This window comes from Mesoplodon densirostris, chromosome 4 (genome assembly GCF_025265405.1).
Source record: "Mesoplodon densirostris isolate mMesDen1 chromosome 4, mMesDen1 primary haplotype, whole genome shotgun sequence".
Taxonomy (NCBI): Eukaryota; Metazoa; Chordata; class Mammalia; order Artiodactyla; family Ziphiidae; genus Mesoplodon; species Mesoplodon densirostris.
Window position 1 is genome coordinate 158,435,748 of NC_082664.1, and position 144,179 is coordinate 158,579,926.

The window sequence follows — 144,179 nt, forward strand, 5'->3', positions numbered from 1 at the left end:
AATGACACAAGTCTGACCAAGTTCTTAATTTTCTCTGTGTGAGTTAAAAATGCCACAGCACATAAAATCATGTGAAATTTGGACATAATGTCTAATACATAATTTAATATTTTTTTTCATTAGAAATCAATTTTACATTTTAAATTTCCCTTTTACTCTAAGGAAATACTATTCTCTGGCTTCCCTGGAATAGCCTGCTGGTTCTGGCCATGGATGAAATCTTGAAACTCCAATTAAAATTCAGTCACTGAATTATGAGATTGGAGGAAAAGTCCAACATTTGCTCCTGTTTCCAGTGGCAAATTCCATCTTTAATTGTCCTGACCTTTTCTTGACTTGTGACTCAATATTCAAGTCATACACCATATTTTTAAAATGTAAATTTCTGTAGTCATCCTATTTTAAACTATGTTTATAATGAACCAAGTATGAGTTTTAAAAATCTGTACTGTGTGGAGAAAGCCACTATCATGTTTTGACAAGAAAGTAATGAAACAATTTAACTGTTCATTATATGCCACAGCACATAAAATCATGTGAAATTTGGACATAATGTCTAATACATAATTTAATATATATCATCTCCAATTCCATGCTTCATCCTGTTTGTTATGAATTGATAACGCTTGTATTTAAACGGGCTTCTTTTTAGAAACTCTGTTGGAATCATGAATCACAATTGAGTATTTTTCTTATCAGAGCATCAGAGTAGTTGATTGTCAATATTCTCAATCTCCAGTCCAACTTCAGACAAGAGTCATGTGACAAGAAGTACTATTAAAAAAAGCATATTTAACTATCTGCTTCCAAACAAGGGCAGAGCCAAATTACCACAAAGATGGTTATCTGTTCTTTACACTTTTTGTGAAAAAAGAAAAAAATTTGTTAGTGTTTTGAACTAATAGTTAACATAGTTTTGAAAGATTTTTACACCAACCAATGTAATATTTTCTTGAAAATTAAGCATGTTGCTCAGTTTAGTTCTCAATAAACAAAAGGAAATAAAAAATCTGTTTCATCTGAACAATTATTTTCAATAGTAAAATCTACCAGCCTCTCCATATTGAAGCATCTTTTTGTTCCCCTCCTTTTTTTTCTGCCAGGCTTTTCCCCTCTGGCATCCACTCGAAGTCTATCTATGTTTCTAGCATTGTCCAGAACCTAAGAGTCTTCCCCAAATATCCTCCCTTTGAATAAATGCCTCCAACCACACACTGAAGAACTATTTCACATTGTATTACCTCAAGTACTTGGGAATCAAATGCAAGCCTCATAGCCCCTCTTAGTTTTGTCTATGGGACTAGAACTAGAAGGTGCTGGAGAAAGTTGTGGTGTTCTCACACAACTCACTGTACATATTAGAGTCAAAATCCATATAGATTGGTTCTTGAGCTTTACTCCACTTGCAGCTCAGGAATACACCAGTAAAAACTCTGGTGTTCATAATAGTCATAAATTTACATATGGCAGGAAATTCCCAGATGCTGTTTTACAAAGGAAGCACAATTAGAGTACATTCCTTACATCATGGGCAAAACTGTTTACTTAGGATTAGTTGTTGAAAACAAAGCATTTTTTGATCTTGTGTAAAATAAGTGTGTTGCCTTAGAAGGATGTTGTGTTAAGCACGATACAGATGGCAGGGAATGAGGGCAACTACAGAGCTCAAAACACTGCAGACATTTGCACTCGTGGATAATGTCTCTGATTTGACTGGCCACATTGCTTTTATTTATGTTTGCTCTCTTGAAATAATTTGATTTTTAGTTTTTAGATTTTCCTTAAGTTTTTAGTTTTAGATTTTCCTTTAGTTTTTCCTTTAGATTTTCCTTTAGATTTTAGTTTTAGTTTCCTTTAGATTTTAGTTTTAGATTTTTAGATTTTCCTTTAGTTTTTAGATTTTCCTTAAAATTTTAAGGAAGATTTTCCTTCCACTAAATTGAGACAGATTTGGAGGAAGGAACCATACCCAGTTAACCTGTGGCTCCTTAGCTGCTAATACAGGATCTGGTAGCCAGTAGGTACTCAATACTTGGTGATTCCAGGAATAAAATGCATTTTAAATAAACTAAAATTTTTTTTTTCTAAAAGCATGATAAAATGTTCCAAAAATCTTTTAAATGTCACATTTTTTAGTAAAGCATGCTGTACAAAATGTATGCATGATGTGTGAATTCCATTTGTTTATTTGTAAGCATCAGAGTTTTGAAAAGCTTATTTCTAGATCTTCATGAAGTCTTCAGTCAGACTTTGTTTGGCACACACTTGGTGTCTGCATTTGGATGTGGCCATAAAATAGTCGTGCACAACCTCCACCAGCGCTGCCATCAGCTAATTGCCGCTTCAATCAGCCACCTGTCCCCCCAGAAGCTGAGCCAGCACAAATGGATGCTGGCAAATAAAACATGAAATTTCCTGAAGAGCCACAACAAGCAGGAGACATGTCCCTAGACCCAAATCATGTGGGTCTCATCAAAGCATAGCGTAGAATCATGAAACAGTAATAACAATGCAATATTAGCTCTGAAATCTAAATACAGTCCATTGTCTGTCAAGTAGACACACAATTTAAAAGGTAACATTTACTATTGTTAAATAAATATCAAGCATTAACAAAGTAAAAATAGCAGATTGAAACTCAAATAACAATTTTTAAACAAAAATTCCTTGGAAACATTAAGCTTACGTTAAATGGATGAATAAATGCAAACATGCATGAGATGTGAGGAAAAAAAATGAATCCATCATATGAGCATTTAATATATGTCCAGAATGTAGAATATAATGCCCTTAATTCCAAAGTAGTATTATAGCATTAATGCTTTCTAAAAAACAAGCAAATCTGTTACCTTGTACGAATTATTTGGATGATATTAGAATAAGTTTTATCCTGATGGCAGGAAGAAACATCTTAGATTTCACAACCACTTATAATCATGACTCAAAATCTTAATGTTATCCTAAAGCCACAATGGTTTGAATGGCCAATTATCCACGTGTAGAATTTCTCTTTATCCTTCTCACCAGCTCAAACTTCAGCATCCCAAAAGAGTACTTCACAGAATGGAATGCCCTAAATGAGATATTCTGCCTATGTTTTAGGGGTCACTTAATGGCTTTGCAAAAAGTACTTTTGACTCTGAACTATTTTTGCCTTATGTGCTGATCTTAGAATTTACCTTTTTAAAATGGGAAACACCTGTGTTTTCAAAAAATCTCAAAATTTTCACTGGTGAAAGTCATAAGATTCTAAAGTCAATTATTTTGACTAGTTTAATTTTTAAATTTGTATTTATTTCATTTAATTTGTTTTATTAAAAATGGGCAAATATAATGTGTTTCTGGTAGTAAAATGGATGATCAGTAATATTCTTTTAATTTAATTTTGACAAACACACATTACAACTTCTGAGTTTCTTCCTCTGTAATTGCAGAATTATGGCTCCCTTCATATAGTGATTTTATAGTGTTTAACCTTATACAGCAAACAGTATCTCTCATGAGTTGCATATTCTTTAGTTGCTTTGCGTAGAAATGGGACTAAAAACACCTATGTCACTGGATGTAGAGAGACAAATTTTAAAAAGGTAAAACAGCTGACTGTTTAAAAAAGAATTCAATTTCTCACTCCCTTACTTTTTTTAGTTGAAGGATGTATGTTGGGAATCAGTGCAGATGAAGTCTTTCTAGAATAGCATCATATGAAAAAACAAAAAGCAAAAAAAAATGAGCTTCCCTAATATTAATGAACATCAGTAGAGTGCTTATTATTTTAACCAGTCATTGTTCAGAATGGTTTATCTTAAATGCCTTTTTAGTCTTCAGAGCCTCCTTATGAGATAGATATTAACACTGTCCCATTTTACAGAAGAGACAAACGAGGGTCGAAGAGAAAATACGGGCCTGAAGCCGCAGAACTGGATTCGAACCACGGGGCCTGGAGGCAGGGCTGTGGATGCAGCATCTCCTCATCTCGATACTGACTGGACGTCCAAGATAAGGAAAGTATCCCTGTTTCAAAATGTTGAGGAAAATCATAAGAATCGGAATCAGCGTTTCCTTCTCGAGAGTTCACCATTCCGTTGTGGCTCCTTTTGTACTAATCCAGGCAACATTGCTTTCCAGTTAGTATCATGCCGTGGATTCTGAAAGATCAAAGCATTTCAGAAATTCTGAAGCCCCATAGCAATGTAATCTCCTGGGAGAGGGATGGCCAGGGACAGCCTGAAAATTCAAGCAACCCCGCTGGGAAAAAATGAGAAATGATTACACTGGGCACAGGGGAAATGCCTTTGGCCGAAGTATTTCGTGTATACACAAAGGACAGATTACACCGCCTATTGCTCCGTCCAAAGCAGCACTCGCTGAGACACTCAGCTTCTCCACTTAGATGAGATGAAGAGCTGAGTGAACTCAGCTGGAAGCGAGGCCATTGGTTCCAGATGGTGTAGACAGTCCAGTCCTGGCGCTCCTGAGGCAGTGGCAGCGCACAGGGTTTACTCCAGGAGAAGCAGTAGGTGTTTGCCAGGGCGACCTTTACTTCTTTGGTGTATGAACAAAAAGCACATCAATTTCAGGAACTATCTCGGCTAACAAAGCAGAGCACAGACATGGGGTGATTATCTGCGCAATCAAGCTGAAAAAGTATGCCTTTGACTCAAAGACGGGTTATTTTGAGCCCTGTCTTTAATAATCTGTTCAATTGCTTTGCTAACTTATTTCACTTCTCCTCTGTAGAGAAAGTATTAAGAAGTTATTTGCTTACTTGAGGGGTGTGTGTGTGTGTGTGTCTGTTTAATGGTAGATGCGTCCCTATACTGAGTCTGGGTGCACTGTGAACATCAGGATGAACTCTTGTGCCCCGGCCCTCTGGGCTGTAAGTCCTCAGAGACAGAGCCACAGGCCGGAAGCAGGACTGCCATGCTGCCCCCCATGTGGTGTTGCTGCTGCCACCTGTGTGACGACCTCTTGTGGTCACCAAGCACATGGTTACAACCACTGTGTGTGGGTTTGTTTTTTTTAGCTGTTTGTTTGCATTTTTATTTTTTCAGCTTTATTGGGGTAGAAGTGACAAAATTGTAATATATTTATAGTGTACATCATAGTGATTTGATATATGTATACATGAAGGGATACCCACCATCCGGTTAATTAACACATCCATCACTTCATATATTTATCCCTTATTTTGTTGAGAACATTTAAGTTCTACTATCAGCAAATTTTAATTTTACTGTACAGTGTTATCTACAATGGTCCCCTGTTATACAGTAGATCTGTTTTGTAACACTGTTTTTTAATTGAAGTATAGTTGATGTACGGTAATATTATATAAGTTGCAGGTATACAATATAGTGATTCACAATTTTTAAATGTTATACTACATTTATATTTATTATAAAATATTGGCTATATTCCCCATGTTATACTATATATCCTTGTAGCTTATTTTATATCTAATAGCTTATACCTCTTAATTCCTCCACCCCTATATTGCCCTTCCCTCTCCCCACTGGTAACCACTAGTTTGTTCTTTATATCTATGAGTCTGCTTCTTTTTTGTTATATTCACTAGTTTGTTGTATTTTTTAGATTCCACATATAAATGATATCATACAGTATTTGTCTTTCTCTGTCTGACATATTTCACTTAGCATAATGCCCTCCAAGTCCATCCATGTTGTTGCAAATCGCAAAATTTCATTCTTTTTTATGGCTGAGTAATATTCCATTGTCTCTCTCTCTCTCTCTCTCTCTCTCTCTCTCTCTCTCTCTGTGTGTGTGTGTGTGTGTGTGTGTAGCTTCTTTATCCATTCATCTGTTGATAGACACTTAGGTTGCTTCCATATCTTGGCTAATGTAAATAATGTTGCTGTGAACATTGGGGTGCATGTATCTCTTTGAATTAGTATTTTGGGGTTTTGGTTTTTGTTTTTAAAAAATATATTTCTTAGGAAATGGAAGGAATACTTCATGCACTGATGGAGGTGTATTTCTTGCTATGAGGGGAGTTTAAACAGTGACTAGAAGAGCTTCAGTGAAGAGAAGTAAACATCTGCTTGGAGGGATGAAAAACTGACTTCCCTAGTCTGTTCTGATTCCTAGATCTCTGTTTCTGTACTTTCTGTTGGCAATATGCCTATTAGTGCTACAATTTTTAGACGCCAGAGCAATAGTTTGGAGATTGATCATATTACAGCAGGTAGGATAAAAGGCCATGTAGCCATACCTGGACTGGAAAATTTATTTGAAATTAATCACAGAACTTTTAAGGTAAGCAGACTATTTAGGAAAATAAATAACATGATATTACTGATTGTAAATGGATGTTGTCTGTGCATATACACAAAATAGTTCTTGCTAATGGCTTCGGGGTCATTTCAGTCAATTCCTAAGGTTTGCCAGATCATAATTCAATTTCTATTTAGTGTTCATTTTGACATATTTACTGGCTGTGTGAATTTAGACAAGTTATTTAATATCCATGATCTGTCTCCTTGAGAATGGACTGGGGAGACTGGCACCTGCTGCAGAAAGATCTTGAAGGTTCCAAGTTTTATCTATGTCCACATTCCCCAGCACAGTACCTCTGGAATACATGTAGTCAATAAAGCTCTATCCCTGTGAGTATGATTGTCTTCAAATCCATTATTATCTGCTCCTAGCTGATCACTGTAAAAATGAGGGAGTATCTCAAGATATTCTGCCTTGGATTATGGCTCAATGTATTTTAGTAGAATAGTACTTCTCAATTCAAAATAATTTACTTTGCCTGATTTGTTTCATTTTATTTTCCAATACTTAAACTCTTTTGCTTTTCAAATTTTATATTTGCAGGTATTTCTTTGTCCTCTCCATTAGTGAACAGAACACAATCTATTTTGAGAGAATGCTATTTATGGATAAAACATTGAGACTAATACATTTTTCCCCTTTTTAAATGAAAAATTATTCATATCTTTTTGGCTGTGTACAACTCCTTATGCAACATTTCTGCTTATTGTTGAAGATAAAAGTTTCAGCTACAATTATTTCTTTATAATTCACTTTCTTCTTGGCCAAATACCAAATTTGTTAGATTATGATGACTTTTTCTGTATATAATACTAATTGCCAGCTATTAAGATCCTAGTTATGATGAGGTAAATTGCTATTCAATACTCATCTTTTTTTTTCAGTTTCTCCCGTGAAGTATGATATTTACTATTTTCATTATGCAGGTAGAAATTTATTTTTAAGGATATAATCATTTATTTCCTTTGATCCACTTCTTAATAGGCATCGGTAGCCTCAGGGTATTTTTTTCTCATTCTATTTCCCTCAAAACGTGTTGTGTCTATTAAATCTGCTTCTCAGTATCTCCCAGATTCTCAGTTCTACAAATTCCCTCTTACTGAGCAAAAGATCAAATCTTTCTTTCCTGTGTGATGACTTAAATTCAGCAATGGGGACTTCTCTGGCGGTCCAGTGGTTAAGACTTCGCCTTCCAATGCAGGGGGTGCGTGTTCGATCCCTGGTTGGGGAGCTAAGATTCCACATGCCTCAGGGCCAAAAATCCAAAACATAAAACAGAAGTAATATTGTACCAAATTCAATAAAGACTTTAAAAAGTGGTCCACATCAAAAAAAAATCTTAAATAAATAAATTCAGCAATGAATTTTTACCATAGTTTTCTTTGTTTATAATATATTCACGGTGCTATAAAATAAAGAAATAGGAAAGAGAATTTCTTGCAAAACCATTAAGTTAAAATACAAAGTAATAATCAGTCCTTACCAACAAATCAGTGATGAAAGGGGAGCACCTCTTCTTTTTCATAACTGTGGAGACTGGAGAATTGGACTCCCAGTTAATTGTATGTCTCCTGTCAAGTCCTTCCCTTTAAACTGATGCTTTACAGGTGACTACTGAACTCTTCCCTGGACATCACAAATCTAAATTAACCTGAAGTACAACAGAGGTTTTAGGAGTTATGTCATGAGTCTGGAGGAGAATTTGAAAATATCTCTATTTCAGGAAGCCTTATCTTAATTATTTTCTTATCAGTGTAAGCATAACGTTTTCAAACAATGAACGAGAAGCCTAAAACTTAAATACATATCAGCTGGCTGCTCCTGTCCATCTAGTTCCCTCCACAAAATTCTAGACACCCGTCCCATCCCCCACCCCGGACATTGAGATTTCTCTAAGTAGCATTTTGCTTTCCCATAATGCCATTTACTAATTCTACCACCATAAACCTACCATAAAATGATCCAAATTGCTCTTTTATACAATGAAATACTGCATTACATGGACTGGCTAAACTCATGGGTTAGAAAATGGAAACAATGCAATTCACCATTTGGCTCATTGGTGAAATACAAAATAGGCAAATATCCATAACTCCCAAAGCAAAACAAAACAAACAAAAAAAGAAAATACTTGCAAATGCAGGTTTATTAACTTCTTCAGGGAAGGTCATGGTAATGCTACTACAATGGATGGAAGTAATACAGGCAATTATCCCATCCTATCAGAAGAAAAAAAAGTTAAGCAAGTTGTCTAACTGAATTGACTGGTTAGATGACTAAGTAATTATTACTGTTGTATTTAGACAGACCCATAGGAATAGTTAGGAATTCCTAACATTCCATTTAGACTGAAGAGACTGAATAATGTTTCTTCCCTTTCCTGTGGTTAGTGCGTTGAAAGCCAAGTAAAATATTAAACTGAAAATTCTCTTTAATCCACATCCTTTACACTACATGATTCAAATGAAATGACCTCTTCGCAGATCTGGTCTCTCAAGTTAAAATAAAGGCAATGAGGGCTTCCCTGGTGGCGCAGTGGTTGAGAGTCCGCCTGCCGATGCAGGGGACGTGGGTTCGTGCCCTGGTCCAGGAAGATCCCACATGCCACGGAGCGGCTAGGCCCGCAAGCCATGGCCTCTGAGCCTGCGCGTCTGGAGCCAGTGCTCCGCAACGGGAGAGGCCACAACAGTGAGAGGCCTGCGTACCGCAAAATAAATAAATTAAATAAATAAATTAATTAATTTAATTAAATAAAGGCAATGAGATACCTATTCTGTTCTGTGTCTTTCAGTTGAATAGAAGGTAAGCCAGGGAAGGGGGACCCAATGGCAGATTCCAGAGAACTGGGACAAGTGAGTACTCATCAACGATTGTCTGTTAATAAACCACCTGTGATCATTGTTTACAGGTTTAGTCTAATTCCACAAATGTAGAATGAAAAAAAATTCAGAAATGCACTTTAATTTTTAACTCATGTTATCAGAAGAAGCAAAAGTACATACTTAGAAAATATCAGCAGTACCATAAGATTGATTTAATTTTAGTGCTTATGGCCCTTTTTTAGTATTAAGTTAGCATAATATGTTAAATTTGTTTATTTAAAAAAACTAGTAAGAAGACAAGCCACAAACTGGGAGAAAATATTTGCAAAAGCCACATCTGATAAAGTACTTTTACCCAAAATATAAAAAGAACTCTTAAAACTCAACAGTAAGAAAAAAAAAAAGGATTAAAAGTGGGCAAAAGAACTGAGTAGTCACCTCAACAAGGAAGATATACAGATGGCAAATAAGCACTTGAAAAGATGCTCCACATCATATATCATCAAGGAACTGAAAATTAAAACAACAAAGAGATAACACTACATAACTATTAGAATGGCCAAAATCCAAAATACTGACAAACAGCAAATGCTGGCAAAGGTGTGGAGCAAAAAGAACTCAAATTCATTGCCGGTGGGAATGCAATATTGTGTGGCTACTCTCAAGACTAGTGGGGTGGCTGGATCATATAGTAATTCTATTTATAATTTCTGAGAACTACCCTATTGTTTTCCATAATGGTTGCACCATATTTACATTCCTGCCAATAATACAAGGGTTCCAATTTCACCGCATTCTCACTAACACTTGTTTTATGTCTTGTTTTTTTAAATAATAACCATCCTAATGCGTTTGAGTTACTCAGTTTTTTTTTTTTTTTTTTTTTTTTTGCCATACGCGGACCTCTCACTGTTGTGGCCTCTCCCGTTGCAGAGCACAGGCTCCAGACGCGCAGGCTCAGTGGCCATGGCTCACGGGCCTAGCGGCTCCGTGGCATGTGGAATCTTCCCGGACTGGGGCACGAACCCATGTCCCCTGCATTGGCAGGCAGACTCTCAACCACTGCGCCACCAGGGAAGCCCAAGTTACTCAGTATTTTAAAGCAAATCCCAAACATCAGATCTTTCATAACCATCCTTGTCTTCTAAAGAGATTTTTCTCTTTTCAACATGTTATTTCCAGATATTCAAAATCTAATTCATCCATACCGTTAATACTTTGTAAAACTACCCAATTGGATGTGAAAACGTTTATAATAGCTATAATATTTTAAATAAATGTCTACATCTTTTAAAAATGGTACACACAATACATTCTGCTGAGTATAGAAGCTGGAACCAATGAAATTATGAACAAATTTTTCTTCTCATGGCAGTTTAAGCAGTTCTGAGTCTCATGACAATTTTGAAGAGGATGAGAATAGGAATGTTTGGTGATAATTGAAACAGATCATGTCTCATTGTTTTTGGTTTCATGTCAGTTTCGACAATGAGGGGATGCCAAGGCCTGAGGTTCTCTGGTCATAGGGAAATCCAGTGTGCACTCCTGTCCTGAAGGATTTTAGGGCTGACATGATTTCCTTGAGAATTTTCAATTCCAAATTGCCATTTTACAAATGCGTATTTCTATTATATGTCCTTGTGTGAGTTTTCTTCCTATTTGGTAGAAAATTGAGATAACATTTAAATATTTTAATCTAAAATTATTGTATATATATTTTTTTCATTCTGGAAGCAGGAAGAAGAAAGAAGGAAAGCAGTAAGGGAGAAGGTAACTTTCTTTCACAATTCCAGTAGAGCCTTGTAATTCAAGATTTGTGAAAACAACTGTAATTTTAAAAAGTTTCAAGGTCATGAAAGACAAAGAAAGTCTAAGAAATATTTCACACAGAAAGAGACTAAAGAGATAGGGCAATTTAATGCAGCATGTCATCTGAATTGGATCTTCTACATTCCCAGGGGATATTGGAACAGTTGGCAAAACTTGGATGGGTCTCTAGATTAGGTGGTGATAACGTGTAATGTTAATTTCCTGATTTTGATGTATTTTGGTTATGTAGAAGAATGTCCTTGTTTGTAAGAAATACCCACTAAAGTGTTTAAGTGGGATGGGACATTATGTTGGCAACTTATTTCCAAATGATTCAGGGGGAAAAAAAGAGATTCTTTGCTGTAGCCTTGCAAATAACTTTACATTTAAAATTATTTCCAAGCCACAAATTATCTAGACAAAAAAAGATAAACTAAAGTTATTTTATTAGATAAACAAAAGAAAAATTTACAAAAACAGTGGAAATTTTTGTTTATCAAAACTTTTAATTAAAAAAGGGAAGGTGATTTATGTCATTCCAAGGCAACTAACCTGAAGTGGTATTATTACATATCTTGACTTTGTATTTTAAAAAGTCTGGAGATGTCTAGGTCAGAGCTGTCTGATAAAGGAAAGACATTTATTAGGTATTTATTCCATGTTGAAAGATGATAAAAAGATTGACTATTCTGTTAGAAGTTACTTAACAGAAATCTTGATATAATATCTGTGTAATTCTTGTTCCTTAAGAACATCTTGTATTAAAGCTTTAACATGCAAAGCTCAAATGAACCTTGGAAGAGAGATACCAAAAAGAATATTAATACATTTAGAAGTGTTGTGAGCATCAGAGGAATGCTACAGTCTGTCGTAGATAATAGGAAAAAAAACTGTGGTGCTTAAAATAGGTGATTCAGATTATAGTAAGTTAGCAATTTTCCATAGCTTGGGGTAAGCGTGATAAAACCTTTCAAGACAAATGCACGTTTTCATTCTTACTTACCACCAAATACTATTTCACAGTCACTATTAGACAGCAAAAATTATTTGATGAAGACGTTGCTTAGCCCATCAGAAATGTGTTACTCAATTTTCTAAAGCTATTAGTGCTTTGAGAGAATAAATCCCTTGAGCCTTTTCCAGCTTCTCCCATGTTGGTGTATTTATGTCATGTTTTGAATTACTTTGAAGCTATTCAGATGTTTTAGTTGCTTATAAATTTGCTTTCCTGAACATTAGTTTCTGTGCCGTTCATTGTGACGGATGTGAGTTTTTTGAGGATAATTTAAAACGTGGGATTACTTATTGATTATTCTAATGGTCATTTGCACTCATGATTCTATGATAATTCTTTGTACACAGAACCCTTTTGCATTTTACTTGCAAGTTTTTTTTTAAGCATATTTATTTATTTTCAGAATGAAACAGTTGGAGGAGAAAAAAGGAAACCCGAAGAGCAGATGCTTTGAGTGATTTCAGAGACCTGTCTGGAATGAAGGGTCTTAACAAAGACAACCTCTGTATGTCTGCTTCATTCTTCTCTCTGCAGCTGGCTTCCCCTGTCTCACTTAAGGCTGCCAAAAGCTTCCAGCATGGTAAGGATACAACCTTGAGAAAGAAATTGCATTGGTCTCTTAGCCCAGTTCTAAAGTCCTTGGGAATGAGCTGTGATTAGCCTAGTCTAAGTCAGTTCAGTGCAGCCAAAATACAAGACCATTACACGTGCTGGGAGTCACCCATGTGACCACGTGGGTTTTCAGAGGGGTCAGTTCTCAGTAAAAGGATTGGGGGAGGGGAGTGGGCAAGTAATCCAGCAATTGCTTGTTATAATTATGATGAAAAACAACATTAATAATTATGGAAACACATCTGATTAACTAAAACACCAATTTAATAGCATACCCAAAGCTTTATTTGTATTAAAAGTAGATTCCTATCAGGACAGAACATCTCCAATTCCACATTTCTTCAAAGTCAAAGTTAATTTCAATGCTTATTTGAGTATATATATGGTACCCCCTCAAAAATCTGCAAGAGACCAAATGTTGGATTTGATGACCCGGAAATTCATACCACAAAGCACAGTCAATTTTGTCTTTCCATTCCTCTCCATCCCAAGAGAAAGCAACATCTGGATTGAACTTTTGTGTGTATATATATATAGTTATATATAGTGTTATATATATATATATATATATATATATATATATAGGCTTGGAATATAATAAATGTCAGAACTGGTCTGGATTTGACAAGCAGAGCTAGAGATCTGAGTTTCCTAAAATTACAGCATGTACCTTCCTGACAGTCTTTGTAATTCATTCCAGAGTTCAGCTGCCCCCTCGTGAAGTAAGCCTGGCATGATTTCTAAAAAGACCCTTGTACAAGGATGACTTGCTCAATTGTGAGTGAGGTTTTTGAAGTACATACCATGCTTTCAACAGGAAAATACATTTAAAGTATTTATAGGGACAACTCTTCTCCACTGTATTAGAAAGCAGATTCAGAGCAGAATGGGTCTCATGCAATAGCACCTAAGCAGGTGTCACACTGGTACTAATACTTCTGTGATGTTTCTGTCGGTGCTGTTTCTACACAGAAAAGTTACATGCCTTTACTGGGTGTGCTTGCCATCACGAATGGATACAACTTCCAAAATCAGCACCTGTTTCCTCTCTCCTCATGGACTTTGAAATCCTACTAAGTCTTCTGCTAATTTCCTTTCTTTTTTTTATACTCAGTGAAGTGGGGAAGTAAGGTGATAACAAAATAACAAAATAAATGAGAAAAAAGAACGTTCTTTAAAATAATGCTACCTATTTTTGCTAAAATCAGTACTCTACATATATTCTCATTTATATATTTTTTATTTCAAATTGGAGCAAATATTTCAGTACATTAGAATTTAAGTTAGAATTTTTTAACTTTAGTACAGTATTAAGAAACAATATTGGATTTCTGGAAGTGTCAAACTATTTTCAGGTTTGACTAAAAACCTATTAATTAAGAGGAAATGAAAAAAAGTGTCATAATATAGTACCTTGAGTTGTTGAAATAGATTTGCAGATCCCCCAATTCATAAAATCACAGAGTCATCCATCCAGATCCTTTGACTTTTAGCCTTGCATTTGAGCTGTGTATTCAAAGCAAGAGCTGTTTTTGGAAGGTTCTTCATGGAAGACCTTTCTATTACTGAACCTGGCAAAACTCTGGGCTTCCCAAGCATCAGCAGAGCATCCCTTCCGTGTGTAGATTGTATGATTTCTACTCCAGGATAAATGTATCTTTTCAAGTCTGAAGTGAAGATAATAGCTTGTTACCATACCCATATCCATAGACAAACTTTCTGAAACTAAGGGGACTCTGGTTAAACTTTAATTTCTATGATTATATTATTGTAGGCCCTATATTCCATTTTTATATGCCCCTAATTTTATTTCAAATATATATTAAGGACCTTAAATGGGAACAATTTTAAAACGAGGTTGTCAACGGTCAAATTAAGTCAGCATCATGAATGCATTAGGACTTTCAAGACATTTTCAGACAGCTGAGTAGGTTCCAGATCAACAGTAAAATTAAATAAGACGTGTATGAGAAAATGTGGATTGGACAGTGAGCTGTGATAAGCTCCAGAAGTCTCTGGCTGTCCACCACAGCTTCCGTCTTCTTAGGCAGGAGGAGGTGGACGAGGCTCGGTGACTTCCCAGCCATGGGAGGTGAGGGCACCTTGCAGTGTAGTAACTGTCTCAGGACTCCACTTCTAGAGTGAGTCAGCCTGACCCAGCCACAGTTCTAAATGAATCCACTTGGAGAACTTGGGCAGGTTGCACGGCCTCCCTGCCTCTAATGTGGAAACAGTAATTGTACTGACCACCCAGTGTCATTTCGAAGATATAATGAAGTAATGCTTGGAAATCACAGTGTTAGACATGTAATGCATGTGAAATAAATGTTCACTGTTGTAATTATTCTGAAAGTTCCATTCTCATCTCCTCGGCTGGCTGGTTCAGAGCTCCTCAGAGATAGGCCAGAAGCATTACACCATCAGGCTAACACCCCGGGTCAAAATAGGATGCACTTTCCTATAAAATGACCTTACATTGTCAAAGCAGCCCTGAAAAACATCAGGACTCAGCTTCCACCAGATGAATTCAGGGAGTTCCCTGTATTCTTCCCCCAGATTTTCGACTTAGTCAAGAGTAAAGAAAGGTCAAGGGATAAATGCGTGGGTCATTCTTCCAATCTCAGAAAAAAAAAACCAAGCTCAGACAGCAAGAGTAAGGCCCTACTGCTTTTGAAAACAGTCACATCCCGGAAGGTAGATTGCGCTAAAATAATTAAGGTCAGATGCCGTAAGTTTCTTAGTCCTTGTAGTGAGTGACTTGACTTAAAAAAAAGTATCTGCTCCTTCTCCTTTTGTCTTTCCACAGCCTTTCTGAGCCTACCTGAAAAGAAAAGATTTTGGGTCTTGGTTGGGAGATGATCCTTCCCTCAACGCAGGACCTGATAGATAATCCTTAGATATGTCAGATCTGCTCCAACTTTGTCAGGTCATGTGCAAAATAAATAGGTTTTCTCTGTAAGGCCTGATGTGGAAGCTGAGGGGGAAGGGAGGATTAGGGAGGGTGTGTAAACTTGCCTTTTGTTCCCTCCTTGGTGATATGTGAACTTGGCTTTGGAAGATAGACTTCCCAGGGCTATGCAGGAAATTCATACTCTGTAGGTGCCCACAGCTCCATGCCATCTTGAATTCCTCCATTTGAAATGCATGCTGCAAGTCTCAGAGGTGAAGTGCATTTCATCTTTTGATCCAGATATTTCAGTTCACTGAAACCCTGCCACCTGCAGAGAGAGAACATCTCACCAAATCCTCATTGGAGCTCCAGTACATACAGGCTCGTGTCTCCCTGTTAAAATAAGCAAATTCTTATCAGTCAGCATCTGTTTCCCTTTTTTTTTTTTTTCCAAGAGCCTGTTTACCAGATTTTTCATTGAGAGACTTCCCCATGGAGTATAATTCACTTCGTTTTTGCTCATTCATAAGATTTTTTTTATATATCTCCCAGCTGCAACTATTTTAGGCACATTTCTGAAGACATAATTGAATGTGAGTCGTTTGAGTGAAGCAGAGCTGCAGTGCAAAACAGGCAGTCTGAGCTCTTTTGAAATACAGTAAATGGACACAATACGTAATTGTTGGTATAAGTACGTGATTCATTTGGTGAAGAAGTTTCTCAATAACGTCTTCTCCACGTCTATTCAAAAATGAAGTGGATTGTTTTTTAATATGCAAATGTCTGGAAAAGACTGTTTAGTTTCTTTTTTTCCTCCAGAAGTTGCCAGTGCAAGGAGAATAATTTAGACAAAGTAAACTCATCACTTTCATACGACACAAAATCAAATCTCTATTGCCAGGCGTTCCCATGGCAACTGCCTTCCTAAGCAAACTTTTCTACAAAATATACAGCTGTTATTTTATCTCGTTGCTAAGTTCCCTTGACAAAACCACACTATAATAACCACTCACATATATGTGGTTAAAGGGGATAAAGCTCCCATGGGCCTCACATAGCTTATCTTTTAAATGATAACTTAGGAATTCGACCTTCCATCTTCAGCACCATATGGGTCTTTTTTATTTCTTTGCCTTGAAACTCTGCCATATTAGGAAAAATCCATACGAATCTTTAATATATCTTACTGTTAGTTGTGTGTGTAGAATTTTTTCTTTGTTTTTTTTTCATTATCTAACAGTGGAAAAGTATGTTAAATTTCCAAATTTTCATTAAATGAGATGATGATGTGTTCTAACATTTTATATCTACACAGTAAATATGTTTCTATCACTATTTATTCTCATTTTTTAAGCATTAGCATGACTGAACTAGTCTTTGGGTACCAATTATTCTGCCTGTCTCTAGAGAGGAACCAGTAAGAAAATTGAACTCATTTTATCAAACTGCCAGGAGACGGGACAGACTACCTATTACATGTCCAACCATAACATATTTTAGCACCAGCACAAGCTGTAAATAAGCCAGAAGAAAAATAGGCCCAAGCCCTAAAGGAAAGTCAGATTGCCATGAAATATTCAGTGAGATTCCCTTCTCTCACTAGTGAGGCAGCCCAGGATAGCAGGGGAGGCATGTTCCATATCTCGTAGGAGGAAAAGGTCAATGAATGACGTCCCCTTGACAGTAGAGCACGGGGCAGTGACACTATTAGCCTGCTGCATTTCTCATTACTTTCCTTAGAAGTAATGATCTTTTTTTTCAGCTTAATTTCACTTCATTTGACAAGAAAACTGGTTGTTGATGCTCCTTAAGATTATGCTATAGCTTTCAGAAAGATTCATTTTTGGCAGTGTTAGAACATAATATTTTATTTGCAAATGAGAGCCAAAAATAGCTTATAGTTTTTTCATAGAAGTAAAATGCAAGGAAAATCCTGGTTGTAATTCCTTATCCAGGTCAAAGTTGGGCATCGAAGCCACTACTTTCACTCTGGAAATGGACAGAGTGGCATTTTCCCTCCACAGTCTGTCTCTGGATCCACACCTCTATGCATAAATTAACAGGGACCCTAGTAACTTCATTTTTCTGGAAATACACACACACACACATAAGCTTTGTCATCTCACATGGATTAAGGTGAAATCATGGTTTATATGGAGGACAAGCCTACCTTCAAATTCACATGTGGATCAGTATTCTTTCAGTTCTTATTACTTATTTATTTTAAGAAAACATGTAACTTTTTTTCTTTTTTTAAAATTTTTATTTTATATTGGAGTATAGTTGATTAACAATGTTGTATTAGTTTCAGGTGTACAGCAAAGTAATTCAGTTATACATATACATGTATCTATTCTTATTCAAATTCTTTTCCCATTTAGGTTATTACAGAGTATTGATCAGAGTTCCCTGTGCTATACAATAAGTCCTTGTTGGTTATCTATTTTAAATATTACAGTGTGTACATGTCAATATAATAATAACATTTGTATAATTTATATACTATTGTTATATAATATTTATACACTGATAATATATTATATACATACTGTAATATTCTCCCATGCACTTCAGTGACATTGGAGCCTTGACAGGAGGAAGCCCTCATCCTGATGAGGCTCAGAACCCTATGAAGAAGTGGAAGAACACACCTGAGACAGGTCAGAGGTGAAAAGATTTCCCGGCAGAATCAATTTTATTAACAAAGATCTTTCCACATGTCCAGAGCAAACAGTTAACGAATTCCAAGGAAAAATACCTACATACAGTGAAATTAGAGGTATCCCAAGATGACCAAGAATATAAATATGTACACCCAGGTGACTTTGCTGCTGCAGAGAAATCTGGCCAGTAGGGCGGGTCTCTGATGTATCTGTAAGGGCTGGACAGTCCACCCTGCCGCCCACCTGCTTTGAGGCAACCACAACCTATAGTAGTATTACTATGTATAAATACAATATATCCTCCATATTATAAATACATATTATAAATATGTAATACATATCCTTAATATGTATATATACTTATATCCCATTCATGTACTGACTTGTATATAAGGTTATTTATATATGCCTTATACATACATAGCTAGAAACCTAGCTGATTTGCTTTGTTTTGTTTTTCCATTCACCAGAGGAAGCAGCCTTTTATTAATGAGTTATCTCCAGAAACCCAAAAGACCATCTACCTACTTCCAGTCACTTCCTTGCCCTCCAGGACCTTATGCTGCTCCACATGAGGAAGAGATTTAAACTGCCTCTTGGTTTTCTAAATCCTCAGTCTTCCTTTCCGTGTGTAGTCCAACTCAGAAATTCAGTAGCAGTACCATTCTTGTTGTGATTTTCCAGCAATGCCTGCTGCAGCTACTTAGGAACAATTATGGGTGAAGGGGTGTGTGAGGAGATATACATATATATATAAACATACTATATGTATATATGTAATTCTCATGGCTTGATCAGTTACAAGAGTCTCTGCTATACTGCAATAACAAATAACCCCCAACACATTAGTGAATTAAAATGATGAAGGTTATCTTTTTTCCTTTCTGACCCAAATTCTCTACAAGTCCAGACAGAAATTTGTTTATGACAAAATCTGAACCTCACCTTTGACCCACTTGCTTTTCTCTACCGTCAACATGCAAATTGATAGCCAAGTCGGCTTGCGTCTAAATGCTTTGTTATCCTTAACTCTATTAACTTCTTTCTATCCCCTACCACTGTTACTGTCATAGGCCAACTTGACTTCTGCACCCCGTCTCTGATAGTAATGCCCACTTCTGATCTTCCCACAGCTCTTCCTGCAATCCACTCCCATAGTGCAACCCACTCCCATAGTCCCCTTAGTAAATTCCCAGTGAATTTAAGTGTCTTCAGATACTGTCTGTGATACTGTATCACAAGTTCTGCCAATTCTCAGCCCTGCTCACTGCTCTAGTTTTCTTTTTTTTTTTTTTTTTTTCTTTTTTTGCGGTATGCGGGCCTCTCACTGTTGTGGCCTCTCCCGTTGCGGAGCACAGGCTCCAGATGCGCAGGCCCAGCGGCCATGGCTCACGGGCCCAGCCGCTCCGCGGCATATGGGATCCTCCCAGACCGGGGCACGAACCCGTATCCCCTGCATCGGCAGGCGGACTCTCAACCACTGCGCCACCAGGGAGGCCCTAGTTTTCTTTTTCACTCATCTCCATCCCACTCCAGCAGACACTGAATTATTTTCTGTTTGTCTAAAGTATTTTGTTCACCTTTTCAGCCACGGGCCCCCATTCTTACTGTTCTTTCATCTGTTATATTATTTGCTGCTCATTAATATGACTAACTCCTAACCTTTTAGCTCTTATCTGAGATGTCACTTCCTCCAGAAATCCTGTACTAACTCTCTGAAATCTCAGCCTTATTACAGCATTTATAAGATGGGATTGTGAGAGCCTGTCTTGTTTGCCACCAGATTCCTCTGCCTGGCACAGTGCCCTCATCTCAGTAGACAGATACTCAGTGATGTTCATTGCCCTTGACAGACTGGGCTATCCTAACCCCAACTCAGGTAATGTGTGGTGCAGTAGAAGCTAGTCGTTTGCCTTAACGAAACCCCAGTCCTAGTGAGCAAATCCACTGTGATGCCTGTCAGGTTCTGCAGGAAACTGCTAGAGAAATATTCTGGAATTGTATCTATCCATCTCCATTAATTCCAGAATGCAACCTCTTCCTCACTGTAGAAATTAGAAGTTTCCATATTTAAGAGAGTTAGGATATTTCAGAGTATTTCATAACTCTGTTTCTGACCACAGTTTTACTATTATCAATGTAGTCTAGAATTTATCAATTTAGCCTGTAATTTGACCGTTTATTTCCCAAATGCTACATCACACAATTTCCAAAAGTATAAATTGGCTCAGGGTTTTCTCAAGTGCTTGTGTGCCCTCCACTATACTCAATAACAATGCAATCTTTCATTCATTCATTCATTCATATATTCATCCAGTATTCAGTACGAACTATGGGAAATACAAATGAGAATAATCCAGGGCCCTTGCCTAAAATTACAACTTAGTTGAGAAGGTGTTATCAGCAAATATAATGCAAAGAGAAAGACACTCTCATAAAGTGATGAGCGCAGTTCTGGAGAATGCCACAGGAGAGACTTCGAAAACACTCGTGGAAGATGAGACCTAAACCGGGTGTGATAGTTAAGTCAGATCTCAATAGACACAGAGAGAAGATGGCACTTCGAGGATGAGGGAGCAAAAGCAAAGTGGTACCAAATGTCGGGAATATTCAGGAAGAAGAGTGGAGTCCAGTGTGGCAGAATATAGGATGCGCGAGGTTATGGCAGAAGACAATGCAGAAATGAAAGGCCATTTCCAAATTGTAGAATGACACAAACACCAGTATCGTGTGTGCAGTGGGGATCCATTGACGGTTTTTGAGGCCTGGAAAGTCCTGAAATATTTAAGAACATAAATGCAGTAGGAAAGGTGATCAGAGTACCTGAGTTGGGGGCCAAGGCTATGGAAGTTAGTGAGGTCAAAATGATGCCTATGGGAGGGCCCTGGAACTGATGAGAAGGAGGTTTCTATTAGAATGGGTTTGAAACCCACAGCGGTTTGTTACTTGTGTTTTCTTGGCTGGAACAGAGATCGAGGGAGTCACAAATGTAAAAATATTTCTAGTTTTGATATTTCTCAACAGCCCTTCCTAGAGATAGTGTACACTCACAATGAGAGCATAGCACCTGAAATAAAATGAAATATCAGACTATGTTTCACCTAATGTCTTTCACAGACCATTGGTGATATGCACACCACCCCTTTAGAAAGAGTTTACTGTTGTTTCCTTGTACTGCAATTCACATTTTATGCTTAGGAGCTTTATATGTGTGTATATGCTGTTTCCCCCAAATAAATGATCTATTGCCAAAGGAAGATAAATGTCCTGATTGGGAATGATCACTTGGAAACTTGATGCCACAGCATAAGTTTCAAGGGGTATATTAATGAGTTCAGAATTGGGAATTTTGAGCTTTGTCATATAGGCAAGAGAAACATATGGAGATAGGAGAGAGTTGAATATTTGGGTCTGGAATCATGGAATGAATATGGTTGAGAAAAAAGGTCACCAGTTTTAATAATTGTATATATTACCTAACATGAAGTCTTATACATAGGTCATCATTAAATGTTTGACTGCTAATAACATCAGTAAAATCTTGTGGTTCTCTAAGTCAATTTTAAGCATTGATGTTTTATTGATTCAGAGAAACTTCATGTAAAATCTCTGTTCAATGCCACAGTACTCAAGATGTAGACATTCACAACCTCAGAATAGTACCCTCGAGAGAAATTTGCCAAGAACTAATAATTGAGATGTTATACAGTCAGCCAACTGTGACCTTTTTTAGACAGTAGGACCATGAGCTATGTTTCCTATTTCAGGACCTGCAATAAAGATTTTTTCACTATTGTAATAGGAAATAATTCTGTTCACTACCTAGCATGTCAAGAGGAAATTTATGTTTGAAAAATATTTCACATTCTGTGTATTTTAAAGAACATCTAGATTCTCATTTAAGGCATTGGAAATGTGCAGTGTAATAAAAAATAATAAATTCATATTAACCCTACTGTTACTTTTTTCCTAAGGGAAATTTAATAAATGTAAAAGGGATAATGGGGAACCATTCATGCTCCTCCTAACATTAATTAAATTAGACGAAGATCAAATTAATGAGATATAAATATATTATAAGTATATTCATGTATAAATATATTCATGTATGCTTAAAATACTTTTTTTAATATGATGAATGCAGGAAATCATTTAGATGCAGTTGGTTATGGATACAGAGAAAAAGTTTCTCAAGGCAATGTAGAAAATGAGAAAATGAGATGGACATTTGAAACAAATTGAAGAACTTATTGACAATCTAGTTTCTAAAAATAATTTAGTGATAAAAGTAGTGATATTTTTATAGAAAATGTATTTTCTATATTTCTCTTCCGTCTATTTATCTTCCATCTATCTATCTATTATCTACCTATCTATCATCTATCTATCTAGCTAGCTAGCTAGCTATCTGTCATCTATCTATCTATCTATCATCTATCATCTATCTATCTATCTATATCTATCTATCATCTATCATCTATCTATCTATCTATCATCTATCTATCATCTATCTATCTATCATCTACCTATCATCTATTTATCTATCATCTATCTATCTATCTATCTATCTATCTATCTATCTATCATCTATCTATCAAGACTTGCATACAGAAAAACCAAACCCTTGACAACCACCTCATAGATACATATCCAAGGACATTCAAGCATTTATTTTCCTCTCTGTTTCCCAATTCACACTCTTCACTATTTAGAAGTAGGAAAACTAATACCTGGATCCCTCAGCTGTTACCTTCACCTGTTGCGTGATGCTAGTCAGGCCTCTCCTTCCCGTCATATATAAGGTTAAATTCAACCTCATGCGTTGAGGGGTGGAGAACACCTTGAATATATGTTAAAATGAATTCTAGACAGATGTTTAAATGTGATTTAGTCTTCATTGTATTTGCTCCTACTGTTCTTCTTTTATTTTTTTGAATTTAATTCTCATGGCATACATTTAAAGTAGATGGCCAGTACAGTCAGGTTTGACAATGAGGATGCATAGAGAGTATCACTGTTATAAAATAAAGTAAAAAAAAAAAAAGCAATAGATTCTCATTAACAAATGGTTCCTCCATGGGCAAGTAGAAGACTAACAAAAGGTCCATAGCAGTCCTTGTCATAATAATTAATTAAACAGATAAAATAAATATACTGGTTGAAATAAACACTTTCAGAATATTAAAACAAATATCAAAAGAAAGAGTGCATGAGCAGGCAGAAAGGTAGGTGCCTGGAGTCATCCCTCATCCTCCACAGCCAAATACTTGCAAGCCCTGCAAAGAGCCTGCACACCCCTTTCCTCTGCTGCTTAGTTCAGAACGTCACTCTTCCTCTTTGCCTTTAATCGAACCATTTCGTCAACCTTCTAACTAGACGATGAATGTCTTTTGTTCCCATTACTTTAAAAAAAAATGACTCACCACTATTTAAAACACTTAAACAGACCCCCTTCCTCCGGGATGGAACCCATCCCCTCTGGGTGGCTCATGAGGATTTTCATCATCTGATTCCTGGAATTCCTGCCACTCTAGTTGGAGACCATATTCTCCATCCTTACTGAACTAATTACTTCTCACTGAGTCTATCTTCATCTCACATCCCTATTTCCTCCCACTTAATGTTTACTCTCCTTCTTTTTCCAGGTAACTCCAAGGTTAAGACTCAGTTCATGAGTCACACATTCAAAAAGGGAGTTTGCGCTGTCTGTTCATTTGAACACCTCTTTTAATGGGCTTATGTGCACGTATATGAAAGTTTATCCATATCAGCATTACAGTCTACAACTGACAAATCACGGTGTTAGAATCAGGTGGGTTTCAGATGCAGACAAGAAGATGGAGTTTTGTGGTTTTATGATGACTGTTGTTCAAAGTTGATTCATGGTCTATTTTTTAAGCCTCTGGTTTCACCTCACAATTATGTTATAGATTTAGAAATACTTTGTTGTGATGTTTTCACTGTTATACATGATTGTAATTTAGTACCAAGAAAGAAATTATTTTTCTTTGAAGGACTATATCTGAACAAAATCTAGATGAGCATTTGTTTCAGTATAACAAGGCTAAATTGAATTTTTTGTCTTCTTTTTCTTTCCTTCGTCTCATTAATTTGACTGCACATCAGTGGGGAGTGTGTTTAAACAATCTTAAATAGATAAATTAGTTATTTGGATTAATTTGGGAAAAATAAAGGAAAGATTACACAAATGATGAAAAGAAGGCGATCAAAGCAGTAGATGTCCAAGAGTACATAAACAAAAGAAAACAAAGAAAGTTGGTGAAATAATCAGCAGGGTTCTGCAAGAAATAGGGAAAAATCTAAAATAACTAGGAAAAAACACAGAGACATATATTTGATATGAAGAAAAAATCTGAAATAAAAGCAAGCTATATGCAATGAAAAAACTTAGAAAATGGAAAACATTTTTAATGTAACAGTGACAAAATTCTGTTCTCTCTCACAGGATAATATATAAAATATTTAGAAGATATTTTCTTAGTAATAGAGAGTGGGAAGTAGAACAGAATTTCGTTTTGGCTTATTTTTAGTGAAAGTTTGAGTAAGATGTGACAAATTTCTTCTCTTAATTGTTTTCCAGGATATCTAGTGTTCATGGTCAGGGATAAATGACAATTTATTGTTAACTTTAAGTGTTCTGTAATTTATGTTTTTCCAGAATATCTAAGTATCTCTTAATGTTCCCATATATGAGTTGTATATGACCCCATTTAACACCCATGATCACATATATTTATGAAAGTGTTATTAACTGATAAATCTCTAGAGACAAGAAGAAAATAGGACACAAATTGAGTGCTTAATTAATATATTTTTATTGAGTGAATTTTATTTTATGGTCATACTCATTTAATCTTTGACATTAACAGTAGTAAAGGCAACTCCCAGAAAAATAAAGTAACAAAACCACACTTCTTTTTACTTCTTTACTGAAAAGAAATAAGATGGTCAGGTAATTTTATTTCTGTAGTGATGAAACAAAAACACTACTCTAAGCATGCCCAGAAGATTTTCCTGTCATGAGTCACATCAGTGACAAGGCATTGTACCTTTAAGAAATTGATTAGTACCAATCACTTCAGAAAGACAGTCTGTTCTTCGTAAGGGCATGTTGAACTGGACAGTGGTTTTACTGTTGCCCTGGGTTGCCCACACTTGCCACACGTGTCTTCAAGGGATGCTTTAGTTAAATCTTAAAGCACATATTCTGTTCTTCTGTGAGAGAGTTATTATATGTTTATTTATTTATGTAATTTTTGCTCACTCTAACTTAGATTTCATTTTTTTGCTTTGGATGCACGTAACAGATATAACTCACACTAACCCAAGTACAAAGTGGGTTTAATGTAAGAATGCCTGAAGACCGAGAAATTCAGTCTGATTCAGGTATCTCTCAACAGAGACAAATCCAACTCCTGAGCTACATTTCCAGTTTCAGTCTTGAAAAACTTAGCTAATAAATCATGTGGTCCAGTTCACCTTTCTACCCATGGTCATAGCGTTCTGGCTGGTCTGCTTGTTGGATGTCCACTCCTAGGGCAATCCACTGAACCAAGGGTGAGTTCATTCCTGATGCATAAACTATGGCTAGAAAACAAGAACGGGTGCTGCACAAGCAGGTTGGCCTTAGAGAAGAATGTGAGAAGAACACTTCACTGTCATGTATATTGAATACTAGAGGTGGCGTGGCTAGTACTTGTTGAGTACTTGTTGATGAGATATACCCATTTTATTCACTCATCTATTCCACAAATATTTGTTGAGTTCTGCTCTCAGCAGGTATTGGATTAAAAGCAGGCAAGCCACCTACTTTCCTCACTCCTACAGTGTTGAGTAGAGGCAGATATTAATCAACTAAAATATGATCAAGATAATTGCAGATGGTGATAAGATGTATAAGGAAATAAACAATCCTATTATGAAGCAGGGTCAGCAAACTTTTTCTTTAAAGGGCCAGGTAGCAAAGATTCTAGGCATTGCAAGACATATTCTCACTGTGTCTGCTACTCCCCTTGGTCATTGCAGGGTGAAAGCAGCCATAGGCAATATTAAAAAGTGAGTGTGGCTGCATTCCAATAAAATTTTGTTTACGAAAACAGGCAGTGAGTGCAATTTAGCCTGAGGGCCATAATGTGCTGACCCTATGTTATAGAGAATAACAGAGTGATGGTGGCTCTAGATAGTATAAAAAGAGACCTCTCTGAAGCAGTAATATTTGAGCTACTTTACAAAAGGTGAGAAGGAACCAGTTATAGGTAGGACTGCAGGAATTGCTTACCAGAAGGAGTGACATGGTAAAGGCCTTGGAGGGAAAGAACTTGGAACATTTAATGAAGAGAGAGGAGGCTGGGATGACTGGAGTTTAATGAGAAACTGAGAAAACATTATAATTAAGTTTTGAGAGGTAGACAGATGTCAGCTTATGTAGCTCATCAGACTGGAGACAAACCTGAATAATCTGTGAGAATCAGAACCAGGTCAGCCAGAACTAATGGGCGGTCTTCCTGGGGCATTGATATGTATCAGTCTGTATGTATCCCCCTTTCTGTCCCTTCATAGGATTCTAATTCCTTGGAAAAGAATTGGATTGTCGTTTAGTATACATGTTGAGTCACAGTCTACAAGACTGCACAGAATGGAGGAAAGGATATTTCCCAAAGTGAAACTGAAGGGAGCATATATGGTGGGCTTGCAAGAACACAAATGCATTCCCACTGCTGCTCTTTAGAGAGTGCCCAGAATGGCAAAGAAAACTTTGGTTTTCATTATACTTATTTAATATTTATTTAACCCTTATTGATGAGCAGATGCAGCCAGAGTGATGATGCACTGAACCATTCTTTGTTGTTGAATGACTTTCTTTATCCCTGAGAATATTCTTTGCTCTGAAATATACGTTGCTTGAAATTATAGCCATTTTAGCTGTCTTTGAGTCAGTAGTACCTTCGTCATGAATAATTTTTGTATTCCTGTAAATATTTTTGAGCTGTGTCCCAAGATGCAGTTTCATTTCTTGGTCATAGTTCAATCTTTTGGAATCTCACTTTTGATCCTTGTTAGGTAGGACCAGTGTAGCATTTTCTTTCTAGGTCAAATTTTCTCCCACTCCTTGAGGGAAAACCCTCATGATTATTCTACCCAAAGCCTTGTGAATGATAAGATTTTCCACTTTGGTTTTGGGGAATAGGAAATATTTCTGACTCTGTGTGTTTTCAGAGATTGCTTTTTCTAAACCTCGCAGGTGGTTCTTTCCCCAACCGAGTCCTTCCCTCACCACATGCACTGATGATCAATACTCAGTGGAAGTTCAGGATGGACCCTCTGCAAAGCACCAGAGTTCTCTCTCTGTCCACCTGTCCTCTGGTGCTCAGTCCTGTGTACTTGAGCTGCCTTGGCCTCTCCAGGTTTTGTTTCCTTAACTCAGGCTGTAGGTTGCATCCTGCTGCCTTCCCACCTCTGAGCTTCAGTCTGGAAACTGTCTCTAAGCAATAAAGGACAGCAATCCCAGAGCTTACCTCATCTTCTTCCTTTCTCTTTAGGATAGCTCTACCGTGATGCCTCCTGCCCTGTTCTTAAAAACTGTTGCTTCTCATGTTTTGCCTATTTTTAAAATTGTTTCAAGAGGGAGGGTCAATCTAGTCCCTGTTACTCCACCTTGGCTGGAAGTGGAAGTCCTCAGTTGCTATGATTTTGTTTCCTCTATACCCCCAGGCACTTTCATTTGTACACATCAGTTCCTAGGTGATCACATCATGACTTTTAATGAATCTTGTAATCTGAGAAGTTTGAAGTTTCCTAGAACTCTCCAAAGGTGCTGTGAGACCAGCATTTAGAGTCCAAGAGGGAATGAATGAATAATGATGTTATTTATTGATATGTTTGCAAAAAAATCACTTCTAGGTTAAGCGAACTTTTCATTTTAATAAAGAATTGAAGATCTTAAAATTGCAGATATCAGGGCTTCCCTGGTGTCGCAGTGGTTGGGAGCCCGCCTGCCGATGCAGGGGACACGGGTTTGTGCCCCGGTCCGGGAGGATCCCACATGCCATGGAGTGGCTGGGCCCGTGAGCCATGGCCACTGGGCCTGCACATCCAGAGCCTGTGCTCCACAGCAGGAGAGACCACAAGCAGTGAGAGGCCCGCGTACTGCAAAAAAAAAAAAAAAAAAAAAAAAAAAAAAAATGCAGATGTCAGTAATTATTTCTATAATACCTGCTTGAATAATTTATTTAATAACATTTCTTTTGGGTCTTTTATACCAGTTTGTATAGATGACAATTTTGTCTTAAAATAAGAACTCCCTGGGCCACTGTTTGAAAATGGATGGCATGTCTATTATATGCTTTATCGTAAGATAATCCAAATTGATAGTGCAGGGGAATATAAAGATGTACGTTTTGTAAGAGTCAACTCAGTGTCTCGAAATTCCTTCCTCTCCAGTCCTCTTACTGCTAGCATGAGGTGGATGAATGCCTTCTCCATGGAAGAACAGAGGTCATTTCTCATGGTCAATCTCAAAAAAAAGTATTTGAAATCGCTGAATACATTTTAGAGTATTAGAACTAGAAGGTATATCAGCTAATCTAGCTGGATCATTGATTATGATATATTTTACCTAGTAAGCTTATAAACCACAATGCAGATTTTAATAATTAAGCAAGAAAGAAATTATTCAATATATCATCAAATGTAACATTCCATCATGCATCTATATAAATTATTGAATAGCTCCAGGAATGGAATTTTAAATTATATTCAAGGATACCATATTGGTATCCTTATAGGAAATAAAAGTGTTTAAGACAAATAAAAAAATTTAAATTTTTGTGCTTTCATTTTGTAGGCAATACACCATTTTTTAAGAAAGTGTTGATGTGATACTGATCAAGGAGCTCTATTTTAATGATTTTTACTGGTGTTGAACACATTTAATAATTTCACCTTTTTTTTTTTTTTTTTTTTTTTGCTGTACACGGGCCTCTCACTGTTGTGGCCTCTCCCGTTGTGGAGCACAGGCTCCGGACGTGCAGGCTCAGCGGCCATGGCTCACGGGCCCAGCCGCTCCGCGGCATGTGGGATCTTCCCGGACCGGGGCATGAACCTGTGTCCCCTGCATCGGCAGGAGGACTCTCAACCACTGCGCCACCAGGGAAGCCCTCACCTTATATATATATATATATATATATATATATATATTAGAACATTAAAATAAAATTACCTTGTTATTTTGAAATACTTTATAACTTTTATATGTTATACCAGATGTTTAAATATATATTATATATACTGTTTATTTCTCAAATGTTATTATATATTCATCTCAATTTTCAAATTAAATAAATGCATTTCATTTATGCATTTATCTTATGCAACTTACAGATGCATCCAAAATATTAATTAATCGCATGGATTTTTGTCTATGTATCAGTTAGCTATTGCCATAAAATGTAATTTAAGAAACCATCCCTAAATTTAACTGCTTACAACAGTCATGCATGGTTATAGCCAAGGCTCAGAAGACACGCCAGGCTTGGCCAGGTGGAGCTGCTAGTCTTGACAGGGCTCTATCACGCATCTGGTACTTAGCTGCGATGGGCTGGTCAAGACTGGGCTGGACTGCAGTGTTCTAGCTCCCTGCCAAGTGTCTCTCATTTTTCTTCTGGAGTCAGTAAGCTAGTCTCATGATAGTCTTTGCAGGGCAGTGACAGAAATGCAAGAGAACGAGCTTGACTGTTTCTCCTTAGCCTGTCATTCTCTCCCTGCTGTTCCCTCTTTCCCCTCCCGTTCCCCTTCCCCCTCCTCCCCCCGCTTCTCTTTCTTCTTCTTCTTTTTCTCTCTCTTTGTCTTTCTGTCTGTGTCTCTCTTTCTCGATAAAATGACATTTTATTTTTCTGTTAAGTTGACAAATTCAAGTAAAGATGATAGCTTTGGGCCTAAGCATTTAAGTAACATTTTAATAATAATTTTTAAAACTCTCCCTTCAAAGACTTTCTGAAGTAACACAAATTTATTGTATTATTTATCAAGGGTCGTTTGGCTCCACTCCACCCATTGCTTCGAAAATAATGACTTAAATGAATCTTGCTCTGTACCCATGAGCCAGTCAAATTCTGAAGGCGCATCAAAATGTCTAGCTTGAGCTGCCGGTAAAACTGTGCTTCATATGGCTGTGCTGACCTTTGCCCACCCAAGTGATAATTTGCTGTCGTTATTTTTATTTTATTTCTGATGGATGCTAACTACAGACAACATATATGATACCAAGTTGCTCTTTTTGAAATTGCTTTCATTTTTCAAAAACCTAATTGGCATCACAGGCATGTTTTCTTCCCAAACTCCTTCTCCACAGTTCCAAGTATATACGGTCCTACTCATTAGTTCAGGAGTCTCTATTTGCCACTTAAATTTCATACATTAAATTTTTAAAAAGCACTGATCATTGTATTTTTTTTGCTATTTTAGATTTTTCAGGTAATTTAAGAAGACATACATATATGGTTACATTAAAAAAAAGATTCCTCATTTTAAAAAATTACTAACTAATAAACTTTCACCTGACTAGAGAAATTAATAAGAATTTTGTATTGATAGGCTGATTTTCTTCTACCATTTAATTTTCCTAAAGGGTTGAAGATAATCATTTGCCTGGCAAAAATTAATACAAAGTAGTTTTGCTATAAAACTGCTAAACATAAGGATAACTCCTTTCATAGAAACGTCTTCAGAAACACATAATAATTTTCTTTCACTTCAGAAGATATTGTGTTGGTGATATTTCAGTGAGGTCACTTAATACTCACTGGCTTTGCATTCCCAGTATCCCCCCTTCCCCCAACCAATAACAAAAGCAAAGTTGAGTGATTAAGTGGTTACTTTTAAGGTATTTCAATCTACTTTGAGCACCAGTGCTCAGATTCTAATTAATCCGATCAGGCAGAAATAGAGTAAAGGATACTTTTAACATATAGTCATCTCATTAGACCTTTCGTAGAGCTCATACTGATAGACATGTGCTATATTGAACCTGAACAAAAGTTCCTTAATTCATTGTTTGCAAAGCCGTGGTTTATATCCTATTCCAGATATTAGATTTGCATTGCAATTGAATGAGGTATAATCCTGATACATGGACTAAACTGAAACTAATGTTTAGTGAACTTGTGTTACACATTATGCATTCTGCTCGATTCTTTACATCTACTAATTCATTTAATTCTCATTATAATTCTAAGGTACTCCTCTTTTTGCAGATGAGGAAACTGCAGACTGGAGAGTCCAAATTATTAGTCTATCAAAACACAGCCAATAGGAAGTAGTACTAGGTTTTCAACCAAATCTGCCTAATCCAAGAGTCTGCTTTCTTTCTTTCTCTCTCTCTCTCTTTTTTTTTAATTGAAACTTCCCCTTTTATTCTTTCCTTGAGTGCACATATAATGCTTGGATTTGTGGCAGCCTTCATGTGACCATACAATAAGCATGAGAATGAAAAGCCAATATGCTGAGGATGGTAGTGAAGAAGATATAAAGAGTCTGGATCCTTGATTGCATCATTAGGCAGCTAAACAAATGCCAGCAGCCACTTACCACCAGATTGCTTTCTTTCTATTACGTGCTGGGACTATAGTGACATTTGCTCTTCAGTTCTTTTATGACTGAGGCAAGAAAGTCTCACAGAATAGGAATTTTCAATGACAAGACTCATGGGCCTCTTACTTCAACCTACACTTTTTAGTTTTGCACCTGTGCTGGTCACAGTTAAGCTGCTCAGCCTCCTGCACCAAGTGTCCCCCCACAGACCTCTGAACCTCACTTCCTCCTCATCTCCCAAACTGCTGGGCAATGGAAATGCCACCCACACATCTCACCTGACCACCAGCCTCTCTCATATTCTCCTTCAGAAAGGGTCCAAATTATTTATCCATGGCTCTTTGTTCTCACTGCTGACATGACAATTAGGTATCATGAGGGCAGTGACCAGGTCTCAAGGTGTTTATGAAGTTCCTCTCAGGGCATGTGATAGTGACTTAGTGCCCCCAGTAAAAATAAATGTAGGACTAAGAACTAGAGACCTCAAATTTCAGTTGGACAGTAACATACTGTATTCTAACATTGTAGTTACACTGCAGTACAGTGTGAACTGCTCCGGTCTGCTCACACGGGGACTTGTTTCCATAGTAAATCCTGCAGTGCTATGCGATCCACGGTTGGTTGAACCTGCAGATGCAGAACCAGGGATGCAGAGGAACCGGGGATGTGGAGGGTATATGTGGGTATCCGATTGTGTGGAGAATCAGTGCCCCGACCCTCAAGTTGTTCAAGGATCAACTGTATATAAATATACTATAATATATAAGTTGCCATAATTATAATAGTCTAATTCTATACTAACACAGTATAATTGTATTCACTTTCGTTTCAATCACTCTCGTGGACCCTTTCTTACTCACCATGGTACGTCTCTCTGTGCATTGCCTGGATCACCCATCACATCAACACTCTGACAAGTGTCAATATCCCCATTTCACAGATGAGCTGGAAGATTAACACATTAAGTGAAATTGCCACTGACACAGAGCTCCTCAGCGGGGAAGCAGGGATGTCTGATCTAAAGCTTAAATTCTACTCCACTGAGTTTCGCTACCTCCTGGAATAGCAAATAGGTTCAGGGATGTCAAACACCAAACAGCCAATAGCAATGGTAGCAGTTTACTCCCAGATCCTGCAAGCCCAGTATTTATTTTACCTCCTCAGGGTGGCCTTCCTACCATGTATATCCTTGTAAGTCATTTAGAAGATGCTGGCTTGAATTATTGTCAAAGGAAAATGGTTCTCAAAGGAGCAGAATTTTTTTCTTCCATTTCCAACTTAGCAATCAAGATATTCCACAACAAGATGGTCTGGGCTAACATTAAAAATCTATATTTCACTTATTTGCATTTATGTATCTTTATGTACACCCGAGCATCAGTATTGGGGAAGCTAGAACGTAGGAAATCTACAGTACAGGCATTTTGAAACTTGTATTTGCCCACAGGCCAAAAAGAATGCAGCCACTCTCATCACTCGCGTTTTTAATGGCTTGGTTCCTATTTGGAGTTTGTGCTATAAAGTGCAGGGTCATCTTGTCACTCTGACCTTGATTCTAGTTTTCAAACCTAGGTTTAGAAAGTTGCTTTGACGGGAGCCTGAACTATTCCATTACAGAGATTTCCACCTATAATTTCTCCAATAAAATGACTTCAACTGAATCACAGCCATTCTAACAATTTGTGGACATGCCCCCTTGGCCATAATTCAGAACATAGCACAGGGCTGTCACATGACTTTAAGGTTAACTATTTCTTTAAATATCAGGTCAAAAAAAGCAAGGGCTGCGTAAGGATCAGGATGGACATACTCATTTAGGCAAGCAGGAAAATTTTTATAGAGAATTAATCACTGCTAATAATTAATGATTCACACATGCATTAACTTTGTGATAAACCTCAGCCTTGCTTTGCCAACAAATGATAAATCACTTTAGATGTGACAGAGTCATTAAAAATAGATTGCTACTCTGTCTATTAAAATTTCCATACTGTCCCTTTGTATTTGATTATCTATTTTTTTCTCCAGCAGTCACTTCAGAGTATCATTTGATTTTTTTAAACACATTTCTTGTAATATTGTTTGTAAACAAGGTTACTAAGAAGGTTTTAAATTACACCAGCTTTTTCCTTATAAGGTTTTAGATCTGAATAAAAAACTGTCTCCTCTATGAGTGAATTCCTTCCTAAGAGCAGCTCACAAGAAGCTTAGAGGATGTGATGGTCACCACTGACCCAGCAGCTCAACGATGTGAAATCCCACGTTTTGGTGACACCCTCAGCTCCCTGGATGTCACTGCTTCCTGGTCCCATCAGAGCTGTGACACCTTCAGGCATCACCTCTGTGTTCAAGGCAGGAAGAAGTGGAGAAGTTTGCCAGCCTCGTCTCCACATTATATGGGCAAAGCAAGAGAAGCAATGCTTTTTCCAGTAAATTTCTATTCTTTTTTAGGACCAGCATCAAGTCTCTCATCCACCTTGTAACTGAAACGTTTAGAAACAGTTTTCACAGACATGGTGAAAATAATTATTTTATTCATTCAAATATGTGTTTAGGATCTACCATGTGCCAGCCACAAGGCTGTCTGTAGCCTTACCTAGATGACCTTTGGAAGCTTTCTCAGCTTAGGGGTCTGTGAGGACCTTGCTTTCTTTGGTTCAGAGTAGTGACACTGAGGGCTTACACATGGAGATCCCATAGAAGCCAACGTGGGAAAATGAATTATTCATGACCCTGCATTAGTGTCTGGGAGGATGATGAGAATGTTAACTAGAGGATTAGATGTGTGGCTTTAAGTACAAAGCAGGAGTACAAGCTACATGACTGAGTCAACACCTTGGTGACCCAAGATTCACGTCCAGTTTTTCTACTCAAAAGCAAAACTGCAAAATTGGCAATTTCGAGTGCAGATTTCAGACTTCATCTCAGTTTTTCTGAGTCTCTGATTACATCTCAACTTCTTCACCAGTAGTATACATTGCTTAGTTATTTACAAAGGAATACAGAAAACTTAGAACAAGTTAGCAAAGCTCTCAGAAAAGCAGATGCTAAGAACAACATTTGACTGTATTATGGACTGAATGTATCCTTCCAAAATTCATATGTTGAAGCCCTAACCCTCAATGTGATGGTATTTTAAGGTAGGGGCTTTAGGAGGAGTTAGATGAGATTAATGAGTGTGGGGCCTTCATGGTAGGATTAGTGCCCACACCTTGTCTTGGACATCAGCTTCCAGAACTGTAAGAAATAAATTTCTGTTGCTTTAAGCCATCCAGTCCGTGGTCTGTGATAGTAGCCCCAGCTGGTAATATAGGCTGGGTTAGATACTCTCTAATGAGACATGCAAAGACCATCTTTTCTTGGGAAGCTTTTTTTTTGTGGTTGCTCTTGTTCCTTTAGTCAAGAAGTGTGCCACTAAATGTTAGCCAAGCAAGTGTATGCGACTTTCTACACAAGCATATAAAAGAGAAGCATCCTTCAGGGTGGGTTTGAAGTTTCAATCCTAATGAAAGAGAAGCTACTGATTAAGGAAAGCAGCCTATGAGAGCTGGTGCCTGCTTTCTAGATACATGGTTAACATTTTAAAAAATTGATCCATTAGTGTGGCTTGATTTAAATTTTAAAAGTTGGATGAGTTTCAGGAAATGTTTGGAATAAATTAGGAGGGAAGAATGCATGTTTAAAAAATAGTTTTATTTTAGATATTAATTGTAGACATCTTTGAAAAGGAGTCATCATTCACTTAATACATGTTTATTAAGCACCAGTTATGCACAAGGCACTGTTTCAGTGTCTGGATTTATCGTTAAACAAAATACAAAGATATAGCTGAGGGAGACAGATGATAAATAATAAATATGAAAATGAGTAAATTATGTACTATGTTATAAGTTAAAGAAAAACTAGTAAAGCATGATAGGGAGATTAGTATTTCTATGGTAGTGATGATGTTGAAGAGAATGGTCTTATTGAGAAGGTGAGATTTGAGCAAAGCCTTGAAAAGGTGTGGGATTCGCCAATTGGGTGTCTTGGGGCAAAGGCAGAGGACCAAATGCACGTAACGTAAATTGTACGAGTTATTGTAACCACATTTATATTGCACGCAGTCTACTGAGAACCCCGTTAGAAAGCTATGGAAACCAGAACAACAACAAAATTTAATTTTCAAAAATAGAAATTTGATTAGGAAACTAGATCAGAGAATTGAATTTTAAATGACGTCTAAGAAACATCGTGCAAGTATTCATGCTTTCAATTTCCACTACACTCAAGTTCCACGAGTGTAAGAGAAATCCGTCTACTGGTACCACTTATGACCAATAATTATTCTTCTTTATTTTGTCTTTAGGAAGGTATACTGTAGACATCATGGGTGTTTAAACATTTGGTTAAGGTAGAATCATAGAATTTTGGAGAAGAAAGAAATGCAACAGTTACACTTATTTTACAAGGGCAGACTTGTTACCTGCTCTTATGAAGAATACATTCTAATAGAGAAGACTGACATTAATCATATAGTTTCTGTCAAGGATGCATAATGTTTGGAAGGGAAAGAACAATTGTTGTATGAAATTGTACAGTAATGAAGAATACTTCACAAGACAGGAAAAGCTTCCCTGGATATAGATCTGCCTTAAAGTCTCATGGACAAAAAGGCAATAAATAACTAAGAGTTTTAGGGTGGCAACTGCAGAGAGACGATGGCCTCATGGCGGAAGTGAGCCTGGCATGCTCTAAACCCTAAGAGGCCCAGCACTGCTGTAGTGCAGGGGTGAGGGGACAGAGATACCAGATGGAGCTAAAGGGCAAACAGGGGCCAGAGTTGGGAATTTTGCTTTATTTTTCTCTGAAAGTAATGACTGGCCATCAAAGTCTGTTAGTGGTGGACTGGAGTGTCTCAAACTTGCCTTTTGGATAGATGCTCTGATTGAAGAGTGATGAATGTTTTGGAGAAGGTAATGAATTAAGAGGGTGAAACCTATAACCTAAGGTGGAGATATTAACAGTTCAAACTCAGGGAGCAGTGGAGGGAATGGAGAAAAGTTGACAGATTTGAGAAATGCGTAGGAGAAGTAAATCCAGAGAGGTTTTGTACACACGGAGCACAAGGGAAAAGATGATTTCAGGTCTAGGATGCTTCCAGGTTTCTAGCCTATGGACCAGGATGAAGGGTGGTGCTGCTGATGTAGCGATTGCCCTTAGCTGATGGCCGTGGCCTTGACCAACCAGACCCTAGGATCTTGTGGACCTTTGATGGCTTAATGGTCAGAGAAGATGGTTAGTGTATGCAGATGTGTCTAAACACCTTTGGAACACACAGAGAGCAATTGCATAAGTTGCAAAACTAAGGCCCATCAGACCAGGATCAGAGGAGCTTGCTGGAATGAATGGGTTTTATGGGAATCTCCCCGTCTGTGCTGCACTAAATGTTCCAGTTGTCTATCTTCTTTCCCTGTCGAGAACCACCTTAAACATTCCTCAGAGGACCAAGTTCCTAGGAGATGAAGTGAAACTAAAAAGAAAAAAATTCAGGACCCTGAAGGCTGTGGATTTAGTGGGATCAGCACGCACATCTTTGCAGGCATGTGTCAAAACACAAGTAGAAACCAAGCTGCCGATTTTCCTCATTAGTAGATATTTGGAAAGTTAATCTCTGATTTTGATTAGGGGCAAGGAGGGAGCATTTGAAAGCCCCATTAGTCTTCAGTTGAGGTGAGATGCAGCCCAAGTAAGCTTACTGGTTAGACGTTGGTGGTTTAATCTGGGGAAGAGTGGGAGCTGCTTTTAAGGATACAGTTGGGTGGATGGAATTAAATTTGTAATGGTATCACCAATGTAAAGTGTTACCATTGGATTTAGGATATTAAACACACCAATATTTAATGCAAATCATGACTAAGTCCATTTTGTCTGATCAGGGTTCAGCAAACACACTGCAATTATTCTAAGATCAGTAATATGCTGCTATAAATAATTATATGATTAAAGGAATGACTGTTGATTATAGCACATTTGCATTTCTTTCCGAGCTTTTAGTGTTGGAAACCAATAGCCATGAGATCTAGAGTGAGATGGCTGGATGCCAGTCCTCAGGACAGGGGTGACCTTAGCCAGGTCCCTCACTCCCCATGTCCTCAGTTTGGCCATCTGTAAAATGAGGCAGTGATGGCACCTCCTTCATGAGATCGTCATCAGGTCTGAGACAATGAGGAAGACACTCCAATAGACAGCGCTGTCGATAGAAATGACAGCCACATACAAAATTTAAACTCTGTAGGAATCTTTTTAAGAGCAGAGAAAAAGACATCCAGGTGGAATTAATTTTAACATTTGCTTTGCTTAACTCAATATATGCTACCATTCAACACATAATGAAAATTAAAATTACTCCTATATTTTACATTCTGTGTTTTTCATACAGTGTTTTCCAAATCCAGTGTATATTTTACAACACATTTCAGTTTGAACTAGACACATTTCGACTCATCTGTAGCCAAACATGGCTAGTGGCTCCCCTATTACGCACTTAGAACCATGCCTGGGGCTTAATAGGAATTCGCTACTAGTATTTTATTTATTTAATTTTATTTTAGCTAATATGTCTTTGCCTAAGTTGATAAGTTTTAATAACTTTTAAACATCCTAAACTTGCAGTGTAAATATTACGTATTTTTAAATTCTTCCTATGACCTTCCTTCCTACATAAGCACATACACACAAACACTCACACAACTTTTAAATAAAAGGAGTTTTAAGTTATTGTTTGCATTTTCTTAAAGAGAAAATAAAATTGAATTCTAACTTAACATAAATGAATTTGTCAAAATATCAATGTGGAATTTTCATCACACCTGAAACTGTGGAATAAAATTTTTAAATTTGAGACATTTCAGAACAACTAACATTTCACTAGAGGGAGTTTTAGGTCCCCATTTTGAAGAAGTAGAGTTATTTGTATAGAGTAACTATTTTGAGCTAAAATTTCAGTAGATAAATTTAGCATTTATATATTAGTTTGAAAATGTTTCATCCTAGAGGATTTAAAATATGCTTATGATACTTTTGAATGGAAATGTCAAATAGGTTGGCTTTTTCTGCATCACAAATATGTAGAAAATAATTTTTCTCTCTGAGAGAGCTATTGTTGTCATTGTTTAGAAGATCGATAGCTATTGGTGTTATTCAAGGTAAATAAACACAGGGCTTTTTTTTTTGGACTGCCTCTTTTGACCATCCAGGACCTGTCCAGCCTGAGCCTGAAGGGCCATCAGAATGTCCAGGAACAGGTCAGTATCCTTATCTGAGGGCAGCCCAACCTTAGAGTTAAGGGAAACATAAATGCTCTTTGGATACATACACATTCAGTTGAAGAGCATTTTCCAAGTAAGAAAAGTAAGGATGTTTGGGTCTGATCAGTAATAATGTCATATTGTTCATATCAGCTGGGGGAAGTTTCACTGGGTCCCCAACTTGCTTGTCATTTCTGGTTCTGTGCTAGTGGGCTCTCTCCATAGTTCAGGATTTGGAATGGAATCAAGATCCTTGGACGATAATGCCTCAGTCTGACTCTCATGTTTAAGAATGAGTGTTGGGGGCTTCCCTGGTGGCGCAGTGGTTGAGAGTCCGCCTGTCGATGCAGGGAATGCGGGTTCATGCCCCGGTCCGGGAGGATCCCACATGCCGCAGAGCAGCTAGGCCCGTGAGCCATGGCCGCTGAGCCTGCGCGTCCAGAGCCTGTGCTCCACAATGGGAGAGGCCACAACAGTGAGAGGCCCGCGTACCGCAAAAAAAAAAAAAAAAAATGAGCGTTGGCACGGTGGGGTGGGTGGCAAAGCTGAGACTCAAACCCAAGTCTTCGCCCACTTAGTGAGGGGTCAGTCTCCCTGTGTTCCAGTGTTGACGAATGCATCCTGAACTGGGGTGTGATATATTTCAGGCTGTGTGTGTGTGTGTGTGTGTGTGTGTGTGTGTGTGTCTGGGGATGGGAACGGTGTGGGGATGCATCTTTGTCAGCTCAGGCAAAGTACCATAGACTGGGTGGCTTATCAACAGCAGACATTTATTTCTTACAGTTCTGGAGGCTGGGAGTCCTAGATCAGGGCACCAGCATTGTCGGGTTCTGGTGAAGGCCCTCACCCCTCAAAGACCTCACCTCCTAGTACCATCACCTTGGGAGTTAGGTTTTAACCATGAATTTTGAGAGACAGAAACATTCTACAGCAGGTGGGGACAAGACCTTTAAGGGATAAAGTGTGCTTCAGAATAAAAGGAATAGCACACATCAAGAAATGGTGAGAAAGCTGTGATAAATATTACAGGCTCCAAGAAAGTAATATAAAAACTTGTCATTTTCATAATATTTTGGTTCCGTTAAATTTACCTAGATATCTTCAAATGATTCAATTGACCAAAAAAGGGCTAATGTATACATTTTGATAAATCAAAATGAACTCAAGTTTCATAGAAATTGTCTCCAACAGAAGCATCTGCCATAATACACAAGTGTCGGCTGATACTTGAGCACCTCTGTCTCTACACTGCGAATAAGAACTCTTGCCTGTCTAACCAACCATGTGATTGTGGGAATTAGAAGTCTCCCATGTGGCAAGATGGTAGATTCTTTTTAGGGAGTTCATGAAATTTAAAACTGTAACCATAAGACCATCAACTTGAGCCAGGAAGAAGAAGCAGCTTCCCAAAGAAGCCGGCCTGCCTGTCTATTAGAGTATTTATTTGGCCTTTGGATTCCTAATTGTGTGTGCAAGACATGGAAAAACCTGACAGCAGTTTAGGGAAAAGCAATGAAAATGATGAAGGGGCTGTTTGCATTGATTTATGAAGACACGTTAAGTGAATGCAATATGAATAAATATCCTAAATGACGACTGGGGAAAGACAGAATAAATGTCTGCAAAAATCTGCTGGGTGTAAACCCTGAAAAGGGAGATAGATGAGGATGCAGAGGAATGTGATAAGGAATAATGAGATGGAATGGGGAGAGTTTCCACAAAAAGAAATTGTAGTCATTTTCTTCTCCTGAAAATTGTCCATCAATGAAGAAGCTCGATACCGTGATTAGAAGCCCTCAGACTAGACACAGTCAAGGCTGCGGAAATATATTGTAACAACGTGTGCAAGTGAGTGGGGAAGGCGGTTGATGTCTCTGCCGGGAGAGAGGACCCGGGCGATCGTGCTCACGATGCAGTCACGCTGGATGCACGTTTTCTTCTCTCTCCTGCGGGAAAACAAGCAGGGACTGAGAACTTCTGGGTCTTGATTCTGCCTCGTGTACCGGCACCTCTCTCTGGACTCCCTTAAAGAAGCACGGAGAGCAGCTCTGCTAAGCAAGCAGCCTTGTATAAGGTTACTTGTTTTCGCAACGCTCACTCCTCTGACCCAAGGGCGTGAGGCATGGTATTAATGAACTGACATTAGGTTCCTTTCTTTTTTTCACTCGTATCCTCTCCCGCCTGTCCTCCCACCCTGAGGTCTGAGTCTCTGTAAGAAGTAGAGAGAAGTAGGGGAGGGAGCTGAGCATTGGAGTCAGAGTCTCCTCAGCCTCCTTAAATAAAGTGGGGAGCGATGTGGCTGATAATTTCTGACTTCAGCGGAGGCAAATAATGAAGTTTCAATAAGGCCTTAACAATTAGCATCGTAACCACCATCGCGTGGGAAGCGAAACGTTAGATTAGTTATGCTTGTAGGAAGTAATCAGCTAAGAATTACTGCACTCATTTTTAAGTGGTCATAGAATTACCCTGTTTGCTTCTATTGAGACTTCAACTGAGAATCTCAGCCCGAGTCCATACCACAGCCAAAAAAGGGTAAAGTATAATCGTTAAAGTGTAGCTTTGGATTCACTCTTAAAATGAAAGCGTGATGATTTAAAAAGAAGTTGTACTAATGTCTGTTTAAATGTTTGTAGCTTATGAGGAAAGAGGAAAGCAGCCTCTACATCAATCAGTATGTAGTTAAATGTTTTGAGCCAGAAAATTTTGTAGAATCCAGACAGGTCATACTTCTTTGTCACATTTTGCTATCAGCTGTGACCCTAGCAGGAAACTTTGAGCAAGTAAATAACTAAAAGGTATCATTTCTCAGATGGCTTATACGAGCCATGATTAAAATGGGAGATTCCCTCGACGGTGAGATAATCATCAGCTGTATGTTGCCCAGAGTTACTGGATTTTGCATTTTTTATATTTACGATTTTTATTCTTAATATTATGTTTCTATTATTTTGTCCTGTGGGTGGGATAGTTGAATGCATAGTGGTCAACATTTTTCCTTTAAAAGGTAACGTTCAGGGTTTTAAGAGTGTTTCTAAATAAGCTAGAAGAAGACATTATGAGTGAAAAACATATGGTTTTCTAAGAAAAAAAAAGGTATTTTAGAATTTGTTGTGAAACAGGAAAACGTGGGGAATCACTCTTATGGAATTAACCCCAGGGAAAAAGCATTTACGAAATTTAAAGGAAACAGATTCTAACATGAACAACATGAAATAAAAATACAAAACTATTTAGCCATTTTTCCATCTACCCATCATTTATCCTTAGTGATGATCTAAAGCTATTGGTTACCAGTTGCTCTAAAGCCCATATGACATTCATTTTGAACTTTTAGGTCAGGAAAACTTTCCCTTGCAAGCCAGAAGAATACTACTTTCATGTGAACTCTTGGGACAGTATACGTGCTTATGCAGAAACTCTCCTTTAATTTCGCATGACTATCTAATTAAATGAATGAAATCCACTTACATTTAACCATATAGTTTCCAGGGATTTGAAATCTTGCTCAGGGCTCTTGAACTTTCATTCAACGTCTGGCTATATTTAAGTCTCTGGTGTGATTCTCTGAGTGTCTACATATCTAAGTTTGTGAATGAAAAGAGACTTGTTTCTATACTAATGAAAATGAAGAATTGATTTCTTAATGCCTTGAAAAGTCCAGTTCTAATATTGTTGAGCTCTATTTAATGTCCTTTAGTAGATGGATAATCAGCCAGTTTGCTACGTCAGATTATAAAATATTCTTTTTTTTTACTGAAGACTTTTAAAATTGTATTTTCTTTTTTTAACATCTTTATTGGAGTATAATCACTTTACAGTGGTGTGTTAGTTTCTGCTTTATAACAAAGTGAAGCAGCTATACATATACATATATCCCCATATCTCCTCCCTCTTGCATCTCCCTCCCACCCTCCCTATCCAACCCCTCTAGGTGGTCACAAAGGACAGAGCTGATCTCCCTGTGCTATGCAGCTGCTTCCCACTAGCTATGTATTTTACATTTGGTAGTGTATATATGTCCATGCCACTCTCTCACTTTGTCCCAGCTTACCCTTCCCCCTCCCATGTCCCAAAGTCCATTCTCTACATCTGCATCTTTATTCCTGTCCTGCCTTTAGATTCTTCAGAACCTTTTTTTTTTTAGATTCCATATATATGTGTTAGCATACGGTATTTGTTTTTCTCTTTCTGACTTACTTCACTCTGTATGACAGACTCTACGTCCATCTACCTCACTACAAATAATTTTGTTTCTTTTTATGGCTGAGTAATATTCCATTGTATATGTGTGCCACATCTTCTTTATCCATTCATCTGTCGATAGACACTTAGGTTGCTTCCATGTCCTGGTTATTGTAAATAGAGCTGCAATGAACATTGTGGTCCATGACTCTTTTTGAATTATGGTTTTCTCAGGGTTTGAGCCCAGTAGTGGGATTGGTGGGTCGTATGGTAGTTCTATTTTTAGTTTTCTAAGGAACCTGCATACTGTTCTCCATAGTGGCTGTATCAATTTACATTCCCACCAACAGGGCAAGAGGGGTCCCTTTTCACCACACCCTCTCCAGCATTTATTGTTTCTAGATTTTTTGATAATGGCCATTCTGCCTGGTGTGAGATGATACCTCATTGTAGTTTTGATTTGCATTTCTCTAATGATTGGTGATGTTGAGCGTTCTTTCAAGTGTTTGTTGGCCATCTGTATATGTTCTTTGGAGAAACGTCTATTTAGGTCTTCTGTGCATTTTGGGATTGGGTTGTTTGTGTTTTTGATATTGAGCTGCATGAGTTGCTTGTATATTTTGGAGGTTAATCTTTTGTCAGTTGCTTGGTTTGCAAATATTTTCTCCCATTCTAAGGGTTATCTTTTCACCTTGTTTATGGTTTCCTTTGCTGTGCAAAAGATTTTAAGTTTCATTAGGTCCCATTTGTTTAGTTTTGTTTTTATTTCCATTTCTCTAGGAGGTGGGTCAAAAAGGATCTTGCTGTGATGTATGTCATAGAGTGTTCTGCCTATGTTTTCCAATAAGAGTTTTATAGTGTCTGGCCTTATATTTAGGTCTTTAATCCATTTTGAGTTTATTTTTGTGTATGGTGTTAGGGAGTGTTCTAATATCATTCTTTTACATGTAGCTGTCCAGTTTTCCCAGTATCACTTATGGAAGAGGCTGTCTTCTCCATTGTATATTCTTCTTCTTTTTTTTAATTTACTTTTGGCTGTGTTGGGTCTTCATTTCTGTGTGAGGGCTTTCTCTAGTGGTGGCAAGCGGGGGCCACTCTTGCTCGCGGTGCACGGGCCCCTCACTATCGCGGCCTCTCTTGTTGCGGAGCACAGGCTCCAGATACGCAGGCTCAGTAATTGTGGCTCACGGGCCTAGTTGCTCTGCGGCATGTGGGATCGTCCCAGACCAGGGCTCGAACCCGTGTCCCCTGCTTTGGCAGGCAGATTCTCAACCACTGCACCACCAGGGAAGCCCTCCATTGTATATTCTTGCATCCTTTATAAAAAATAAGGTGACCATATCTGCGTGGGTTTGTCTCTGGGCTTTCTATCCTGTTTCATTGATCTATATTTCTGTTTTTGTGCCAGTACCATACTGTCTTGATTACTGTAGTTTTGTAGTATAGTCTGAAGTCAGGGAGTCTGATTCCTCCAACTCCGTTTTTCTTTCTCAAGATTTCTTTGGCTATTCAAGGTCTTTTGTGTTTCCATACAAATTATGAAATTATTTGTTCTAGTTCTGTGAAAACTGCCAGTGGTAGTTTGATAGGGATTGCATTGAATCTGTAGATAGCTTTGGGTAGTATAGTCATTTTCACAATGTTGATTCTTACAATCCAAGAACATGGTATATCTCTCCATTTGTTTATATCATCTTTAATTTCCTTCATCAGTGTCATATAGTTTTCTGCATATAGGTCTTTTGTCTCCTTAGGTAGGTTTATTCCTAGGTATTTTATTCTTTTTGTTGCAATGGTAAATGGGAGTGTTTCCTTAATTTCTCTTTCAGATATTTCATCATTAGTGTATAGGAATGCAAGAGATTTCTGTGCATTAATTTTGTATCCTGCTACTTAACCAAATTTGTTGATTACCTCTAGTAGTTTTCTGTTACCATCTTTAGGATCCTCTATGTATAGTATCAGGTCATCTGCAAACAGTGACAGCTTTACTTCTTCTTTTCCGACTTGAAGTCCTCTTATTTCTTTTTCCTCTCTGATTGCTGTGCTAAAACTTCCAAAACTATGTTGAATAATAAAGGTGAGAGTGGGCAACCTTGTCTTGTTCCTGATCTTAGTGGAAATGGTTTCAGTTTTTCACCATTGAGGACAATGTTGGCTGTGGGTTTGTCATATATGGCCTTTATTATGTTGAGGAAAGTTCCCTCTATGCCTGCTTTCTGGAGGGTTTTTATCATAAAAGGGTGTTGAATTTTGTCAAAAGCTTTCTCTGCATCTATTGAGATACTCATATGGTTTTTCTCCTTCAATTTGTTAATATGGTGCTTCACATTGATTGATTTGCATATATTAAAGAATGCTTGCATTCCTAGGATAAACCCCACTTGATCACAGTGTATGATCCTTTTAATGTGCTGTTGGATTCTGTTTGCTAGTATTTTGTTGAGGATTTTTGCATCTATGTTCATCAGTGATATTGGCCTGTAGTTTTCTTCTTTTGTGACATCTTTGTCTGCTTTTGGTATCAGGGTGATGGTGGACTCACAAAATGAGTTTGGGAGTGTTCCTCCCTCTGCTATATTTTGGAAGATTATGAGAAGGATAGGTGTTAGCTCTTCTCTAAATGTTTGATAGAATTCGCCTGTGAAGCCATCTGGTACTGGGCTGTTGGTTGTTGGAAGATTTTTAATCACAGTTTCAATTTCAGTGCTTGTGATTGGTCTGTTTATATTTCCTATTTTTCCTGGTTCAGTCTCAGAACGTTGCGCTTTTCTAAGAATGTGTCCATTTCTTCCAAGTTGTCCATTTTATCGGCACATATATGCTTGTAGTAATCTCTCATGATCTTTTGTATTTTTGCAGTGTCAGTTGTTACTTCTCCTTTTTCATTTCTAATTCTTTTGATTTGAGTCTTCTCTCTTTTTTTCTTGATGAGTCTGGCTAATGGTTTATCAATTTTGTTTATCTTCTCAAAGAACCAGCTTTCAGTTTTATTGATCTTTGCTATTGTTTCCTTCATTCCTTTTTCATTTATTTCTGATCTGATCTTAATGATTTCTTTCCTTCTGCTAACTTTGGGGGTTTTGGTTCTTCTTTCCCTAATTGCTTTAGTTGTAAGGTTAGGTTGTTTATCTGAGATGTTTTCTTATTTCTTGAGGTAGGATTGTATTGCTATAAACTTCCTTCTTAGAATTGCTTTTGCTGCATCCCATAGGTTTTGGGTCGTCGTGTTTTCACTGTCATTTGTTTCTAGGTATTTTTCGATTTCCTCTTTGATTTCTTCAGTGATCTCTTGGTTATTAAATAATGTATTGTTTAGCCTCCATGTGTTTGTATTTTTTACAGCTTTCTTCCCTGTAATTGATATCTAGTCTCATAGCGTTGTGATCGGAAAAGATACTTGATACGAGTTCAATTTTTTTAAATTTACCAAGGCTTGATTTGTGACCCAAGATATGATCTATCTCAGGCCGGGGAGAGGGAGGGGTATGGATGCGGGGCAAGCCTGCGGCAGCAGAGGCCAACATGATGTTGCACCAGCCTGAGGCGCGCTGTGCGTTCTCCCGGGGAAGTTGTCCCTGGATCCCAGCACCTGGCGGTGGCAGGCTGCACAGGGTCCCGGGAGGGGAGGTGTGGAGAGAGACCTGTTCTTGCTCCCAGGCTTCTTGGTGGCGGCAGTAGCAGCCTTAGCATCTCATGCCCATCTCTGGGGTCCGTGCTGTTAGCCGCGGCTCGTGCCCATCTCTGGAGCTCCTTTAAGCGGAGCTCTGAATCCCCTCTCCTCACGCACCACGAAACAAAGAGGCAAGAAAAAGTCTCTTGCCTCTTCAGCAGGTCCAGACTTTTTCCCGGACTCCCTCCCAGCCAGCCGTGGCGCACTAGTCCCTTCAGGCTGTGTTCATGCCGCCAACCCCTGTCCTCTCCCTGCGCTCCGACGGAAGCCCAAGCCTCAGCTCCCAGCCCCGCCCACCCCAGCGGGTCAGCAGACAAGCATCTCAGGCTGGTTAGTGCTGGTCGGCACCGATCCTCTGTGCAGGGATCTCTCCGCTTTGCCCTCCACACCCCTGTGGCTGTGCTGTCCTTCGTGGCGCTGAAGCTTCCCCCCTCTGCCACCCACAGTCTCTGCCTGCGAGGGGGCTCCTAGTGTGTGGAAACCTTTCCTCCTTCACAGTTCCCTCCTACTGGTGCAGGTCCCATCCCTATTCTTTTGTCTCTGTTTATTCTTTTTTCTTTTACCCTACCCAGGTACGTGGGGAGTTTCTTGCCTTTTGGGAGGTCTGAGGTCTTCTGCCAGCGTTCAGTAGGTGTTCTGTAGGAGCTGTTCCACATGTAGATGTACTTCTGATGTATTTGTGGGGAGGAAGGTAATCTCCATGTCTTACTCCTCTGCCATCTTGAAGGTCTCCTCTATAAAATATTCTTGACACAAGTAAGTCGTTTAGGGTAATGTTTCAGTCAAATATAACTATCATCTAAGAAAACATCAAGGTTTACTGCAAAAGAGGATGGCACACTAAAACACCACGATTTTTCTCCAGAAGTCTCTATATTCCTGTTATCCTGATTCTTTTATGTTCCCATCTCTTCTATAACATTGCCAAAAATCAAAGCACTTACTGTGCATAAATGTGTGCACTGAAACAGCTGCTGTTTACAAAAAGGTTAACACGTGGACTGTTGGTTTTCAGGTTTTATTAATAATGAATAATCTTTTCTGCCTTACAAGTTTGTGTGTGTGTGTGTGCATGTGTATGTTTTAATATTAACTTTGCCAGAGTCCTTTGGTGGGAAGAAGAAAAGGCAATGAATTACAGGTTCTACAAATTATTATCGGGACAAATTCCCTGTACAAGGGCATTTCCTCATGTGAGTCAGAAAAACTACTTGGTGTCTCAGGTTCTACCATCACAAGAGGCATGGGATTTGCTTGTGGCATGTTGAGATTGATTTAATAAGCATTTGCAAAATAAAGTGTGACTCTTACAAAATGGTCATAAAGTAGAAAAGCCATACCCACCAGTGTAAGGCTGTGTATACAGCCCCATGTGGTTATTAAGGGAAAGTTTCTGCATTCAAAGAGGGGACTTGCTGTGACAAAGGCTGGGGGCCAGCATGTCTAAAAGCACTGGGTAAGGGCACTATGTACTTGAAGGAAGACTACTCTGTGGTGGCTGAGCTGGGGCTGCCCACGCCAGGGGTCATGTCCTTCTACAGCAAGATCATATGGTATCACATGCCTACAGTAAATGTGATGTGAATTACCTATGTTTGCAGACAACTCATTTCTGCTTCCTGTGTAGCAGCATCCAGAGAAACAGTGTATCACAGAGCTGCAAAGAGATAATAAATTTTAGATGTTTCTAATATTCCAGAAAACAAGGTCAATGAATGCTCTCTGGGTTTATCTTTGTATTTGCCTTGGGAATTCCGTTTTGTTTTTCTAAGGATCCTCAGCTTCTTAGATTTTTGAAAGGATGAGGATAGGAATTGGAAACCCATAGAGCAGCAGGATTACCTGAAAGCACATGCAGAACACTCTCAGAGCTGTTGTCCACTGTGTTCTCTTTGTCAAGTGTAGATAAATCACATGTTGTCCTGTAAATTAGGTGCCCAAGGTCAAGTGAGTGAAAGAAAGCTCCCACCATGGAACAGTGGAGGCCCAGGCTTTAAGTCTGAGTCTAATGGCCTCAGCACCACTTACTTCAGGTAGCTGACTACCTGGCCACTGATTCAGTCAGACAAAGGAGATTGCAGAGGGGACAAAAGGAAGACCTGCGTAATGGATGCACAGCACTCATGGGTTCTGCCTGGATGATAGGAAAGCACTTTGTGGAAAGAAAAAGACCATCTTATGGATAAAAGGTCTTTCTGTTGGCCAAATGGAGTCGCTTTTATCATAACAGTCCATTCTTGACAAATTGTCCTTCATTTCTAAAGAGGCTGCCATTCTTCTGTCTCCATTTTCTCACCCAAGTGCCATTTTCAGATTAGTTTTTACTCCTTCAATGACATTTCAACAATCATGTATATTCCTTCTTCTGTATTCACTTTTGTGATAATAGCTCTCAGGACCTAAATAGGGCCCAGGAACTACAGCTCCACGTATGCAGGAGTGAAGGAGTCCTCTCTAAAAGCACAGAACCTGGACTGTAAGGGAGGCTCGCATCCTAGAGAGCGAAGAAAACCAGATTGTCTTCTGCCTCTGTTGATCAGGTAGCAGTCGAGGTCACTTGGCTGCTTTCTTGTAGGAAGGAATCAATTCTAGGACCTAATGTACAGTGCGGTGACTATACTTATGGAATCAGTTCTCAACGCATTGCTTCAACTCAGACAGAAATTCTAAGCAAACACATTTTGGTGTGTGTGTATGTGTGTGTGTTACTCACTTGAAAATAGGTGCAATAGAGAATTATATGACTCGCCCATTGGAATACAGAGTTTAAAGGGAAAAAAATGGGAAAGTTAAAAGGACACTAAAGCATTAAAATAATGATGATAATGACAACCAATGTATATTATTAAATATAGTGTCTCTCCTAAGCCTCAGCTCAGCTTTGCAAGGGAGGTTTAATCTCAACAGTGTGCACTGTGGGGATAAACAGCTAATATGCCACTGTCTGTCTCCTTGAAGAATTAGTGACTTCCATGAGTTTGAACTCTTTAGATTCCACATATAAATGAGATCATGCCATGCTTGTCTTTCTGTGTCTGTCTTGATTCCCTCAGCATAAGGTCCTCCAGGCCCATCCATGTTGTCCAAATGGCAGGATTTCCTTCCTTTTTAAGGCTGATTAATATCTTGTCCTGAGTGTATATATATGTATATATAATATATACACATACCACATAGAATGGTGGTTGCTGGGGGTGGGGAAATGGGAAGATGCTGGTCAAAGGGTACAAAGTTTCAGTTATAAGATGAATAGGCTCTGGGAATCTAATGTTCAGCATGGTGACTATATTTAACAATACTGTTTTGTGTTCTTTAAATTTGCTAAGAGGGTAGACCTTAAGTGTTCTCACACAGAAAGAAAATGCTAACTGGGCGGTGATGAATATATAATATAATATTACATTATAATTATATAATAGCTTGATTATATAATCACTTCACAATATATATATGTTAAAACATAACATTGTACACTTTGAATATACAGAATTTTTGTCAATTAAACCTCCACTATATAGTATTGTTGTGGAAATGCTAGCAATGCCTTGGTAGAGTAAGAGCAGGGAGAGGACAGCTCTGGGAGCTAGATGTGTTAGAACAGATCTGCTACACAGAGCCAGAGGACCCACCAGCTGACTGTGTCCTGGGAGGGCCCAGAGAGCATTCCAGCCCCACAAGCAGTAAAGGAATCCAGAGGCTATTTGTTTGATGACCAGTTCACCATCACTGCCATGTGGTCAGCATGGCAGTGGAGTGGGATACTGTGGACCAGAGGCCCCCCAGCATCCATGGGAGTGGCAGGATTCTGAAATGACAGAGGCCAGGTGGTAGCCCTGGCAACAGAATGGCAACTAGTGGATCTGTGGCCAGGACTGAGGGACAGGTATCCATAGGTGTGAAATAGATGGGCAGCCAATTAGGGAACTGCTTGGCCAACAGAAAAAAACAGGTCAAGAGTGAGTGAGCCAAAGACTTATGTTAGTTACCTCAAAGAAAAATAATGACTTAAGGAAGGAAGAAAATCCTTTTTCCTCTACCTTCCTTGGTTCTCTGTCTGGGGAGTCTATAAACGAGACTGACAAAAGACAGATTAACAAGAGAAAAACAAAGATATTTATTAACATATGCAGAGCTCATATCCACAGGAGAATTCAGCAATGAGTAACTCAAAAGGGTGGTTAGAACTTGGGCTTATATAGCATCTTAACAAAGGAATAATACATTTTTAGAGAAGTGACAAGACAAAAGAAAAGGACTTTGAGTTTCTAGGGTAGCAAACGATGGGAAGGTAAATATATGGGGGAGTTAATGGAAGATAAGCGCTAGTTAGTAAGGTTTGCTGTGTGGATTCCTCTGGTGCTGGCTCTGGGCTGATCAGGGTCTAGAGTTGTCCCTGGTGGTTAACTTCTGTCCTTCCTGGTAGAGAAGGGAGGGGGGGACACCTTTATACATTTATGTCCTGTTTTTAGGCAAATGGGGGAGGACAGCTTTTCTTGTATCTGTTTCTTCTCACCTGCCTTCAGCTCAGAGTAATCCCTCTGCCACAGTGGCATATTCTGGGATGATGCATTCTGCTGTCCCACAGAATGAAGTAAGGAGTCCCAGGTGTCAAGAGTGTAGGGACCTGTGTGTGGGAATGGGCAGTGACACCCTCTTGAAGGTAAAGAACAAGTTTACACCTTGCACCTCTTATCACAAGGAATGAAGCACACTGCTTTTGTAGAGCCCTTTGGGTTTGGAGACAGTATAATCTGAAGCTGGAAATACTATGCCAACCCATTATCAGGTGCCTGGGAAGGATACCTTTTTGAGAAGGGCCTAGAATAAGAGTTAACCTTGAAGCATGTTCAACATGCAGTTAAAGAACCCCCACACACACACCAGCTTGAGCCAATGAAACAGCAGATCCCATTGTTGTCCACACGCATGCTGTGTAGACCTCTGCTCAGTCTCAATTAGAGCGTCACAGTGTAGACCTCTAGAGTCCTGAAGCCTGGCTGACATTCTGCAATGGAGAAGCTGTGATTTCTGAGTGTGATAGAGGAAGTGGTGCCAGCAGGGACTGTTAATGCCCTGTCCTGGGCTGGCAGGGTTAAGAACTGTAGCATCTGATGGCAACAAGTCTGGCGGCAGTGTCCTTATGGCATGTTTGAATTTTTAGAAACCACTGCTTTACTGTTTTATAATTAATGAAAAACATCATAAAATTATGCATAACTCAATAATTTAAAAATCATTGTTTTAAAGAAACATGGCATGTTTCTCTGTGTTCCTGGCTCTGAAGATTCTAAGCATGGCTCTGAGCACCTCTTGAAACTCTATGGACTATCCAATATTTGTACAACAAATTCCTTTACAAGCCTAGGCCATCAGAGCTGGTGTCTGCTGCTTGTCACAAAGAATTAAAACATTGAGCAATGGTAACGATGATCCCACCCTTTGCTAGGAAAGTTCCCAGGGGATGCAGGAATAAGAGCTGTCCCAAGACTGATCTGATGTTACTGGTATTTTAGAAATCATATTGTCTACCGCCCTTATTTTGCACATTAAGGAATGAGTCTTCTGGAAGTATGGTTTGCTGGCATTTTCATGAGTGCTCCTGGTCTTAGTAAAAGAAGCCACGTCTCCCAGTGTCCAAGCCAGACCACTCTTGGCCCCCTGACTCCTGTGCTGCTTCTGTATCTCTGCAAACACACAACCAGAAGTGACTTTCCCTTGTTCATTTTACTAACCTCCAAGATGAAGTAAAATATTATGCAAATGGAGGTCATTCCCCTTATGTCTGAAAAATAATGGTGTTGCATGTGTCTTGGTAGCTATCGAACTCCTTATAGATTACTTGTACAATAAGATGAAAGACTTTAACAATTTTGCAGTAATGATAATTGGGTCAAGGATAAATCAGGGAGTTAATCAGAAGGGTTTATTAATCAGCACATCTCCAGTGGAGCCATTGGGACTGATTAATAACTTGGTACACAAAGGGAATGTGAAGTTTAAAAATCAATGACCCAATCGACAGCACTGTGTCTTCTGCATCAATGGCATTGAAGCTGTATTAGAGAAATTTCAGATTATTAATCATTAGCCCAATATCCCTGAATAGAAGCCAACCAAAGTAATATGTACCTAGGGAAAAACAGCTAGAAATGCCCTAGGAAACTTTCTATGAATTTGTTTATGTTAGAGCAGAAGACTGTCTCTTCATCCTGATATAGCTGTGTTGTCTAATTTTAGTTTTAAATAGCAACAGCAATTAGTCCACTAAAAGAACTAATTGCTTGCAAATTTTCATATTTAAACATAAAGCCACTTTTAAATGACAGTACTGAATAACATTTCAAAGTCTAGGCAAACAATGATTTTTAAAGTATTGAGTTATGCATAATTTTATGACATTTTTCATTAATTATAAAACAGTAAAGCAGTGATTTCTAAAAATCCAAGGAAAGAATGAAAGGAATCATTACTTTGAAAATTATTTATTTTTATAAATCAGAGAACATTACCAAGAGTGTGATTATAATCAAAGCTATCTTAAATAACCTATTTCTTATTAACAAACATCATTCTAGGCATGTATGCTAACTCACAATGGACGTGTAATGAGAGGAGCATTTTTTCATGCAATCTACTCCTGAAGATTATAATTATTTTCACTGCTTAAAAATGATAAACTTCCCCCCCACAACCCAATTCAAACCCATTCCACTACTGCCCTTCTTTTTGTGAAAATACCTCAGGTGTTTAGTTCACAGAAATAAAATGAGTGACCATGATACTTGCATTCATTGGCTTGCCAAAACTTCAGATTTCTCAGCATAAAAATGGTCCTTTTGGTGAAAAGCTGTTCTTCGAAGGCCCTTCCTTCTCCTTAATTGGATTTCAGAGTTTATGACCAAGAACTTTGGAGCCAGCCAGACTGGGTCCGATCTAACTCTGGTCTTAATTAAATGTGACCTTGGGTAAATTGCATACTCTTTTAAGCATCAGGAACCTCATCCATACAAATAATTGGACCACATAATCCATCTCTCGAGCTATGGTCAGGATTAAATAAAATAAGCCTATAAAGTAATTACTCAATAAACATGTGCTTAATGTTTGTATTAATATTTCATTACCATGAATAAAATAACCATACATTAGAGGAATGGCATTTTATGACCCTATTCTCCATAAACAATGTCCAAGTAAAGACGCAAGGATAAGCAACTGATTACAAGATAGTTAGGATGGGCCTCTAGTTAGGAGTAACTTCCTGAGTTCTTCTAAATGTCCTAGTCTTTAATGTCTGCCTCCAAAAGGGGCAAAAGAGAAAAATGAAGGATGGAAAAACAGGATGCTGATGCTTCAAATCCGCTGGAAGTCAGGTCAGCTGGTCTGCGGGGGCAGCAGCAACAATGGCACGGCCTCTTTGTACCTCTGTGATCAGAAGCAGCAATCCCAGCAAGACCCCTGATATTTAGAGTATGGGGTCCTTTTTTGCCCATCCTGACTCCTGCTTGCTGAGTGCAATTTCTCCTAGAACACCTGGACAGGTGTCTACTAAGGAGCTGAGGGTGGAGGTTGGGTAGCTGCTACTGTGCTAAGAGCTGAAACTGACCACAAGTGACTGCAATTTGCCATCCAGTTCTTCCCCTGGAAGTTGCAAGCCTTCAATAGAGTCCATAGTTCCAAATAGTTACATCAGACAGATTCTGCCAGAGCAATTATTGTCTAAGCGGGGAAATAGATTCCTGACGCTTCCTACTCTGCCATCTTCCCAGAACCCTCCCTGAAGGTTTCGCTTTTAATTCTTACATTTGTTATCCTTTATACACATAATCTGAACAAACATAAGGATAATAAATGCAGAAATTGCATGAAATAATGCAGTCCCATTTCTTTTCATATTTTTCTATTGGATTTGAAAATTATTTTTCGTAAATCACATTTTTAGTATTTAAGGGGATTTGTAAAAATGATTTTAATTTTTAAACAATACTTAATCTGTTAGAAATGCCAATGAATTGTATCCTTTTTTTTAAAATAATCTTTTTAGAGCATTAAAAAGGATTTAATTTAGCTTAGTTTTGTATGACTTTCTTAGAATTTTTTCCACATTACATGGTATTTAATTTTTATTATTTTTACATTCTGAACATAGGGAAAATAATAATCCCTTTTCTAAATTGAAACCAAAAGAATTTTAGCTTCTTAATTCAAAAGTGTTCTAAGGTGTATAACAAGCTTATTGTAAGTCTGAGCTTTTTCCTGTTTACCTCTCATTTAAAAAAAATGATGGCCCAAAAAATGCTCAAATTTTAGTGTACATGGGAGTCACTGGGAATTTTGTTAAAATGAAGATTCTGATTTGGTGGGCCTGGGGTGCAGCCTAGGGTTCTGGATTTCTAATAAGCCCCCAGATTATTCTGATGCTATTGTTCTGCAGACCACACATTAAGAAGTATAATATTACCTCAAACTGGTTACCCTCTGGAGAGAAAATAGGAGAAAGCTTATGTACCTGTTGAGACATTTGTTTCCCCTCACCCACTAAAAGTAAAGATCCAGATAAGAGGATCATCATTCTGTCCACTATCCACCCATCTATCCATTCATCTTTTCATCCAGCTACCTACCCATTCATCCTCCTATCCACCCATTTATTCACCCATTTATCCATCCATATTTCTATTTATCACCCATCCACCAATCCATCCTTCCCTCCATCCACTCATTCATCCATTCATCCAAGAAATATTTACTGAGCATTTTCCATGTACAAGCATCTTCCATGTACAAGGGATTCTTCTGGGCCCAGGCATCAAAGTACATATCATAGTGAACCGTAGCTTCTGATAGGGAAATATAGAATATAAATACCTAAATAAATACATGAAAAAGATCATTTTAGAATTTGATGATTGTCATAAATAAACTAAATCAGCAAAAAACAATGGAGAACGATAGAGGCAGTATATCCACCACTTGGGTCCCCAGGACTGGATTTAGATTTGTATAAACTTACACAGATGACTTGATGGGTCAGGGCTACATATTCGTTCTCTTACAGCCTCCTCTTTGAAACGCAGGAATGATTGAATGAGATGATCCATGGAAGGACTTGGCAACATGCTGAAAGCACTCGATAAGTGTTAGCTGTTATTATTTTCTGAGGAGTTGATATTTGCGAACCACACTTTGCAGTAATACAGAGAAAAGCCTCTCAAGCAGAATGAGAAATTATGAAAACATTAAAACACCTCATGTGCCCAGAGATTATAGAGCAGTGAATAAATTGAGAAGCTCGATGTTTCAAAAAATGTAGGGTGAATATGGCTGGAAATGGGATTTTGAAGGTAGTTAAGATGATAAGAGTTGGATAATGAAAGAGAATTGTGTCTCATACAAGAGAGTTTGGCTATTGTCCTGATCTATAGGACCATGGTTTTCAGGCTCCAGTGTGTAAAATAATGTGGGGAGCCTTGTCCTCACCCCCGAGCTTCTCATACATTTTGTTTTAAGAAGATTTTGAAGCAAATATTCCTTTGGGCAGGAGAAAGCCAGTACTGGCAGTTTTTAAGCCAGTTTTAAAGCAGTGAAATATGTAAAATGCTATAAGCCAAAATGTAATAGTGCTAATATAATGATAAGCTGTAAGAGAAAGACCAAAGATTTACCTCGAGCACAGCATAAACAAAAATAAGTTCTATGACCTGAGAGAGAATAATAGAAAGACATTTTGAGCAGACCAGATCAAATTATAATATCAATTGTTAAGAAATGATACATTTATAAGTAAAAAGAACAATGGGCCGGTAGTTAAAACCAGGAGAGAGTTCAAATAGAAACTGTCTTGCTACACAGAAAAGTTCTAGAGATATGTGGTCTTTTCTATGATATGTGGTCACCTGAAGGAAACTGGGTGAAGGCACAGAATATGAGCTGACCTCATGTCTTCATCTCAGAAACATGAGAATCACCTTGCAGGTTTGAAAATAATCAACATTACTTTCTGGTAATATTTGAGCAAATCAATTTGTCAGAGATATTTTCTCCTTCCCCACATCAGAGATCCTGAATATAACAAGGATATTTACTTGAGAAGAATAAAGTGGTTTTGGAGAAGACAAAGATGAAAGAACTCAGGAATCACCTTCATCTCTGGGTACATCGATTGACTAATAGAACACAGGACACATGGAAACATTTAACCAAGATGCCTGGTCAAGTGTAAAAGAGCCATTGAATGGGTCTGGCAGAAGACCTTCCAGCCTGCTTGAGGATGAATCTGCCACCTGTTTCTTCATCAGGACAAGAGTGGCCACCATTTTTAACTATCTACAGAGAAACCTATGTGTGAGTGTGCTTTTCTGTATATGAATCTTTAATGCTCTGACTTATAAATACCTTAAACTCAGATTTCTGTATTCACCAGTATTTCAGGCAGATTCTTGCATTTATAGAAATCATTTTTTCCCATTTTATTGGGTTATGGCAGTACTATCTTTGCTTTTGGAGGAAGAGGATTCTGATACCAGTGTGGTAGATAGACTGGAAACCCAAGAGTGCTAGTATTCTGATAAAGCAAAGAAAAAAAAATCAGAAACAAAAGACCAAGCTTCAATTTGTAGTGTTTGTGGATTTCCATATGTAAATTCTCCCACTATAGTTAATTTCAAGCTAGCAATTATTTGACACCCAGCTCACAAAATTCATGAACATTCAGCATTGGGCTCCTCCACGACAGCCCAAGCAGTCGCCAGGACTCCACTGGACAGAGCTCCTAGCCAGGAGGACAGGTAAGAAGCTATGAGATAACACGATGTTGAGGACTAGTGGTAAGTGACAAAGCTAATGGAATGGCATTAGAATGGGGGAAAAACATCTAGAGTTGATAAACGCTTTTGAGTTTGATAAAGTTTGATAAAACTAATAGATAAAGTTTGGTAATTGATTGAATATTAGAATAAAGAAAAAAGACAAAGCACAGGACAATTCTACAGTACTTTTTTTTAATGTGAAAGATTGACTGGATGGTGGTGACTGTGATTGTGAAAATGGGGCAGAAAGTTTAGGAAAGAAGGGTGGTCGGTTTTATTTTCAACATCTTAAATTTTGTAAGCACTACATATGATGGTCTAGGCTTGGGAAAGAGGACTCAGCTATGAGATGCTCTAACATATAACCAGCATAGAGATATTTTAATTACTAGGAAAAACTTCTCTCTCTAGCAATTCTAATAAACATCTCTAAGAAAACATTTTCAATGTACTATGAGTGTCCTTCTATAAGTAAATTTACTCTACCCTTTATGTTCTGATTTAAAATTAACGGTATCAGGACTTCCCTGGCAGTCCAGTAGTTAGGACTCTGCACTTCCACTGCAGGGGGCGCATGTTCAATCCCTGCTTGGGGAACTGGGATCCAGCATGATGCATGGTGGAGCCAAAAAAAAAAATTTTTTTTTTTTAATAAAATTAATGGTATCGCCTACTAACCTTCCAAAGTAGATCTTGAAAGTGTCCTTGAGTTTTTCATCGCTGTAGTGTCATTCCATCAAAGCGATCATTACTTCCTTTGATTCTGTAAGTAGTCAAGGATTTACTCTCTTCTCTCCATGTCAACTGTACTATTTGAATGATCACTCATTTCAGCCATAACCATTAGTTGGGGGGTCTGATTACACCCCCTAGCAATCAGTTCTTCATGTTTCTTCCACATTTAACTTCTTTTAAAAGTCACAGTGCCCTTGTTAGGAAAGTTGCGTTATTTGGAGCACAACAGAATTGTGGCCAGGATGACACAGGAAGGGCACGTGAGCTGGCGTTTTAGGCTGGAGGAGAGTGGGCTGGGATGCAGGGGCATAGGATGCTGGAGAGGGAGGAGACGCAGTGGTAGTCATCAAGCATTAAAAAAGGGCCCTCTGGGGCTTCCCTGGTGGCGCAGTGGTTGAGAGTCCGCCTGCCGATGCAGGGGACGCGGGTTCGTGCCCCGGTCCGGGAGGGTCCCACGTGCCGTGGAGCGGCTGGGCCCGTGAGCCATGGCCGCTGGGCCTGTGCGTCCGGAGCCTGTGCTCCACAACGGGAGAGGCCACAGCAGTGAGAGGCCCGCGTACCGCAAAAAAAAAAAAAAAAAAAAAGGGTCCTCTGAACGAGTTAGCAACCTGTGGGTCCAAAGGAGCAAATCTGAAATGCTCAGGGAGGGCAATAGCGAAAGGATTTGGGTTTTGTGACGGGGGCTGCCAATCAGAGCTAGCAAAATGTGGATGGGAGGGTCTGGTCAGGGAAGGTATTTAGAGGGTTGGATAATCAGCCAAGAAAGTCATTTTAAAAGGAAATGAGCAGGCAAGCAGTATTGGGCTGAAGGACCCTTAAAGACCCATTTAGATGGAGAGATCTATGATTCTCTGAAGTCAGCTTTTTCTACAAACTTTTCGTTTTTCCTGGTGAAGATGTTTGTGCTTTTCCCAAGCACTTTAAGGAAGTCTTGGTTTGTGAGCCAGTAACACTAAAGAAACATTAATATTCTCTTTGGCAATAGATGTATGTTGACTAAAAGCGCCTTGATGCTAACGGAGAGAATGTGGGCTTTCTAGTTTGCTCCATGCAGACAGTTCATTAGTTCTAATTTTAGACATAAGTGTTAGTGTTGGAGTGACTCCAAGTTTGACTAATACATCCAAAGATGTCCTTGTTAGAAAAAATAAATGATGGAGAATTCTATTTTTCTACTTTGTGTTTGTGGGTGGAGAGGGAAAAACATGCTCTTTTATATCAGCTTATTCCATCTGTTCATGATTATTGAGTAGATGTGAAATTTCATGATGTTAAGTACACAGTAGGTATGCAACTGACGATTTTACATTACAGAATAGTTCTTACTCGGAGGAGGTGACTCAGTTAGCAAATTTTCAGAGTATCCTGATTCAAATCAACTGCTGTATGTTTCCCCATGTCAAGTTCTCCAGAAATGGAGCAGTGGCCAATGATAAGATGTCATCTTGTTTCAGCAAAGTTTTCTTGAACACCTAATAGGTTCAAGCATAAGTAAGCAAAGATGAACAGGCTGCTGCATTCAAATTTCTGCTCTCAGGGAACTTAGTCTTGACCGAGAGGCACATTTCAATGAGTAAACAGACATGTCACTATTACTGCTCAAAAAGCCTCTTATTTGGCATCAATTCTCCCAAACCTCTTAAAAAATAACTGCATGGATAATTCAAAATTCTCTAAACTACATTAAGCATTTAAGCATTTAGCATTATGCTTAAAAGCATTAAATAACCTTAAATAAAATAGAGTTCTACTTTCATAAATTCTCTCTTCATTAATATCAGAATAAATAACAAAAGATAATTTGTTTGTTTTATATTTTTAAATTAATAATAAATAATATTAAATATCAAAAATAGTCCAAGATAATTAAATATTCATTTTTAATTTTTATTTGGAAAACACAATTATTACCAATAGAGATGTTGGTCAAAGGGCACAAACTTCCAGTTATAAAATGAGTAAGTTCTGGGGATCAAATGTGCACCTTGGTGACTATAGTTAACAATACTCTATTGTATACCAGAAATTTGCTAAGAAAGTGGATCTTAAAAGTTCCTCTTCTCCTTTAGTTTTTCTTTTCTTACAGGACTCCTATGATTCAGATGTCAATGTTTCCACTTGTGAATGTTTATCCATTTCTGCTATTTTTGCTAGGTTTCCTCACCTGCATCTTTCACCCCAATCATTCTGCAGTTTTACCCATCTTACTTCTCCCCCAAGTGCTTGCTTCCTTTATTTCAACTCCTACCTAATACTTCTGTCCAATATTTTGTAAATTCTTATTTCTATTTCAGATGAAAAATAACATTCATCTTCTTGAGAATTTTTTATCGTAAATTCCTTGCCTTTTACAAACATTCAGGCTCCTGTGGTCTATGTTGGTTCATCCGTTGTCACTTTGGTCATAGTTGCAATCCTCAGGATTTTAGTCATTGGCATTTGAGCTCTTTCTCTCTGGGGATCTCACCACCATGCGAGATACATGTAATGTGTGTCAGGGAGAGACCAAAGGCAGGTGGTGGTCTATGACCCTCCAGGTGAGATTAAGTAGAGTGGAGAGGAAGGGCCAAAGCAGGATGTGCAGAACCACTGCTGATAACATATCTCCATTATGGTGGACCCGTCTAGCCACTGTTTCATTTTTAAACTTTTCAGGGGGTGCAGAATCGACAGGCAAATTTCTTTAGTTTGTGTTCCTCCAGCTTTTTTTCTTTTGAAGGGGGTGTTCTTCAGTAGTGAACTCCCAAAGACAGCTGGTCAACCTGTTCTCATCAGCAGCTTACCCTAAGATGCCTTCTTTCCGCTTTATGTAATAATTGGGCAGCAATAATCAAAGAATCATCCCGATGTAGAACTGGGGACAAGCAAGAGCAGATTTTTTTTTCTCCTGCAATTTGTCTTTCCACTGCTGTGTCCAGACAAAAAATGTCACACCCTGTTCCCTGCAACCCATACACACAACAGCTTACCTCAGGCCTTGCTGTCTCCCTGGGTATTTCACTGTGTGCATGCTTATGTGTGTGCGTGTGTGTGTGTGCACACACACGTGTGCATGCTGCTCAGATCATGTTTTCCTCCAAATTTTGTAGCTTCCTCAAGGTTGATTTGGGGAGAGAACTAGTCTAGCAGCCTGTGCTAATTCACCATTTTGTCCTGGTTTTATCTCCTTGAAATACGGATTCCATTGTTTTATTCTTCTGTTTGAAAACATCCAAATATGGTCCTTTCCCAATGAATCCAAACTCCTGGGCAGGATTTTTATAACCTCAACTCAACCGGTTTTGAGCTTTACAATCTGCTGTTCTCTGTCATTTACTGTGTGATCTGGTCACCCACATTTTCTGGCGTTCACTGATAGGCCACAGTCTCTCACATCCTCACGCCTTTTCAAGTGCTATCTGTAATTTGCAATATTCCATTCTCTGTCTCTCTTTTTATTTGGCAAAATTATACTCAGTTTTTAAGATTAAAGTCAAATTGTTCATTCTGTGAAATATCGCCTCTTAGAGTGATAGCATTATTTTTTACTTTCTTGACGTGGTGAGAACGTGGAAAGAACACCAGCATAACTTTCTTGCTTAGTTTTCAGATATTGTTAAACCTGAACTATTGTTAAACTGAGCTGTAAGTTTACTTCTGTTAATGCATAGGCACCAAGTCAATTCAGCTCCTTAATTCATAAGCACTAGTCTCTAATCTTATAAATATTTATAACTTTTGCTTGAAACCTGATCAGTGTATTAGCATGTTCTTTAAAATTAATAGCCAAAGACCAAAACTAGGCAATTACTGGATGCCTGAAGGTAACTCATTTTAATAAAAGAAATATTTTAAAACATTAAAATAGACTCCTTAACTATTAAGTTGCCTCAGTAACTCCTATCAGTAATAATTCCAAATAAATTCACTTCTCTGTAAATCTCCACGCCTGCTAGATGTAGCCATGATCATTTCTTACCTGGGCAACATCAAATAGCTGCCAAATGATGCACCTGTTCAGGCTCTGACTCCTTATAATTCATTTTTGACACCACAGACAACAGTGTAAGCTTTTCTAAAAGAAAATTGTGATCATTCCACTTCCTTCCTTTGTACTGTTCTGTGGTGTCAAGTGCATTGAGAATACAATCTTCAAGGACTTGAATGTCTTGAATCTACACCCACTGGTTGAGTACAATCTAGACATACTATCAGTTTCTCAAAACTCTTAGCAACGTTCTGCTTCGGAGGCCTTTGCACTTTCTCTGAAACTGAACTTCTCTCTGGAATGTTCTTCCCCAGATATTCACGTGTTTGGCTTCTTATAATAGAAGCCAGGCTTAGTATCTGATCAATTGCTAACTTTTCCAGGAGACTACTCTAGAAACTATACTGTATCTGCCTTTTCCATGAGGACGCTCTGTGATAATATCACAGTCCAGCCAGCCCCTTCCTTGCGCTACATCCATCCAGGTTACATGGCGGTGACCCTGCTCACTTGCTTGTTTACGTGCTTGGGCTGTTTTTTTCAATCTAGAATAGATAATCCATAAGAGCAGAGAAGAACAGGGCTTTATCATTCTAAAACCAGGGACAGCCACAGGAAATAGCACATAGATAGTCTCAAAGTCTTATTAAAATATTTTTTGTTGAATAAATAGGTGATAATTACTTAGAACGTCTGTGAAAGCAGCTCTTCACTATCTTTTCAATATATTTAATGATGACCAGGATTTATTCTTCATATTGTCTATCTTATTTTCTGGAACAGCAAAAATATCCAATATTTGGGGTATCTATTACACTAAGTAGTGAAGAGCTGGTAAGAAATGAAATACTGTGACTGTCTTATGTAGTAGTTTATCCCTAAGTGCTTCTCATGATATCTGGAATAGGAGGCGATCAAAATATCATGTGAATAAATATGAGATAAATTATAAATTATTAAACATTACTTTTTTATTTTATTGAAGTATAGTTGATTTACAATGTTGTGTTAACTTCTGCTGTACAGCACAGTGACTCAGTTATACATACATGTATATGTATATATATATCCTTTTTCATATTCTTTTCCATTATGGTTTATCACAGGATATTGAATATAGTTCCCTGTGTTATATAGTAGGACCTTGTTTTTTATCCATTCTATGTATAATAGTTTGCATCTGCTAATCCCAAACTCCCCATCCATCTCTCCCCCACCCCCTCTCCCCCTTGGAAACAAGTCTAAACATTACTTTTTCAATTAATATAGAATTCATGACCAGCAATCACTTCAAATTGTATTTGTTCAGAAGAACAACCAGGGGTTTTTAGAAACTTCCCTGTAGTTGCTCATGAAGTTCTGTTCTTCTGATGAACAGCTTTCTTGTTTAATATTGCTTGTCATATTCTCCAGCCCTGTATTTGCTGTTACTTCATCTGCTGTTAAATGATGCAACTCTATCTGATGTTTGTCAAATTCAAAGCTGAACTATGTCCATAGCACCCTTTCTTCTCTCTTGGATCATGTGAAGACCCAAACTGCCAGGCGCCCTCCTGGCTGCCACATGTAGATTGAAATGATCCATGAAACTCATGTCTGACAATTTTTGTTGTTTCTTCAAAAGTTTTCTTTCTTTCTAGACAGGGACGGAGGAGCAGGAGAAATGGAGCACGTTGGAAATAGGTCCTGATTGTGCTCAATGATTACAACACAAGGAAGCCCAGCAGCTTCAATAGGGCAGATCATTCAAGTACTTTTCTTTTGGAATTCAGTAGCAAGCTTAACATTTATAACTTGGGAGTCACTTTTTCTTTAACATACAAAATTCTTTATTGATGCACTCTGGACATAGAAAATGTTCATTTATCTTCCATAAGTCTGTGATTTATGAGAGGAATAAAATACGTATTAATCATTGGAATTCAGGATATGAAATAATTTTTCAAGTTGCCCAGACGAGCCCATCCAGTGAAATTCTATCATCAATTGTAGGAGATGGAAGAACCTTAGCCTTGAATGTCAATCTGTCTTGAGACACAGTTTTAATTTCAGCCTCTACCAGTGCATCAGTGACTTGACAGTGAGTTATGAATTTCTACTCCCTCAGCTGGACAAGCTGCCCACAGATTTTCTGATAACAGGACCATATGCTGGAGAAATTATCATAGATGAATGTGATTGTTTTAATGAACATAAAAATCTCTCTTCTGTACTATGTGAAAATCGTGTGTGTAAAATTAGTCATATGACATAGCATAGGAACTGTATTCACAGTGCATTTCTCTCTGTTGAAAAATCTTGCACTGTATAGTAAAAATCAATTTTCATCAGTGGAGAAGAAAACCTGTGTAGCAAAGTAATATCATTCTACTAATAATTCCCATAGGCCAAAGGCAGACACCACTGCCAGTTTACTCTCCAAAGTGACAGTTTAAATGGCAAGAATGCATTTAAATACACAATTTGATGTGATTGCTGCAGAAGACAGAAAGGAAAATCAATTAAATGTATTGCCCAACACTGATGAAAACACAGAAAAATAAAATAGAATGACAGGATTTATTTCAAAGGAGGAATTTAAGGTAAGTATCTTTTAATGACTCCTCATTCTAATAGAAATCAATGGCTGAAAATATTTTTTAAAATAAAACAGATCAACTGATGCTGAATAGCTTGAGGAAGATGTATTAAGCTATGCTAATGGATACCTTCTACAGCCTTTAAGGTATTAGAAGTTGAAGTTCTCAGTTTGTTTGTACATCCTGCCCAAGTCTATATATACCTCGAGAAGACATTCCGTGTTAAGGGTAAAATTAGACTACGCATGTGCAGAATTTAACACAGTGTTTTGTGCGTACTAGGTGCTCAAGATAAGAAAGGTATTATTGTATTGTAGTTACTATTAATAAATTACTTTGCATACCATTTAATGTCAAGCTATTCAAGTGACTACATATGAAAATATCCTTCTGAATGTAATTTCTTTATTAAAAGGTACTGGCTCTAAACCAGTGGTCCTCGACTGACGGTGATTTTTGTCTCTGTAGAGATGATATTTGACAATGTCTGGAGACAGTTTTGATTTTCTTGATGAGGGAGGAGGTTGTCACAGGAATCTAATGGGTGGAGGCCAGGGAGCTTGCCAAACAGCCTGCAGTGCCCAAGGCAGCCCGGCAATGACGAGTGACCCAGCCCAAAGTGTCAATCGTGCCAAGGCTGAGAAACCCTGCTCTAAATCATGCATGAGATTTCTTCTCTTTCCGTAGCTGCTGTGGCAACTGGGAAAAGTCATAATGAAAACTTGAGAATACCATTTCAGTTTTTCTCCCTTCCCCTCATCAATGTTACAGGAAAGCTGAGTCAGAGGATGTAATAAAAGAGGAACTACTTTAAGAGAAGAGGGGAGAAGCAAATGAACAAATGTGCTGATTTGCCAAGAAAATTAATTAATGCCTCTTCCTCCAAATTACCATTGTGACACAATGGACTAAAAGTGAATGTAAACATTTAGAAAGCAAAAATTCAGAAATCTAACCAGGATTCACACAAACATGGTAACCCAACATTGGCCCTGAAGGCCTATGGGAATATGGAATGCACAGAAATGTAACCTAGAAATTATGCATATGGAAATCCAAATTGGAACGCAAAGGTGATTATTTTTTAAATACTACTGCCTGCATATACTGACTTAGTCTGTTCTGACTGCTATAACAAAATACCACAGACTGGGTGGTTAAACAACAGACATTGATTTCTCACTCTTCTGGAGGCTGGAAGTTCGAGATCAAAGTACCCGCAGATCCAGGGTCCAGTGAGGACCCACACTTATACTGCAGAAGGATGCCTCTTGTGTCCTCACCTGGTGGAGGGAGCTCATGTCTCTCATGCCTCTTGTAAGGGCACTATTTCCATCATGGGGGCTCCATCCTCATGACCTCATCACCTCCTGGAGGTCCCACCTCCTAACACCTTCACAATGAGGATTAGGTTTCAACACATGAATTTGGGGGGGCACTATGTTCAGTCCATAGCAAGCACCCTGATCAATGCCATAATAAAGAAAAAGTAGAAATTAATTCCAGAACCCTTCTGTATATTATTATTTATATAATTACTTTATCCTAGATTGTAAATTTCCTCACTGAGTGTTCAGTAATTCTCCATTTTTCTGCTCTATCAACAAACTCATATCAGTACTGTTAGAGATAATTCTCAGCCATGTGGGTACCACATGATTGTTTTGCCAACCAGCATGATTCGGAACATGCTAGAAAAACATTCTCAAAAGAATGCTACATTTGCGACGTCTGTTCCAGATTGTGTGTACAGACAACTCTCTTGGCTAGATTTTTCACACTCATTTGTAAAGCTGAGAGTTATTAGCTACAGACAAAAGATACTTTTAATCAATGCTGCTCATGGATTTGGAGATGATGGGTGTACAAGAACCAAGAGGAGAGCAGAGACACTTAAATGAAAAACAACCTGAAATAATTTGTAAAAGTTTATGCTCATGGTGGTGGGCACCAGCAAGGTCTCCATCAGAGTGCAGGTGAGGGAACAGATATAACAACTTGTACACAGGATGGGTTACATGGGGTTTGTGGTTTACAAGTACCTGCCCCATCCTATATTTTGTAATAACAAAGTATCGCATAGACTATGGACATGGTTTGGTGAAATAGTAAATTATGAGTACTTTCAAAATGCAAACATTAGAAAAGGACTTTAACAATTATTTTAACTTATGGGCACACATGCATATATTTTTAATCTCGCTTTGTTTCCAAAAAATAAGTAAATAAAAGCTTTGTGATGGAATAAACATCCTCACAATGGCATTTGTTCCCAACAGTGCCCTGATGGATCAGCTCACAGACCTGATAGATGTTGTCAGAGCTGATAAGATGCTCAGGAAGACAGCAGTGATAAAAAGAAAGGCTGAGGGTGAGAGAAAGAGGAGTGTGGCCAGAAGCTCTCCAATCTTTCTCTTCTTTGTAGGGAGGTCAAAAAGTCTACGAGGCATGATGAAAATTTTAATTAAATATGTTTAAATTCGAATTCAAAATGTAGTTTCACTATCCATTGAACTCTTTGAAGTCTCCAAGAAGATAATAAATCTCGGTTGCCATAGGAATTTCACTCCCTGAAATGTGATTAAAAGCAGTTTTTGTTATCTAGCAAAACTCATTATATGGATTAGTTGTCAATAATGGTAGAGAGGTTTCCTGTTTGAGGCAGTGAGAAGGAAGGAAATTGGCATTTGTTGAGTGGCTAGTAATGTCAACCACAATTACTTGTTTTTCAAGCATGATACCACTTGCTTTTTTTTGCCATAATTACAGGTGAGCATTACTATCCATTTTATATGTGAAGAAGTTGATGCAGAGTATTTTGTACAGGATCACATAGCCAAGAAAGCAGAAAGATCCAAGGCTCTGAAAGCTTGAAGTTTACCCCACACTGTTTGCTTTCTCCAATAATACTGAAAGAAATGCATGGTTTACTTTCTAAAATGGAACTATCAAAATTTAAACATACTATTTGTTGCAGGTTGGAAGGATTCTACAGAGCAACAAAATCATTAGACACCATTAAAGCGAATTTTAAAGATATTAAACAAATTTGCTCGAGGAGCTATAACTGTTCTAGAATTACTGGGAAATATGACATCACGGATTGACCATGTCTGTACACAAGCATTTTGGCTTCAACAAAGGGAATTTCAAGAGAAAGAAATCCTGCAAATGCAATATCTGCATCCTTGGTCCTGAGATGTTGTTTCTTTGCTTTTAGCTTTATACAATGACATCATTCTAATCAGAAATGGAAGGACGCCATGCCAAATTTAGAACATACTTGAACTTTGTGATTTCGTACATTAGAAATAAATTCCAATCTTTAGACGTCAGCTGGTGAACTATATAATAAAAGAACATTACTTCCTTTTTCCAAGAAAAGTGCCTCCCAACAGTTTCTTGGACATCACATTGTCTCCACAAAACCACACTTCCATGAGCTAAGTGCAAGTCAATTAGAAACACATGTACTATATTGTCCCTGCATCTAAGGGTTACAAAGGAAACACTCAAAGGCTATCATGATACATGCACCAATCTGAGGATTTGAGTACACATAAAATGGGCTAAAAACTAACTTAACACCCTTATGGAGTATATGTTACTTGTGTTCACCAATTCGAATACTTAGTGCTCATATTACTGATTTTTGTAAAACCAAGTCAGTACAATTTAAGATAAAACATTCCCTTGTGGCAGTTCTTCCAAGCAGCAAAACCACTGCAAAATGGGAAAAACAAAACAACTTGAAAATATTTTTAAAATCCTACTTTTCATATAGGCACTTCCATTTAGGCTTATCTGCAAGGTGAGATAGAATGAGATAATTTGTATATTAGAAATAAATGGTTATCAGGATTTGATGTTTGTCTTAGAGATACTAAATTGATCTACACTTGATAAGTAGGGTATAACACAGTACAAATACAATAAGAACTTTTAACACTCTTGTATTTAAACATCAACACTCATCAACTCATCAGCACATCTCCCAAGAAGTTCACACTCTGATTTATTTCTGTTATTGGGAGCTGACTGTAGTCGTTTTCATTCGTAATTGAGAATGCATGTATTCCCAAAAGATTTACCTTAAAATCTGTATTTTCACAGGATTTAGAGTGACAATAGCTATCGTTGATTTTATTTCTGTGTGTAATTTTATCTGTGATCAGTAGTTCCGAAAAAAGTTAAAGAAGTTTTGCAATCCATAATAGTATGTCCCAATTCTCACTCCACATCTTGACATTGGCACCCCAATTGTATGATAGCATCTTTGACAAACCCTGGGCTTTACTCACCTCACAAGGCATCATTTCAGAAGCAGTGCAGCCAGCCTGGTGGATTTCGTCAGCTTTCACAGACTGGTGCAGTTCCAGGGCAACATTACCGTGTTTCGGTGAAAAGCAATGAAACTTTGAGTACGTGGATGATTTAAAAGCAATCTAATCTTTCATAACAGCACAAATTTTCCTTTTATTTTTTAAGTCTCCAAATGATAAAGGTTGGTCATTCAACTGACTCTAAAGAGATCAGTAGATTGTTTCTCTAACTGATGTTTCCTTCTTAATTCGGGCCCTGATGTTTTTCTTGTAATTGGAACAGAACTTTCCCTTCAGTAGGAGCCAGGGGACTGTGAGAGCTGTGGCATTTGTACATTTCTGTGCACCTTGGCCTTGTTGAGATGGGGCTGTGTTATGATGACATTTAAGGAGGAAAAAACAAGCTGTTCTGAAAAATGTCAGTCTCACTTGTAATCTGTTTTTGAACCATGTACTGTAACGACATTCCCATTCACACAGAACTGGTGATTTCCCCTCTGGTGGGTTCTAGCCTTCTAGCTACTTGGCAATAAATAAAGTCAGAGCAGAGAGAGAGTACAATTAAAAATTAACTGACCCCAATTGGCTCCACACTGCTTTCATCTTTGCATGCTTGTTTGATGAGGTGCTTTTCAAGTGTCTTAAATTGCAATATAAAATAAACAGAAGCTCTAAAATAAGGAAGAGGAGGTCATCCACCTTGGTTGTCCTCAACTTTTCCTTCCCAAATTTTTACCTCTTAACCTTGAAGCAGTTCCTAACTCCTGGGGGGGGGGGGATGCTGGACTAAGGAAAAGCTGGTGCTACCATCACCAGATCGAGAATCCAGGAGCCTTGATTTTCCTACTAACTCTTAACTTGCTATGGAAACTTTCCTGGCCCTTTAATTCAGCCAAGACAAGGTTAGACAGGTTCCAGAGATGTGCCTCAACAACTGAAAAAGAGAGAGGTGGTGAGAGTGGGGAAGTGGGGCAAGCATACAAAACAGAGAAGCAATTCACTCATACACATTTCTAAAATAATTATTGGTCATAAATATGTTCAGTTCTATTCACCAAGGTTGACAGGCTCTTGCTCCTGCTGAGAGCCCAGTTCTAAAGGAGAGACCAATTCCGAGCATCCTTGGACTGCACCATCCCAGGAAGGACTAGCCCTCTATCCAATGGCAGGCTGATTACATTAGACTGTTGATAATGTAGAGGGAAACTCTTTATTTTATAATATTGATATGAATTTTCCTTCACTTGCTGCAACACTTCTGCCAGAATCACCATTCGTGGGCTTTCAGAAAGACTTGTTAATCACTAACAATAAACACCTCATTTTATAGCAAAGAAAGGAGACAGGGGCTCACACCCAAGAAATTGACTAGCATTACCAGCTGCCTCTTATCCTAAAACAGGTAACAGAATGGTAGACCGAACTGCTGAAGGCTTGGCCAAGGAACGATACCCTTTGAGTTGGGGTTGTGGTCCTAAAATATTCTGTTTGACTCTCAAATCCACAGTCAATGTACTGTGTTGTGGATGCCATAGGGAACAGAAAGAGGTGAGAGCAGCCCCCTCACTGTTACAGTAATAGACCAGTAGTAAGTGTTTTGCTTTCCATTCCTACAATCTTGGGTCTTAACAAGGTTTAAAGGTTAACATTAGCCAAGAGAACAATATTTCACCAGAGAACACATACACAGTCCTATCAAATTGTAACCAGGACAACCCACACAGCCAATCAGGACTCCTGGTACTGTTTTTGTTTTGTTTTAAATATTTATTTATTTATTTATTTATGGCTGCGTTGGGTCTTCGTTGCTGCACTTGGGCTTTTCTCTAGTTGCGGAGAGCAGGGGCTACTCTTTGCTGTGGTGCACAGACTTCTCATTGAGGTGGCTTCTCTTGTTGTGGAGCACAGGCTCAGTAGTTGTGGCACATGGGTTTACTCCCTGTGCGGCATGTGGGATCTTCCCAGACCAGGGCTCGAACCCGTGTCCACTGCATTGGCAGGCAGATTCTTAACCACTGAACCAGGAAAGTCTAGGGCTCCTGGTGCTGTTGGAAAACAGATGAGGGGGAACCTTCAAGATGGTGGAGGAGTAAGATGTGGAGATCACCTTCCTCTCCACAAATACATCAAAATTACATCTACATGTGGAACAACTCCTACAGAACACCTACCAAACGCTGGCTTCCCAAAGCAGAGGATTGGTGCCAACCAGCACTCACCAGCCCGAGAGGCTTGTCTCCTCAACTGCCGGGGCGGGTGGGGGCGGGGAGCTGAGGCTCAGGCTTTGGAGGTCAGATCCCAGGGAGAGGACTGGGGTTGGCTGCGTGAACACAGCCTGAAGGGGTCTAGTGCGCCACAGCTAGCTGGGAGGGAGTCCAGAAAAATGTCTGGACCTGCCAAAGAGGCAAGAGATCATTGTTATGGGGTGCGCGAGGAGAGGGGAATCCTTCCCTGTCTGCCCACAGAAGGCAGAGCACAGCCTAAATGAGCTCCAGAGATGGGCATGAGCCACGGCTATCAGCTTGGACACCAGAGACAAGCATGAAACTCTAACGCTGCTGCTGCAGCCACTGAGAATCCTGTGTGCAAGCACAGGTCACTATCCACATGCTGCTCCCCACCCCAGGAGCCTGTGCAGCCCACCACTGTCAGGGTCTTGTGATTCAGGGACAACTTCCTCGGGAGAACACATGGCATGCCTCAGGCTGTTGCAACGTCATGCTGGCCTCTGCCACCGCAGGCTCACCCCACATTCCAATTATAACTACAGTACCCCTCCCTCCCCCTGGCCTGAATGAGCCAGAGCCCCCTAATCAGCTGCTGCTTTAACCCCATCCTGTCTGGGTGGAACAGAGGCCTGAGGGTGACCTACACACAGAGGTGGGACCAAAACCAAAGCTGAACCCCAGGAGCCGTGTGAACAAAGAAGAGAAAGGGAAATTTCTCCATGCAGCCTCAGGAGTAGCAGATTAACTCCCCACAATCAACTTGATGTACCCTGAATCTGTGGAATACCTGAACAGACAACAAATCATCCCAAAATTGAGGCGGTGGACTTTGGGAGCAACAGTAGTCTTGGCGTTTGCTGTCTGTGACTGACTTGTTTCTGATTTTATGTTTATCTTAGTATAGCTTTTAGTGTTTGTTATCATTGGTGAATTTGTTTATTGGTTTGGTTGCTCTCTTCTTTTTTATTATTATTATGAGGATTTTTATATTTTTTTATTTTAATATATTTTTCTTTCTTTTTTTCTCCCTTTTCTTCTGAGCCATATGGCTGAGAGGGTCTTGGTGCTCCAGCCTGGTGTCAGGCCTGAACCTCTGAGGTGGGAGAAATGAGTTCAGGACATTGGGCCACCAGAGACATCCTGGCCCCAAATAATATCAGTTGGTGCGAGCTCTCCCAGAGATCTCCGTCTCAAAGCTAAGACCCACAGGGAGACTAGCTCAGTGCTTTGTGACCACCTAAAGGGGTAGGATAAGTAGAGTGGGAGGGAGAGGCAAGAAGGAGGAGATATGGGGATATATCTATATGTATAGCTGATTCACTTTGTTAGAAAGCAGAAACTAACACACCATTGTAAAGTAATTATACTTCAATAAAGATGTTTAAAAAAAAAAAAAAGCTAAGACCCAGCTCCAACCAACAGCCAGTAAGCTCCAGTGCTGGACGCGCCATGTCAAAAAACTAACAAGACAGGAACACAACCTCACCCATTACCAGAGAGCCTGCCTAAAATCATAATACACCCCAAAACACACCACCAGATGCGGTCCTGCCCACCAGAAAGACAAGATCCAGCCTCATCCACCAGGACACAGGCATTTGTCCCCTTCACCAAGAAGCCTACACAATCCACTGAACCAAACTTAGCCACTGGGGGAAGACACCAAAAAAAACGGGAACTATGAACCTGCAGCCTGCGAAAAGGAGACCCCAAACACAGTAAGTTAAGCAAAATGACAAAACAGAGAAACACACAGCAGATAAAGGAGCAAGGTAAACACCCACCAGACCAAACAAATGAAGAGGAAATAGAGAGTCTACCTGAAAAAGAATTCAGAATAATGATAGTAAAGATGATCCAAAATCTTGGAAATAGAATGGAGAAAATAAAAGAAATATCTAACAAGGACATAGAAGAACTAAAGAGCAAGCAAACAATGATCAACAACACAATAAATGAAATTAAAAATTTTCTAGAAGGAATCAATAGCAGATAACCAAGGCAGAAGAAAGGATAAGTGACCTAGAAGATAAAATACTGGAAATAACTAATGCAGAGCAGGATAAAGAAAAAAGAATGAAAAGAATTGAGGACAGTCTCAGAGACCTCTGGGACAACATTAAACACACCAACATTTGAATTATAGGGGTCCCAGAAGAAGAAGAGAAAAAGAAAGAACTGAGAAAATATTTGAAGAGATTATAGTTGAAAAATTCCGTAATATGGGAAGGGAAATAGTCAATCAAGTCCAGGAAGCACAGAGAGTTCCATAGAGGATAAATCCAAGGAGAAACATGCCAAGACACATATTAATCAAACTATCAAAAATTAAATACAAAGAAAAAATATTGAAAGCAGCAAGGGAGGGGCTTCCCTGGTGGCGCAGTGGTTGAGGGTCTGCCTACCGATGCAAGGTTCATGCCCCGGTCCAGGAGGATGCCACGGGGCAGCTGGGCCCATGAGCCATGGACACTGAGCCTGTGCGTCTGGAGCCTGTGTTCTGCAACGGGAGAGGTCACAGCAGTGAGAGGCCCGTGTACCGAAAAAAAAAAAAAAAAAACCAGCAAGGGAAAAGCAACCATATAACATACAAGGGAATCCCCATAAGGTTAACAGCTGATCTTTCAGCAGAAACTCTGCAAGCCAGAAGGGAGTGGCAGGACATATTCAAAGTGATGAAAGGGAAAAACCAACAACCAAGATTACTCTAGCCAGCAAGGATCTCATTCAGATTCAACAGAGAAACTAAAACTTTTACAGACAAGCAAATCTAAGAGAATTCAGCACCAACAAACTAGTGTTACAGCAAGTGCTAAAGGAACTTCTCTAGGCAGGAGACACAAGAGAAGGAAAAAACCTATAATAATAAACCCAAAACAATTAAGCAATGGTAATAGGAACATACATATCGATAATTACCTTAAATGTAAATGGATTAAATGTTCCAACTGAAAGAGATAGACTGGATGAATGGCTACAAAAACAAGACCTGTATATATGCTGTCCACAAGAGACTCACTTCAGACCTAGGGACACATACAGACTGAAAGTGAGGGAATGGAAAAAAGATATTCCATGCAAATGGAAATCAAAAGAAAGCTGGAGTAGCAATTCTCATATCAGACAAATTAGGCATTGAAATAAAGACTTACAAGAGACAAAGAAGGACACTACAAAATGATCAAGGGATCAATCCAAGAAGAAGATATAACAATTGTAAGTATTTATACACCCAACATAGGAGCACCTCAGTACACAAGGCAAATACTAACAGCCATAAAAGGGGAAATCAACAGGAGCACAATCATAGTAGGGGACTTTAACACCCCACTTTCACCAATGGACAGATCATCCAAAATGAAAATAAATAAGGAAACAAAAGCTTTAAATGATCCATTTAACAAGATGGACTTAATTGATATTTATAGGACATTCCATCCGAAAACAACAGAATACACATTTTTCTCAAGTGTTCATGGAACATTCTCCAGGATAGATCACATAGTAGGGGACTTTAACACCCCACTTTCACCAATGGACAGATCATCCAAAATGAAAATAAATAAGGAAACACAAGCTTTAAATGATACGTTAAACAGGATGGGCTTAATTAATATTTATAGGACACTCCATCAAAAACAAAAGAATGCAATTTCTTCTCAAGTGCTCTGGAACATTCTCCAGGATAGATCATATCTTGGGTCACAAATCAAGCCTTGGTAAATTTAAGAAAATTGAAATCGTGTCAAGTATCTTTTCCGACCACGCTATAAGACTAGATATCAATTACAGGAAAAATCTGTAAAATGTACAAACACAGAGTCTAAACAATGCACTACTAAATAACCAAGAGATCACTGAAGAAATCAAAGAGGAAATCAGAAAAGTACCTAGAAACAAATCACAATGAGAATATGATGACCCAAAACCTATGGGATGCAGCAAAAGGAGTTCTAAGAAGGAAGTCTTTTTTTTTTTTTTTTTTTTTTTTGCGATATGCGAGCCTCTCACTGTTGTGGCCTCTCCCGTCGCAGAGCACAGGCTCTGGACGTGCAGGATCAGCAGCAATGGCTCACGGGTCCAGCCACTCCGTGGCATGTGGGATCTTCCCGGACTGGGACACAAACCCATGTCCCCTGCATTGGCAGGCAGATTCTCAACCACTGCACCACCAGGGAAGCCCTAAGAAAGGAGTTTATAGCAATACAATCCTACCTCAAGAAACAAGAAACATCTCAAATAAACAATCTAACCTTACACCTAAAGCAACTAAAGAAAGAAGAACAAAAAACAAAAAACCCTAAAGTTATCTGAAGGAAAGAAATCATAAATATCAGATCAGAAATAAATGAAAAACAAATGAAGGAAACAATAGCAAAGGTCAGTGAAACTAAAAGCTGGTTCTTTGAGAAGATAAACAAAATTGACAAACCATTTGTGAGACTCATAAAGGAAAAAAGGGAGAAGACTCAAATCAAGAGAATTAGAAATGAAAAAGGAGAAGTAACCACTGATCTGGCAGAAATACAAAGGATTATGAGAGATTAGTACAAGCAACTATATGCTAATAAAATGGACAACCTGGAACAAATGAACAAATTCTTATAAAAGCACAACCTTCCAAGACTGAACCAGGAAGAAATAGAGTATATAAACAGACCGATCTCAAGCACTGAAATTGAAACTGTGATTAAAAATCTTCCAACAAACAAAAGCCCAGGACCAGATGGATTCACAGGTGAATTCGATCAAATATTTAGAGAAGAGCTAACACCTATCCTTCCCAAACTCTTCCAAAATATAGCAGAGGGAGGAACACTCCCAAACTCATTCTACGAGGCCACCATCACACTGATACCAAAAGCAGACAAAGATGTCACAAAAAAAGAAAACTACAGATGAATATCTCTGATGAACATAGACGCAAAATTCCTCAACAAAATATTAGCAAACGAATCCAACAGCACATTAAAAGGATCATACACCATGATCAAGTGGGGTTTATCCCAGGAATGCAAGCATTCTTCAATATATGCAAATCAATCAGTGTGATAAACCATATTAATAAATTGAAGGAGAAAAACCAAATGATCATCTCAATAGATGCAGAAAAAGCTTTCGATAAAATTCAACACCCTTTTATGATAAAAACTCTCCAGAAAGTAGGCATAGAGGGAACCTACTGCAACATAATAAAGGCCATATATGACAAACCCACAGCCAAATTGTTCTCAATGGTGAAAAATTGAAACCATTTCCACTAAGATCAGGAACAAGACAAGGTTGCCCAATCTCACCGCTACTATTCAACATAGTTTTGGAAGTTTTAGCCACAGCAATTAGAGAAGAAAAAGAAATAAAAGGAATCTCAACCAGAAAAGAAGAATTAAGACTGTCACTGTTTGCAGATGACATGGTACTATACATAGAGAATCCTAAAGATGCTACCAGAAGACTACTAGAGCTAAGCAATGAAATTGGTAGAGTAGCAGGACACAGAATTAATGCACAGAAATCTCTTGCATTCCTATACACTAATGATGAAAAATCTGAAAGGCAATTTAAGGAAACACTTCCAATTATGATTGTAGCAAAAAGAACAGAATACCTAGGAATAAACTTACCTAAAGGAACAAAAGACCTGTATGCAGAAAACTATAAGACACTGATGAAAGAAATTAAAGATGATACAAACAGATGGAGAGCTATACCATGTTCTTGGATTGGAAGAATCAATCTTGTGAAAATGGCTATACTACCCAAAGCTATCTACAGATTCAATGCAATCCCTATCAAACTACCAATGGCATTTTTCACAGAACTAGAACAAATAATTTCACAATTTGTATGGAAACACAAAAGACCCCCCAGAGCCAAAGCAAACTTGAGAAAGAAAAATGGAGCTGGGGGAACCAGGCTCCCAGACTTCAGATTATACTACAAACCTACAGTAAACAAGACAGTATGGTCCTGGAACAAAAACAGAAATATAGATCAATGGAACAGGATAGAAAGCCCAGAGATAAACCCATGCACATATGGTCACCTTATTTTTGATAAAGGATGCAAGAATATACAATGGAGAAAAGACAGCCTCTTCAATAAGTGGTGCTGGGAAAACTGGACAGCTACATGTAAAAGAAGGAAATTAGAACACTCCCTAACACCATACACAAAAATGAACTCAAAATGGATTAAAGACCTAAATGTAAGGCTAGACACTATCAAACTCTTAGAGGAAAACATAGGCAGAACACTCTATGACATAAATCACAGCAAGATCCTTTTGGACCCACCTCCTAGAGAAATGGAAATAAAAACAAAAATAAACAAATGGGACATAATGAAACTTAAAAGATTTTGCACAGCAAAGGAAACTGTAAACAAGACAAAAAGCCAACCCTCAGAATGGGAGAAAATATTTGCAAACAAAGCAACTGACAAAGGATTAACCTCCAAAATATACAAGCAGCTCATGCAGCTCAATAACAAAAAAACAAACAAACAACCCAATCCCAAAATGGGCAGACGACCTAAATAGACATTTCTCCAAAGAACATATACAGATTACCAACAAACACATGAAAGAATGCTCAACATCACTAATCATTAGAGAAATGCAAATCAAAACTACAATGAGGTATCCCCTCACACCAGGCAGAATGGCCATCATCAAACAATCTAGAAACAATAAATGCTGGAGAGGGTGTGGAGAAAAGGGAACCCTCTTGCACTGTTGGTTGGAATGTAAATTGATACAGCCACTATGGAGAACAGTATGGAGGTTCCTTAGAAAACTAAAAATAGAACTACCATACGACCCACCAATCCCACTACTGGGCATATACCCTGAGAAAACCATAATTCAAAAAGAGTCATGGACCACAATGTTCATTGCAGCTCTATTTACAATAGCCAGGACATGGAACCAACTTAAATGTCCAGATGAATGGATAAAGAAGATGTGGCACATATATACAATGGAATATTACTCAGACATAAAAAGAAATGAAATTGAGTTATTTGTAGTGAGGTGGATGGACCTAGAATCTGTCATAGATGGTGAAGTAAGTCAGAAAGAGAAAAACAAATACCATATGCTAAAATATATATATGGAAAAAAAAAAGACGATTCTGAAGAACCTAGGGGCAGAACAGGAATAAAGACACAGACGTAGAGAATGGACTTGAGGACAGGGAGAGGGGGAAGAGTAAGCTGGGACGAAGTGAGAGAGTGGCATGGACATATATACACTATCAAATGTAAAATAGATAGCTAGTTGGAAGCAGCTGCATAGCACAGGAAGATCAGTTCAGTGCTTTGTGACCACCTGGGGGGGGATGGGGAGGGTGGGAGGGAGGCCTACGAGGGAGGGAACATGGGTATATATGTATACATATAGCTGATTCACTTTGTTATAAAGCAGAAACTAACACAACACTGTAAAGCAATTATACTCTAATAAAGATGCTAAAAAAAAAAAGGAAAACAGATAGGAAATGTATTTGTACACAGCGCTTTTCGTTAACATAAAATACATACTCATATATATGTAAATATTAAAGCAGATGCAAATTACATATATAATATAGGTATATATTATATTAGAGACATTATATATTATAGGATTTATATTATAATATATTATAAACATGACTTGAAAGAAAAAGAGAGAAATGCATCCATATATAAATTATTTGTTTAAATAAATTTTAAGAATAAAAGACTTAGTACTTAGCTGTCTGTTTCCCTAATGAGTTCTACCATTTATTAATAGTCTGGCTATAGGCAATTGACTTAATTGCTTTTGACTTGATTTCTATGACTGCAAAATGGGACAGTGGTAGTAGTTATCTCATAGGGTTATTAAGAAATCTAAATGACACAATTTATATAAAGTCATAATTCATGTGAAGTGATTAGTACCTCTTTCCAAAGAAGTGCTCAGTAAAAATGATCTATTATGCTCATGTATTTATAGAGATATATTTATGCACAGATATGCATATACATATCAAACATAGATGATAGATATGAGTAGAGTGATGATTTATCATGTATTTTTTCGAATATTTTGTTTGTGGAAAAATCACTGTGGAATTCTAAACCTTCCTTAATACTTTTCAATTTAAAATTTACAGTTTAAAAATCACAGGCATGAAAGTAACAAATTGTTTTCTATATATGTAATTTATTCTCTGAACAATGTCAAGAGGAGCAAGCAAATATATTAATGTTTATGGAATGGAAATTTTAAACCTTTAATATATGTTTAGCTACTTTACATTCTTTGTATCATGCATGCCCAGGATGATTTTTCATTCTGCACTCTAGATTCTTGTTAAGTATTAGTAATGATGTTAAAATTATCATTTCTAAATGTTTCATGGAGTTATACATTTTGTCAACCATCAGATTTTCTCATAGTTTTAGAATTTATAGAGCAGAATTTGCTAGGAACAGATCTATGACCATTTTTTAAATGCTTATATGGCTTTTCCAAAGTGTAGGTTGAAATTGGTACAGATTTTGTTTTAGTAAATCACTTCCCTTGAATGTCATTATTGGGATGACAGCTCTCTCAGCCCAGCCTTCTAACCCACAGACTGCCTTGGTGTGGGAACTGTAGGACTATAATTAATCCTGAAGCAAACTGAAATACCCGTGATCATTTCATGGAATGTTTTTTAGCTATATAATTCCTCCCACACTGGTGTTCAGTCTGTGTGTTTTCCAAATATGGTTGCCAAAGAAAAACCACTGATGAGAATAAGCTTGAAATAGACAAGGTCAAGGGAAAGTAAGTGAATTTAAAAGTTTAATGAGAACCAAAATAAGTTAATGGAGTTAGGAGTTCTTTGCCAGTTTTTGGCCAATTGCAATTAATCAAGCCAGCTGTCATTAAGACTGAGAAGGGGGAATTTCCTGTCTTAAAATTTTTTAGGGCCACACAGACACTGACTGAAATATTTTAAGAGTTATAAACTATCAAAACTGAAAGAAAACATTCATATTAAGTAGTCAAAACCCTCATTGGACAGATACAAATACTAAAACTTAGAGATGTGAAGTGATTTTCCTAATAGCCCTGCATGTTATTAATAAAATCAGGACTAAATTCAGATTGAGTTTTCCATCCGGGGTCCACATGATACACTAGACACCAGACATATATCTACTGTGCTATTGTAGCCATAGCTCAATATTTTTAAAGCTGATTTCAGTGAACATGATTAAATTAGCTTTAAAAAGTGGAGGTGGGGGAAGGAAAGCCTTATTTATGGTGCAATGCCAACTAATAAATGCAGACAGAATGATGGAGATACTAAAATCACCAATTTGCAACTATGACAGTAATAATTGATCCAGGCAGGAGCCATCAATGAATGCTAAAACCATTTTGTAAAAGTTTGCTGGGATCAAGATATTTGAACAGCCTCAAGGTATGTCCCCAAAGGTAGCTTATTCATGACGATGGGAAAACGTAACTTTGCAGCAGAGAAAGCTGACAGGTGCCACCGTAGCCCCGTGACTACAGTTCATATCCACTAGTGGTACAGATACGTGTCTCCCACTGTGGTGAGCTGAGGGTGTTGCACAGCTCAGGGAGCATCTCTACCAACAAACCAATGACATAGACCCCTGAGTCTCACATAAGGAAGCTGTTAGAAATCCGCAAATGAAGGGACAGTTTGAAAACATTCCTCAAAAACCTAAATGTCATAAATTACAAAGACTGACAAGTTGTTCCAGAAGAAGACATGGTAGCTAAGTGAAACGATGGACACCAGATTGTGTGTTGATTTGAAAAACAAATGCTGAGAAAGAACTTTAACAGAACAATTAGTGAACTATGAATATAGTCTATAACGCATACTGGTATTGTATCATGGTACATTTTCTGAATTTGATAATCGTATAGTAGATGTGTAAGGTGACGTCTTTGTTCTTAGGATATAGATGAGAAAGTCTTTAGGGCTGAAGGATTGGGATGTCTGCAACTTACTCTTTATGAGTGGGCCATAATAATAATGACAATGACATCATGAAGGGGCAGGAGGAGGGGGGAAGGATGACAACTGTATACACGTACCTTTGGAGAGAGAGAGGAATTAATGAGTGAATCTAAACGAAAGATACATGGGTGTTCATTGTACAATTTTTGCAATTAGTCTGTAGGTTTGAAATTTCTTCAGTAAAGAGTATAAAAATATTTTCACCATTATAATGAAAATTGAAAGTTTATATTCATACTACTATGCACAGTAAGATCATGTGGATTATTTCTGTTCCCTCTGTGCCATGCTACCATTGCCACTCTCTCCCTGGAAGAAACTATTCCTAAAAATGAAAAAAAAAGTGAATACTGTCATTATTAATCTGCACTGCATTGGAAGTTGGAATATACTACTTTTATTACAGACTCTATAACGTTAGAATGACCACATACTTGGTCAATTTAACCTAAATCTCTCATTAGCTATTATCATGGTGAATTTTATCTGTATTTTGACACTGTATGTTGGTGTCAGAAACGAACATGATCACCTTCATTAGTCAAAAGTCCAGTACAGTGGGAGATAGAAAGTTTGAATGAGTAAGAATTGACAGGATGAGAGTTGGGAGAAGAATCAATCAAGCAGAGTGAAGAACACGGAATAAGATCCTGCAAAAAGAGAGGGCTTCGTGTGATCCAGAAAATAATAACAGGCCATCATATTGGAACTATGGCATAACTGATTCGAGTGGTTTTAGAGAAATCGGTTCCCCTTCTAAAGATTCCAGCTACAGGACCAGCACTTTATGGCTATGCTAACATAATGTAACTGTATCCTAAGTGCCATGAGAAGCTGCTGAAATCTTTGAGGTCATCTAGTGAAATGAATATATTTCAGAAAGAAGTGAGGTGCTATGTGAGGGATGAATTTGAGGGTATTCTGTGGGGAAAAGGAGGACTTTGCTGGGACATCCACAGAGAGGAAGACGGCGTGGGATGGGGTGGGGGGAGAGAAGACAGAGACTTGCTAAGAAGAAATATATTGTGGAGATTAATATGGAGAACTGAGTAAGGCAGACAGTCAGGAAGAGGATGTCCAAGAGTGAAGACCTAAACAACTTTGACGGAAGGACCCCCTAGGGGGTGAGCACTTCCAGTCACTGCCTTTCTGGAGATGTCTATTCTCTCCTCACTGGTTAGATCTGACGAGCATAACTTCTAGGAGGAAAATAATTTTCTTTCAGAGCTGGAATGGCACATTCTATTTCATTCCTGGCTTCCAGTGCTTGGGAGGCCTGAGAGGAATCCATTTTAATTTCTCTTTCAATGTATGTTGAGGTGGAGAAGTATCAACATAAATTTGTTTTGATTTCTGTGTCTCCGTAGGAAACTTGCTTTTTATTTCTGTAAGCTATTATAGTTTTTTCTTCATCCTTAGTATTTTCAGATTTCACAAAACATGGCTTTATTTAGATCATTGCATTCATTTTGTGGGGTACAGGGCAGTTTCAATATGGCAATTTTGAGTTCTTCCATTCTAGCAATTTTTCTTGTACTATTTTCTTAATATATTTGTCTCCATCATTTTACACACACACACACAGAGAGATATAAGTAAGGCTTTGAACATAACTGCTTGATACTCATTTTATTATATACATATATTTTAAAGCCATTTGTCTTCTCTTTATTTTTATACTAATTCAGAGAAATTTTCCTGCTTTTACCATCCCACTCTCAATTCAGAGCATCAAATTTACTCCCTTATTCTAAACTCCCATGGCGTCTTTCATGTGTCATGATTTCCCCTTACTCTTACTTTCCTGTTTTTTATTTGGTGGAGTCAACCTCTCCTCTCAATCTTCTGGGCATATTAATCGTAGATTGTTTGACTCCCTTGGTTCTCAGGCTGCCCTGGATTTTCCCTTACATTTTCCAACTTCATTTCCAGTCCTGAATGCTGGCACCTTCCCACTCTGGCACCTTTAACTAGTGAGGCTGTGGTGTTTCCTACCTTTTTCAGTTTTTTGCAGTTCTATCTGCCTTAGCTATGGAGATTGATTAAGCCGTGAACCTGATAAGTCACAACTTATAGTTCTTCCAGTTTCATTGTCTGAGTTTCAACTCTCCCTGTTTCTCTTTGCTTTTGGATGCTTCCCAACATCTTCAAATATATTTTTAAATGATTCATTTAGTGATTGTTCACATGATCACTTCACTCTTCTCTCTTAAGCAGATGCCTGATGTGGTTTGAACAAACAGACGATATTAATTTTTTGTTTAATTTTCTAGTAGTCCTCTTTAAATAAATTACACTAAAAATAAAGTTGAAAACGCTACAGTGATTTGTGCTATAGCATCTTTGAAAGGATGAAGGTTAAGAAGGGAAAATGGGTCCTTACTGAATTCAATTTTGCCTGGAGTCATTTGCCAGAAAATAAATTAAGGCTAAATTAAGTAGCATTTAAAGGGTAAATTGTTATTGAACTTGAGTGAGAGGATTGAGCAGGTTAAAAGTAAAATTGATCCTTTCCCATAATGATCGAAACATCTTTCATATTTTGTATCTTGTGTCATGTTAGCAGGGAAATGTTTGACAGTCCTTTGTGCAGTTAATCCATTGATACGAGGGTTTGTCAGATGCAGAAGTCAATGTTTTATGTTTACAGAGATAATCAGGTTAGGAAACCTTTTCCAGAATGGATTTTGCTCACATTATTCATCAGACTCCCCAAGTGTTCCCATGGAAATGCCACGTATCTGTTTCATTCTCTTTTATAACCAGTTTTCCATTTTGTAGCCATGAACTATTACAAATTGGTATTTACTTGTATTTTGAGGATTTATAGAAATGTATAATCCCCCAATAAAAGAAAATGAGTCACTTTTATGATTTAGTCTGTGTGCTTAGTCCTCATATTTGAATTTCAGACACTATTTTAAGGCTGATCATTGCAAGTTTTTTCTTTATCATGATGAAGAAAAATAAGCCTATTTTCTATAATTAAAAATAAAGCCAGTTTCATATGTGTATTTTCTTCTAGACTAATCAGAGACATAATCACCCGAACGGCTATGACTGATTAGAATTTCTTTTCTTACAAAATGTTTCTAAACAATGGCCATTTTATTTTAATTTTATGTTATTAAGTGAATATCATAGATTTTTTAAAGCTATTGAATTTGTTTGTGCTGGCAACAAATCCATCATTTCTGATTTCAGCATCTCACCCTATGTGGCAACCACAACATTCCTAGCTATAGTCCTAGATTCCATGTAATTTAAAACTTTATATTCATTTGCTAATCATCTGCAGATTCTTCTATGGTTGTTGTTTCATCATGTAGTTGGCTCATTTACACTGAGACATTCCTGGGTTTTTTTTTAATTGAGCATTTCTTTATTTCCCAATTTTACTTTTGTTTTTAATGTTATTTTTGTTTCAAATGTGCTTTTAATTTCTAGGTCCAATGTAACTTATTAGAGACATCTAATTTATTAACTTGTATTCATTTTTTTTAAAGTTCTTCTCTCTTGAATCACTTATATTTTCCTCTATTATTTTTAGAACCATAGGATTTTAAATTCCAGGGCCATCTGAATCTTGCTCTCACCCAGCCATGTTAGGGGCAAAAGTACAGTTGGATGGGGGTGCATCCTTCATGATGAAGTATGGTATTGGTAGCTACAGATATTTTTCATCAATATTAATGGTGTCTTAGATAAGAGTACTTGTAGAATATAAGAAAGTGATATTCCACATGTATACAATGGACTATTACTCAGCCATAAAAAGAAGCGAAATTGAATTATTTGTAGTGAGGCGGATGGACCTAGAGTCTGTCATACAGAGTGAAGTAAGTCAGAAAGAGCAAAACAAATACTGTATGCTAACACATATATATGGAATCTAAAACAAAAAAAAATGGTTATGAAGAACCTAGGGGAAGGATGGGAATAAAGACGCAGACCTGCTAGAGAATGGACTTGAGGACACGGGGAGGGGGAAGGATAAGCTGGGACAAAGTGAGAGAGAGGCATGGACATATATACACTCCAAATGTAAAATAGATAGCTTGTGGGAAGCAGCCGCATAGCACAGGGATATCAGCTCAGTGCTTTGTGACCACCTAGAGGGGTGGGATAGGGAGGGTGGGAGGGAGGGAGACACAAGAGGGAAGAGATATGGGGATATATGTATATGTATAGCTGATTCACTTTGTTATAAAGCAGAAACTAACACACCATTGTAAAGCAATTATACTCCAAAAAGATGCTAAGAAAAAAAAAAAGAAAGTGATATTCCAAGCTGTGCTAATTAATGGTTTTCAAATAGCTACTATTTGTCATTCTTCTCTCAAGGGTATTTGGTTTATGTTGCAATAGCCAAGACATGGAAGCAACCTAAAATGTTCATCAACAGAGGAAAGGATAAAGAAGATGTGGTACATATATACAATGGAATATTATTACTCAACCATAAAAAAGAATGAAATAATGCCATTTGCAGCAACATGGATGGACCTAGAGATTATCATACTAAGTGAAATGAAGTCAGAGAAAGACAAGTATTATATGGTATCACTTATAGGTGGAATCTAACAAAAATGATAGAAATGAACTTATTTACAAACAGAAACAGACTCACAGACTTAGAAAACAAACTTATGGTTGCTAAAGGGAAAAGGTAGGGGGGAGGGAGAAATTATAAGTTTGTGCTTAACATATACACACTAACTATATATAAAACAGATAATCAACAAGGGCCTACTGTATAGCACAGGGAACTCTGCTCAAAGCTCTGTAATAACCTATATGTGAAAAGAATCTGAAAAAGAATGGATATATGTATATGTATAACTGAATCACTTAACTGTACACCTAAAACTAACACAGCATTGTAAATCAACTATACTCCAATATAAAATAAAATAAACTTTTTAATTAAAAACAAAAATATGTTTTAAAAATTAGGTCTCTGGTTGGAATCCAAATCTTGTACAGGTCTCCATGCTTGTAATCCAACATGAGTCCCAGAAGAAGGTGGACCTTTATCGTTTGGGTTGTTTGAACCCCAAATCTGGACAGGTTATGTGTGTGTATTGGACACTGTTGTTACTTACTTTTTTCCCCCATATGACATACGTGATAAGGAAATACCACTCCATCCTCAGTTTGAGGGGTAGTGTCTGAATAGGCTTAGCAGACCAGAGCAAGCTCATCAGCTCTGCCACGCCTGGTTCCCAATCCCAGGCTTATACCAGGCAAAACACAGCAAACCCTTGTTACATCTTAGTGGTTCAGTGTTGGGCACAAAACTTACTTTGTCCTAAAATGTCCAAACTAAAAGACTTTTATTCCATGGTAAGGAGAAACATTTTCTCTCTTCCTCTGAATGTTATAATGCTTTATACTGGAAGCATTCTTTCCACTTTTTTGGTTTATCTGATTTCAGATTATTGACATACTTAAGAGTTCAGGCAAGTTTTTTTTTTTTTAACCATTCCACGTTCTGGATTTGTCTAGTTGTTTCTCATGAATAAGTTCAAGTTTAATGTGTTTTGGGCAAGAGTACTCCATATGTGATTGGTGTATTTCTACAGAGTTAGGGAGTCTCCAAGACCATCCTCACTTCTGACACCAGTTGCGAGTTCTGGATCCCCAAGACCACTGTCAGAGTTGGTAATTTGCTAGAACTCACAGAACTCACATTGAGAATTGTAGTACCCACAGTTATGGTTTATTACAAAGAGACATGAAGACCAGCCAAGCTAGAGGGGCGTGCGGCAGGGTCCAGGAAACCCCCTGCACAGAATCTCCAGTTTGCCTCTCCCAGTGGGTGCACCTTGAAATGCTAATCTACATATTTCCCAGTTTATTCATTTCAATTAAATGTTTGAAGCCTTGTAAATATTAACCCTTGGTCTCCAAACCATGTTCTTTGGGAGAAGATAAAAACATGACTTATTTCTGTTTCATCATCAGGGCAAAATTTTCTTGAGTTGACTAATTTCTGTTCTTTGGATTATAATGAATTTTACACAAAATACTTTAGAGAACTTAAATAAACATCATATACACTAAAATTTAAATAGTATGTATCCTTAGTAATATAAACATATCGTAAGCAATATGTACGTACCTATAATATCCTTGGTACCCACTAAGAACATGGTGATGTATATCGTTCTTACATTTTTCTTCATTATTTCAGGTAACTTTACCTCTTCTTCTCTTTCTTTTCCAGCCTCCCTAATCTGATCTATATTTCTCTTAATAAAATACAGGAACAATATCATTTACTGCCAGTTGGAATGCTAACCTTATTTTAAAATAAAAACATTTTTTAATGAAAGCAATGCCTTTTCGTGGCTGGACAGAATTTCAGTGAAAGGTTAAATTAAAGACATTTTTCCCACTTCTTGGAAAAACACATCCTCATGAGTATTAACTTGCACAAGGGAACAAATGAAAACAAATGTAGAAATAAAAGAGATAATCAGATTAAGCCACTCATTCACATTTTCTCTAACTGTATGAACTCATGAAGTTTAGATACAAATTTTAGCTACCTCTGACTGATCAAGCTAATCAAACTGACAAGCAAAACATCTTTTGTCACATCATAAAATAATGCTCTCTTGCTTTGATATGGCCTCTCTTAATTATAACTAATATTTTTACATCCCAGGAAAGAAACGCACATTTCATAACAAGCACAATATAGATAAACTCAATTCAGAGGAAACTAGGACCACCAGGAGAGATACAAATAAAGTGTGTTGTTGATGACAAATCTACTAAGCATTTTCAATCAAATCGGCTTCTTCTAGCACAGATACCTTTGTTTACACAATGTCTTAATTTATTACTTCAATTTATTTGCTGGCTTATTTTATTTGTAGGCTTAGTCTAATTTTAACACTGTCAAGAATAATTCAAAGAGTATCGAGTAAGTCTGCTTAGAAGAGAGAACTTACGTTAATCTTTTCTGACATTAATAGAATTAGACCTTATTAATTCTGACATGATTTATTTCATATTGTGTAAATACTAAGTGCAAGCATCATGTTCTCATTGAAACAAGTGTTTTACATGCCTCATATACTGCAATTTAAAACATGAATTGAAAGTGAGCCTTGAAAACAATTTGAAATTACATAAATCTGTCAAACTTAGAAAGATTATTACTGCTAAACAAGAACTACTGAATGCTGACAAATAGTGCTCAGGGAAGTATCTGGAGAGAAAATAGAGGTTTGTCCCTCTTGTAAAGAAATAGAACAAATGCTTATAATGCTTGTTGGGCTTGCCCATGTGATTCAAGCACATATTCTTTGTAGGTGAAAAAAATTCTTCTTAATATGCCTATGAGTGTTTAATGCACACTTATTTTTCCTTTTTATAACAGGAGAACTGAAACTCAGATAAATGTGTGTTTGAGTTTTGTTTTGTTTTATTGTTTTTCACTTGGGAGGACAGTTTAATATAAAATTGTGTGGCTTGATGCAAACAGGTTGTGCTTGCAAAAGGTAAAAAAATGTATGGCAAAAAGAGATAGAAGATTTACCTGCCTTACTACTTTTACCTTTGTTTACCTGAGATTTCGTGTCATATGTCCGGACATTTTTTTTTGTTAATGAAGAGAAACTACGCTTAAGATTTTTTTGTCTACGTCTCTGATTGTTTAAGTGAGCTTTTTAAAGAAATGACTGGGAACATAATGGGGGTGTCATTTCTATTCTACTTGTTACTAAACAGCAAAGTCTCATTTTTTTACTTCTCTTTCCCTTGACTCAAGCTGATGTCACCAGCTGATTAGCCAGATGATTTAGGCCAAACAGTTGGTTGACAGTCCTTTGGAGAATCTTTAAAGCATGAGAGTGTTAGAATTACATCTTTTGGGGACGTGATATATCTCCATCTCAGTTGCAGATGTGTGGAAATCGTTTGAACTACTTTTTAAGCACACGAAGATGAAAAGGAAATATTAATATTGGTTTCCTTCAAATATGTGACTTGATCTATGATGCAAAGACTTTTTTTAAAACTAGAAAAGATGTTAGGTCTTTGTTCTTTGGAAACAAGAGCAGAGATAGCATTTCTCTTAAACCTCAATTATTTATTTGCCAGAAACATATGGGGAGAATTATTAGACAAAGCTTTCCTATTTCTGGAAGGATTTATTTTGTAGCTGTCAATTGGGATGTGAATTATACAGCTTAATATAGTACGTGAATGACTGAAAGTAAGTGAAAGGATTTGCTACATTTGTACATTTTATATAATATCCATTGTTAACTTGAATTAACACACCTTATGCAAAGTCTTAAAGCATATACCACATTAGAGACTGTTTATCTTTGAAAATCATGCAGGACTACTTGATAAAGCATTTATTTATTTAAGACTGTCTTTAAGAAGTTTGTGTTTTTTTTCCCTCTGTGTTTCTGTGTCACTTCTTCCCTTTACACAGTAATTTCTAATGCCCTTGATTTCTACCACATTTTAGGAAATAAGCAATTAAAATGAAGAGGAGCTGGTGTTGTTCTCTTTTTACAGAATTTTAAATGACCTTTGAGGGACTGGTTGATGTTACAAAGCTTTAATCACTCTTTCAGATACTGGTTTCTATACATCAAGTTTGGTTTGTTTTCTTTTAACTTAAAGCTAGGAGTCTTCCTGTAGACATATGCTTTCATTTCTCTTGGGTAAATGCCTAGGAATGGAGTGGCTTGGTCATATGGTAGATTTATGTTTAACTTCTAAGAAACTGCCAACTGTTTTCCAAGGCAGATGTAAGATGTACCCTTTTACATGCCCACCAGCAGCAGAGGGGAGATCTGATTGCTCATGTCTTCATGCACAGGTGGTGTGGTCACTCTTTGACCTTAGCCATTCAAGTGGGCATGTAGAGGGGTTTTTTTTTTTTTTGCAATTTTTTTTTGTATTTCCATAATGGAGAAATACATTGAACATTTTTTCATGTGTTAATTAGTCATCCATATATCATCTTTGACAAAGGGTCTGTTCAAATCTTTCCTTATTTTTTTCAAATTATGTTATCCTGTGGTTATTGAGTTGTAATGGTTCTTTATATATTTTAGAAACAAATTTTTTCTTGGACATATATTTCACACATATTTTCTTCCAGTGTGTAGCTTACCTTTGCATTTTATTAACAATGTCATCTGAAGAGGTTTTAACCTTGGTAAGTATACGTCAATGGTTTGTTTTCTTTTATAGTGCTTGCTTTTTATTTCATAATTATGAAATATTTGCCAAACCAAAGAAAACATGTTTTCTTTTAGAGTTTTTTTTTTCGCTCTCACATTTAGATCTACGATTGTTCATAGCAGCTTTATTTGTGACAGCCAAATTGTAAACAACCCAAATGTCCATCAGTAGATTAATACATAAGTAAATTGCATATCTATAAAAAGGAATCCTACTCAGAAAGGAAAAGAAATGAATCACTGATACATGCAAAAAAATAGATGAATTTCAAGATAATTATACTGAGTGAAAGAAGTGAAATGAAAAAATAGAGCAGATGATATATAACTCTGTTTCAATACACATAGAAAATGCAAGCTAATCTAAAGTGGCAGAAATCAGATTAGTTGTTATCTGAAGATGGGTGAGCAGGGGGTGCAAGGAAAGTTGTGTAGGATGCATTACAAATGGGCACAAAGAAATCTTGGGGGAGCCAGATATGTGCATTATCTTGACTGTGATGATGATTTCACACTTAAAATATGTGCAGTTAATGGACTATTGATTACACTTCAATAAAGCTTAAAACATAAATAATAAATAAATACAAATTTGAATGAAAAGAACAAACTTAACACTACATTGATAGCCTTAAAAGTGAACCCAGCAAGGATTTGAGGACTTACAGGATGGCAGATTTTGTACTAACTGTTTCATATAATTTATCTTATTTATTGTCCACAGCAATCCCATAAAACTGGGATTAATAGGCATGAGAAAAATTAGCACCAGTGAAGGTTATTGACTGTATGATATCAAATAGCTATGAGACATCAGTGGATTGGCATTTAATTTAAATGTTAATCTTTTAAATTTTGTCATTTCTTTGAATTATGAATCAGAACTGTGTTATATTTGTACACAAGAGATACCATTAGTTTTCTGACCTTGATTCTTGCTAACTATATCCTAGTCATAGAGGTTTTGTAGTACATAATTAGAAGCTAAAAAAAATCATAACAGTAGGCTGATAACTAGCTTCCATGTTACAGTATCATATTTCAGAATGGATATTTCTTAGTCAAATTGCTGTCATGTAACCAAACATCTCCATTGCCAGATGTAAACATGTTATCTGTCATATCACACCTGCTGGCTTGAACTTTGAAGTAACAAAAACTATGAATTCTTGAAATATGTGAACACTTTTATTCAATTTAAAAAAGGCAAAAGGAAGGAAAGAACAGAAAACTAACAGATCATAATCAGGTATTAGGGGAAAGCTATGAAGATTCAATATCAACTCCTCTGACTCCTTTCTGGCTAATAGTTATCCCAAACCATTCTTCAACTGGAGAGTGTTTCTCCTCCAAAAAGAAGGAAAAAGTGTCCAGTGGGTAATATATTTTTGCTTTAGTAGATATTTTGGTGGAAATCTTATAAATGGTTTTGCCCCCTGGGAGGAGTTGAAAGCAGTGTCTGAGGGAGACCCTCTTTGTTCTAGGGGTTCGGCCAAGAGTGGAGTCACCAACCACTGCAGCTGGCGATCAGCCCAATAATTCAAGTGTAGCCTCGACCAACACAGAGGAGGAGTGAGACAGCACACAACGCATTCTATGGATGCTACCAGAAAGGGAATCCTGGGCTCCTTTATTTAAAAATAAAATAAAACATGAAAAGTCAAGTAGGGACTACATTAACCATGAATGATGATATTCAATAAAATAAATAACTGTGTGATTTATTACTTATTCTGCCAGGCCTCACTTTCCCTTCCATGCTAGAACTAGAGCTGATAAAGGAAATGAAGATGCTGAAGATCATTGCAGGGATGTGAGCTCATGGGAACATTCATTTCGTATCTGCATCTGACAGCTGCCTTTTGTTTCTGAATGTTCTTCTTTTTCTCTTTTCTTTTCTTTGTTTATTCAAGAATAGTTGATTTACAAAGTTGTGTTAGTTTCAGGTGTACAGCAGTGATATATATATATATATATATATATATATATATATATATATATATATATATATAGTTTTTCAGATTCTTTTCCATTATAGGTTATTACAAGATATGACTCTAGTTCCCTGTGCTGTACAGTATGTCCTTGTTGTTTGTCTACTTTATATACAGTAGTGTGTATCTGAATGTCCTTTAGTATCTCCTGAATCTTCTGGGAAATGCAGCTTCAGAGAGAGAACTATGTGAAATGTGTGATATTTGGGATAGACAAGTTCATTTTACCAAATTTACATCTGTTCGATGTTAGTTGAGGTGACTTCAGATAACAGATTAATATTTCAGACATGTCAGGTTTGGCTAGGTAAAAGGGAAATTCACCCCAAATACTGAATTGCCATATAGTTTTGTTCAGCAAGGTGTATATGAAAATGGGCATTATCATTAAAGATAAAAATCAAAGAAGCCCAAAGCAAATATTTCATAAAATGTCCTTCCTACTGAGGAAATGGATGTCTAGTGTCGTGGTAAGAAGTAAGGCTTTGGAGAGTCCTTGACTTGCCCCAGGTTTGCTGTCTCCTGCAGGTTGCTGGTAATAGTCACATTGTCTATTTTGAGAGTGACCTCAATTTCATTATTACTTTCCAGCAGCTCTGGGAAGGAATCATAGCAGTCATTCTCACGTTTATAGATGTGGAAGCCACAGTCCAGAGAGAGCATTTGACTCGTTGATACCATGAGGCTGATGAATGGGGTTAGCAGGCATTAGCACCCAGGTCTTCTGGCAACCTGTTTCCTGTTCTTCCTCTTTCCATCAGAGACCATCAGACAGAGACACATGGATCATTAGCACATGGAATTGACAGTTCACAGTAATTAGGGAATACAGGATGTGTAGGTGTCTACAAGTGTATCTCTTTGTAAAGGTGAGGTTCTACATACCTTCGAGACTACTTTAGGTTGGGTTTCACAGAGGCACACTCATACGAGGACTTGAGAGCCAATAGTTTATATGGGGGGAGCAAAAGCAAGCGCCATCAAGGGAGCGGGGAATAGAGACAAGGAAGGGAGGACACGGAGCAAGGGTCCTTGTGGAGTGGACCACTTCTGTGGACGACCACACTCAGTTCTGGGGTACCTCTGGGAGGGACTGAGGAGCACACCTCTGGACCACCCACCTCGGGCAAGGATACTGGGATGCTTGTGCTCCAGATCCCACCTATAATTTCCCAGCATTCGAGGCTATCCCCAGGGGCTCTAACCCCCCGATGCCTCCCCGGGGAGCTGGGCTGGAGCCGCAGCTGCTTTGGGAAGACACAGGAGCAGAGGCCTAATGATGCACCAGGAGCATCTCCCACAGACACCACCGAGAGTGGACTGGAAGGGTTTGGGGCCAGGTGGCTACAAAACTGCGACAAACTCAAACGTCTTCCTAAAAGGATAATGTCCTCTAATGCTCTGAATAACTTTCCAAACTCTAATCACGTCAAGGGAGTCAGATGTCCACGTTGTCCCAGAGCAAACCCTTCTCCTGTGAAAAGTGTGTCCGCCACCCCACAGACAAGGCTCAGGAGAGGGTGCTATGGGCTTAGTGTCTGTGTCCCCCCAATTCATGTTCAAACCCTGTCCCCCAAGGTGATAGTGTCAGGAGGTGGGGCCTTTGGGAGGTAATGAGGTCATGAGGGTGGACCTCACATAATGGGATCAGTGTCCTTATAAAAGAGACCACAGAGAGCTCCCTCACCCCTTCCTCCAGGTGAGGCCACAGTGAGAAGATGTTGTCTATGAACCAGGAAGCCTGTTCTAACCAGATGCTGAAGCTGCTTCTGCCTTGACCTTGGACTTCCAGGCTCCAGAACAGGGAGAAATCAATCTCTGTTGTTTAGACCCTTCCAAGCTGTGGTATTCTGTAATAGTAGCCAGAATGGACTAAGACAGGTGAGTAGGACTGAAGTATTTAAGGAAAAGAATCTCAGGCAGGGGGATCAGCATATGCCAAGTTGTCCTGTCTGTCATGACTAGATCACTGGGGCTGGATCAGGAAATTCACTTTGGGGCAAAGTGGAATTCTGCGTGATGGGCTTGCCAGGTTCTTGAATGTCAGAGTAAGAAATCTGAATTTATCCTTGCAGCAAATAGTGTCAGAGAAAATTTTTGTTCTGGAGCGAGAGTCTTAGAAAAAATTTGGAAGCCTATTCCTGACACGATGCCATGTCCCTGGGAAAGAGGAGGTGTGAAGAGTGAAGAGGATGCTTTTACTCCTAGTTGATGTCACCCTTGTCCCCTGTTGTTTAGATAAAAACAAACAAAAATTACTTCAAGGTCCTTCTTTAGCAGCGATTGTGGCAGCCAATGGGTGCAGAGTTTGGGTAGTTTCAAAAATGATATGAACTATCATTTTTAAATAGTATTATAAAATGAAAGAAGTGATTAAAAATAAATTCGAAGTAGTATTAAAATGTTAAATTCACTTGGAAGCCTGGATGAAACAAATGTTCATTTGATGAAAATCTTTGCTGAAGTCTAGTGGATATTCACTTGAATGTAGGAATTTAAGTGCTGAAAGAACATATTTCTCCCTGGGTCCAAAAACAACACTGGTGGAGAAGTTGAATATGCAAAATAATAATAACGATCATGATAATAATGATAATTTCCATGACATAAGGTAAGCAAGGCTAGGAGTGGATGGTATGGCATTCCTATTGATCAAAAGTGGAAACATTGTGGAGGCTATGAAAAAATGTTACTTTGAGATAAACATTTACATCTTATAATTTAATCAATTTTAGTTTTTGGGAAAAAATGGATAATTTTATTATCATTTACAAGTTGAGAAAATTGGAGGAACTCAGATTTATCTGGCGTGAAGAGATGGTGATTATTTTCAGAATTAAAGGAATACTATAAATGTACATTTAACAGACCGCTAATCAATTCTGCCACATAAATAAAGCATGATTACGTTCATCTGGAATGAAAGAATGGAAAGGGTTTTAATAGCCATGCTTTTAAATAGTCGCAGCTGTCTCTTACCAAATTATTTTCAGTTCTTTTTGATTTGTCCAACTCAAGTCCTGGAATGTAAAATATATGAATGGGTCACTCTTGGAGCTACAACAAACAAAGCAGTTTCCAGTGAGATTATGAATATCATTCCCCAATTTTTTATCAATGAACCAAGGGCAGGACAAAAGCTGCACACTTAGATAAGCTGAGTGCAGCATTTATGGTGCCTTTAAATTATTGTACAGATTCTTTCCCTCTTGTGTTCTGAGTGCTTGTTCCTAGATTTAGCAGCGATGTAAAAATCAACTTAATTACGTACATCTCATTTTCTAACTGTATTAGCCAGGAGCTGTAGAGTTTAATAAACATTGGGGTTTATGTAAAAATAAAAGAAATACTTTAAAATGCTAATAGAATTCAGATGAACCTCAGGTGCTTGTAATTAGTAAAAGACAGTAAGCATCTTATAGGTACATAGATACTTGTACTGAAACAAACACAATTGCTTAAATACTGAAAACAACTTAAGAATGAAACATTGAAATAAAAAAAAAGAATGGATTCAGCATTGTAGTTTAGACCTAATCACTTCATATCCCAACTGTTGTAGTCTCCTCTAATTCATCTGAAAAGAATGTTTTTCTTCCAACATTTTATTCTTTAAATATCTGTCTCACAATTATTAGATATTTCTCTAGAATTGGTCTTGAAAATCATGTTCCTTTCATGCTTAGAATATTTCTGAGACTGTTCATTTGCAAATATATTAGGAAGCACATTCTCTAGTTTGGAATTCCAGGCCATCTACATCTGGGGTCACAACAGGTCCAGTTTATGTGCCCACCTGCTTCCAGCCTTGCCCTGGATGCCTGCACTATGGCATCACTTAACCTCTCAATACCTCCTGGTGCCTCAACCTTCAGGGAGTCAGCTGATGCTCTAGCACCCACGTGCTCAAAAGGCAGGTGAGGCCACCAGGACAAACAAGGAAGTGCCATGCAGCGGTATCATCTGCAACCAATGAGTGACAGGAAATGAAAGAAGAGGGATGTAGTGGCCAAGGTTCTCCAGAGAAGCAGAACCAATAGGCAATATACAGAGATATATAGAAGGAGATGTATTATGAGGAATTCACTCACTCAATTATGGAGGCTGAAACATCCCACTACCTGCCACCTGGGAAACTGATTGTGTAGGTCCAAAGGTCTGAGAACCAGGAGCTCTGATGTCCGGGGTAGGAATAGATGGATGTCTCAGCTCAAACAGAGAGAACTAATTTAAACTTCTACTACCCTTTTGTTTTATTCCGGCCTCAACGGTTTGGATGAGGCCCACTCACATTGGGAAGAAGATCTGGTTTCTTCAACCCACCAATTCAAATGCTAATCTCTTCAAGAAACACCATCACAGACACACTCAGAAATCATGTTTCTCCAGCTACCTGGGCATCCTGGAGCCCAGTCAGATTGACATATGAAACAAACAATCACAAGGGCAAACAGATTTATTTGTCTTTCCCTGTGCCCCCTGACCCCAACCCAGGGAGTCAGGAGTCCTACCACTTCCCAGTGTATACAGGCTCCCCCTCCCATGATATCCTTGAAGCCACACTTGGGACAGTAATAGGGCACCTTTGCTTGTCAGCCTGACCACCCCCCCACCTCCAGCAGTAACAAGTACCCCTTCACCCTGGCCAAGCCAGGAACTGAGACTCCGCCTTCACCTTAGATGTAACAAGCCAGACCCACTCTTCTCCCAGTGGTGTGAGATTGTTGCTAACAGAATATTTAAGTAAAATCCATAGTCTCATAACACTACACCCAGAATGTCCCAAAATTCAATCCCAAAATCAGTCACATCAAGAACCAGGAAAATCTCCATGTGAACGAGAGGACACAGATGGTAGAATTATCTGAAAAAGATGTCCCAACGGCCAACAGAGAATTGCTGTAATGAAGCACACTTGAAACAAAATGAAAAAATATACTGTCCTAACGTTGAACCAGAAGAAACAGATTTTAGACCTGAGAAATATAGTAACAAAGAAAAGATTCAATGGGTGGACTCAGCAACAGATTGGTGAGAGCAGAGGAAAGAGAGTCCATAAACTTGAAGATAGAACAACAGAAATGAGCCGGTCTGAACAACAGAGAGAAAATAGGCTGAAAGACAAAATGAGCTGAGCATCTGGGACATGCAGAATTGTGGCAAAAGTTTTAACATTTGCCTCACTGGACACAAGAAGAGGAAGAAGGTGGACTGAAAAAATACTCAAAGAAATAATGACTGGAAATTTCCCAAATTTGGCCAAAGACCAATCAACCCAAACAGGATACATCATATTTAAACTTCTGAAAACTAAGACAAAGAAAAACATCTTTTTCTGAATGAAGAAAACTAAGAGAATGTGTCATACATACACTCAAAGGAAGTTCTCTCAATACAAAAGAAATGATGAAAGAAGGGACCTTGGAACGTGAGGAAGAAAGGAAGCACTCAGTAAGTAAAAACATCGTTAAATACAATAGTCTTTCCTTCTCCTGTTGTGTTTTCAAAATCATATTTGACAGGTGAAGTGAAAATTATGATGGTCTGATGTGCCTCTCAATGTACAACATAGAGGAAATATTGCAGACAATCATATTATAAACTGGGGAGGGTAAAGGGATGTTTTCTACCCTTACCCTCTAACTGATTCAGCCATGCTGGAAAACAGTTTTGGAATCTTTTCCCAAATTAAACGTATATTTAGCATACGACCCACCCATCACATCCCTGGGCATTGATCCCAGAGAAATGAACACCTTTGTTCACACAGAAACCTCTACGTGGATCTTCACAGCAGCTCCCTTTGAAATAACCAAAAACTGGAAACAACTAAAATGTCCTTCAATAGCTGAATGGTTAACAAAAAATACTGGCCCATTTATTCCATGGAATACTACTGAGCTATAAAAAGGAGCACACTTTTTTCTAGTTTAATGGATTTTATTTCATTTTTATTGACATGTAGTTGATTTATAATATTATATTAGTTTCAGGTGTCCAGCATGGTGACTCAGCATTTTTGCAGATTATACTCTGTTATTTGCGGGGGGGTGAGGGGGGGTGGGCGGGAGGGGTGTGTGTGGCCTGAACTCTGCTGTCCTGGAGAGGCATCATTCAACATCCTTCCTCCCTCTTTCTGATTCCTGCTCTTTCCCTCTCTTCCTCCCTCCCTCATTTCACTCCTTTTTTCTTCATTATCTTCTTTCAGTGTTGGAATTTTCAGTATTTAATTGTGGTTGTAGTCAGACAGTGACCAGGCTCTAAAACTTCTTACTATCATTCAATTTTTATCTAATGCTCAAGTGCCAGGTCTTGGGAATTTTATTATTAGCCTTGAAATTATCAGCATTCAGCATTTGCGTCTGCTTCCAAAGTATAACGATGATCGAAGTGAGGAACACCAATAATTCATGTGTAGGAATGGAGTGTGTAAGGGTGCTGGCACCTATCAGGTGGTGTCAGTGGGGAGGTGGGGGTCACTGGAAGGGGCTTGATTTGGTGGATTAGGAAGGAACGGTGAACAAGGTCGCCAAAGAAAACTACCTCCCTTATGATGCCAACCATGCCCACGTCTTTAATCATGCTTTTCCCATGAAGCCTATCCTCCCAGCCCTACGGCTCTGTGGTGCCTGCCATTCTGCTTCTCAGCCTCTTGGACACATAGTCTGCTTACCCGAAGATGCTGCTAGCTGTAAAATCACCCCATATCCCAGCTCACCTCCAGTGTTTCCTGGTTATCTCATATCTTGGCATCATAATTTTTCATTGTGTTGTTAGATCTTTGATAACTTCTGTCTGATTTTTAAGATTTTCCCCAGTTTTTGTTGTCCTCTTCATTAGAAGAATTGAATATCCGAACCCACCATCCCCATATGCAGAACTCCCTTCTCTACTGATTTGAGATGACTTTTTAAAAAAATATACAATGTTGTATAAGTTTAACTCAATTTTTAGATTTTCCTTTCTGTTCTATAATTTTTTTTCTGTTTATACACATGGCAGTAACCAACTACTTTACTTATTGAGGCTTTGTAATATGTTCTAATAACTGTTAGAATGACCCCTCTTCATTGTCCTATGATTTTTTTTATTAGTCTTCATTATTCAAGTTTTTTGTATTTCTGTTTTTTCCCCATGGACTTTAGAACAACCTTAACTAATCCCTACCAAAAATCTGTTGTAATTTCGGGAGAATAATCTTATATGTACATATTGAAAGAAGACAAAACATCTCTGTGATATTGGAACTTGTTGATGGACATGTTCATAATTTTTCCATCCTTTAAAAGTTTTAAAAGTTTTCTTCATACAGATATTGTCATTTTTGTTATGCTGATCTTACATAGTTTATCTTTCTGATATTATTCTGAAAGGAATATTTTCCCATTATTATTTGGTGTTTGCATAAATAAAAGCTGTTTTTTCAGTATGTTAATTATATAATACCAGATTTGGGTTGTGGTGCAGTCATTAGCAGTAAAAATTATCTTGGCTTTTGATTTAATTAACAAACTTTTCATTGTTAAATAATTATAGATTCACAGGAAGTCACAGAGATGGTACAGAGAGGTCCCTGTAGCTTTGCCCAGTTTCCCTCCGTGGTTACATCTCACATAATTATAGTGTAATAGCAAAACCAGGAGGTTGACTGCGTACAATGTCTATGTGTAGTTCTATGTCATTTTATAACAAGTGTAGTTTGTGTAACCACCACTGCAATCAAAATACAGACTGTGCCATCACCGCAAATATCTCCTTGTGCTGTGCTTCTATAGTCATACCCTCCCACCCATCTCCGCCTTCCTCAACCCCTAGCAAACACTAATTTGCTCTCCATCTATATAATTTTGCCATTTTGAGAATGTTACATAAATGGAAACATGTGATATATGACATTTTGAGATTGACATTTTTCATTCAGCACAATGCCCTTGAAATCCACATGAACTGTTATATGTATAAAAAGTGTGAGGATTAAAAAAATTGTGAGATACACTCGAAGAAAATATCCAGAATAAAACACGGGAGAGAAAAGAATGGGACAGAAGCAATACCTGAAGAAATAATTTTTCCTTCTTTCTAATAATTTTCTGAAAATGAAAAAAGAAATGGAGCTGCCAATAAAAGAAATCATGCTGTTGTTGTATATGAGCAACAGCATGATAAATATGTAATTTTTAGATAGTGCTTTATAACATCATGGTAACACAGCTGAAACCACTGAGATAAGAAACCGTAAAAGCAACCAGAGGGGGAAAAAATACAGACTATTTTCAAGTGAACAAGATAAAATAAATACCTGGCTTCCAGGAGAAAACAATAGAATCAAGAAAACAACATGTATGAAGTTCTGAAAGTAACTCCAAATCCAGAATTATATATCCCACAAAGAAATCCTTTAAAGATGAAGGTGAAATAATAGTTATTTTTATACAAACAAACCTAATCCAGTTCATCATCCTTAAATTTTCACTAAAGGAAATACAAAAATGTGTCCTTCTGGCAGAAGGAAAGATTTTCAAAATGTTGGTTTAGAGATGCAGGAAGAGTGAAGAGAAAAAGGTAAAGATTTGGGTAAATGAAATAAGGATTAACTACATAAAATTTTTTTAAAAACTTCTGGAATGAAAAATGAATTTAGAATCAAAACAAACAGCAAAAACATAGTTTGGGTGAGAGTTAAATTGAGTAAGAGTTGTAAAGTCTTTGTATCTTGACTGAGGTAAAAGTGCCAATTTATATTAGGTATTAATAAGTCAAGAATTCACATTACAGTGTCTCTGACCATCATTAAAATAATAAAAATAGGTAGTACAATTAAAAACCTAATGGAAGAGAGAGTAACAGAACAATCTAAAAAACTTAATCTCAGAGAAAAAAAGAACTTAGAAATAACAAGTGAATAGCAAGATGGCAAATCTAAACACAAATATGTTAGTTATTAAGTATAAAAGGACTCCAATTAAAAGACCAAAAATTGTCAGGCTGAATTAAAGCTCGTGCATGCACATGCACACACACCAATTCTATGCTGTTTACAAGAGATTCACCTAAAGATTACATGAAGATTATATAAGATTATACAAAGTTTAAGGTAAAGTGATGGGAAAAGACCTATCACGGAAACACTATAATCAAAAGGCCTTGTAGTTAGATTAATATCAGGCCAAGCAGACTTTAAGGCAGGACATAACACTAAAGAGGGGCATTTCAAAATGACAGAAGTTCAATTCACCAGGAAGATGTAATAGTTACTAATTTGAATTCATCAAACAGTATTGCTTCAAAATATACATGCAAAATAAAGAACAAAAGTACGGAGAAAAATTCACATCACAGTAGAGGAGCACACCTTTCAGAGTAACTGACAAAATAAGCAGACGACAAAGACAAGCCATAAAGACATAAAAGATATTGGCAAAACAGATGTATCTAGAATATTATCTCCAATGTCTGCAAAACACATGTTATTTCCAATATGCACAAAACTCTTACAAAAATAGACTCTATTCTCTGTAAACCGAGTTTCAAATTATTTCTAAGGATTAAAATAATACAAAACATGCTTCTTGAAGATAGACGAGTTAAGCTAGAAATCAGAAAACCAAACAATTCCCAAACCTTTGGAACATACATCATATATTTCTAAATAATCCATGGCTCCAAGAAGAAATCAAAATTAAATTTGGAAAACATTTTGATAGAATATAATTTTAAAATACTCTGATTAGTTCAAAACTTGTGGATACGGCTAAAGACAGGATTATGGATTTGGGGGTTTTTTAAATTGTGAATAATATATAGAGAGTATAAAGATATATTAGAGTATGTTAGAAATATTATATAGATATTTAGATACATCAGGAAAAAAGGAATGTATAAAATCAATGAGCTAAACACTCACTTTAAGAAATTAGAAAAATGACAGCAAACAAAACTTCAAAGGTAGAACAATGGGAAAAAAAGAAAAAGTGAAAGAAGTAATTAATAAAATAGAAAATAAGCAGACCCCAGAGACGATCACCAATGCCAAACTTTGGTTCCTTTTAGATACTACTAAAGCGGTTAAATTCTCGGTGAAATTGATCAAGAAAAAGAGATGGACAAACAACCATTATCAATAGCGAATAAGGACATATTACTATGAATAACATGGAAATGCACTTATTTAGTTTTTTTTTTTTAGATTGAAGAATTTATTTTTTGGTGCAGACAAATTAAGACATTATACTAAATCAAAACTCGGCTAGTTAGCAATTCATGAATGCCAATTTTAAGGATTGTTTCTAGACAGCTTCATATATCTGTTTTGTTTATTTGAAGGTTAGATTAGCATTAGGGTCATATTGAAATATGCAATAGAGGGTATCCAGATAGGTCAAGAAATCTAATCACTAATGACAACAATAATAACTATTAACATTTGATATAAATTATGATGATCTGTGCAGTGGTGAATCTATAGAGTAGAAAGTTTGAAAGAATTAAATAGCTGAGTATTATATGGAAAATCTCTAAAAAATATATATGTAGATATATATATGTTTTAGGTGAACAAAAAAAATCAAGGTACAGGAAATGTGTATTTTATGAAAACATTTTATTAAAAAGGTCTAAAATAACATTATATATTCATATCTGCTTTAATAGACATATAAAAATTCCAGAAAGATGCAAAAGGCAGGGGTTAGCCTTGTGGGGTTGAAAGTGAGAACCAGATGGCTTGGGGACAAAGTGGCCATAAGACTTTTCCCAGTGCATCTTTAAACATAAACATAAAAGACATGATAGATGTAAATCTATATATTTATTTCTTTTTTTTAAATGCTGTGCATTGCATAATTTCAATGCCCTTCATATCAGATTCTAAGTGCATGAGATCCCAGGGGGAAGCATTCCTTAAAACCTCCTGTGAATGGGATATGAAAGGGCACACTCAGGTCATGCACTACAGCAGGCCTGTTTTAGATCCACGTGATATGCTACATCATTTTTTTAAATTACATTGGAAATAGAAAATAAAATAAAATGAGTTAAAATTGCAAGAATTGGAAAGAAAGGAACAAAACAATCATTATTTGTAAGAGATATAATTGCCTCCATAGAAAGGGACAAAAAGTCAGCAAAGATTGAACTAATGTTCTTTCAATTTGCTATCACTGCAAACAGGAACACTTCAGTACCATATTGTTAATTAAAACAATTCAAGCTAATTCAGGCCACACTGAATTCTCGGAACTCCTAGAGTGGGTATAGGCCATTCATTTTTAACACTTTGCTGTGTGCTTCCTTGAAGTATCATAAAATGGTGTCATATGTTAGTTTGACCTATCTCCTTGGACAGCAGAATCCCAGAATGCAGAGATTCTATTTTATGATTCTTTCTTTAGCCCCATGGACTGTCTCAACCTGTGGGCAGTTTGTGTTGAATAAGTGTACTCGTCTTCAAGTGATACTTGGATTGAATAAATAAATCCAACAGGACATGGACATCCTAGGTTTTGTGAACTGTCAAGATCATGCTGTCGTGCAGGACAAAGTATGTCCCCAGACCAACAGCATCAGCATCAGTTGGGAACTTAGAAACACAAATTTTTGGAACCGCAACCCAGACCTACATAATCAATGGGTGGGTTTTACTGAGACCTGCAGGTGTCTCTGATGGATGCTGAAGTCTGAGGGCTCCTGGTCTAGGAGTAAGAGTATCACACAGAGACAAGATGACAGATATCTCAGAAAGTTAATGATCTGGAATCTCTTTTTCCAGGCAGTAATTGTTTGCATTAGTTCTCTTTTTAGTAGCCTTGTACTCATCTAATTATTTTGCAGAAAGTTGCCCTTGACTCTCATGTCGTACATTTAGGGTTAGACGCATACACCTGAGAATTCCCCACGGAGCGGCGTTCCTCAAACTTTGCTGGGAAGAGACTGCCATGTGGAGGGCTTGCTGAAAACTCTGCCCTACCCTTGGAACTTAGAGTCACTGGGTCTGGGGTCATCTCTAGAATTCTGCATTTAAAAAACAAAATAAGCCATCTAATGAATCTGTAGCAGGTGGACAGGGGGCCACATTTGAGACCTATCACCCTGCAGCACTGCTATACAAATTGTGGTTGCAAATCAGTGGTTGGCATCATCTGAGATAGCGTTAAAAATCCAGACTCAAGAGTCCCATCCCAGGCCTATAGATTCAGAAACTTCATTCTAGCAAGATACTCAGGGCATTTGCTACACATATTAAAGTTTGAGATGCCCTGTTGCAGGCAATTCGTGAGAACGCTAGGGCCCGTGACTCTGTGTGAGAAAACACTGGCCAGAGGGAAGGTGAACTAATTTCCAAACAACTATTTCCCATTGCCATTTCTAGCACTCTGTTGAATTACACCATTCTTATTCTACTTCACTTCTGATTACTCTTTTCTCCTTGATGACTGCAGTTCTAGAAGAAACCTAATACATACTATGTTTATAACAGTACACATATAAATAGCTCTAATGAAAGCTCAATGGAAAATATACAGCATTACAGATGAAATTGATGTAATTAACAATAAATTATGTGGAATCCTTTAAGTTTTAGTAGATCAAAATAAATTAGTTGATTGTAGGAAGTTAATAATTAATTTGAGACGTTATGGAAAGTTATTGACCCAATAATGTATTCTGTTTTCTTTCTAGATTTTAATATTTATATAATTTAGCAGTTGTTTTTTTAAAAGGGGAATATTTTAAAGTCTTATAATTGGATCTATTTCTATTAATTTATAGTCAAGTGGAGTACATTTATTTCAGATTGAGAAATACCATTTGCATTGCATTAACATTTTGCTAAGAGAGACAAAATGTTGGTATTTATTAGTATAAAGGAGCTTATTAGACTTTGAAGACATGGCTTTGAATTGATTTTAGTATAAGTGAAACTTCATTTTTTTAAAAATATGGCTATTTGGATACTTAGCCACTTTTCTTGTTTTCTTTGTAGTTTTTTTTAAACTCTATTTTTTTTTGCTTGTGATTTTCATAACTTATTCATCTTTTTCTCTGTATTTATACCTTAGGGACTGTCCTACAGCTCTTGGTAGTACTTAATGACTAAAAATATCTAGATGTCTCAGAATTAATGATGCACTTAGAGTCTCCAAATATTGCAGAAGGCTTGCCTACACTTGGGCAGAAACCTGGCCTCCTGTGGGGTGTTGTATGGCCACACATCCCTTTGGAAATAAGATGGGATATAAATAAACACATGCGTAAATAGATGTGGCCTGATGGAAGAAGCTACAGGCGGACTCTTCATCTAAAATTATACACATGACTATCTGACATTCCATCACTATAAGGCATTCCTTCAAGAGACTGCCTCTTCAGAATCCCACATGCCCTTGAGAGGGATACACCTTATGTCGTGCTTCTGAGCGATTGTCCTTAGATTGCAGAGAGTGTGAGAATAAGCACCACTGGGAAAGGATCAGCAACCAGGCCAGGGAGCCACAAGCATGCCAAACACAAGTTCTGCCTATTTGTTAAATTCTCTAACTCAGAGATTTCAAAGACAAATGAAGGTCTTTTATTAACAGAGAAATGTGCCTTTTTAAATTTGCATTTACATAGAGAGAAAAGCCCAGCACGGTTGTTTTTTTTCAAATTAAAGAAGCATAAGAATAAGTTATATTCCATCTGGGAAAAGATGGGGCCCCTGGCTGTGATGCAGGCCCTCCGTCCACTAGACTCAAAGACCTGATTATCCACTAGACTTTGCTAAGTATCTGGTGTATTTTGGGTGATGGGCTTTGTCTCTCTGGGCACAGGTTTGCTCACCTCTACAACAAATATGACTAGATGATCCCGAATGTCCCTGCACTGCGTTTGTTTCCCAAAGAACGATAACAAGTGAAAAAGAAAATGAGTAATTCAAATTTTCTCTTCAGCTCGTTCTAAAATTACCTCCTCAGACTTACAGATCTGGAGTTGTTTTCTATAAATCAGTGAATTAAAAAAAATTATTGGAGAAAAGGGAAAAATGATTTAAGCAAAGCAATAAAACCATTATTTCATGTTGAAGTTCCAGGCTTTCTGGGTTTTGAATAGAATTTAAAGCTGGATAAGTATTTTATTTCTGGCCACGCATTAACCCATTCTTTAAAAGTGACTTCCTATTTTTCGGAGGACCGCAAAATTTCTCATCTCTTTCAGATACTGTACTAAACGCGTTATTAACTGCACATGAATTTCATTTTTAAAAGTAGGAAATGAAACGACTGCTAAGTTCTTGCCTGAAGAGTTGAGAGCATCCTACATAAATTAGTGAATCCCATTAGAATGAATTTCACAATGAATACTCACGTGAATAGTAATTATTGATAGAAATAAAATAAATCCACCAACTTTCAGAGTGCCAAATGATAATAACGAGTGAGTACAGTTGCGCCTGGATGAAGTTAGCTAAAAATATGATTACAAGTGTTTATAAATATAGATTTTAGAAGGAAATTTATATTTCAAATAATTTTCTCTGAACAAACCATACTTCTTTAAATATCCCCAGTATCCATATTTTTGCCCTTTTAATATCTAAGGCTCGGGCCTCCCTGGTGGCGCAGTGGTTGAGAGTCCGCCTGCCGATGCAGGGGATGCGGGTTCGTGCCCCGATCTGGGAGGATCCCATGTGCCGCGGAGCGGCTGGGCCCGTGGGCCATGGCCGCTGGGCCTGCGCATCCGGAGCCTGTGCTCCGCAACGGGAGAGGCCACGACAGTGAGAGGCCCGCATACCGCAAAAAAAAAAAAATATCTAAGGCTCAAGGATGATAATGATGTTTGGTGTTTGGTTATCTATAGAGTGAGTAAATGCTACTTAAGGTGATAAAAGCAAAAAAATTTAGGAAAGGAGATGATGAGAAAAGCTGTATTTGTGTGTCAGGTGGAGCTACCTAGGAGATGCTCTCTACACCACCCTTAGAATGTTCTCTATCGGGCTTCCCTGGTGGCGCAGTGGTTGAGAGTCCGCCTGCAGATGCAGGGGACACGGGTTCGTGCCCCGATCCCGGAAGATCCCACATGCCGCGGAGCGGCTGGGCCCGCGAGCCATGGCCGCGGAGCCTGTGCGTCCGGAGCCTGTGCTCCGCAACGGGAGAGGCCACAGCAGTGAGAGGCCCGCGTACAGCAAAAAAAAAAAAAAAAAAAGAATGTTCTCTGTCTACTTAGCCAATCAGTCCTGAGAGTTTCTATGAGACGGACATTTCAGGACACCAAGAAATGGAAACTCACTTCAAGGACTTGATAAATGGTGCCTTTACAAGGCAGTTTTAGGGACTTTTAGTTTTAGGGACTCCCCAGCTCAGGAGAGAGTCCCCTGCCACCACCACAAAACTGGCCTGCCCGTCAATCAAGCAGGTGGACACAGGGAATTATCCACAACCCACAGTTCAGTTTTATGGGGAAGACCAGACGACCGCTCTTGAGAGGTGGGTGCTGGCAAAGGGCCAGCAGACCCTACTAATCACACCGATTATTTACAATTGTCCATTCACAACCCTCTCAGTTAATCTGAGGAAAGTGCAAAGATGACATCCCCCTAAAACTCTCTTAACTTAATGAGGCACCAATAGATTGTATTTTTCACTGTTCTCTAATGGAAACATAGAACAGAAGCTTATACAGTCCCTTAACAAAGAGATGCTACATATTTTACATTTCTTTCTTTCTTTTTATAGAAAGCCTGTGGGAAAGAGGTACATAGATCTTGGAATAATTTACTCAAGAGCAACCGATAATGCTCAACACCAATTAATTCTGATTTTGAATTTTTTAAAAAGTGACATTTTAACATGCTGAGTGCCAAGTTTGTTTTGCTGTCATTTCAATGACAACAAAATGTACTGGCTAGTCTTCATAAAAATTTCTTAGAATATTAGTATATTATAGTGAGATCTTATATTTTATATATGTGATACAAGAAAGAGATTTTCCTAAGTAAGTGTTTATAAAAGTTACTTGTCAATTCTGTTACTGGAAGAGCAGAATCTATGGCTGGTGATTAAAAACATTTTTTTTCCATGCCATACCTAACACAGACTATGAACAACTGTGTCATATTGGTTTGGAGGATTAATTGTGAGAAGAACTAACTCATCTTTTGGAACCAGTGACTTACTAGAAATTTGTAACTTCCACCCTTGACTTTCTCATTTTTTACAACGAAAGTTCCAGAAATAGCCTCATATGGCCAAAAGAACAGATTTGTAGTTCAAGGCAAATTGTTAGCCATTATTTTTCCAGTGGGGAAAGAAAAAAGTGAAGAACATCATATATTAACCTTATTGTACAGAGCAGCTGGAATATTAAGATGTAACCTCCTAACTTAATCTATTGATAAGGACATTATTTTGAGTATAAAGAAATTAGAGATGTAGAAAGTATGCAGAAATCAGGGCTTCAAAGAATCTTGCAATTTGATAAAACTGAACACATTTCTTTTGCTGAATTGGCAGAATCATAAATCAGTTGGTTGAGGGTATCCATAATATGACATTTTTTTCAATAGGAGGATTCTGGTGGTTGGGTTGGCAGGTTTAAAATTTGATTTTGAGATAAGACTTAGAAATTATAAAAGTTAGATTGAATTTCCAGCAGATTCCACAGTGATGGAAAATTCTATCATCTTCTTGACCTCCTCTCTTGCAGGATTTATAAACCTCCCAGCTTGTGGGTGGGCACAGCTGGAGCAGGAATTGTTGTGCCCACATGATTATTTCTGGAGTTTCTGGTTCTTTCCACTTAGCTTCCTGCTGTCACTTTCTGAAACAGCTTTCACAGGTGTGTTAGCCCATGGACAGCAGTTTACTGCTGAGCCATTCTCTGCTAAAATGTGCCAGTAGCCCCTTTGCAACTCAGAACAAAGGACATGACTGTAGAGTATTTTCATTCTAACCAAAGTTAGAGACCGTGGATTTAAAGCCATGTCAATGTGCATGTTCTCATGGGTGTTTCCTTAAAAACTACATGCAGAACCTTAGAGCAGGTGTTCCTAAAATTCTTGGTTACTGATGTTAGTTAACTATACTGAGTTCTTTAAAGGGCACTGCCCTTTGAGCCCTCCTAGACCACATGCTTAAAATCCAAATTGCTTCTAAATTATTTAGAACTAATATGTTGCAATAATGTTAAAAACAATTTCTTAGGGTTACATAGCTATCTTCTAACGACAAAATGCCTGCAACCCATTGGCTCCCTTATTTACAAAAGTATGAAAAATGTTGGTTATTGTGTGATGGAAATAACACAGTTTGTGGTGTTGTAACACTGCCAGGCATTCATGATACTCATGTGAGCCTTAAAATTCATGTCAACTGTGTATTCATTCTGAAAAGTCATGAAGGCATAGAGGAAATATTAAGGATACATTATGGATGAATGATTATATAGCAAGCTTATGTAAAAGTGCATGGCATCTATTTTTGACCTGAGACCTGTAATTCATGGAATCACATTCTTAAAATATTTTATTGTGCTCTGAAAAAAATGTCCCTCAATGAACACACTAATGTGGGGATTTGGCTCTTCTACCTGCCTTTGCAGCTTTGAGGATCAATTTTAAATGAAGAGAAAAGCACATTTGTAATAACTTCTTTCTCTATCTAATAAGCTTATTATGTGCCTTGGAAATTAAGAAGCTTCTTATATTCCTACTAGTGAAATGACTCTCAAATTCATGTAACATTTGTATAAATTTACTCAGAAGAATATATTACGGGTCATTTTCAAACTGCCTCGCTGTTGGGATGGCATAAACATCCCATTTATGAATGGGCATAAACATGGATAGAATAAAATGCATGGAATATACAAAAATTTGTCACGTAAATATCTCATTTCACTGGATAGAAAAGATAGAATTGTTATCCGGCCAGAGAATAGAAAAAATAAAACATAAACTACTCTAAGTTGGATGCCCTCCATCACCTTCAGTCAAATTACATAGACACGTTATACAGCTACACAAGCTGATTTTTTTCATACTTGATATTTGAATAAAGCTACTTACTTTCTCACAATGTTAAAATTTTATTTTGCCGTTACCTGTACTAAGCATGACAGAAGCTATGATTAAAGTAAAATAGAATTTAAATTTAGCTAAAAACTCATAAAAGTTTGGATTGGGTTTCCTAACCTCCTTGAAATCAAGTACCCTAACATTTTAATTAAACAGAGAAATTTCAACGTACTGAGCTGAATCCTATTTGCCTAGTCAGGGAAGGAGATTTTAGGATGCTGGACTCACTAAATTATACTGGCTTGGTTGTACATTTGACATACACATGGATAATCTGCCAGGGGACAATTCTAACAGTGGGAAAAATATTTTAGTCTCATAAGCAATGAATGTGATATTCAATTTTGTTGATAACAATTCAAGTCTCCTGTCTGATACATCCAAAAGAATAAAGATATAGATGCTTTAGGGGATGAAGGTGATGTTACATCCTCTGTTGGAGTGTTCTGTTACTTCTCTATGGATTTTCAACAGCCTTTGCTCATCCTCAACTGACAAATATCTTTTACATTATCCAAGGTCAGAAAAACCATATAGCTTTATAAAGATCAAAGAGTGAAGCCAGAAACCCCACACTTTTAAAAGTAAAGACAAACTCCCCAGTACATATTTTAGCATCAAGTGCATATGGCACACGCTAACTGAAAAAATTTATGTGGCAAAGTTAACCTACTTAGAAGTGGAATAACGTGTCCTTTAAGGCAGAAAGGACAAGCCCATCTTCCAGTGGGAAAGTGGTACAGTTACAGACATCAGGGGAAGAAAGGAAAGAAACTGGATTACAGAGACTCCAAATGACAGGTAGGAGCAGGACAAAATGGAGAAATTAAGTGAGAAATTAACCTCCAACCTCTGAGGTCATTCTTCGTATTGAAATTCAGTCATTTTAAGGAGTCCTTAATGCTAAAGACATGATTTTCTCATAGCCAAGGGGGAAAGTTCAATTACTGTACCCATGTAATCATCCATTTTAAATCATTTTTGTGTAAAGATCGGGTGTATTGAATGGATTTGTCATACTCAGAATGAAACTGGTGCAAATGAAATTCCTGTTAAGGGGCATTAACTTTACTATTTTCTCATTTGCTATAAAAGCCTTAAGTACCAAAATTTGGGATAGACTGTGGCTTATTATCAGTCAAGTAGGGGAGGGAGGTGCTTCCTGACGGGTTTAAAAGCAAGTGGTCTTTTTTAGTTTATAGTCTAGGGAAAAACATCAGTCTTCCTCTTGTTTTTAGGGTTAATTAGATACTATTCTTTTGCTGTTCTAACTCATTTGTTTTCTAGATCCTACTGCCAAATATATTTTAATGGTATTTTTTAATGTCAACCTCATTTTCCCTGTCATTACCAACCATGGGCTAAACAATTATCTTGTCATTTATTTTATAAGACATTCTATAAAAAAACCCACAGAATCCTTTCAGAATTAAGGGGATACCATTATATTGATCATAAACATTATTTTATTGAATATTTCACAGATAATTTTAGTAAAGAAACGAAAGTCAATGTAAATAAAAGGAGTATCTAAAAATTATTGAAACATTAAAAGCTGATGTATGTTGTTATTACAGCTTTTAAAGATTCCTGATAAAGTGATCTATGAGCAATTTTAAGTGATGTATTTCAACAGTTGCCTGGTATTATTTCCTTAGATTTTGATCAGTAAATTATCATTTCTTTATTATGTAATGTGATCATTCAACATTATTAATGCCTGATGGGAGAATTTTTCACATACTGAGGTATGGGAAAGTCATTCTGGCTTATACACGATTTGGCTTGAACTTTATGCTAACCAGAACAGACTCTTACAGCCTGTCAAACATGCATCGTACATCTGCTTTAACCATTAGGGAAATTAATGCATTTTAAAATCAAAATGGAGTAACTGTGGTTCAGGCATTCAACATGGAGCCGGGTGGTCATAATTTCAGACACGTTCCTGCATCCCTGTGAACATGAGTTTTCTGACCTGTGTCAGACTGAAGGACACCACCAGCCGTTCTCAAAACAGTATCTGTGAATAGCTGCCAGCTGCAACCTTATGGTCTCAAGGTCTCCCCTTCTAACTATGCAACCATTTCAGACCCCAACCAATCCTTGCTTAGCAAGCACCCTTACTGCTTGCCGGCTCCAATTATAATTCTTGACAAGCAACTTATGTAACTCTGTGGTTTTTGCCTTTATAAGCCTCGCCTATTTTGTAGTCTGGGGAACACGATTCAAGTGCTTCTTGGATCTGTGTCTCCTGGGCTAACGTCCTCAGTTTGGCAAGAATAAAACTCTTTTCTATTCCTATTATAGATTGTTTATTGATTATTTCCATCAACATACCTAAACCTAACATTCTCCTTGAAAGAAATTTTACCCTCGTTTTAAGTCACTGTGATGGCTTTGGCAAAATTTTAAAGAATCAAATCATGAAGGTTAAGAGACAAGGACTTCATCTACAAGCAACCAGATTTTGTTGATTCCCTCCTACTCTGGGGAAAACCCTTAAGCTTGTCTCTCCAGTCACTCTGACCAAGGACAATGTGACATTTAGGGAGGAAGTCTGCTCCATTGGAAACAGGCATTTTTGCCTCCCCAGAATGGATTTCCACTCGGATCAAAGACCAGTCTACACTGTCTTGGCCACGTTCAATTTTAAACATGGCTTCTGTCATCACCAGTCCTTCGAAACTGAAAGCACCGAAGTGGTCCACCTATAGCGTGTCCTAAAACCAGGGTCTATTTTGGCTTCCTGGACATGGGCACCTGCTGTATTTCCTCAGTTTGTCTGAAATTCACATCAGGGACTCTTTCTCAGTTTCTTACTCCCCTGGACCTTCTAATTTTCAGGGTTCTTCTACATCCTTCTATTCTTATCACTCAACTCTTGTGTCCTCTCCTGGCTTCCAGACCACACATCTCCAATCTGCATCTTCTGCCAGTCTCACTGCTGAGCAGTGGGTGTTCATCCAAATGCTGGCAGGCCAGCTCCACTAGGGTTTCCATCACAGACATCTCAAACTCATCACGTTCAAAACAAAACTGTCATTTTTTAAATTTATTTTAAAAAGGTTTTTAAAATCTATTTTACTGAAGCATAGTTGATTTACAATGTTGCATTAGCTTCTTCTGTACAGCAGGGTGTCTCAGATATATATATATATAAGTTCTTTTTCATATTCTTTTCCATGATGGTTTATCACAGGATATTGACTATAGTTCCCTGTGTTATACAGTAGGACCTTGTTGTTTATCCATCCTGTATATAATAGTTTGCATTTGCTCATCCCAAACTCCCACTCCATCCCTCCCCCACCCCCACCCCCTTGGCAACCACAAGTCTGTTTTCTATGTCTGTAAGTCTGTTTCTAAAACTGTGATTTTTAATCTCACCAAATCCGTGTCTCCTTTTGGGTCTCCCAACTGCCTGAAGGAACCCATTAGTCATTAAGTTGTCAGAAAACTTCTCCTCTCCTATTCCTACAGCAACAAGCTACATAACAAGTAAAATGGTATGACCGCTCTGGAAACAGTTTGGTAGTTTCTTAAAAAACTAAGTATGTGGCTACCATACAAACTTGTAATTGTACTCCTAGACACTGATGGCAAAGAGATGAAAACTTATGTTCACACAATATCATCTACACAAATATTTATAGACACTTTATGCTTCATAGCCAAAAATTGGAAGCAGGCCAAATGTCTTTCAATGGATGAATGGTTAAATTGTGACACATCCATACCATAGAGTATAGTCAATGGAAAAACAAGCTATTGATACAACTTGGATGAATCCTTATCTGAATTATGCTGAAGGAAAAAAAAAGGCAATCCCCCTAAGTTATATTCTGTATGATTCCACTTAGACAACATTGTTGAAATGACTAAATTATAGAAGCAGAGAACAAGAGGGCTGTGGGAAGGCAGGAAGTCATGTGATGGAGATGGTCTGTATCTTGACTGTATCAGTGTAAACATCCTGACGGTGATACTTTGTTATAGTTTACAGGTAGATTATCATTGTAGATAATACAGGTAGATTACATTGTAGAAAGATTTACAGGTAGATTTACATTGTAGAAAGCTGGGTAAAAGATACCTGGGTTCTCTTCATAGTATTTCTTACAACTGAATGTGAGTCTCCAGTCACTTCAAAATGAAAATAATTTTTAATTTAATTTAAAAATACATAAAAATAAATTTGTTTGTCAAACCGCCTCATGAGTCAGGAGCCATCCAAAAGACAGCAAAAACATACAATAAAGATTCTTCTCTATTCTTGTTATTTTCTTTGACCCTAACACAATGCTACTCACTTTCTCTGTATTTTAAAACCAGCTTAGAGCACAGCTGGGATACCCAAGCTCCAACTTTGTCATGTAAAGACCAGAGCATGTTTGAAGTCTTCATTCAGAAAAACAATGCAAAATCGGCATCCATCCTGGTCAGAAGGTGAAACTATTTGCACCAGAAATGTTAACAATGAAGTTCCCTTCTTTGACAACAATGATTTTAATGTGATTGCAAATAAATTAAATTTGCAAACAATTATTTTGTGTTATCACCTGGACCTTAACTATACAAGGTGGCTGTCCATGTCCTGGGGAGTAAGGGCATATTTTCATTTTGTAGATTAGATCAGTACCTCAACTTGGGTGCACCTAATGCAGCTTTAGTCAACAAAAGTTTCCTTAAGGCTGATAAGATTACAATGCTAAGGAATAGAAAACCACTGCTGTGTTGTAACAGCTGGTACAGATGTTGACAAGACAGGAACTCCCTATTGTGGGGAAAACTCTTCATTACATTGCAGCAAGTAGAGAAATTGCTGTAGTGCAATTACCCAAAAATGGCTCCATTTATGATGCAGTTTGGAATTTGTGCTATTTACCGTGTCATGCCTGCCAAATGTGATTCTGCATTTAAGTTGGGACTGGTCGTCCTAAGGTAGACTGCGACAGCCCTTGTGGACACATGTTAGTGGCGTCTGAACTTGGCAATCTGAGGAGATGAAGGAAGTGTAGGATATTACAAACTCATTTCTAAACCCATCTCCTCTAAATATTCTAAATATTTTCCTTGGTGCCCAGGTGGTGAGCACATTTTAACGATCACCTGTCCTCTTGGATAATGTGTTAACACTGGGTACGAGATTTGGCATTAACCCACCTCTAGCTTGCACAATTAGGATATACCTTCAAATGCAGAAATATGACAGGTTTCTTGGCAGCCATTTTTGGATGGAATATTTACAGGAAAGACAATAATTTACCAAGCAGTTCTAAGTGAAGTCCCAGTGAAGAATATAAACTTGCAACAGCTTATAAGTTTTAAGAAATGAACCAATCACCGATTCTGAACTGCATGAGGAAGAACCATCCCAGAATAAGAAACCACCACCTGGAAATGAAAAGTCACCAACAAAAACAGCCCTTAATAATTAAAGGATGCATGAGGCTGAGACAGCAGAGAGCAAGAGGTGACAAGCGTCCAGATTTGACTCCACTCCTACCTAGCAAAGCCCCCATGAAAGACAGCCTCTCAGTCACCTTCCAGAGGCCCTGAGACAGACAGACCCAAAACCTAAAGAAGAAGACGTAGGCAATTGAACAGCTGAAAGAACAAACAGTACCTGGAAAACAGCTAGAAAAACATCAACGGGAGAAAATGCAGCAAGAGAGAGCCTTTCTCCACAAGCCAAAGATGTGGAATTGGGAATTTAAGATACACAGAAAGCGAGCAAGTTACCAGAAACCAGTGCAAACACTTCTTCTGTTAAACACACTGACATCTATGGAATACCTATGTGCCCATCCTTAATGTTCATCTATAACCTTAACAATTCATTCAAGATTTTTTTTAAAAAAAATAGAGCAAGAAACCTAAAATACTTAAGAATAAATCTAACAAGTAATGTCCAAGAACGCTACACTGAAAACTATAGGAAAATTAATTAATTAATTAATTGATTGATTGATTTTTTTTAAAAGTTGCAGAGGGAAACTAAAGAGAGCCAAAAGTATATCATGTTCCTGGATGTGAAACCTCAATGTTCTAGATATTCATTCCCTCCAGAACATATCTACACATTCTGTGCAATTAAATAAAATTCAGCATGAATTTTGTAATAATTGACAAGTTGTAACTAACATTTATATGGAAATACAAAGAAGCTAGAAGAACCAAAGTGATTTTTTAAAAACAGAACAAAGTCAGAGGATTTACCCCAGCCGATTTCAGGATTTATTCTAAACCCCAAGTCAACAAGACTGCGTGATACTGGTGACAAAGCAGATCTATGGAACTAAAGAGAAAGCTAAGACAATAGTTTGTCGACTTTGGCTCTATCGATATTTGGGGACAGATAACTGTTTGTTGTGAGGGCTGTTGTGTGCAGTGTAGAATGTTCAGCCACACCCCTGGCCTCCATTCACTGGATGCTGGGAGCACGCCTGAGTTGTGGCAGCCTAAAATGTCCAGACATTGTCAAATATTCCCTGAGAGGCAAAATCACCCCCCAGTTCAGAGCTACTGGTTTAGAACTACTGGTTGACCTACACATACATGGTAAATGACAAAGATACCAGATAATTCAATGAGAAGTGCAAAGTCATCTCAACAAATGATAACAGAAAATAAGACATAGACCCTTCACTCATGCCATACACTAAAACACTTGAAATGGATCATAGGTGATAATATAAAACCTAAAACTATAATATCTAGTACAAAAGGTAAAAACAAATTTATTTAAATACCTTATGATCTTGGGTAAGCACACACACACACACACACGCACACGCACACACACACACACACACCCATGATTCTTAAAAGAAAAACGACTGATAACTTGGGACTTCATTAAAACTAAAACTATTTTTCTTCCAAAGAATTATGAAAATCACACAAGAAAATCAAAAGGGAATGCACAAAATGAGAGAAAATATTTGCAATACCTATATCAGACACAGGACTAGTCTTCAGATTATATAAAAAATTCTTACAACTCATTAATAGGAAAAAAATGACCTAATAAACTGGGTAAAAGATTACACGAGTCCTTCACACGATAAGATATACAAATCTCACCCCTCTCCAAAAAAAGAAAAAAATACACAAAAAAGATACCACTGCACACATTCTAGAGTGGCTGAAGAGATTCACAGGAGGATATAGAATCCCTGGGTGTCTCATACACTGTGAGTAAGAATGATAAAACTGCTTTGGAAACAGTTTGACATGTTTTTAAACATTTTTAAACACACACTTACCATAAGAAGCAGCCCTTCTACTACTAAGTATTTACCCAAGAGAGAAAGAAATATATGTCCATAAAAGACTTACACCTGAGTGTTCATAGAAGCTTTATTTGTAATAGCTAAACACTGGAGACATCCCAAATAAGATTATAGGTAAACAAAATACAGTATACTTATTCCATTGGAAACTACTCAGCAATAAAAAGCAACAACCTCCTAATACATGCAACTTGGATGAATCTCAGAATAATTATTCCGAACGGAAGAAAGGCAAAATCTCATAGCTGCTCTACAATTCCATTTGTATGAGATTCTAGGAAATGCAACTAATCCATCCTGACAGAGAATAGATCATCAGCTGCTGGGACGAGGGTGGGGGGTGAGGGGAAGGATGGGGCAGGGGCATGAAAAAAACTTTTGAGATGAAAATGTTTGGTATCTTGATTATGACTACAGTTTCACAATGCATACCTGGGTCAAAATTCTTCAAATTGTACAATTTAAGTATGTGTAGTTTACTGCAAGTGAATTATATCTCAATATAGTAGAAAAAATAAAATTTAAATTGACATATAATTTAATCCACTGAAGCAAATTATAGTTTTTTTTTTTTTTTTTTTTTTTTTTTTTTTTTTTTTTTTGCTGTACGCGGGCCTCTCACTGCTGTGGCCTCTCCCGTTGCGGAGCACAGGCTCCGGACACACAGGCTCCGCGGCCATGGCTCGCGGGCCCAGCCGCTCCGCGGCATGTGGGATCTTCCGGGATCGGGGCACGAACCCGTGTCCCCTGCATCGGCAGGCGGACTCTCAACCACTGCGCCACCAGGGAAGCCTGCAAATTATAGTTTTATCCTGCAGCTTTATTTTCAATTTTTGAGCAAAGCTCAGATCATGAAATTAGCTCAAGAATAAGATTATTCATGAGTGTTATACATTCCTTGGGGTTACTTTGGAATTCTTCCCCATTATGTAATATCATTCAGGATTCTAGCATGGTCAATGGCTGCTTAGAGAGGGCATGTGCTATCTCAAAATTCCTATCACACTTTCTATAATAAAAATATCTGGTTAGAAAAATATCATTTGGAATGTCACTAGCAGGCTTTAAAAATAAATGCTAAAGGAAAAATACAAAAATAGGAAAAAATATAGGCACATTATAAGTTAAAAATTTTCAGAGAGAGTAGGTGCTAAAAGCAGAAATCTAACTAGAAGTTAACTGATTGCCATTTAATATTTGACATTGTTCTTAACTTGTGCATTAAGAGCCTTGTCTAAGGGCTGAAGATGATTTACACCTGGAAGATACTAGCTGAGTCCATTGATATTAAAATGAAAGAAAGATTATATTTAGGAATATGATAACATTTGTTGGATATGAATTGAACATAAAAAGTGGAAATTAATTCTTAGAGTCTTTTTTTTTCCAAAAACTTGAGAGGCAACAGGTGGATAGATTCCATATTTCAGAACAACTGTCTTGACCGTGATAAATGCATGTGTGAAGTGCCATATTATTAAAACTCTTCTGTAGGGTAAATAACATTACATTGCACAAATTAGAGGCAACTTAATTTTAAAAATCTGGAATTTGGTGGGAAAAACAAATCATACTAACATCTAGGACATTTTACTGGGATCCAACCATTTATATATAATATCCTCTGCAAGTCATATCTGACATATGAGATCTTGAAGCAGCATTGGCTTCTTTACCAGAGAAATTGACTGCTGAGCTACCAAAGGAAAAATATTAAAATCCATAATGTGAATTACTAAGGTTTGCAACCAACTAATCACACACATACACACACCCCTCAATAGCACTAATAACTTCTTAACATAAATGAGATTTCCTTCAAGGTGAGATGTTGAGATAGATTAAAGTGCAGCAGTTATCTACTACAAAATGTGTTGCATTAAAAAACCACCTCAACATATAAGTTTTATTTAGCTTATGGCTTTGTGGATTTGTGGTTTAGACTGGCCTCAGGGGACCTGTTTTCTTAGAGGGGCTCACTACATGCTGGGCAGTTGGCGGGCTCTGGGATAGGGACGGGGGAGTGTCTGTGCTCCATGACCTTCACCCTCTATCAGGCTACTTTGGACGTGTTCTCCTGATCATGGCAGAGACGCAAGTGTGAGGGAAGTCCTCACTGTGACATCTTCATTGATCTGAATGTGACAACAACCACCGAGTTTAGAAGCAGACCCTCCCCCAGTCCAGCCTCAGATGAGACCACAGCTCCAGGTGGTGCCTTGACTGTAGTCCTATGAGGCTCTCCATCAGATGAGCCAGAGTCCACACTGAGGGAGGACCAGGACCATGATGAGTGGTAACCAGGAAGGTGTCTTGAATTCTGAGACCTATACATCAACACACTGGAGCATCAAGTACCTCATGGCCCCCTTATTTTTCCAGAGAAAAGAAAAGAACACATCATTTTTAGTGATTTTTTTAAATTTTCATGCTGTTTTTTCCAGGGCTTCATTTTTGTTAGTACATTAATGTCTTAAATTGATTGGATTTTTTACCATCACTTCTGCCACTCTTGCCTTGGGTATCTGTCTTTACTCATTGCTTGGATGTTTGCTGATGCTGTGCTCATTGCCCTATACTGGGTTTTGTTTTATAAGTAAATAAACAAACAAATAGTTTACTATTTACTGGCAACCTGATATATTTCCTTACCAGGTAGCCAGTAAATAGTCTGGATCTTTCAATTCTTCTGAACCCCTCATGCAGAACTGGGTTCAAGTTTATTCAAGTGTCCCTAGACACTGTCACACATAAAAGCATTCTATATTACTTAAAATAAAAGTAAAGTAAAAAAGGTAACCCAAAAGAAAATTGTTTTGTTTTGGGTTTGTTTTTCTTTTACTTTTCAATATCAAGGAACTGTCCCTCACAACTTAGATTTTATCCTTGGAGAATAGAGCAGACTTGTTTCTTCCTCCTGAAAATGTCAGTCCTGATATTTTGGGTCCTTACTAGCAATACCAAGAGTTCAACTCACCATTTCTCTCAAGAGACTAAAGACACCAAGTAAGTGAACATTCAGTGGCCAGCCCTGGTTCTCCAAAACTTTTAGGGTGGACCAATAGGCTTTTACTGCAGACTTTTGCTGCACATGAAATAAAAATAATGTTTAGCCTAGAATTTGAGCTATCATTACTTTGATAAATATGAAGATATATATTGAACTATTTCCCGGTGTCCTTTACAGGAAACATAGCATCAAAAAAAAAATCCACTAGGGTTTCATGACCTTTCAAACCTGGGTTTCTAACCCCTGTTCTCCTGAAATATTGGAAACTGGGGACAAGGGGGTAGCTGATGCTCATGATTAGGGTTGGGTAGCAGGTTCAATAGTGTTCAATAACCACAGCAACAGCAATCATAGCTGTGGCAATAGAAATGATCAATGACCTGCCTTCAGGCATGATGCCACTGATAATTGATCCCCTGGTCATCATTGAGGAAGGGTGTTGATTTCTGTTTTGTATAATATGCTCTTTTGAAGGTCACAATATTAAACTTTTACAATCTGTTTTGTGTGTGTGTGTGTGATTTTAACATTAAGCATTTCATACTTCCAAATAATGCCAGCTTTTTAATCAGTTTTGATGGGAATCCTTTTTCTGCCATACCAAAAGATACAGGAAAAAGTAAAAAGTTGCTGTTTAGATTCATAAACCCTAATTGTAAGACTACAGCTAAAACATAGATCAGGGTTTGGGGCTTCACCATTTTCAATTTCCACTGGTATCAGCCCTTTACCAAGATTAATGATACTTATAAAACATTATCCTCGCTATTGCAAAATGTCCAAGTATTACTAAAATAAACCCTTCTCTTACCATTTATTGGGATTAATTTTACCATTCTTTCCTCCCTAATTACTTTTATAAGTTGCTTCCCTTGTTAATTTAATGAAGGGAGTCCTTTTGTTTAATACAGCTGAGTCAATGCAGTAAGAATTGGTCTCTATCTAATCAATGTCTACTAGAAATAAACTAGAAGTAATATTGCTGTAAATTCTAGTGCAATACATTTCCACAGGCTTGAACTGTTTCTAAGTTTTCTTTTGTTTCTATTTTATACAGAGTATATACAAAGTATATACAAAATATACAACAAATATACAACATAGTTGAAGAAATTTAATAGCAATGTCATAACTATGGCATAAACTATCAGAATTGTTATAAGTTTACTATGTTGTGCACCTGGAATTAACATAGTCATGTAGCTCTATTATACCTCAATTTAAAAAATATGTATGAAGAAAGGAGGTGGTGAAGGGATGGACTGGGAGTTTGGGATTGGCAGATGCAAACTATTATATAAAGAATGGATAAACAACAATGTCCTACTGTATAGCACAGGGAGCTATGTTCAATATGCTGTAATAAACCATAATGGAAATGAATATAATATATATATATATATATATATATATATATATATAACTGAATCACTTTGCTATTACAGAAACTAACACAACATTGTAAATCAACTATTTTTTTAATTAAAAGAATGTAGACACTGGGAGGAAATGCATGCAAAATGCTAATGATGGTTTTCTCTGTGGGTGGGGTGAGGATGATGGGTAATTGTTAATTTTTGTTTGTTTGTTTGTTTTTGTTTTTGTTTTTTTTTTGCTGTACGCGGGCCTCTCACTGCTGTGGCCTCTCCCGTTGCGGAGCACAGGCTCCGGACACACAGGCTCCGCGGCCATGGCTCGCGGGCCCAGCCGCTCCGCGGCATGTGGGATCCTCCGGGATCGGGGCACGAACCCGTGTCCCCTGCATCGGCAGGCCGACTCTCAACCACTGCGCCACCAGGGAAGCCCTAATTGTTAATTTTTACTTTGTGCTTTTATGTATTCCTACCTATCTACAATGAACATATATTGCTTGTAAAATTAGAAAGAAAACAATAAATGTCATTAAAAATGAAAAAAACATCAAGTTTTAAAAGTCCAATATCAACTAATCCATAATGTAAAGTGAAGATCTCACTAATACTCTTCAATAGATATTTTTCTTAAGTTTATTAAAATTATTTACCTTGATCTATCTTTTTAAAAAAGAGTTGTTATAAGAGTCGGATGCATCTCATCTTTATATCTTTCACAGAAATGTTACTAAGAATGAAGTTCATTATGTCACAATACATCCACCTGTGAGCATCTCCCAGGAAAAATCTATGTAGTTCTAGGACCACAAAGCACCATATTCCTCCTGAACAACTGGCTTGCGTTTAACCTTATAGACACTATTAAATAAGTGGTCGGATCTGTCCAGAAGCTGAAAGACAAATCTAGTTCCAACTAATGCAGTTCTTCTCTTGCCTTGGCTACAGATTCAAACCACTTGTGAAATTCTTAAAAATCTCACATTCCAGTACGAGGTCCACACCTCACAGGACCAAGCAAATAAGACTTTAAGGATGAAGGGGTCTTGGAATCTGTATTTTTAAGCTACCTAAATTCTAATCTGCAACTGTGGTTGAGAAACACTGACACTGAGTATAACCCATTAACAGGAATGCATCTTAGTCACATACTTATGCCTGTTATGTATCTCCACTTTTGTTTTATCATCAGTTTTAACATGTTATCTTGCTATAGTTTATACATTCTTACAAGCTGCCTTACATAATTTTCAGAATCAAATAAACAATACTGTATGATTGATTTGAACAGAGAAGATTAGGCTCAAGAAGAAACTTGGCTTTGGATCTTGAGCTCAGAATACAGAACACAAAAATCTCTATGCTACCTTATCTGTCAATAAATTAATGTAGAAGATAAATAATTATATATTTATTTGAATTTTACGTTGTCAGTTTTTATGATGGGTAACATTTTTTAAAATCTAAAATATGAATACAAAATACCATAGGGTGCTTCTTAATAAAGACTGCACTTATACAATGTAACAAAATGGAATTAATCAAGATAAAAATACCTTACACTTAATAATTGATACAAATGCATCAAGAACTCAGAAAAGAATAGTCTCAATTATTAATTCTTCCCATTCAATATTTTTTTTTGATACTGTATAAAACCACAGATGTACTCGCTTTACCCCATATAGTAACAATAAGTCAAGAAAGCTGCAACTGACAGAATATAAAATTCATGAGGGCAGAATTTTGGTCTAAATTTTACTGAAATATCCCCAAAATCTAGAAGACTGATTGACACAGTAGTTATTCAATAAACATTTGTTATATCTGAGATGCATAAAATCCCTAGATGAGCAAACCTAAACACAATAAGTGATTCTTATTTTTTAATCCAGATATTCATAGATATATGCATACAAATATTTATGCTTAGGGACTTCCCTCGAGGTGCAGTGGTTAAGAATCCACCTGCCAATGCAGGGGACACGGATTCAAGCCCTGGTGTGGGAAGATCCCACATGCCATGGAGCAACTAAGCCCACGAGCCACAACTACTGAGCCCGTGAGCCACATCTACTGAGCCCACGTGCCACAACTACTGAAGCCCATGCGCCTAGAGCCTGTGCTCTGCAACAAGAGAAGCCACTGCAATGAGAAGCCCACACACTACAATGAAGAGTAGCCCCCGCTGGCCGCAACTAGAGAAAGCCCACGCACAGCAACGAAGACCCAACATAGCCAAAAATAAATATATAAATAAATTTATGAAAAAGAAATATATTTATGCTTAGATGTAACATAAATATAAGCATATAAATATTTATGCTCAGATATACATGTAAATATTAAAATCTAAAATATATAACAAAAAAATAAAATATGTAAAACCTAAGCATATAAATATTTATGCTTAGATGTAACATAAATATAAGTACCTACATGTATATACACACATAGACACACAGAATGAAAAATAATACTTATCCAAATTGGAAAGAAATGTAATAAATTTAAAAGTGATTCATTATACAACATGGAGAAAACAGGGATAATGTATTTCTATCTTTTCATAAGTCTCAAAGTTACTATTCTGCTTTCAAATCATAGGGAAAAAATCCTATATGACAGAGTATGAATTGTGCTGCATAACTTATAATTTTACCGTAAAGTGTATACTAGTAAAGGTAAAATAGTTGAAGACATATTCATCCACTGATGGTGTTTTTAAAACAATATTTGCATGAAAGGAGGTGGAGAAATAGTGAGATTCCATTTCAGACTAAAAGCCTATTTTATAGTCAACTGCCACTTCATAGAGTGGCCTGGTGTCGGAAAAGCAGAAAACATTTGGAGTTCATCACATTTCACCGCTTAATGGACCTGAAATGCCAAGTGATCTTGACTCTGTTCTTGGGAGGCTTCCAAAAGGACAGTTTAGGCCAGTTTCACCTCTAGTGAAAATCTGTCCACATTTAACTCAACTGCTGAGCATGCTTTGGAGGACAGTTTCCAAAACAGAAAAAGAAACAAGAAAAAAAAAAAAAACAGAAATGAGACACTCTGAGTTCCTTTATTTTTGTAATTTTTAATTAACGGCTCCTTTATGGAAAACTTGGACGTTTAACTGTGTGTTACCCTTGTGTGTTTGATGGAGTTGCCCAGACACAAAATCTGAAAGCAGGAAAGCCTCACTTGGATGGGCTATCACCCCAAACACCTCAACCTCATCACAACTGTCTGTCACCTGAGTGCTTCAGGCATGTCCTCAGAGGGTCTAAAACTCCCATGAAAGCCTGCAGTATACAGTGAAGTGTCATGTTGGAGTGGAGGACTAACTCTGCCTTTTGTCCTAAGTAAAGAACTGGGCAAAACCCTTTTCTTCTTGGTCAGATTGAATGAGTCAGTATGCAGACCTCATCAGTACTTCAGAGCTCATCCACAGACCACGTGAGAGAAACAGGGTCCAGACATAGAATAGAAAATGAAGAGGTAAAACTGTGTTTATTCTCAGTGATCATTATACTTTATACATACACAATCCTTAGAAACCTACAAAACAACTATCAGAACTAATAAATAAAAATAGTATGGTGTCTGGTCAAGAAACAAAAGCAATCATATTTCTTACTATAGTAGCAAAACCATGGAAAAATAAATGCAGATATAAAGGGATTTTTTTAAAAAATCTGACTTAGGGTAGCATAAAAATCATGATACCTTATAAAACTAGCAAAAAATGAGTATAAAATAGCATAAAATAGCATAAGTACCATAAAAATCATGTTACCTTATAAGGGTAAGCTTCTTTGTCTATAAAATTTGAATAGAAAGACTGCCTGCTTCTTGGATCGTTTTCAGGAGGCAAAGTTCTTGGTACAGTACTTCACATATATACTCAGAGTAAATGTTAACTGTTATTAACATAATCACTTTTATTATGAAGTGATTTTGTCCTTTAAAATATCCTGGACAAGATGGTTAAAAACAGGTTGCACATTAATTTTTCAAGTGTATTTCAAGGACAGGGATTTTTTCCAAATAAAAGAATCTAGATTTTTATCTCAGTTACTTGTGCATGGACTCTACCAATTGTCCATTTCCTGATCCTTAGTTTATGTAACTTGTCCCAGAATGAATGCTCAGAATGTGTGTGATGGTGAACACAAAGTCTAAAATGCACACAATACAATGTATCTGTATTCTTCCTTTATTTAACTCCTATATGTCAATGAGAAAAATGTCAACACTACAATAGAAAAGTGGGCAAAGTATGAATGGAAGATACATATAAGAAAAAGCAAACAACAAGCAAACACATAAAAATATTGTATTGTTTTAATAATAAAAGATGCTAATTAAAACAGCAGTATAACATGATTTTTACTTGCAAACCAATGTGATTTAAAAGGGCAATATTCCATGTTAGGAAGGAAGCTGGAAAATAGGATCTTTATACTGATGACAAAGCTGCAAATTATTGCAAACTTTATGGATGGCAGTTGTCAATATAGATTGAAGCAATAAATATTTAAATCTTTGGACCCAGAAATACCATTAGGAAGACATCCTAAAGCAATGATAAGAAATAAGTATAATGATTTACATTGAAAGAATTTTATCACATTTTATAACATGAATGGAAAATAAACAATAACCTAAATGTCTAAGAGTATGAAACTAGTCATATAAATAATGATAAAGTCAGAAAAGTGAGAATTCAGAAGACTATACAATATGTTTTAGCAAGGACAAGTATTCAAGTAATAATAATAGAGTGGAGTGTACAATCCTAGTTTTAAGGTCTGTACATAGGTGTTCATTCTATTAATGCTATCTCTGGATGGTGAAATTACAGGTTGCTTTCCTTTTCCTCATATGTCCAGCATTTTATAATAAACATACATTATTTTAATAATTGAAGAGCACATACATGCACATTTATTTCGAGAAATGTGTTACTATAGTAAGAATTTTGCAGGCTTGGGAATTCTGTCTCAAGCATAACAATTATTTTCATATTTGAAATTTCTATAGCATTCATCTTGCATTAAATCCTTATTGGGGAAGATGGTTAAGAAGACCAATATCTCTAGCTTACATCTAACTGGGGAGAGTAAGCGGTTTCCCTATGGCACAGAGCACTATATGAAAATGGAAGGTGCTTTGCTAGCCTGAGGGAGTGCTTACTAGCTGGCCAAGTCATTAATTAGACCAACAGTTTCCACGGAGAGGCAGAAAATCAGAGGCAGAGGGAAACATAGCATTCGCACAAATGGCCTTCGGTTGTAAACTGGATATGCATTAGTTTCATGAGGCAACAGTTCAGTCTAGTTCTACTAAAACTTTCAGTGTCCCCGAAATTAACATCCTGGCACTGAGTATCTGATAAGGATAAAGAACTGTGTTCCTGGTGTGTTCACTGAATTTCACAGGATATCTCTAGTAACATAGAAGGAAAGACCAATAATAACAAACGTGCTTATGGATGATTTGAATACTTCGTATATATTTATACATCATATATATAGTTATAATATGTATGTTGCTTATTCTAAAAATGTTGATATTTTTAAGAAAACTGTGTACCATCACAAAATCAGACAGTGCTTTTTTTGGCAAGTGATAGGTGTTAGAACTCATCACCTCTTAATTTCCTTGTGTAAGGATAATTGTGCTTATAGAACAGTGGTAAGAATTAAATACAATTACATTCATGTAAAGCTGTTATAGCACAATATCTTTCAACCAATTTTACAAGAATAACAACTCCTTTGAAGTCATTTAATTGGAATTTTATAAGATTAAATTATACTTTCCAATCTTTAAAATTTCCCATTAAATATAATGAGAATTATCCTCATGCAAAATTTGAGTCTCAATTCTACCATACTGGTAGAAGAATGGATTTCCATAAGCTAAGGAAGGATGACTCCATATGTTTATTAAGGGTGGAGATCTCCCCCCCACCACCTCTTTCTCTCTGTCTGTCTGTCTCTCTCTCTCTCTCACACACACAAGCACACACACACATACAGTGGGCAGTAATATCCACAACACCCTTAAGATATTATAAAGTCTTTGTGAGTACTTTTGTTATAAGCATGAAGTAGCGTATTGGCAGATACCGTGATTCATACAGTATGAATCTTTATTGACATAAATCTTCGTCTGGAATTCTTTGAATGTATCTAACATAGATTGAAATAGCACATAAATTGATCATTTTGTTTTCAGATTTTGGTCTTAAATTTGAATGCCTAAGAGAAAAGGGACCATTTATATGGTTTTATCACATATAGTTTCTGATTTTTGTCGTGTATAAATAATCATGCAAAAGTTTTTAAAATTCAATAAACCAGGAAGCATTTATTAAACATCTGTTGCAGCAGTTTTCAAACTTCGGCAAGCATTATATTTATGAGGGGAATTTATTCAAAATACAAGAACCAATCTACTATTCTAGACACCTGCTGTAGCAACTGGTACAGGATGTTAAGAGCGCTGTCTACTGTATCTCACAATGTCCCCACTATATTTTCCATAAGAAAGATATGTTTCAAAATTAACTGTCAAAAATTTTTATTTTCCTTCATGAACGGGTAATTTTTCTCCCTCTACAAGTAGTGATCCTTAAGCATGACCTACGTTTTGCTAAAAAGGAAATCAGCAGTATCCTTTCGTATTGTTTGCAGTCTTGATATAAAGCACTGATGCAATCCTGAATCCATTTCTCCAAGACAATAGCTCAGATGAGCTGATGGGGAAGCAAGGGACTTGCCTTATTTGGGATAATACTGCTTGCCCATCCACGGTAGGATGCAGGAGGTGGGGAAGAAGAGAAGGCTGATGGACCAGCATACACACCTGAGTTTCAGCCTTCATTAACACAAATCAGGCAAGTCCCCTTATGGAACCCTGTACTTCATGTCTGCACCCCGTACATCATATTGCAATACATTTGAATGAGAGACCTTTTATCCAACATAAAATTATCATTCTACCTAAGTAGAAAAATTCAAAGTTCCATTTAATAACAAGGCATGAAATATGATAATTTCTTAGAGAAATTTATGGTGCATTTTTATTATTATGACTTTTGCAGCCTACCAGTGCTCTTTGATTCATGAGCCAATTGCAAATGCGGAAAAGAAATTTGCCATTGTTTCCAATGGCAGTGAATGGTATTATATCTAACAATTAAATAGCAGAATCAAGTGCCATGAGAAAAAGAAATAGCTATTACTAGTTCCCAAAATTCTTTGTATGTCTCTGCATCATGAACAAATAACTGAGAGGAGTATAATTTTGCCACAAAGCTAATTGCAGGTCAGTAAGGGCTACACCTTTACTGTCTGTCTTAATGCACTGGCTTACATATGATAAATGCTAATTTGGCTGCTTGAATAGAAGATTTCTGTTTTGAGTTGTTTCTATTTTGACCAAGAAGCACTTATTCTAAATCTACAGCTATATAATAATAACAATTTGTTAATGATATATTTTTGGATGAAGTAGATTTTAGACAAAAGGAATGCCATACTTCTCAAAATATGTAGAGTAATATAGTTTAATTCTTTCTGAAAAAGACACTATATCCAACCCAGTGCACTAGTTTTTATTCTACTGTATAAATGACCTCATAAAATCTCCTTGGTAGTTTAGGTCAGGTTATTTACATAGCATCCTTTGATCCTTATCAGTCTTTGCGATTTCTTCCTAATATCATCACTGATGTGAAATTAGATGGCCTGCATTCCATTTCCTTAAGACAGTCAGCACATGATATAAATTCTAGGAACTAAATCTTTTGTCTCTCTACATGTGTCACCTTATAGGAGGAAGAGTGTGCATGCGTGTGTGTGTGTCTGTTTGTGTGTGTGTTAGAGAGGGAGAATGGGGGAGAAATCATTCGCTTTAGAAATGACTTTTAACTTGAAAAACTGTGGAACTTAATACATATTCACTTTTCCACTAACACAGTCTTCAAAAGCAAATTTAAGAGTTTACTACAGTTCATGACTTGATCTGGAGGCTCCTTCCAGGTTTCTCTAACACTGGGCACCTACTTTCCTTTCATTCATGACCTTGTTGAAAATTCATTGGTGAATTGTCTGAAATACAGAACCAAAATATTCCCTACAGGTTTGATACAGAAAAGAGAAGGCATAGAATAGCAGCACATCCTTGTCCTCTCTTCTGCTTTTTCTTCTTTTTTCTTTCATATAAAAACACTTGTCACCTTAAGCAAAGCAAGACTTTTGCAATAAGCAAATAAGTTTTGGAGTCTTAATATAATGATCCAAAATCTTACTGAATGTGCATCAGGTGGAGTCACCATTGGTGGTTTTTTATCACATAAATTATCTCCCTACACACACTGTAAAACAGGTTCAACATTATTTAACCTAATTTTATTTCTTCATATCACAGGACACTTCAGTGCTCCTAGTAAGTTGCTGTGTAATGTCTTCTTATTTAGCTATTCTTTCTTTTTTTTTGCCTGTGTTGGATCTTCGTTGCTGCACGTGGGCTTTCTCTAGTTGTGGAGAATTCGGGTTACTCTTTGTTGCGGTGTGTGGGCTTCTCATTGCGGTGGCTCCTCTTGCAGAGCACAGGCTCTAGGCACGTGAGCCTCAGTAGTTGTGGCACGTGGGCTCAGTAGTTGTGGCACATGGGCTTAGTTGTTCCACGGCATGTGAGATCTTCCCAGACCAGAGCTCAAACCCATGTCCCCTGCATTGGCAGGTGGATTCTTAACCATTGTGTCTCCAGGGAAGCCCTAGCTATTATTTTTTATTTTGAAGAGCTTTGCTCTTTCTAAGTTGATATCCAGAGACAGATAGGAAACCAAAACCCACCTACAATTAAAATATTTAATAGCAATTTCAAATATTTCTTTCTTGATTTCTATTTCATGAACATTTTTCAAACAGTTATTGGATTAAAAGACTATGTATTCATATATTTTTTCCAGGCCTATTTAATTTTAGAAGTTAAAAGTAAAATCAAACAACACAGATACAAATCCCTCTAGCTATAAATTCCCCATCTTATTTGCTCTAGAGCATTTAAACTGCTACTCTTACACTCTGCCTTGGGTGTTTTTCATACTTTACTCACTTTAAATGGTTGATTATATGTTAAATTCTTTGCCAAATTTATCTTTATTGTCGATGTTGCTGTATCATATTTGATGAATTCAATGCTAAAATTTTATTGAGAGATATTTATTGTTCGGTATGATTTATAATAGTTTATTTGTTAAGTGTAAATATTTTTTGTAAATTCTTATGAAAATAGTAAGAAAATATTTAAATAATGAATAATATTCTAAAGCACTTCCAAATGTAATAATATTGGGGAGATAAAAATGAGAAATTAAATAAGCATATTTTCTCTATGCTTTGTCCTAAAGGAGAAGTCTGTGAATGAGATTGATTTTTTCTTTAACTCAGAGGATATCCTATGAGAGATAACATGACATTAAAACTGATTGATAAGCTTATCTCAAAAAGTTGAAGTGAAAGATAATTTCAAATGCTCCATGGAATTGGAATGGATTATGAATTGTGTCTACTCTAATGGACTCAGTTCTCTACTTGGATATTGAAAGAGCTTTGCAACTCCTACGTGATCTAAAATGAGGATGACCAAATATTTTGCCTTTTAAAATAAGACTCTTTGGGGTTAAAAAGGAAGACACTTAATAATTATACTAAGATACTAACCATCAGTGCAGATTGTCTCAGACAATCTGAGACATCTACATACATCCCTCCAGCTGGAGAACATGTATTTCTTTGGAGGTAAATTACAATAATCCAAATAAAATGTTTAGTTAAGATGAAGTAAAGAAAATACAAGGAACCCAAAATAACCAAAACATACTGGAAAAGGAAATTAAGTTGAAGGACTCATTTTCTGATTTCAAACAAACTATAGCAGTTAAGAAGGTATGGTTCTGACCTAAGGATATCCATATACACGAATGGAATAGATTCAAGAGTCCATGAATAAATCTTTACATTTATGGTTAATTTCGACAAGGGAGCCAAGACAACTCAAAAGGAAAACAAGAGTCTTTTCCACAAACGGTGCTGGAAAAAATGGATATCCACGTGTAAAATAATGAAGTTGGACCCTTGCCTCATACCATACTAAAAAATTGACTCAAAATGCATAAAATACCTAAATGTAAGAGCTGAAGTATAAAACTCTTAAGAAAAAACATAGAGGTAAATTTTTGTGACTTTGGATTAGTCAAGGGTTTCTTAGATAAGACACCAACAGCACAAGCAACAAAAGAAAAATAGATTAGATTTCACAATAATTAACAACACTTGTGCATCAAAAAACACTATCAAAAAAGTGAAAAGGCAACTCACAGAATGGGACAAAATGCGAATAAATCCCAGAATATACAACTCTTACAACTTAACAGTAAAAAGACAAATAACCCAATTTTTTTAAATGGACAAAAGATTTGAAAATACATTCTTCAAAGTAAATATACAAATGACCAATAAACATCTGAAAAAAATACTTAGTATCATTATTTGTTGGGGAAATGCAAATCAAAACCACAATGAGCTACTACTTCACATTCACTATATAATAAGTAAAAAAGACAGTAACAAATGTTACCAGGTATGTTAAGAAATTGAAACGTCATACCTTGCTGGTGGGGATGTAAAATGGTCCTGTCATTTCAAAAAACAGCTTTCCAGTTCTTCAAAAAGTTAAACACAGAGTCACCATATGACCCAGCAATTCCACCCCTGAGTACATATCCAACAGAACTGAAAACACATGTCTACACAAAACTTTGTACATGAATATTCAAAACAGCATTATTCATTATAGCAAAATAGTACAAACAATCCAAATCTCTATCAAGTGATGAATAAATAAAACAAATGTGAAGATTTAAAAAAAAATTAAGCTAGAAAGTATGCAGTTTGAACAGTAACAACAACAACTATGACAATGTCAACTACCTTTTGCCTACCTACCCAAGTCAGGCATCAAACTAAAAACTCAGCATATTTCCACTGGGTAATAAACTTTCCTCTAATACAGAAATACCAAATATAACTTCCTATCTGTTGCTTTAACTTTAAAAAACTATTTGAATTTTATATTTTCATTCTTTTAAAATAAATTCTTTTCACCCTTTTCTACCACAAAGCTATCAGGATCCTCTGTATTTTTACTCTAATAGATTTAATGGTTTTTTTAAGTACAGGTTTTAATCCCTAATTATTGTTAGAGGTTTAAGGCTGAGTTCTCAATTCCTTTTATTGACCTCTTCATCCTCCCCCTATTAATAAGCTCTCCACTTAAAATTAACTTTATGATAATAATTAATAATATATAATAATAATGATAATACACTGAGTACAAAACTTAAAATCCCATAATTATAACATTTTTCCTCCTTCCCTACCCCATGGCTATATTTTGCATTATGTTTGTTTGTTTGTTTGTTTTCTTTTTTTTTGTTTTTTGCTTAGTGAAAGTATTGGATTTATTTAGGTGCATATTTATCCTATATTGAATCCTATATTCAATTAATGTGATTGGAAAAGTCTATTCTATTCTTTAAAAAAACATATAATTGGATTCCTAATTCATTCCTTATATGAAAATAAATTCCAGGAGAATCAAATAGTAAACTTCTATTTTTATTTTTATTTGTTTTTAGTAAATTTATTTGTTTATTTTTGGCTGCATTGGGCCTTTGCTGTGGTGCGTGGGCTTCTCATTGTGGTGGCTTCTCTTGTTGCGGAGCACAGGCTCTAGGCACACGGGATTCAGTAGTTGTGGCACACAGGCTCAGTAGTTGTGGCACACGGGCTTAGTTGCTCCACAGCATGAGGGATCTTGCTGGGCTCAAACCCGTGTCCCCTGCATTGGCAGGAGGATTCTTAACCACTGCACCACTAGGGAAGTCCTCAAATAGTAAACTTTTAAAAATAAACCCACAAAAGTTTTAGAAGAAAATGTGGAACCATTTATCTATAAACATGCAGTGGAGAAGTGCTTTCTCAGCTGGACATAAATACACATGCCATAGACAAAATATATTACTTAAATTATACAAACAGTTTAACTTTAAAATATCATAAAGTCATAAGAGAAACACAAATTGCAAAAAAATGCAATATAATTTTTAGGCAAAGAGCTAATTAAAACAGTAGAAAATGGGCCATGGACATAATCAAAATGTCACAAAAATATCTATACGATTGGATTTTGCAGAAAATCATGAAATTTCCACTGTTCATTATGCTTAAAACAATAGGGTAGGACAGTGAAGATTTTCAAGCTACAGAAGAAAGTATAAAGTTTTGTCTATTTTTTTTTTACCATTCTCTGCCACAGCCAGAGACACAGTGGGGTCTGCGGATTCTCCTTGCAGAGTTCACTTCCTCCTACTTCCTCATTTTTACTACAAAGCGGTCTACCATCTGAAGCAGACCAGGCTACAGAATCTGGTGTAGGTTAATATCGGTGCAAATGATGATGCAGGTTCTGCATCATTTTGTTTGCACTTCAGTTATCAAAAAACCAATAGAGGCACAAAGCACACACACCAATCAAAAGCAGTCAGAGGTAAATGGATTCAGCTGTCCAGGGCTTTTCAACCTCCTCAGGGATGCACACCCCAAATTATGACCCTCATGGGAGGAACTCTCAGGCTCAGGGAGTGTGGAATCTTGGTCTTGCTGCCCTTTAAGCAATTAGGTCCGTACAGAGGCCACGTCCAAACCAAAAAGTCTGCTTACTGTAATTAAGAGTGTTTTTTTTTGAGTCACGATGTGTTCCTCCCTGTGGTATGAGGCCTTCAGCAGGCTTGGCCCTGACCTGGGCACCATCCTCACCTGCCTTGTGTGTCAGCAGTGGTCCACGGAGACTGCAGAGGCCAGAGTGCCTGCCACGGAGGAACAGGAGTGAGTGGGATCCATGGGACCAGCGTAGCCCATGATGGAGCCTGACAGGCACCTTGTCTTCCAGGAGGGAAAACTTCAAAGGGAGCGCCTTCCATGCCTGTGTGCAGAAATGGTCACCTCCCCTTCTAGACCAGAAGGACTTGTTTTTTATCTCTCCCTGAACAGAGGAGGGAAATTAAATCTCATTCCTTGTGAGCACATAGCAGTTCTTTTCTCAGCATAGGTGTTAAATCTTTGCAGGTTGAATAGTGGACATTCGGAGCATTAACTCCACCAAGAGCCACTGGTTCTCAGTTTCTGGCCTGTATTATAATTTTCTTGTGGACATAACTGCCACTCAAAACCTTCTTTATTACATTGACACATTCTAAGCAAAAAATTTTAACACAGAAGCTGACTAGAAATATGGCTTCAATTTAGGATATTCTCATGGCTGCATGTGATTTGGCAGGCCTGATAATGAACAATTAAAGAAAATCATGAGTATTTTCTGGAAGAAGTATCAAGATGCTATCCTAGCCATTTTCTAGATCCTTCGGATTAATGAATATCTACAGCTTATAACCACTAGATTTATAAAAGAGAGTACTGAGTATGAACTATGGATTCCTATTGTTCATTCCTAAATCAATACCCATAAAGCATTGAAATAGTTGGCACATTTTGCTGCCCTTGAATTGACAATGTTGTTCACAGCTCTGTAAAAACATGGCACTTTTTGACATTTGTAGAAATAGCAATTACCCATACTAAGGAACACAGAAAAGCCCCAGTCAGCCTGTCTGACTTTAAAAGTGTCCAGTGACATGATCAAAATTGCTTCAGAAACACAGTTACTTAAGTGAATAACTATTAAAGTAACGAACCCTGGGAGGAGAATCCATCTTTACTGAACCAAGTAGGAGTTAAACACAAGGCCGGCATCATTGCAACAAAGCAGAGCATATGTTTACCTTAAAACAAGACAAAACAAACAAAAATGAAGGTTTTCAGGGCTTCCCTGGTGGCGCAGTGGTTGAGAGTCCACCCGCTGATGCAGAGGACACGGGTTCGTGCCCCGGTCCGGGAGGATCCCGCATGCCGTGGAGCGGCTGGGCCTGTGAGCCATGGCCGCTGAGCCTGCGCGTCCGGAGCCTGTGCTCCGCAACGGGAGAGGCCACAACAGTGAAAGGCCCGCGTACCGCTAAAAAAAAAAAAAAAAAAGAAGGTTTTCAGCATTTTACCTTATTTCTCCATTTTGTCCCTTCCTGAGACAAAATTTAACATGAAGAAAGCAAACACATAGCTGGGGAAACAAATATGACATGTTTCATCCTCAAGGCCTGGTCTGATCCTCTGCGGTAGAGTTGCTGTCAATTAATGTAGATGCTTGGAGCCCAGAGGTTGTTACCCAAGTGATAAAAATACCTGCCTGAGCCCCATAGTTCAAGCTCTGCTGCCAATGTACAAGGCAGTTCTGGCCATTTCACTTACCCGTTCTCTAATCTACTCTCCTAATCTGCAGAAAGGATCTAGATATTCCCCTCTAATTCATTCTTCTAGTCTTAAAAAGGGATTAAAATCCTCCTCAACCTTACAGGTATATGGCTCAACTTTAAAGAAAACAAAAGAAATTAAGATAAAAATCACTGCTATACCAACACCTTGACTGTTATCACTTTTAAGTCCCGATAGACCCAGTAGTTTTGAAAACAGATGGTAAGTAGATATTTAAAGGGCTTCAGAATATGCTATCAATACTTTGTACCCTAATATGTTTACCTTCTGCCCTCTCTGTGTGTGTCTGTCTGCCTGTCTCTCTCTCTCTCTCTCTCAGCAAATTGCAACTGTGAGGCTCACACCTGCTTTATCAGCCTCTGCAGGGGGTTCACCAAGAGAGACCTTCCCAATAAATCCTACAGAGACAGGGCTTTGCCTCACAGCCTGTTCGTTGGGGACCCCAACCTCACACAGGATTTACCCCTAAGAAGGTGATAAGGTCACTTCCCATGACAGGTAGATTCTTAAGCAGCACTGTGTCAGCAAAGATCAATGGGGAAATGAGTTGGGGGTAAACAACAAATGTCTGACATTTTTCTAAAACCTAGTTGGCTTTATTCCTGACAAAGTTAAACCCCACTGCCTTAAAAAAGCAAACTTTAATCACAATATTAAAGACATTTAGTGACGAGTAATGGTCATCAGGTCTTGTGAGAACTATTGTAATCATAGGGCAGGTCTGGAAACCTTGCAGAGATTTATTGTTACTACTGCTCTAAGTCATAATCCATTTTATATAGTTGGAAATATAATCCCACTTTTGACAGATGGAGTAACAAAGGTACACTGTTTGGGTGATTTGTCAAGGGGTCTGTGTAGGATCAGAGGGTATCAAGATCACAGGTAAACCTAGAGTTGCTCACCTGTGTACCTGTGCTATCTAATAAGGCAGCCACTACCTGGTGAGCTCTAGAAACGTGGCTGGTCCAAACCGAATGTGATCCTAAGTATAAAATACACATTGGAATTTGAAGATTTAGTGCAAATATTAGAAAGTAAGATATCTCAGAAGGTTTTTTGGCCATTTGTTGAAATGCTCTATTTTGGATATATTGGGTTAAATAAACTTTATCATTAAAACTCATTTCACCCATTTGTCTTTTTCCCTTTCTTTCATGTGGCTAATAGAAAATTTAAAATTACATATGTGGCTTTCCTTTGCAGCTTGTATTTTTTCTGGAGGAAGGTGCTGTGTTATATGTTTATCTCGTATGCTCTAAGAAATTTTACCTCCTGTTTAACACACACACACACACACACACACACACACACACACACTCCTCTTCAGAATTAGTCATCAAGAGAAAATTATACATATTTTGTTTCTTCTTCAGGCTGAAATGTCAGGTGCCAAATCCCTGGTGTATTTAATTTGTCTACAATTAGAATTGAAATGTTCCTTTTAATCACAACCAAAAAGACATCTTTGTAATCGGTTACCTCAATTACCATTGTTAGGATGATGTAATTTGGCATGAACTCATGAAATTAAGATTTAGCACCTTCAAATCTTTCCCCGTTGAAAGAAACAAATACAATGAATAAATCAAATAACCCCCAAATTCTACATTTAACAAAAAGTCCAAACCTACTGTTTTTCCCCATTATTGAATTGATGTCTTTAGTGACGGTAGCAAGAAGGATAAAACAATAATTTAGGTTTGAGATTTCACCTTTCTTTAACTGATGGAAGCAAGTACTGGATTTATGTAATATGATGAAAGTATAAGACAAAAAGAAAATGAAACAAAACAAAATAAAATATAAAATATGCCAAAAGGCAGTTGAATTGCCTTAACCTCTGATAATCAAGTAACTGGAATATTTGAGTTGCTATCTGATTACATTTAAGGATTTAAATTTGAATTCCTGATGCTCGCAGAATACATTTTCCTGCCATCTTTCACGTCACCAGCATTCTGAGAGCTGAGCTGGCAACTGGCTGAGTACAGTGCCTGGTTTAATAATAGCTGGATTTGTCAAAGAAGATGGCTCGTTCACTCTCACAGGCTGATGAAGTTGATTTAATTTAGCTCCCTAAATTGCCTCATATTGTGAATTTCAATATGCATGTGTAAGGGTTTCCTTCCTAGTGAATTTTTCTGTAGAAATCATTGTTGCCATTGGATTTGGGGGTATATTCTCTTCATTTTTCATTCTCAAAGGTGCTGAATTTGTGCTCACTTAAAATTACATGATTAATGACACTGTTAGCGCCATGATAAAATTTGAAAAGAATAAGCACAAACCACTTAACTAAAACAAATAAGACTTTTTTTGGTTAATTAACAGTGACATATTAAGGTGATTGGCTGCCCAGTTGCCAAGTCACCCTTTATTTCCATCTTTAAAATTCTTTTTACCTGTTTTATTTATTATTAAGGAAATTAAACACACACACATATACATATATTTTTTTCTTTTTTTGAGAACTCATAATTTGAGATTTATGTACACTAAGTTAACAATGTACTTATACAGTCATTATGACAATAAAATTTTAAAGTGACAACATTCCCTTTCCTCATAAAAATATAATTCCATGTCATATCAAAAGACATTTTATTTGTTCATAAAAATTGCAGTTAGTTTCCTATTCTAGATCCCCAGAATCTTGACAAAGATCCTGAAGGAGGTGGAGGCAAGGGACACATTCTTTATTAAAAATTTTTTATTTGTTTAGTTGATTTACAAGGTTGTGTTAGTTTCAAGTGTACAGCAAAGTGATCCAGATATAGATAGATAGATAGATAGATAGATAGATAGATAGATAGATTCTTTTTTTAAGATTCTTTTCTATGATAGGTTATTACAAGATATTGATTATAGCTTCCTGTGCTATACAGTAGGTCCTTGTTGGTTATCTATTTTATATATAGTAGTGTATATCTGTTAAGGGGCATATTCTAATCAACTGTATGTTCTTTCCCTATGAATTTGCTGGGAATGAAAAAAATCAAGCAAAAATAATTTGAAGGAAGTATGCTACTATCTTATTAAGTCAACAGAAACAGCCTGGACACGTGCATTCCTTTGCATGTATAATTCTGTTGCCCTCATTGCAGGAAGTAATTTTGGAATATTGGGGAAGAGCAAAATTTGACACATATGCTCTGTGATCGGTCACTGGTTGAGGTGGGAATGCATTGTGTGCGTTAATTGTCCTGCAGATCCCTGGGCAGATATACAAGGCTAATCACAGAACTTCAGATTACAGAGAGTTCACTTTAGTGATTTTGCATCTAATCTTTCTTTGCTTTTACCAGTATTCAACAAAGATATATTTCATTGCTATTCGTTTTGAACTTTCATAGGCACTGGGATCCTGCTTGCATCCATGAATTATCCAAATGGCAAGCGACTCAGATTCTTGCTGTATGCAACCCTTGCCTTTTTCTGTAATGTTCCACATAACATATTTTTACTTAACACATTTGACTCAAAACAAGTACAATTACAATCTGATGCAAACACTCTTTTTATGACTAGATTATGTATCGGTTATTTGATTTATTCAACAGACGCAGACTGGGCCAGATATACTGTGGTTCAGAAGCAGAAGGTGGTCTGAGGCTGACACCCAGAATCTGGATAATGTGCCATTTCATTAAATGGACTAATATATTTTTTCCTTCTTCTTTCACACTTAATAAAAAAGTCAAATTCAGTAGGATATAACTGAATCAAACATATAGTTATCTAACAGGTGTGTTCTTTTGGGGTAGCCTAATATTACAAAGTAAAGCTCACTGTATTGTTTATGAAATTCTAATTCCATCTAGAGCTTTCCAAGTGTGTTCAGGAAAAAGTCATGTTTTCCTACCTAAATTATTAGGAAAATTTAGGACAAGGAAAATGATGTATCATATCTTTACCTCATGCATGAAAACTTTGACCACTACATGGATACATGTTTAATAATGTCTGTTTGAAATCAAAGCTATTATTCAAACAAGCTATTCAATGAGTTGAAACTTATTCTGCTTTCATATTGTAAAATATCTTTCCATTGGTCCTTATCTTTTAAAGAAATGGTACCCATATTGATCTTCACAATGTTTATCTTTTAAAGAAAAATATTTTAAAGAAAATTGTCTTTCTTCATTATCCCATCATAGGTTTGCAAAAGATTCTAAATAAATCTTCATGTAGTAGTTTTCCACTTTATCCACCTCCCCCACAACTCAGCTTTTGAATTTTTAAATTCATGGGTGATCAGAAGAAAACTAAAATCTCATTTTTTATTTGTTTACAATTAAATCATCCAAATGTATTTTTAGGAGAGCTATTTGATGTTCAGAAAACCTCATAAGCCCCTTATAATGTTTTTCTTTGAAGAAGGAAGTTGGCTTTTGCCAAGGATAAACAAAATTCAAACCCCAATATCTTTCAAGTTCAGCTGGAAAGACTCAAAACAATATTGTGATAAATTATTTTTTGAAAAGATATTTATTTACCCTTCATATAGAAATGACTCTACAGTAGGATACTTGGGTATTTTCTTTCAAATGGAGAACGCATCATATGCATCCTTTTTAATTAATTTTCAGAAAGATATGAAGTCTAGAAAAGGAAAATAGAAAGAAAGAGGATGCAGGGTGGTTTTCAAACATTAAAAGACAAAATCTCTTATTTCATTGTGCCAAATATCCATTTCTGCTTCATTTTTACTTCTCTCTGTTTCTGCATGTTCTGTGTCTACCAGGCTCAAACCCAGAAGCACTGAAGCAGACACAAGTAAGGACCTGAAAAAATCCTCCTCCTATCCCAGTCTCAGTTTTGTTTTAACATGATCTAATGGAAAACATGCAAGACCAAGATATTAGTGGGATCCTAACACTAGTTATCTTATATTAATCAATTTTCAGTTATTTTTACTTATTCATTCCTTTTTGAGGCCAAATTCATATACTGTAAAATTCACCCTTTTAAGCATATGAAACAGTGGATTTTAATATATTCACCAAGTTGTGCAATCACCACCACTGTCAAATTCCAGATCATTTTCATCACCTGAAAAAAGAAACAACAAGCCCACTGGCAGTTAGTCAAGGCCTGTTCACCTTCCTTCCCAGTACCAGGCAATCAATAATATATTTTCTATCTTCATAGATTTGCCTACTCTGGATATTTCATAAAAATGGAATCAAACAATGCATAACTATTGTCCAGCTTTTTTCACTTAGCATAACATTGTCAAGGCTCATCCATGTTGTAGCTTGTATGGGTACTTCATTCCTTTTTATGGTTACATAATATTCCATCATGTTGACACACCACCTTCTGATTTTCCATTCAGCCACTGATGAATGCTAGTGTTGTTTTTACTCTTTGGTGATTATGAATAATGCTGCAATGGCCGTGTTTGTACACGTTTTTGTGTGGACTTATGTTTTCAATTCTGTGGGTTAAGTCATATGACAACTCTGTTTACTACTTTGTTAAATAGACAAAATATTTTCCAGTACAGTTACTACTCCAGGATTTTAATGCACTGTAGCAATTTTATATCCTTCTAAATATCAATGCCAAATTTTGTCCATATATTTGTTAAGCAAAATTCATATTAAATTCTTCAAAGCCTTTCTTCCACCTTTTAAAATGTCACTGATATCAGCAATTTTTAAAGGTAAGAATTTTCTTGAATTAGATTAGATTGTAAAAATTATCTTTATTTTCTGGGACAGTAGTTGGGTGAGGGTGAGTCTCAGTGGCTATGTCATTTGTATTTATTGTCTATCAAATACTGTGAATTTTTATCCCCAACAAACGATGCCTTTAGAAATATACACACTTTTGCAAAAGTATCTTCTTGGCAACAATTGCAAAGTGAATTATTTCGCTAGAATCATTCATTCAGGATAAACCAATAAAAAATTCAGCCCATTTTCCATAATGAGCACAATTCATGAAGACCATAAAAAAGTATGTGTCAAAAAATTAGCATTGTGTCATTGACACCAATGTGAAATAGCATATAACTAATGAAACGAGTGACATGAAACTAATGAAATATCAAGGAGAATTAATACGATGCCCTTCTTATTTCTAAAAGCATTTAGGGAAAAAAGGCCCCAACTCTAATGGATTGTACAGGGTGATTATCTTCAGCTTGTAATTCTAAAACAATCATTGATCATGTGCAAGAAATTTGCTAAAAGCCTTCCTTTACTGAAGTTAAGAACCTCCCTGCCTGCAGTGACTTTGAAATAGGTGACATGTCAGCTGCCAGTTATGCTAATTTCAGAGCAGAAACCAACCAGTGTGTATTACTGAGCTGCCTTCTGATGTTAGTTCCACATTGCATTGGCAATTTTTCAGCCTTTGTTCTGATTTCTGATTTAATGAGAAACATTAAGACTGTCTCTCTCTCTTTTTCTCTCTCTCTCTCTGTCAGTACCCCCCCATGCATCTCTCTGTCACTCTTTTTGTTTATCTATCTATCTATCTATCATCTACCTATCATTTATCTATATCTCTGTTTCTTTCTCTCTCCAAGTCTTTCTCCATAACATGTCATTATGAAATTAATGTATTAATCTCTCAAAAGAAATTGCCATTCCTGACAGTTTCGTACCTGTTCTTTTATAAAAACTATTTTCGCATCATTTTTCTATAAGAATGACTACATCGGATAAGTGAGTTTACAGGTTGAAAAAAAGCAGAATATGGTTTGAAGTAGACTATGCTTTAGGAATCTAACCAGGCTCTTAAATGAAAAAAAAAATGTCTTTGGCTCCTTATTTATATGAAGACCAAACTGATTTTCTTGCTTCTATATTTTTTAATAAAAATTTACAGCACTTTTATTACAATCATGAACTCTTCTAATTAAAAGCAGTTTTATTTATCTTCACTTGGGAAAGCATCTATCACTTATTTACCCACCTATTTTAACCTTTCTTCTTTTTTTATTTTTGTACATATTTTAGTTTTGCACAGAAAATACCAATATTGTTTTTGTGTCTGAGTAGTGTGTTTGTGACCAATCTGCACATAAGTTGAGTTAATTTCCTCTTTGCAGTTTCTGTATCACTTCCAGCTTCTCTACTTCTATATTGGGATAGGTTTCAACAGGAACCGATAACTGAGATTATGAAACAGTAATAGGTTGATTAGCAACTCTCTGCTAATAATAATACTAATAACCTAGTAATCTCAGGGGACTACACGGAAGCTATTGATATTGTTCATTGCTGAGAAATTAGTGTCGCCATTAACAAAATAATGAC

At 37.3% G+C, this 144,179-nt stretch overlaps 1 pseudogene; it reads left to right on the forward strand.

Moving 5' to 3' along the window:
• Positions 1 to 6,135: 6,135 nt before the first annotated feature.
• Positions 6,136 to 116,497, forward strand: LOC132488207 (eukaryotic translation initiation factor 2A-like; annotated as a pseudogene).
• The last annotated feature ends 27,682 nt before the right edge of the window (positions 116,498 to 144,179 follow it).